The 144179-nt window shown below is 42.3% G+C and overlaps 8 protein-coding genes across 15 annotated transcripts in view; 4 read left to right on the forward strand and 4 right to left on the reverse strand.

Annotated features, from left to right (window-relative positions):
* Positions 1-18829: 18829 nt before the first annotated feature.
* LOC143112901 (prolyl 4-hydroxylase subunit alpha-2-like) lies at positions 18830-40668 on the reverse strand. 3 transcript variants are annotated; one of them, XM_076275316.1, is made up of 16 exons: positions 40300-40668; positions 37978-38087; positions 36241-36335; positions 34047-34143; positions 33016-33167; positions 32128-32265; positions 31434-31673; positions 27470-27669; positions 26757-26933; positions 26527-26597; positions 24870-24969; positions 24594-24647; positions 23594-23659; positions 22686-22754; positions 21223-21319; positions 18830-19665 (listed from the first exon to the last, which is right to left on the reverse strand). In XM_076275316.1, the coding sequence occupies exons 3-16, from the start codon at positions 36320-36322 to the stop codon at positions 19595-19597; spliced, it is 1614 nt and encodes a 537-aa protein (XP_076131431.1). In that variant the 5' UTR covers positions 36323-36335; positions 37978-38087; positions 40300-40668; the 3' UTR covers positions 18830-19594. The 3 variants fall into 3 exon arrangements, with proteins under 3 accessions (XP_076131431.1, XP_076131430.1, XP_076131432.1); XM_076275315.1 differs by lacking the exon at positions 37978-38087; XM_076275317.1 differs by lacking the exons at positions 37978-38087; positions 40300-40668 and adding an exon at positions 36564-36580.
* A 5817-nt stretch (positions 40669-46485) lies between these two features.
* On the forward strand, positions 46486-57379 carry pgk1 (phosphoglycerate kinase 1). The gene is made up of 11 exons (XM_076273619.1): positions 46486-46657; positions 48488-48538; positions 48676-48831; positions 49160-49304; positions 50451-50554; positions 50815-50934; positions 52325-52439; positions 53307-53486; positions 53913-54090; positions 56260-56358; positions 56589-57379. Exons 1-11 carry the CDS (start codon positions 46593-46595, stop codon positions 56627-56629), a joined length of 1254 nt encoding a protein of 417 aa, XP_076129734.1. The 5' UTR covers positions 46486-46592; the 3' UTR covers positions 56630-57379.
* A 444-nt stretch (positions 57380-57823) lies between these two features.
* amot (angiomotin) lies at positions 57824-95518 on the forward strand. Of its 3 annotated transcripts, none has more exons than XM_076274814.1 (17): positions 57824-57899; positions 58345-58469; positions 58726-58776; positions 70866-71105; positions 71807-71868; positions 72044-72176; positions 73240-74455; positions 76712-77264; positions 77737-77881; positions 81369-81461; positions 83000-83145; positions 87690-87839; positions 88997-89187; positions 89323-89451; positions 89749-90011; positions 91061-91294; positions 91766-95518. In XM_076274814.1, the coding sequence occupies exons 2-17, from the start codon at positions 58382-58384 to the stop codon at positions 91876-91878; spliced, it is 3807 nt and encodes a 1268-aa protein (XP_076130929.1). In that variant the 5' UTR covers positions 57824-57899; positions 58345-58381; the 3' UTR covers positions 91879-95518. The 3 variants fall into 3 exon arrangements, with proteins under 3 accessions (XP_076130929.1, XP_076130930.1, XP_076130931.1); XM_076274815.1 differs by having other exon boundaries at positions 72116-72176; XM_076274816.1 differs by lacking the exons at positions 71807-71868; positions 72044-72176.
* Positions 95519-96717: 1199 nt separating this feature from the next.
* Positions 96718-103565, reverse strand: LOC143112545 (mitochondrial fission factor homolog A-like). 3 transcript variants are annotated; one of them, XM_076274818.1, is made up of 9 exons: positions 103460-103565; positions 102600-102683; positions 101860-102016; positions 101196-101314; positions 100789-100883; positions 99938-100144; positions 98757-98825; positions 97841-97916; positions 96718-97404 (listed from the first exon to the last, which is right to left on the reverse strand). In XM_076274818.1, the coding sequence occupies exons 2-9, from the start codon at positions 102657-102659 to the stop codon at positions 97273-97275; spliced, it is 915 nt and encodes a 304-aa protein (XP_076130933.1). In that variant the 5' UTR covers positions 102660-102683; positions 103460-103565; the 3' UTR covers positions 96718-97272. The 3 variants fall into 3 exon arrangements, with proteins under 3 accessions (XP_076130933.1, XP_076130932.1, XP_076130934.1); XM_076274817.1 differs by having other exon boundaries at positions 101196-101317; XM_076274819.1 differs by lacking the exon at positions 99938-100144 and having other exon boundaries at positions 101196-101317.
* Positions 103566-105978: 2413 nt separating this feature from the next.
* Positions 105979-112422, reverse strand: prrg3 (proline rich and Gla domain 3). Its single transcript, XM_076274495.1, has 4 exons — positions 112377-112422; positions 110823-110865; positions 109895-110055; positions 105979-109144 (listed from the first exon to the last, which is right to left on the reverse strand). Exons 2-4 carry the CDS (start codon positions 110830-110832, stop codon positions 108530-108532), a joined length of 786 nt encoding a protein of 261 aa, XP_076130610.1. The 5' UTR covers positions 110833-110865; positions 112377-112422; the 3' UTR covers positions 105979-108529.
* Positions 112423-113912: 1490 nt separating this feature from the next.
* ripply1 (ripply transcriptional repressor 1) lies at positions 113913-115881 on the reverse strand. 2 transcript variants are annotated; one of them, XM_076274170.1, is made up of 4 exons: positions 115686-115881; positions 115413-115491; positions 114642-114715; positions 113913-114258 (listed from the first exon to the last, which is right to left on the reverse strand). In XM_076274170.1, the coding sequence occupies exons 1-4, from the start codon at positions 115772-115774 to the stop codon at positions 114030-114032; spliced, it is 471 nt and encodes a 156-aa protein (XP_076130285.1). In that variant the 5' UTR covers positions 115775-115881; the 3' UTR covers positions 113913-114029. The 2 variants fall into 2 exon arrangements, with proteins under 2 accessions (XP_076130285.1, XP_076130284.1); XM_076274169.1 differs by having other exon boundaries at positions 115413-115494.
* A 14044-nt stretch (positions 115882-129925) lies between these two features.
* On the forward strand, positions 129926-130762 carry cldn2 (claudin 2). The gene has a single exon (XM_076274931.1). It carries the CDS (start codon positions 129926-129928, stop codon positions 130760-130762), a length of 837 nt encoding a protein of 278 aa, XP_076131046.1.
* An 8551-nt stretch (positions 130763-139313) lies between these two features.
* Positions 139314-144179, forward strand: part of klf8 (Kruppel like factor 8) — a 44040-nt gene continuing 39174 nt past the window's right edge. The window contains exon 1 of the mRNA XM_076273506.1: positions 139314-139664. Coding sequence (XP_076129621.1) covers positions 139638-139664 — 27 coding nt within the window. The 5' untranslated portion in view covers positions 139314-139637. The remainder of the gene's footprint in view (positions 139665-144179) is intronic.

Raw genomic sequence — 144179 nt, forward strand, 5'->3', positions numbered from 1 at the left:
ACGGTAGAGGGGTTAGAAACCCATGAATGAAAATAGCCTTTTTATTTCAGGTAGCCTATTTTTGCACCAAAAATATGTGAAAACCATGAAAGTTTAAAATGTAAAAAAAAAAAACCTCTCACCTTCCCAGCGCCCCCCTAGGTAGTACGAACGCCCCCCAGGGAGAAACCCTAATCTATCCAGAGCCTTATCTCTCTGGATATATCAATGAACCCAAATATTCCTTAGAATGTTCAATTTCCAACATTCCTGTCACACCGCTGTGACGGTACTGGCTTACGGGTTAACAACCTACAGTACAATAGGGTCTGTTTTTTGTGTGAGTGTAAATTGGAGATGTTAACAGCGTTTATCAGAGTGATTTTCAATAAGACCAGAATATGTATTCGCAATAAAATAGCATAGAGTGATAATCTTGAGGACAAATTTGTGTCAAAGTAAATCTCTACCTTAAGCCACTGTCGGGTCGGGTATAATTTTGTCCTAATTAATATTCGCGGTCCGAGTTGCGGTCGGGTTGATTAAAATATCGGGCGACCGCGGGCCGCTTGTGACCAAACCCGTGCAACACTGATTCAAACAAAACAGAGAGCTAGCTCGCTAATTCCTCCCCCTCCCTCCCGTGGAATTGAAACTCTCCTAAATGAGCATCTCGTCTGTGATTTGCTGGAACAGTTTGTTATGTTTTTATGGTCTAGGTTTGCCCATGTTGTTTTTGTTGCCGTTTTTGGAGCCTGGGCTGTCAACAGAGATTGCGTTTTTTTACAGTGTATTCAGGACACAGGCAGCTAGCGGATGGTGAGATGATTGCTGTAAGTGACAAAAAATGTTTAGCATAAAACACATATGGCATCGCTTAGAGCACCTTTACATAAATTAACATTTGAGGAATCCTGAATCTGTCATTCATTTGGTTGAGTGGCCTGTTGGGGGTAGGGTTAACACAGTGTTTGGAGGGATTCCCATAGTGGACTGCTTGGATTACTAACTAATTATGTAGATTCTAGGCCAGGCGGTCCCGCCTCACAAGTCAGTATCAGTGTGCTATTAAATTGTCAAAAGGCACAGTGTACAAACATGCCATTGCTTTTGTCTTCTTCCACTCTTCTTCCTTTGGGTTCCTCTTCTTATGCTCTATTTTTGTCCACTTTCATTCTCTTGCCATCTCACTCTTGTTTTTGGCTTGATTTTGTTATGTAATGTTATTCCTTCATATAAGATCAAAAGGTCTTAAGATTACAAGATCATGTTGTCTGTTGAGTATTGAGAATTATGAGTAATATCATAATTCCACTGAGATCAAGATCTTGTCTTTTGTGATATTATGACTAATATTAAAATACCAAAGTCAATTCAACACGCACAATGTCAAATGAAATCTCAGAGAATACGCACATAAATCTTATATGGTTATTGCTAAACAAGATTATTTCCATTTGAAAAAAATTGCACAGCAAGTTTAATGTCCTTGTCTGCATGTGCAGTGTGTAGTTGCAGATGATCCAGAATGTGGCAGTGCATTTGGTCAGCCAATACAAAACACAAAAACACACTGTGACTCCTTTATTGTCTGCCTGTAGTTTCTAAAATTCCATTTCAATCTCTCACTCTTGCTTATAAGACTAGCATTGGATTTTCAGCTCTACTGATAAGTTATGTGGCTCTATTCTCAATCTTTTTTGCTTTGATGAGCATCTGTTGTCTTTGCCTAAATTCTTTGCCTTAAAATCGTCGTCAAGACTCATTAATTTCATTTCACAAAGCTTATTATTCCTTCAAGCTCACTGCATGCTCTCATTGTTGTTTTCTCTGTTTACAATCAAATCTTCTGAAAGTCGCTTTGGTCAAAAATAATTTAACCCTAACCTTAACTTTAACCTTAACCTTAACATTCAATAACATTGACCACCCACTTTAATGTCTTCTCCGTTTACATATAGTTTGGACTCTCTTAAATCTTCCAGTAAGGTGTTTTCTTTTTCCCCTCTTATGTTATGAAGCTATGGGGCACTTCAGGACAGTTGGCAGGGGAACCTGAACGGGAGAACCCTAGCTGCCCAAGAGCATCTCAATGTTCTTCACTGGCTTGGAAGCAGCTCCGGACAGTGTTTCTTGGAACACTTTGGCCTATATGTAAGCTGTGGCACATGTGAGAGAGAGTCCACCGATGTCCCGCTGTGAGGAATGAGATTGGATGTCTTTCCCTTCCTCCTGGTTCCCACAGGGCCCAGTGATTTTTCTACATTAAGAAGCTCTCTTTTTGGGAGAAGTGCTGTGTGTGCCCTGTGTGTGGAAATGTTATTGATGGACCCTCGCCACTATTCCTCTCTGCTTCATCCCAACCTGGGTCATTTTACAAGGTGTATGTGACTTACATACTACTTGGATTTAATCCACATTTTAGCTAATGTGAATTACATACACCAACGTATCTTTAGTTAGTTGCCATGAAATTATGCTCACTCTAAACACTCGATGCAACTTGATACTTGGGGATCAATAAATGAACAGTGTAAAAATAAGGCCCAAGAATTAATCTGGCAGTAACACAGACCAATGTTACATCATCTGTTTTTACTGCATGTGAAGTCACATTTAATTTGGATTTGTTCTTGCGAACAGTACAGTCTTACGTTTTTTGACTAAGTGGTTTCAATATTCTGACAATAATCTGGCAAAGTGCTAAGTTTATAACATCTTGAGCAAGATTCAAACCGCAAATTTCAATAAGTCTGTGCAATGCTCCCACAAACCACTAGACTGCTTTAGTTCATGCACAAGAAACCCGGCTCATAATGCCCCTAGGCTAGAATTCAATAGCTCACAAAGCAGGGGCTGATACAAAGCAAAATGTGGATGTACAATGCACTTAATTTAAACATATATAACTTTTTGAGAGAGAGATCAGGCAAATATCCAGTGGACGTGGATTCCCTGTTGCTTTGTACATACACAGGTCAGCGTAAGTTCACTGCCTATATTGCAACACAGAGGGTGGCTAATTAAAAAAAAATGTCAGTTCAGTCTGTCCACATCACAGTACTTTGCTGTGTGAGTATGTATCTGTGTCAGTGTGTGTGTGTGTGTTAGTGTGTGTGTGTGTGTGTGTGTGTGTGTGTATTGTGTGTGTGTGTATGTGTATGCACTGTGCAGTAGTCTACAATTTCAATCTTCCAGGCATCTCTCATTCTGTGGGTGATAGAGAACATCTTCTCCTGAATTCTTGACCTCTCACCCGAACCCAATTGTTTGCCACTGTCACACAAACAAAATGAACAAACAAAATTCAATCAATTAAAGACCAACATTTCACATTCTCAGCTGATTTTTAGGTAATCAGCTCGATCAGCTAAAAATGTGGATTAAATCCAAGTAGTATTAAGCTGTCAATCAATATTTGCAATGTAATTTAATTGTGAGAAGAACAGACATTTTAAAGGCGCCTCAATGTCTGCCAAGTCTTACTCAAGTGACTAACAACTAACCCTATATGCTCCCTAGGAAAACAGGGCAGGCTGCATGTAGGGTGCGGTTGTCCTCCAGGCCATTTCGTAGAATGTTATACCAAAGCACCGCAGAGCCCTACAGAGGTAGAGGAGTGGAATGGAGAAATATGTAATGGTCTGTAAATCATGTAGTCTAGCCTTGCAAAGTGTGTGTGTGTGTGTGTGTGTGTGTGTGTGTGTGTGTGTGTGTGTGTGTGTGTGTGTGTGTGTGAGTGTGTGTGTGCGTGCGTGCGTGCGTGTGCAGTGTGCGTGTGTGTGTGTGAGTGAGTGTGACCTTTTCACCTTTTGTGGTAATAATTCTGCACCTATGTCAGGAAACACTGTAGAGCCCCCCAGTTTGACATCACTCATCTAAGACAAAGAGACAATGTTTTTCAAAAGGTCGACCCTATAAAATTGAGAATAACTTACCAGTGAGACCAAAAAAATAAACCTTACATATATTAAGATGGTTGCTATTCTTCCACCTTTAAATGCATAGTTAGGGTCATTTGCAAGCTGTGGAGTAAATAACTGGTATTAATATGACATGAATAAAAGCTCTCAGGCACTGTGAGCTTTTCAGTGTCAAGATTTAGATTTTCTCATATACATACCATAGAGTCGAAATGTGGTTCATATTGTCCACCAATTCCATAGTTGACCACCTGAAAAGGTAATATACAATATATTAGTTTTGGGTCTTTGAATGACATCTGTGTTAACTGTTTTGCAAAAGGGTGTGGGAAATGTGTGAACCCAATGAAACATGTGAACACATTTACAGAGATGACTTCTGCTGTGCAAAGAAGGTGTCCATGACGACCAAGAGGAGTTAAGCAGGTCAAAGCAATCGAGAAAAACTGTAATAGGATAGATGGGATAGGGATGTCATTCTCAAACCTTTTTGACACACGGGATTCTGTAGAGTACTTGTTTCCAGTTCTGTGATCCATGACCATAGCCCTTTCGAGCTTTGAAATGAAAATAGACAGCTGAACACATAATACCACCACAGACATGAGACAAATGGTCCAAAATACTTCACTACACAGTAACCAGTTAGACTCTCTTAAATCACCTTGGGGCGGGAAAGTCTCTTAATGATGTCTATTTCCTGGTCTGATATGATTTCAAGGTATCTGACAATAGGTGGACTGTCCCACTCCTCCTGCAGTTTGATGGGAGCGTAGAGCCATGGAACACTACCCCCTCCATGGCTATATCTGCAGAACAGTTTCTTCTGTCTCTCTGGTACCTGTGGGTCACACACAACATGCACTGAGCATCCTCCTGGCTGACGACATTCACTCTTGTGACATAGATAGATAGATAGATAGATAGATAGATAGATAGATAGAAAGCACTTTATTCATCCATGGAGGGAACTTCAAAATGTCCATGTACTGCACATGTGCAGGAAATGTTCCATTCATCTTAAAATGCACCCATGTTATTATCATTTATTGTTTTTATTCATTTGGCAGATGATTCTACCCTAAGCCACCTCCAATGTGTGTGGTGCCAAGGCATCAGACCGATAATGGTGGTGGCGTTTGGACCTTGCTCCACCAGTTGCTCTACTATCTGAGCCACAGGAACAGTCGCTGAAGAGTTTGGTTCCAAAATGCTACTGTATATCCTCCATTTAAATGAATTTTCATAAATCTTTTTTTTTTTTTTTAGATTTTGTTTTCCAGGTAAATTAAAGAACATGTCTTATTAATGTTTTTGAAAATGGAGATATAGCGTTTTGGAATTCAACTCTTCATATGGATGTGTGTTGAGTGTTATGGGGCAGTGATATGGTAACTTGCCATTCTGAGGCCTTTGCCTCGACATAAGGCTTCGTACGTGTTAGTAAATAAGCTTCTGGGTATTAGTGAGTCTATGTTGAAGTCGGGTGTCTGGGTCTCAAGCCCCTGAAGGACGCTTCGCAGACTGCTGTAGTACATCTGTTGAACCCCAGCCTGTATGTCAGTGGGGTCTGAGAAGACAGAAAGTAGTCGGTTACACCAGGGTAGATCTTGTGGGACTACAGGAACAGTAGCAACAGTAAACACTAATGTGGTAGAGTTACACAGTAGTCATTTATCTATTCGTACCCTCCATAGTACCCTATTTATTTGAGCTTACTGATGCCTTAGATTACAGGACAATGGTCTGGTAGAATAGTCAGACATACCTCAGGTTCACACCTTCTAGTTGATAAAACTACAAAGAGTAGCCTATGGGGTGAAGTAGAACTTAAAATGGCCTACCCTGGCTCACAAGCTGCTGGATAAAGCTGAATGGCAGGTTCTCCATCTGTAAGAAGGTTGTGAGAGAGTGAAGGCCGTCCACTCCTCAGAGTTTCAGACAGCCAGCTGAGGTAAAGCGGGTACTTCAGGTTTTTATATGCGACCATGGCTATATGGAAGGTTTCATCTGGGTGCAAGAAAGTTGTGGCAACCAGACCTGTCAGAACTAACAACAAAAAGCAAGAGTTTAACAAAGTAAATGGCATCTATGAAGAGAAAGAGGGATGGTCACTGCTGTGAGAATTATTTAAAAAATACAATATACATGTATTTGGTTTAGGTAAAATACAAACAAAATGTAGTTCTTTTATGGATGTTTGTGTCAGCATTGCTCCTTGCCCAACAATCGTTCTGCTGAGATCAGGTATAATATTATTATGATACAATTTCACTTTAAAATGGGAAATACAGAAAAGCCCTTACCTGACTTGGTGTCTTGTAGCCTGATGAGAGCCAGAGCTATCCCATCCACATCTATGTGTGTTGGCAGAGCCTGAGATTTAAGCTTTACCATTTTGAGGAATTCTGTTCATAAATAAAAAGGGATTAGAAAAACAAATAAGGTGTTTAAGGTCATGAAGGGCTGGTTACACAGGGCTGTTCTTAACGCCCTCAGGTCAGATTGAGGCGAGGACAGATTTATGTCAACAACAGATGTGAAATCACCTTCTCAAAGTAATGGAACCAATTCCCTAAATAAACTAGATGTACCGCAAATCGGTACAAAATATGACTGCCGCTCAGTCATGCACATTCTCTCCACAAAAATAAATTACGCTTGTTAATTTGTCTCCATCTCCTACTCCATCCCTTACTCTTGCAACTTTTGTGTATGTAAATGAGTGTGTGCATAGTGTGTGGTTGTTTTTTTGTTTATTGTGTGTGACCTGAACACAGGTCACAGGTCATGAACACAGGGCTGTTCTTAACTTCCTCCGATCAGATTGGGGTGAGGAAAGCTGTATGTCAACAACAGAGACATCCCTTTCTCAAAGTAATGGAACCATTCCCTAAATTCCCGCTACCTCAAATGAGTGGATATGGGATGGGTTGCCATGGCCCCTTGAGACCAGCATACAAAAACAAGTTGGTTATCCTAGGCCCTATGGTTCTCGAGATATTCACAGAAAACTGTCCTTTCGGGGGCCCGGTGCGGCGGGTGGGCGACGGATCAAACGATTAACAATGGTTCTGTGTAATCCTTGTGTGGCTGGATCATTTATGATCCATCATGGCTACATGCCCACCAAGTTTCGTGCAAGTGTTGGGAGAGCCTGGAATTTAACCTTTACCACTTACCACCACCAGGAGTTCTGCAATAAGCAATAAGCCTAGAAAAACTTCTTAGTGCGCAGTCACACTTAAAGTTAAATTTATCTTGTCTGACAGCAGATGGTGGATAAGCTATCGTGTTGTTCTCAACCTTCTCAGGTCAGACTGGGGTGAGAAAGGATGTTTTTCTCGAGGTGGAAAAGGTCACATTTTTCAAATGGTTGAAAACAACCTGTGACGAGTGTACAGAGGTGGTAAAAATCCACATTGAGGGACCAAAGACAGGTCTTCATTGTTGAGGCTATGAATTCCATCGATAGAACCTTCTTGCCTGGTAAGCTTGTGGCACTTACAGTTGCAGCATTGGGATACTGTTGAGACAAAGGAGAGAACAAGAGAAGGCTAGACCAGTGGTTTTCAAAGTGGGGGCCAAGGCCCCCTGGGGGGCCAGCGAGGGGGTGCCAGGGGGGCCTCAGCAAGTTGGAGGGAAAAATAAAAGCAACAAAAAATAAATACATTTGAAAATTTTTAAATATACCTATTACTACTATGAGGGTTGTTATACAATGCCATTATAATAATCTGACGCATATCTGAACGTTATATTTCCCATGATAATGACTGGGAATAATAGTAGAGTGATAGCTCTCATAGCAGAAAGCCCCAAATAAAATGTTTACACACTACGCTCCATCACAAAGTGCTTGTGGCTAGGGTTGGTAATGAATAATCGATGATCGATTATTTGTTTGTAAGAATTTATTCGACTAAAATTCTAAGCCTAATAAATAATCGTTCTAGTCGCGCGCATTATGAGAACAGCTATAACTTCCGGTATCTTGTGCGAAACAGACGATGAGACGAGCAGAGTTGAAGCGGTCTAGAAGTGGAGTTGCTGCGGAGAAGTGCAGTGTGGGACCATTTCTCTAGAAAAGACGATAAAGTCCAATGTAACTATTTTGACTGCATCTCCTTATTGATATTATAAGATTAACGTACCTGCAGTAAAAACCAAGCATGTCTGATAAACATCCTCAGATTTATTTCGGCTTCAAGAAGAAATGGGAATTACATTTCATGTGAACATCATCCTATCCTTATTAGACGTTCTCTGCGGTAAACTATAGTCCTTGTAGGAAGTGTCCATTGTTATTCCAACCCACGTTTAACTTCCAACAAAATTACATCTCATTGCAACGATTCGCCATCTAGTGGACAAACGACTACTTATCGCCAATACTGGAAATGCAGCCATGATGATGATGATGATGAATATTTATTTTGGCTTTCTTTTAATCCTACTGAATTTGTAATTATGTATCGGCCGTTCTAATACCGATAGTATGTGGGTGCCTGTGTGTGTGTGCATGTGTATATGTGTGCACCGCCATCTACAGGCCAATGAGTGTACAGTCACTAAATGTACACATAATCTAATTTTTTAAAGACCCCCCCCATGAATGAAATTCTACGAAACTTGGCATACCCCCAGAGAATGCCAGGTCAATCATACACATACAATTTGGTGCAGTTCTAAACATCTTAACTGAAGATAGGGGCGATTAAAGCAGAATAATATTGCATTTTCATTTTTTATGGGGGGGGTAAATGAATGAATGAGTGATTATGGGCCAGATTGATGTGGGCCCTTGAGACCAACATACCATAAAAGATTCTTCATCCTCGGTGCCACGGTTCAGGTAGTTATTTAGGAAAAACTGCTTTTTTTGCGGTTCGGGGGGCCCAGCACGGGGGGGGAGTGAAATTTTTCCGGGTTTGGGCAGTTATAAAGAACTTTGTTGGTGTTGCATCGTAAAGACACAGCTGTGCGCAGTTTTCACGCGGGTCATCTTTGCCCTTGGACATTTTCAGCCGGTTGGAAATTGGACTAATTTTATTTTAAATTTTTATTTATTTTATTTATTAATTTGTTTGTTGTATGTGTTGTATGTCTTGGTGTCACGGGTACGCTGGCGACTACGCCGCTCCGTCCGGCATCTTTTTTGTTTGTTATTTCTTAAATGTATGTCTTGGTGTCACGGGTACGCTGGCGACTACGCCGCTCTGTCCGGCATCTATTGTCTTTGTTAGTCTGTGTCAATGACAATGTCTTATATGTGGAGCGCTTTGGGTTGCACTCTGTGCATGTTAAATGCGCTATACAAATAAATCTGACTTGAATTGACTTGACTTGACTTCAAGGCAGTGCTGCGACCGTCGACTTCAAGACACCTAACACTAACCCTTGCTTAAGCCTAGTGCCTTCAAGGCACCTAACCCTAACACTTGCCTGACCCTAGTGCATTCCATACAGCGCTGCCTAGAAGACAGCGTTGGGGGCTTAAAACACCAAACACCTTCACTGAACTCGCCTGTTTAATACAGAGGCAGGGTGTTCCATAGCTTTGGGGCATAATGGATAAAAGCAGCTTCTCCACTTTGCTTGTGGAGCACTTTGGGTACAATTAAAAGATTAGCATTAGAAGATCTAAGTGTCCTTTGTGGTTGACAAGATATTAAAAGCTCAGAGATATGAAGGTGCTAAGCCATTCAGAGCTTTGTAAGTAATGAACATAACCAGGGGCGTCATGCAAGCCAAAATTCTTGGGGGGCACAATCAGGATGGGGGGGGGGGGGGGGGGTGCTGAGTAAGGTTAACACTAAATATTTGAATATTTTACTAGGCCTAATATATTTCTCATTACCATTATGGCAAGCAATAGGTACCTCATTTGTACTGTAAGTTGCTACCTGCAAATCATGAGCAATTTTGACCTGATACATGAGAGACTGCTATTATTTTCTTGCCCTCTACATCACGGTCATAGCGATCCTATTTATATAAAACAACTGTAGGCCTCCTTTTGAATGGGTAGCCTATCCCTTTTCACTACATGGATTAGCTGCCAGATACGTGAAAAGAACAAGTGGAGAAACATCAACGCGATGCCTTGGCCTATACTTGGTTGGATTTTGTAGTTACTGCAAAATAACACCCTCGTTTCTATGAAACTGGAAACAATTGAACCAGGAGACTTTGTCACGTACAAGACAAAACAGAGCAGATGTCTGTTAGCCAAATATTTGTAAAGAGTGGCCTATGTTACACTGACACAACATAGGCTAACGTTAACCTTCTGAATTCGCGGCCAACATCAAATCCATAGTTCTAACTTTTTAGCACCAAGTCAAAATTTCCAGATCAACCACAAATAATTCCACTATTTTTTATTGCTTAGCCTACTTACCACTTCAACACCATTGATTGTAACCAAAAACTGTAACTATAACAGTTTAACTGTTCAAACTGTAGCCTAAAGTTAACTGTAACACATTAGCCTACATTACATTTGGCTGACGCATTTTAAACCAAAGCGACTAACAACATGGTAAACAGTTTAAGTTTTAAAGCAAATTTCAACACTTTTAGGACAATTTAAAAACGGTAGAGTACAGTAAGAGTGCATCAGTGAGTGCTGTTTTTAACAGTTACGTGTCAGTTCAAGACAGCTGGTAAGTGCTAGGATCAGCACTTGTTGTAAGTGGTGCTATGAGAGGAGATGTTCTCTAAAGAGCTGGGTCTTCAGGAGTTTTTTTGAAAATGGAGAGGGATGTCCCTGCCCTTGTAGGAACTGGCAGTGTGTTCCACCAACGAGGAACAACAGATGAGAAAAGTTTGGATTGGCCTGAGCGTACCGGTGATAGAGCTAGACGTCGTTTGTCTGAGGAGCGCAGCGGTCTAGAGGTAACGTATGTCTGTATGAGGGCATTCAAGTAGGTGGGAGCAGAACCAGAGACTACTTTGTAGGCAAGCGTTAGAGCCTTGAATTTGATGCGGGCCGCCATAGGTAGGGTATCGTTTCAATTTGAACGATTCCGATTCCAATTCCGATTTCTTATTTCGATTCCGGTTCCTAACGATTCTCGATTCCGATTTTTTTTAAAGGCAGGGTCAAAAAAAGTTTAGGATATTTTAAATGAGCTAGCTAACCAACGGTCTTTCTCAGGGCACATTTTCCAAGTGCAAATGTAAAGACTTTTAAGACCTTTTCAAGACATCTAAATGAAAATTAAGACTAGGCCTATACCACTGCAAAAATATATATACTATGCAATAGTTTAATAATATACTACGCAATAGTTTTTTTTTCCTACTAATTTTAACCCCCACCCCATTTTGGATGTCTACAGAAGTTACCAAATATATTTTGGCGAAAGAAAAATAATTGTGTGTGAATTTCCTTCACAGCTATAAATGCCCAATTTTAGGGTCTGGGCTGCTTGCTTTTGAAGCTGGCTGTACATACTCGGTTTTGCTTACTGCTGAGGCTGACTGTTCTTCACCTGTGTCTGTAGTAGCCTAGGGCTACTTGCCAAAGACATGTGCACTGGACTGGATTCCCTTCAATATTTTTTTCAAAGTTAGACTAAGCTATTTACATATTTTAATAAGCCTACTTTATATAATTTACTATGTGCATCTATTGTCCAATATGCAGCACAGCAAATTAAAGTTAATCCACTACTTTACATTTTGCATACCAGTTGTATCTAAACCAACCAAGCAAAACTTGTTTTAAATTAATTAAGAGACAGGTCCTCCTCGCATGATCCTGTTGAAAACTGCTGGTTTCATCTCAAGCACACACGTATTATGAACGCACGTATTATTATTTTTTTATGTAGCTGTCGCCGACATTCAAAAAATATGCGGTTATATTTCACAACTTTTGCGAAGTAGGCCTATAGCCTACTAGGAAACGCTGGCAAGCAAGCTGCTGGCAGATATTACAGGTAGGCTAGGCTATAATAACTTAGACAGATATTTTCTTCCCTAGGCTGGGCCAGCAACACACGCTGGAAAGATGCAAACAGATCAACTTAACATACAGTATTTCCTCCTGATTGCGAAGCACTGCACATAATTTGACCAGCAGTCTTCGCGTCCATAGTTTGTGAAACGATGCTGCGTCCGAGCAAAGACTTTAGATGCCAAGCACAACTCCAAAAAGGAGAACAAATGAGCGTCCGGCTTGAGGCTGCGCCGGACAGGGCTTTTAAAATCCATATGTCCGGCCTAAATTCGAACATATGGCCAACCTATCGCTAACTGGCTTACCAACTCTTTCTCCCGCTCATTCTACCGTAGGCTCCCTCATTCCACGTAGGCTACCCGTCTATCTCTCAGGCCTCAGCACACCACGAAAACGTCAGGCATATTATTTTGTACATAGGACTACTGTATTATTACCGTTTTCACACCTTTAACCAAACCCGTGAAAAACATCTTCACTCTGCAACCACTACACTTCCTCCCGTAGCCTAATAGCCTAGTCACTTATACAATTGCGTTTTAAATACACAAAACTGGATGGAGACATCACTGGCTCTCTTGCACTCGCTGGCGGTCCCATACGCACATTTAATACCTCTCTTTCGAAAATTCAGTTGTATTTAAGACTTTTTAAGGATCCGCGGGAACTGTGGTGGATTTCTATGACTTAAAGGATGCATGTATGTTTTTTTAGAAACTTTGATATTACTGCAATTATTATAAGACTTCAAGGCCTGTACACATCTTAAGCAGACCAGGCCAGGTGTCAAGGAGTGGGGTGAATGAGTGCACAGTGACACTGGGCCTAGACGGTCAAGAGCGAGAGGATGAGGTAATGGTAACTTGAAAAAACCAGAATCAGACAGTTTAGCATATAATTTTTATGCATGATATGACAAGGGGTCCCACCAATATCAGTAACCTTGGTGGATGCTGATAGGCCAACAGGTGTCTTTCGAGGGTGGCGAGAAGGCCCAACTTCAAGGTTAAGGAGTATAAAAGATAGGCCGCAGCCATTTTGATTTTAGATCTCATCAGGGGCCGCCATCTGATGACATCTCACCTCACCCTATTGCTTGACACCTGGTCTGAACATTATTTAGACTGGATTATCACTGCAATACGGTGAATAAAGATTCAGCAGTCTTCAGAGATCTCCTGTCTATTCTGTCTCCTTCGGACGCCTTGTCCCAGAGTGCTAATTAGTAATAGCCAAGTGATAAATTGTTAGTGGATTCGAAAGTGGACTAGTTTTTCCACATCAGATCCCTGCTTTCTGAATCAAATAGTCTGACCTTCTCCATGAATTTTAATTCTATGAACTATGCGCTTCTTCGTTGGTGTTCAGCCGTTTATTCTTCCGGTCGGCGGACTGGGAATCGAAACTAGGAATCGAAATTTAAACTTTTGAACGATTCCGGGAAAATCGCAAAGATAGTCCCGGTTCCAACCAATACTCGATATTCGATACCCAAGCCTAGCCATAGGTAGCCAGTGTAGCTGGATGAGCAGCGGGGTAACATGTACCCTTTTAGGTTGGTTGTAGACCAGGCGCGCTGCCGCGTTCTGGATCATCTGAAGGGGTTTCACTGTGCAGGCTGGGAGACCTGTCAGGAGGGCGTCGCAGTAGTCGAGTCGTGAGATGACTATTGCCTGAACCAGAAGTTGGGTAGCATCTTGAGTCAAGTAAGTCCTGATTTTCCGTACGTTGTAGAGTGCGAAACGGCATGACCGGGCGACTGAGGCAACATGATCTGAGAAGGTTAGTTGGTTGTCGAGAACAACTCCTAGATTTCTTGCAGTCCTGGTAGGTGAAACAGACAGGGAGTCAAATTTGATGTTGATGTCGTGGCTTGTTGATACCTAGGCTTGTTACTTTTGGTTTGACCTGGTGTGCCAGGTTCCCAAGATTACTAAGAACAATGTCTCACTTTGATTATGGTCCAACCAAAAGTACCTCTGTTTTGTCATCATTTAGGCAATCAAAAAACAAAGATATCAGTATCGGTATCGGCATCGGTTATCGGACAAATCGTTATTTTATACATCAGGTATCAGCCCAGAATTTCTCAATCGGTGTATCCGTACAATTTATATTCCATAAAAGTGCAACACACTAGCCTAGAATTACCCTAGCGGCGGCAAATTAATTTGCTCAGCCTGTACGTCTAGTAGCAAACCATATGTCTATTGGCTGACGCCGTGGACGTCATCCAATCACAGTGCTCTATTTTGTTAGAGAGTCTTAAGGCGGGCTTAACAGGATGACGACAGTCCTACGACGGTGAACAACAAGGAAGGTGGCTATGGCGAACGAAGAGCGGTTGTTTGAATCGGCGTTGGCGTCAACTTTGGAGGAGTTGGACTTTTGCTTTTCTTTGAAAGTTGAGCAACAGAATGCACTTAAGTCATTCCTTTCGAAGAAGGATGTATTTGCCGTTTTGCCGACCGGATACGGATATGGTCGTAGCGCTGGCCTATTGCATGCCTAGGCAGTTTGAAAGACAATTCTCTGCCCGCCCCTTGGATTAAGCGAGGTGAATGGGTCGATTCCAGAATATACATTTTAATGATATAGGATGGCCCGCCAGACTAGCAACAAACCTCTTTGAGGAGGATATCCTTTACAGAGACTTTTCAGTTGATACACATTATAACCTCACAACTTTTAGCCTCCACATAGAATCCACGATTGAGGTGTGTGTTTTCGATAAGAGTTCTGCCACACCTAGGCTATGTGTTATCCCGACAAACACGGGACGTCCCCCGGACCTTATGCCGACATTCACGACGTCCCCGATTGGTCCCGAACGTTATGTTCTCTAGCGGACATTCCGGTGACCTTATTGACGTCCGGAGCAAGTTATCGTTTGGTTATTGCGTGACGTCCGGTGCAGGACTTTCTGGGGACGTCACCGTCAGGTCCCTTGGATGACATTTGCATTTGGTCATTTCAAATACCTTCTAAGGACCCGACAATAACGTTATACCGGGGACATGAGGGGGACGTTTGTTTATTCACACATGGCAGCGGAGTTGAGAGCGCTCTGGCTACCGCCTGCAGGACGGAGACATCACATCCATGCACGACTTCACGTTACGTCTGGGGATGACTAAAGTATCTATCTATCTAGTATCTCTAGCAGTAGCTGCATTAGCCTACCGTAGTCTAAGGCAACATATCATATACAGTTTATGAAGTTGTGCGTCTATGAGCAAAGTAGGCCTATATGTCTACTTTGCTCATAGACGCACAACTTCATAAACTGGGAAAAGGGTTGTTAATGTTAAACTCAAAATGTATATGCTACATAATTCAGCATACATGCTGAATTATGTAGCACATACATTTTGAGTTTAACGTTAATGTATAATGTTACAAACTAGGGAAGGGATTTTATCAAATTCGCTGATGTGATGCTTGGTGTAACGTTAGCAAAGTCGCTGTTCTTCTAGCTTAGCCTACAATGCGCATTTCTTCAGATAACTGTCATTACGTGATGCATGTAACATGCTCTAAATAGGCAGTGGTTTATTTAACGTAGTCACCTACTTATTATCTGTTTTATTTTCAGAAACACACACACGGCCGAATTGGGTCTGAACCGACTTTTGGAGCTGAATACGATGCAATAAAACTAGAGAAATGTTAAAAACAGACCACGTAGCATTTGTTTAGGGTTGTCTAGCAACAGAAGTGACTAGGCTACTTAATTTGTAAAGCAAAACGATCTAGCTCTACATTGCAGAAGAATTAAGGATAGCCTACTGCTTCTTCATGACTTGTTTAAATGTCATTGTAATTTATTTGACGCATGCTCGCGTTTAAAAGTGTCACGCAGCTGTCCCCGATGTTACAGCAGCTCCTTGTGGAAACAGCAGAGTGCACATAGCCTATCCGATGAGATTTCTGACGAGGAGCAAGCTCTCTGCCTCACCAGAGCCTTACTGTTTATTAATAAAACAATGATATAGAATAGAAACATCTTTCTATTTATTTCATCTTAAAGTTGGCTACAAAGAGCATTCAGGGAAAACGATACATTTTTCTTTATCTGCAATGTTCCAGGAAGATAGGCTTACATTAGGCTGTGCCTGTTTGATCACAGGTCCAAGAAAACGAGTGGATATAACGTCAATGCATTCTAGTTATGTTTCATGTAGCCTACTTTATTTCATGTTGAGTTTTGCTTCCCAGCATGCATTGCGATTCATTTAGTATTTTTGGCTATTATTAGTTTTTAATATTTTGAAACAATATGGTTTGAACTATTTATCTTGGGCTAGCCTAGGCCTACTCTGATGATGTTTTTAACAATATGCTACGGGATATGCCCATTAAAACGTCGTACTAGTTTATGAAGAAAATGACACAGTATACGTGAAAGCAGCACATCCTAGCCCGGTATAAATGTCCATGTCTACTCATCATTAGTGTAATACATTCGGAGGACGTGATTTGTCATACATGCGTGAAAATATGAGGTGAGTGAAGTTGATTGTGTAGTTGTAGAACAAGTCGTTGATGCGTGTTGTCGTTGCTGTTCCGTCCCCCTCTCTCCTAGCAACGCTGATCCTTACAGGATGTAATAGCCTACCATACTAAATCGCGCTTTATGTTTTTTTTTTTTTTAACCATCGCGGAAATATAAACGTCGCGCGCATAACGTCGCGGTGACCATTACAGGACGTCCTCTCAAAGTCTCGTGGACGTCTTTTAGACCTCCCGAACAGAGGTCCGCAGGACGTAAAGGGAACCCTACACAATGTCGAGGAGGTGACGTTCGCCAGGGGACCTTTAGGGGACGTCGCCAGGACTTTATTTTGTTTACTGGGTAGGCTATACCACCACCCTACAATTCCCACAAAAGAATAAGTGACAGGCAGAAAATAAATGTTACCTCTTGAAGGTCTCTAAAATGGCTTCCTCAGCTGCTACGTACTCCGCAAGATTCTTCACCAGGTCCTTACCTACCTCAAGGAGTTTGATCAGGTGATCTATAAATGTAGTTCCAATTCACAAAACAGTAGCACTCACATCAGTTGAAGAAGCTAATCAAAATAACATATTGTCCCACAAGAAAAGAAGCTGTTACGTAAAAACAAGGTTTGAAATAGGCCTTGTTCATGTTTTTTCCCCGAATGCATTTATGCACACTGTGCCTGTGAATAATCTGCCTATTTTCTTTTTTTAATCAAATATAGGTGAATGCTACAGTCTATGAATGAAGTAAAACATACTCCTAAAACACTAAAAACCATTCTACTAATCATACACTGGCATTACTCATTACTCCATTATTGAAGTGACTATGCACTGGAGATGCATAGAAAAAATCTAGTAATGACAACAAAGCTGACTTTAAATGCCACTGTGTGGAATGAAAATACCTGTCGAGGAATAGAACTCTCTCTGTTCAGCACAAACAGTCCAGTGGATCAGAATGGCGAAGATGAAGCTCTTTACTCTCATTTTCTTACAAGGATCTGGTCAAACCCAACACAATATAGACTCATGAAGGTTGTGCATAGAATGGCCTGAAAAAAGGATCAGGCATAAAAGTCTTTCAAAGCTAGAGAGCCCTTCCATTTGGGTAAACAGCTTCAGACATGATGCAAGCCTAATTGCTTCACCATTGTCTTGACCACTAAAACTACCCTGTAATTTTTACTGTTCTATGTAATTTTGCCATGCTTGTTATTCCAATGCAACGTTATTTGTAATGCTTTCATTTCTACCTGTTACTTTTTGACTTAATTGTCTTAATGGTTAAAGTTCTCAGGTGAAAAAAATAACAGCACTGATTAAACTCCCATATTTAATGTACAAAAGCAACATTTCGACCCTGCTGGGTCTTCTGTACATTAAATATGGGAGTTTAAGCAGTGTTGCAGACATTATATATTTTTTTCATTGGAGTAAGTTTTTTTTATTCCTGCACCTGCCAGAAAGTGGGATGTGCACACAATAACTCTTTTTGAAGTTCTCAGGTATATGCATGTTTGCTCCAACTACACTTTCAATACTGGCATGTCTTGACTTGCACAATAATCTTGATAAACATCAGAATGAATGTAATATCAAATCATCAATCTCAAGGGTGTTTCCCTAAATTGTCTCTATAAATTAGACACGGTGACTAAGATAAAACACTTTTAATGACAGTTGTTGCACACTGATTTCAGAAAGCTGGGAATGAATATAAAAAAGAGACCCATGAGGTGAGCTTCAAAACAAGTCAGCACTGTTTATTGTATTCAATGGTACTTTTCAACAAAAGCACAAATGAACAGTAGTTCCCAGATGGCAGTCAATGTTTTTTTTTTTTGGTCAACACCTGGAATGCAGCGGAGCCAAACCCTCACCAGTCTGTTAGTGACTGCGTTTACATGCACTTCATGCACTTTATCCCAGTTATGAGGTTTTGATCCTATTTTGATCATATTCAGGATAATGGTGATGACATCAACACAGAGAAACCTGGTTATTAATATCCCTGTATACATGATGAATAGTATCCCAGTTACCAACAATAAAATTATATTAGCATACCCACGTGTGTTTGCAAGGTGATAAGGTGAATGGAGTACTCCAGCTAGCGTAACCAAATTTCTCAAAACCAGGATACAGGTTTATCTGGGGTTCTGAAATTGGGATATGATGTTTACATGTGCAAACTAAAACCCAGGATACTTCAACATGCTGACCATAACCGGGATACTAAAGTGCATCTAAACACAGTCACTGTCTGGCCTAAAGGCCGGGACACACCAAACCGACAGCTGGCGGCCAGCTAGCTTCCATCTTGCTGTATCTATATGTCTTGTCTCCACCGTGGGATAGTGAGAAACGTAATTTCGATCTCTTTGTATGTCTGGAACATGTGAAGAAATTGACAATAAAGCTGACTTTGACTTTGACTTTGACTTTGATCTAGCTGGCCACCGTCAGCATCTGTGGCCCAAGTCGAACCGTTAGGGCACCACTGGATGTTTGTTGTTTATTTCCGGTGGATTCAACGTGCTGAACCCTGGTAGTCAGCGTTCTTCCTCTGGATGACTAGCTCTGATGATGTGGTTTCACCTTAATCTACCTCACTACTTTCTCCTCTCTGCCTCTTTCTTTCTTCCACAGCCAAACGGCCAAGGGCTGAAAACGCAATGCCATTCGCAGGTTCATTTTAGACATACTCTCAATAACAAGTAGCTATATTACAAAACTGTTTGTGGAGAGCAAGAGTAATGTGAAAAACAAAGGTAAGCAAGCGCCTATGTTTTGGATGTACACACCTTTGCATATGCATGTTATGCAGGTGCAGAATCTATGGCTAGCTGACTGTCAGCAGTAGTCTTTGCTTAGTGAGCTGGCACTGGTGCTAATGTTAGGAGTCGGTTTGGTGTGACCCTAGTTTAAACGGCTGCCAGGGGTCGGTTTGGTGTGACCCTAGTTTAAACGGCTGCCAGGGGTCGGTCTCCATGATGTCTCTGGTCTGGTCTTACAACATCCAGAAGCGCCTGGAGTGGTGCATTTTATAATAGGCATTTTAAGGTGAAAAGTCTGTATATTGTGTGTATTTGTGCTTGTGTGTGTGAGTGTGTGTGTTTATATATACATGTGTGTGTGTGCATGTTTATATATATGTGTGTGTGTATGTGTGTGTGTGTGTGTGTGTATTTGTATGTGTGTGTGTGAACATCTGGGCTCAGTCGCCCTCTGATAAGCCACATGGTCTTCTGAACTCCTGACCCCTCTCATGGATCCACTTGTTTGACACTGTAGACAGAAAATTATGAAAGTTTTTTCTGACACATTCACAGCTTACAAAACAACTCTGGGTTGCACTTAATCTAAAAGTCACCTAGGTTCTATGCAATCTAGATAATTCATACAGTGCATATATTGTGATATACAGTATAAAGTCTGGGCTATGGATAGGTTTACACTATGTAGGTTGTTTGGGTATGTTTGTGTTTATGGTATTTGGCAGATCCGTTTGTCCAAAGACTAACAGTATACCATTATTATTAATATTATTAGTTCAAAATAAAGTTGAACAGCATAATAATATTAATAGCTAATATCAAAAATATCAATAATAATAACAATATCAATTACCAACAATGAAAATAGTGAGTTTTCATATAAACAGAAATGATAAACTCTGTAAGAAAATGAATTAATTAAGTGCAAGGTGAATAGGTGAGTCTTCATTTCTTGATCTCAATCTAAAATCTCTAGAATGCAGAACAAAATCATGGCGAGGTATGTACAAATATGCCGCACTGAGGTAAAAGCGCAGACTGCCTGTCGGGAGCTGAAAATGGCAAATTGGGAGTTTCATGGTTCATTATCTTGGCTGTGACCTCTTCGGGCTAGATGTACTAACGCTTTTGCGTCCACTTTAGGCGTATTTGTTTTGCAACGTGCATGTAAAATCATGGCGAGGTATGTACAAACAGGCCGCACTGAGGTAAAAGCATAGACTGCCTGTCGGGAGCTGAAAATGGCAAATTGGGAGTTTCATGGTTCACGGTGTCAAAGACTGCAGATAAGTCAAGTAAAATTAAAACTGATGACAGACCATCAAAAGCCTTAGCTACTCTCAATGCTTCAGTCACAGACAGCACTTCTCCAGAACTGAGTTATGAATTAATAACATTCACACTACACCATTTGTTCTGGACCCGAGTTCATTTAGACTGATGGTTCATGATGTGAACGCAGTTCAAAATTGTAATGTGGCGGAAACCAGCTGGGTCAGGGCTAGGGGGGAGTAATCACACTCGGGTGCGGTCCAGTTAAACGGACCCAGTGTGAAGGCAACCTTTACCTTGCTCATTAAGAGGTGGCAATGATGTTACCATGTCCACATAAGGCAATGCCCCTTTTAAAAGCACATTAAGCTGGCCCTAATCTTATCAACTTTTTAAGTGAAAAATGTTGCCATATCATCTGCAGGTAGTGGTGTAGTAATGGTGGCGGTTGGTGGAGGATTGACAAAAGACTTGAATGTTAAAAAAAAGTTTTCAAATATTCTCCGACAGAATTAAATTAGATCTGTGTACATGTAGAATAAACCAGAAACCACCATCCAAACCAACATAATGGTTCATTTACAAATCTTTCAATATCACAAATACTAACTCATACAGACTAAACTATTAAAACTCAAACTATTTTTTGACTATTGCCCTTCTATGTTTTTATTAGCTATTACTGTTTGCTTTTGTTTATGTAAAACACATTGAATGACTTCCTTGTATGAAATCCACTATATAAACTTGACTTGACTTCACTTGACAACAGACAGACATAAAGAAAAGCAGTTACCCCATTTGCTTCCCACTAATACAGGGCATGCTGCATGTCTGGTTCGGTAGTCTCCTTCACCACTTCGGAACAGGTTATACCAAAACACTGCCGTTCCCTGCAGATAAACACAGACGGCGATGAAGTATCAATCAGAAAGTAATACAGACATTATGCCAGAACTGCCACCTTTACCATTGATCTCTGATCAAAATATTTTTCAATTAACAGAGCAGTGTTAACATAGCCTAGAAATCTAGACGTGCCCCATAGCGGCAGCAAATTACATTACATTTGCTGCCAGGGCTAGTCTAGCAACTCTCCGTTGGCTTGTGAGCTCCAGAAATCGAAACTGTATCAGGCCAATGAAATCGTGTATAGAGTCGTTAGGTGGGCTTAACATAATGATTGATGGAGAGTTTGGCTTAAATTCCCTGCTACTTAAAAACAAATAAGATGGATGTTGCTGTTGGTGAACAGTGTGACACGAGTTAAGCTTTTATTAAGTTGCCAAACGTTTGAACTAGCCAACTAGCTCCGCTGGTGGGAAACGCATGGGACTCATAGCACTGCCGCTGTCCTATTGCGTGCAGAGGGAATTTGAAAGACAACTGAACTTATATTTCTTCACGTCATCCGCCCGATCCGCGGTTTAACCGCGGAGTCCGCGGCTGTAACCGCGAACCGCGCATCTCTAATGGGAACCCAACCTTAAATTCTTGGGGGACATTCTCCCATCTAGTGGTGAGATGGTATATTTCAACAGACTCCAGCTCCCCCACTGTGTGCTCCCCCACTATGGAAGCCGCACCATAAATGTCTTAGCTGACGTTACAAGATGTCATACATTACTTTATCGAGTAGTCCTTCTCAAAATGAGGTTATTTTAGAAAAAGTATTTGTAAATTGCATTTAGTAATTTAGTCTGTGAAACTAGCTCATATACTTAATGGAAGATGAATAATATTGTTATGGATTTGTTATTTTGGCTTAAATTCAGCGAGCAACTTACCAGTGCAAACTTTATTCAACAATACTGTACAGGATATGTAGTTCAAGCTAACGCTATTATGGTCTTCTATCTCTGTACGAAGAGTCATCAGGTGTTTCAACAATAGGGGTTTCCCGGCAGCCGTGAGCACAACTCTCGTCATAGCTGACTGACAAACGTGAAAGGCAGAGCTAGAATTTAAGATATGTCCATCCTTGGCTAATGTATTCTAAAGATGGAGGCCAAAACATGGCTGCCACTACACAGGCGACTCGCTCGTATGTACTCTGAATGGCAGATTCTACGCTTATGAGAATACTTTGATTTGTTGGTGAAAGTTATTACACATGAATGGGCACAAATTTTTGAGAACCCAAGAACCCAAAAAGTTACACAATGTAGCTTTAAATAGGCATGTTTGCCATTTTTATGCAACAGCAGAGGCAGTGAGCCCCAGAAGCATATCAAGCCCACTCAGAGGAAAAGGCCTCACCTTCCGGGGCCAGATGACGGCACCAAAGTCAGGGAATACGGTAGCTCCTCCTGCCTCCACGTCAGTCATCTGGCACAGGGACAAGCGCCAGTGAACAGACAGCACAAATGCTTACAAACAATTGCTGAGAAGCTCCACCTTTACAGTGTCATCGTCTACCTCTGCCTTAATGGCTTCAAAAAGGACTCAAGTATCTAAGAAAAAGCATGCATCCTTCAAAAACACAAATAGTAACGCACACATGAAGCAAATGGGAAAAGAATGAGACTGAGCGGACAAAAGAAGAGCGATGCCATGTGATGCGCAAAAAGCAGCCAGAGTAAAAGCACTATGTCCTCTCTCATGTAGATTAGAGCAATTGCCCCTGGAATGCAAAAATATGTTTGGCAAAATCTGCAGGGGACAGTTATTTGTTCTTTGTGACAAATGTTAGACACGCAGTCTAGAAAAAAAAATATGGATATTTACACCCAACTGCAATATTCTAGTTCACAATCATTAAGCTGTGTGTAGGTTTAGACTCTGGCTGTCCTGTTGCCCCTGCATATTTCACATTAACCAGTATGTTAGGCGGTACACGACTCTCCACAATATAGCACTGAAATTGACTGACACAGAACAGGACTATGCACTGGGAAATGGTGCAAGTGTTCAAAATGGGTTTCACCACTTTAGCATTACTGCGCTCCAACCTCCACCCCCTCCCAAATACTATCAATCTGCAAATGAATATGAAACTAATGCTGCAATGCTGTTTGTAGAAGAGGTAAGTTGTAGCAGACATGTCAATCAACTGAAGTCCAGTATTGAAAGGGAGTTGGTGCATTAAGTCATATAAACTACAATGCCAAATGGTGGGTTTCGTACTGTCCACCATCAGGGCTGTAATACCACAAACACATACTTACATAATTTAAAAATGTAGCCACACGATTTCCAGTGCCTAATGTTTTGAATGCATCAGGCTCATCTTTCTATGAAGATAAAATTTGAGAGCAAAGACAGATGTTGAAGCCTTATCATTGAGATGCGCGCGTGATGGCACGCGCGTGTACTTACGTAGTTCAGATAGGTGGCAAGTCTATTTCCATCAACCTTGAGGTTGCTGTCAAAAGGACGCTGTCAAAATACAGATGTTGATGAGTGGTGACTTTACAATGGAGAATGCACTGCAGAGCTGCAGGACTCAATCCACAGCAGAGTGTTTTAAATCTAGCAAGCAGTTGACTGTGGGCGTTTTGGGCCCGTAGACAACTACCCTCTGGGGTAGCTGCTCAAAATGCTTGAAATGTCTAAGCAGGTCAAATGAACATTAACAATATACATTAGTAATGGTGGGAAGGGTTCTTATGATTCTCACCAGCAGCTAGACGGTAAGGATGTGACCCCTTACCCCTGTGTGTTGAACACATAAAGTGTTCCATTCAAGCATGAGTGTTCTAAGTGTCTGACACCTGTTTGGACACTCAGTCCCTTAGCAACTGTATAGAAGTAATAACTGAGAGCAGAGTCCATGTCACATGAGATTATATGTTGTGTACATGACAAAAGAGCTCTACAGTTGTTAACTCTGGACACTGCTGTTCCCGTCAACATCCCTCTGGAACATTCAACACTGGTCAAGTCCAATGTACTGGTGTTCTTTGAGAAAGTGAGAAGAAAACACAACAGCCTGTTCTCACATACTACACAGTATAACAAGATATTCTATATACACTACATGTTCTGTGATATGTATTGGCAGCAAATGTATTCACAGCCAGCTAAAATGGTACAGTACATAAATGAAATGGCGGATTACTGTTACACAACAGGGGGGGGGGACAAAACTGTATGTTGCACTACATCTTACAAAATGACAAATACATGGAGTAAGAACTGCCAAGCTGATGAAAGACCACTACTTACCCTTGAGAAGTCAAAGTGAGGCTCGTACTGTCCTCCTACGCCATAGTTAGCCACCTGCCCACAGAACACAGCAATGTAAGTGTCCACTCAAACAAACACAGCCCTCACACACACACAGATGCGCACACACACACACACACACACACAAACACAGGCACACACAAACATGCTCCTACCGTAACATGACATGAGACTCTGAACTCATTCACAAAACAAAAGGTTAGCATCTACCTAGACATGATTTTCTATCTGTGAGACTATGTGGTGGTGTCATACCTGAAGCAACTCTGCAGTCTTCACTGTGAGACCTGTGATGTCCTCTATTCTCTGATTGACACGTTCAATGATCGGGTCCTCTTCTCCCTCCAGCCAAGCACTGTGGACGAGTCATACATCCTGAGTCATAGATCCACTCGCTCTGTGAGCTTTTGTACATCAATGTCTGATATCGCATTCAATTGGGGCCAAAACGCCTAATAAGAAATCACCTACAGGTGTAAACATATTACATGTCTACTAGGGGTGTCACGATTCTCCAAATCCTCGATTCAATGCAATTTTCGATTTTAAAGTCACGATTCGATTTGATTTTCGATCTTTTTTTCAACATTAATATTAATGCATTCCTTATATGTTATTTACTCTTTTTGGCCTTTTCCTTTTCTGTTTCGGGGGGCTTTTATTTTGAAACCGCTTTTTATTTTGAAACCGTTCCAACCACGAGGTTGTAATGTAAACAGAACCAACATTAGGCTAAAACAGAGACGTGAACATAGTGAAATGAAACAACACAGAATTATAATTTGATCGTTTCAGCACACTTCGAAGAGACCCAAGGTTAGTGTTCATGGATACTTATCAATGTGCATTTTAAGCCTTAAAGTAACTTTGGACTGTAACTAGATCATCTTTTCACTTGCTAAGTTGAGTAGGGTAAGTTAGTTTTAATTGACGTGAATGAACGAGTACTTCCACACCGGTGATTTCAAAGTAGCAAGAGGGGCTTTGATTTTGGTAGGTTGATGTGTATATTTTAACTGGCTGCAGCCTAAAATTAGAGTGTTGATGCTGCAGTTCAGCATGTGCGTTTGTGCTTCTTGGCATACATGCTGGATGTGACATTGGGGGTGTGGCTGCATCGTCGATTCTACTTTTAAATTCGAAGTTCGAGATTGAGATGTAATTTCGAACGATTTCGATATAAAATCGAAATCGTGACACCCTTAATGTCCACACAAAGATGGATGCGTACAGGTGGATATATGTCAAGTGTACACATCTACATCTTACATCCAATCAGTTATATTAATTTATTATACGGCTCTTCGGAGTGCTGCAGAAAACTGGCCTTCCTGACGTTCGGAGGTCTGTTAAAAGTATATAATGACCGCTGTCAATGGCAACAGGTTTTGTGATTCTGATTCACGTCTGTCACATCATTCCACTAGTAGTTGGTTCGCTTATCGCAATGGAACTGAAAGTGAAGGTCAGCAAGTAATACCAAATATCCTTGATTACATGTACAAAGATCCTCTTTGGTATATCTTCTGCGCACAGAAATTAAATACAGTCTCAATTTGTCAACACGTCCATTTTCTATGTGGACACTAGATATCTTTTTGCCTGTAAGTGACTTCTTATTAGGCGTTAGGCCCCAATTGTATGTGTCTGGACCTCTAACCCAACTCTCACAGTCGAGTGAAAAAAATGCAGTCTTATGCTCTGGTTTTGTCTTCAACCATTGCAAAATTTAGAAAGATCCTGCAGGTCTTTATGAGTTTGGCGCCACCTTGTGGCAACTGAGGCATACACGTGTTTTCAGCCCTGATGAATGCTTACAATACCTAAGTGTTCATACAATGAAACAAACAAACAAAAATCCAAACAAAATCAACAACACTGTCAACTACACTGTTACTAAGCTTTCACTTACCTTTTTGATACTCTGTAACTGGCCGTGGTCAGAACACCGGTTTTGGGGTCTCTTACGGTGGCCCTTGCCAGCTGTTGAGAACAAGACAAATTAGATACTGAAAACACAAAAAAATGAAAATAGATTTTTCTTTCATTGCAACAAATTCCATTCCATAAACAAATCAAGTTGTTCTAATTCCTCCCTTCCTGATAATCCAGACTAAAATGCAATAGCCATGTAGCTCTCACCCTGGGCTTGGCAAGTTCCTTGATCTTCTCAATCTCCTCATCTGAGAGGGCATTGAGGTAGCGGACGATGTGGGGGCTGTCCCACTCATCCTCCTCCAGCATGGGTTTCAACAGCAGCCTGGGGTTCCTGTTCCTGTCCTGGTAGCGGCAGAACAGACGGCTGCGTTTCCTCTCCGTCTGAAGATAGGGGGAGAAAAGGGTGAGGCTGGACTCTGGCTGTGTGTAGGGCCAGATCTGCTGCAAAGTCCGCAGCTGGTAGCAATGCTGGGAATCGCAGATGGACACTGACTGATGCAGCAGACTTGGGCCTGGAGTGGTGGGACTGTCTGCCAGAACTAGATCAGATTCTTGTCAGAGTCAATAGATTTCTCAGAGAGAGAGTAGCCCCTGATAAGGAAACTAATGCACAGTTTAATCTCACTCAGATTCACATGCATTCCATTTCCTTTGAAAAGCTTCAGCATAGACTGTTCTCTTGCTTTACTGCACAGTGAGAATTTAACAAGAACTACAGTATCATGCTAGACAAGTCCCACTGCTTGATATAAATATTCAACTTGTCAATATTCAAGTGTGTGCAAGCTGCTTTGACATCTTTTCTTTCAATTGAATTTAATATTGGAAAAACTTCATCTCCACAAAAAGGTATGAGTTTAGAAAATAAACAGTATTTTAAAATGCAAATCAACAGAAGGAATATCCTTCCATCTCACCATTTTAACTCCCTCTCCTCTGCACAGGGCCTCATAGATCTCTCTCTCGGGCAGGTAGTCACGTGGACGTTCATACGTGTCCAGCTGGATAGGCTGCTCAGTGGCCGGCGCCGTAGTCATCTCTGCCGTCTCCTTCAGCTCTTTGGCCAGCAGCTTCTCAAAGTAACGCAGATTGCTTCCTGCCCTCTGGTGGCCAGGGTCTGTAAGTGCACAGAGAGGAGAGACACTTTAGCAATTAAAGTTAGTTAGTTTATATCAATTTCTCACTCAGCTGTTTTGCTAATGCTCTCAAAGCATATGCCTCATCAGCAGTATGAGTCATATGAGAGGCTAGACAGCTTTTCTCAATGGTTCACTGAATAGGTAAGGGGAAAATCTGCTAAAGCAATCAAAATGCTGATGGCATTTACAGAGCTCAGACACAAGCTAAAAAAGAATGCACCCCCCTGGTATGTTGAGGCTTAGCATGGTTCCTCCTTCAGTGCTGTGGGGTGAAAACCATTATGCACTAAAACGGAGACATTGACAAAAATGTGTCCTTGGTGTTGTCGTTTGTTATGGTAAACACTGGGCATTGGTCAGTCAGACAGCCTAACCCAGCCAAAAGCTAGACCACAAAATTACAGCTTTTGAACTAGAGGAGCGCTCAGAAAGTGCAGTTCACCACCAAGACCAATATGACCCATCTCGTCATGTGAAAGAAAGTGTGTGTTGAACCGGCTGAACCAAAAACATAAACTGTTTTGCACGGGAAAATACATGAGAAACCACCATGAAATACAGCAGACAGCCAACAAGCTGTTAAAAGCCGACATCCTACCACTGACAGTGAAACTGAGAGGCAGGTTTAAGCATATGGAGTAAGTCACAGGGGTACAACACAGACCAAGAAAGGCCCACTAGGGCAGTGGTTCTCAAAGTGTGGGGTGGGCCCCACTAGTGGGGAATAGAGACATGACAGGTGGGGCGCGATGAACAGAAGGAAATTTTTTTTTTTTGTGCCTATCTTTAATAAAGGCTTTCTTTTTGGACAAGGAAGATCATAGATTCAAAATAAAAAAGCCACACACAAACATTGGAGTCATAGACAGACCTACATATGAATTATAACAACAAATTAGATTCAGCAGATTGAGATGGGAAATGTAACATGGAACCAAAATGCGAAAATAATATTTTAACGTTACCATTTTGCCAGGGTGATGGGATCAGGTGGGGCTTGAAAGTTCCCCACAGTGGGGAATGATTGGGAAAAGTTTGAGAACCACAGCACTAGGGAGAGTCTGACAAGCTAGCTAAAAATCTAAAATCTACCCCCGCAATAGCAACTGATTCCAGGACAGTGACCACACTAGACACACACATCAGCGAGCAGCAGTGGAGGGAGAATGAGGTGCAGGACTGAGGTACGTAGCTCTTCCATATGTCCTCACTAAACCAGAGTTTTTTGTCAACACATTACAAACAAAAAACCTTCCTAGCACAACTACAATTACAACATTTTCAAAGAGCAATAAAAAAAATCCAGTTGAGCAATATACCTACACTTCCAGAGCTTTTATTTGCTTCTTAATATTACTCAGAGGTACACAAACACAATAAAAGACAAATAGACTGCACACTAGAGAATTGTGCAACGCTATCTTTTTTCATAATACATTTAGGATTGCATCATCATCAGTCTAAATCTGTTTTCATTTATTTTCACAACTATGTGCCATCAAAAGAGAAGTACAGAGACTTACTATATCTTGCTCTGAAAGTCATGATGCAACTGACGCTCTCCACCTGCCCAGTTGATCCCATTCCCACTACCTTCTGTAAGACTGTGTTTAGTTGCCTAGACTAGAGGACAAAGTGCTGGTGATTGTGAACCATTCTTTGCTCGCTGGCATCTTCCCTCAAGAGCTGAAAAGAGCGGTCATGAGACCTCTCTTAAAGAAGAGCATTCTGAATCCTCTAATTTCAAACATATTTTTCTCTAACCTTTCCTTTTTCAGTAAAATAATGGAGAAAATAGTTGTTAACAACTATTAAAAAGTGAAATGAAATGAAATGGCATTAGCTGCTCAACTACTTAAATGTCCACAGCATTTACGGTCTGATTTTCACCCCCATAATAGCATAGACAGCGTTGATCAAAGAACAAACTTTCCATTCTACTTTTAGACGAGAGTGCCATGTTTCACACAGATGACCCTCCTTATCAGCAGGCTGAAAAATTGGGTTGGCCTTCCTGGTTCAACACCAATCTGTCTGGCAGAGACGTTCATCTCTCTCTTGGTGAGCACACCCAGGGCCGGAGTGGGGCCACTTTTCAGCCCGGGAGTTTCAGGCCCAAGACCGGCCCACTTTTTTAGTGGTGGTGGAAATTGGATAAATAAGGCAACATTTCAGCTCTTACTATCCTGTAGTTTTTATTATAGGCTAATATTCCACTATTCCACAAGGATAGGGTGATAAGTTAACAAAAACAGGAAGGAAGAAATAAAGCATTTGAAATGTATCCCATAATTCCACTAAGAGGCATATTGAACTACTGTATTGTTTACATGTTTTTTTCTGCATGGGTCAGCTATCATATTGTTGTTTGGTGATTTGCTCCTACTACATCCACTTCTGAGCAAACAAGCCATATAGGTTGATCATGTAGCCTACTGCTCTCATAGCCTACTGTTCTTTCTTCCATAAAATAACTTTAATTCATATGGTTAACTCTATTATCCTTTCTACTTGTCCCTATAGTCATAGTTAATTTCGGGCTCATCATTTTCAGCGGGGGACTGGCTTATCTGCTGCTCAGGCTACTTTTGTTTTTAGGCCAATAGGCTACTGCATACACAGATCAAGCCTGAGTTTTGTTATCAATATTTGCATAATATTTGCAAAGTCTATGAATAGCCATATTGGATGATACCAAAATGCTAATATTTTAATTCATTTACTTGCGAATAGGTTGACAACGCTAAAACGTCCAGTAGGTTATTAGCCCAATTACGCCGTTATAATCATGGCTATCTCTCTTTACCAGTTGCCACTTATGTCTGTCCTCTTCAAAAAAAATTGGAAGCATGGCACATTTGGCAGCATTTCCCTCCAATACTTTTCGTCTTTTTTACCTGGCCTTTTCAGTCCCTCATGGCATCTTTCTACTATCCATCCTCCCTGACGCTTATCACTACGGTAGGGCCGGCCCGGCTGGTATCTGAGAAAACTTTTTAGGAAAGACCCAACCCATTAACTCTTCTTGGGAGGGGAGAACAACCCATGCAGAGGCTGCGGTGTTAGGCATACTGTAGAATGCGAACGTGTGTAGCCAACTTTAAGAGAAGATAGATTAACGTGACAAATGCCAATATTTTTCCCTCGACCGGCCCAAAAGTGAAGCGGCCCACCGGGAATTCTCCCGATTCTCCCGATTACCCACTCCGGGCCTGAGCACACCATATGGAGTCCCTCCGGGATTCATTCTTGGCACAGTACTATCCAGCTTCTACTGTACATGCTGCCATTGGCACACATCATTAGGCAACACACTCTTTAACAATAAACACTTTAAAAAGAGACCTTAAGACAAACCTTTAACGATACCAACAAATCTTCTCTGCATTTATCTAAAATGTTGTTGTGTAAATGTATCCATGTTAAGAGCCTAACTTTTCCCTTACCTTTTATCTTTTAACACATTTGACCGTTTTCATGTCATGTATCCTTTATTTATTTTCTTTCATTCAACTTTCTCCTTTATCTGTTACCATGTTTATCATTTTTTTCCATTTATTTTACCTTTCTATTTTGCTACTCTTTAATTCAAAGGTTTACTGTATTTATGATAATTTTTCTGCTGTGCCCTACTAGTCACTACACATATTTTCCTATGTACTGGAGTTTACTGTTCTGCACATTGCATTGCAAAGTTGCACGAAAGGCAAAAAAAAGATATTTTGATTGATTGATTGATTACCCATGGCTACCAGGCGTCGGGTGAGCTCGATGGCTCGGGGCAGGTCCCCCATCTGGTACACGGAGTAGCTAAGATAGTCCAGGATGTCGCTCTTGGGCACGTCAGCCTCCTCGCCAGCGTCCATCTGCCTGAGGGCCTGCTGCATCCACAGCACGGCGTGGTAGTAGTCTACCTCGTTGTACGCCGTCTTGCCCATGTCGTAGCAGTCGTCCACCGTTAGGTGAGTGTTGTACCGCCCACCTGGGAACACCAGACAGCCCAAAAGTTGTGTTTACATGCAGCACCTGAGCCTCTCAACTGACCTTCTCAAACACAAGAGGGTCTTGTTTCACTACACACTAACAGGTCAGATATAACTATGAGGAACAGAAACAGCATGTACAAGCTAAATACAGAATATTCTATATGTCTTATGAACATGGTCTTGCACCATGCATGACTGCAGTCTGTACAAAAGACTGCTGTTGAGACCGGCCTACATATGGAGAAAACATAACAAGAGAGAAGGTAAGAAGAGAAATATCTCTGAAGTGACACTGAAGAAAACAGAAAGAAAGACAGAGAAAGAGAAAGAGAAAGAAAGAGGAGGCATGTCTTCATCACCACACAGAGTCTTTCCATTACCCCAAAGGGCCTGATAAATTGGCTGTAGAAAGACACTCTGCGTGCCTTCCTCACAGTGACTCATGCTCACCGGGCAGTTTGCCTTTGGAGAAGCTCTCCGAGTCCAGTTTGTACGTGTCCTGCAGGCGCATCAGAGCTTTGGCCGCGCCCTTCTCATCCTCCTCGTCAGGGAAGTACTGTCTGTGCACCGAGATATTGGAGATGAAGCCTGGATTACGTCAGATGGAGAGACAGAGAGAAAAAAAACGAGAGAGAGAGAGAACAAGAGAGAGAGTGAAACAAGTTTACTGTTGTGTACTGTTCTGTTGTGTATTCTTATATTCTTCAAATATTTCTTTTCTACATTAAACATTAACATAAAACATATACAGTAAACATTCTGGCCATAGCAGAGTTTGTTAAAGTATGACAGTTGTGACAAAAACAACAGATGAATGGAAAGACAGAGAATGGACCAGGCATCTGGTTTACATGTAAACATCTGTCTCCTTCCTAAACAACTGAGTTTCTGGCTTTCCTGGCTAATCCAGTTATTCCCTAACATATCAGCATCCATCTTGGGTCATCTTCATTGACCCCGACTAAAACTTTAACTCCTCTATTCCATAGTTATTATTCAGTGGCTTCCTCAACAGCCAGAAATAAATTAAAATCCCTCACCCTGGCCTACAGAGGACACATACTGTATCTGCATCTTGTTATCTTAATTCTATAATCCAGCTCTTGCCCACTGATGTCCTCTGATAAGGGGTATGTAGGCCATCAACCCTAACAGGTCATAGTCAAGACTCTTTTCATCTGTGATTCCATCTGCTGATGATTTACCTAAATGCTCTTTGTTCTAGTGGTAGTTTGGAAATTTTCAAAAAGTGTTTATTTTTTTAAATTGTTACTGTCGCTGTGGACAAAAGCATCATAAACATAACTTAAACCATAAACAGAGAGTGTGTGCATTTACCATCAGAGGGGTCCTCAAGCACTAGGCTCTCCAGCGCAGACCACTCGGTGTTCAGTCTCTTCATTAGCTTGTAGGCATTCACAGGGTGAGCCAGGAAGCCCTCAGGATCGGATGTGGAGGCTCGCGTCAGGGCATCCAGTTTACTCGCCCAACTAAAACCAAGAGCAACCAGTTGATCCATTTATCCGTTTTCATTCAGTAAAATAAATGTGGATTCCACTTAGATCATCATCCTCGACACAATACTCCAACTTAATTATACTACTATACTTAATTACATGGCATTAAAATGAGCCTGCCCATTCTTTTTTTTCTTTTTTATCTGCACTGAACATGAAACAAAATAGTCAATTGAACTAGAGGGTGTCCAAACAATTTGTTTCCTATTTGGTATTTCATGTTTTTTCATTCATATTTTAGACAGGAGATACATTTGTGATCAAGGTTCAAGAACACTGAAAACCATTATCAGGTACCCTGTGAAGTGAGAGGCCGTAACAACAACAACAACAACACAGTTGTGCTCATGCCCTTGTGGGATAATTTTTATATGTCTCTTATTGAATGTTTAGTATACCTTACAGACATGTAGTGAAATCTAATTACCATCCTCTTACTCTGACCCTTGTGTCATCTGAAACCACTATGTTGGAATGTTTTGACTTAAGAAAGCTAAGATAACCCTGTGTTACTAGGGGTGACCCTCAGGATGAGGGGTGGTAAACATTTCTTATCTCTGTTAAAAAAAACAGATGGTTAGGTGATCACTGGTGGGTGACAACTTGTGATTTTCCATGGGTGTGTGTTAAGGCTATAAGAGTTGGCTTCACCCACAGATGGGTGGGCTTGTTACTTTGACATTTCATGTGGGTAACATGCTCCCGGCGTCGTGAATAAAGCTGCAGTCTCACACCAGTTGTCTTGGATTAATTTTGACCACACCCTCTCTACCGTCTTCTTTTTCTATGACCTGACCCCACACCCACAGGTGCGGCTAAATGGGGCCCCAAATGTTCACACTGCTTCCCTACCTTTTGACAGCTGCAAGTTTGGACTCCTCAGCTTTGATGTACTCTTTCAGGGACTGTACCAACTCCCTCTCCGTGAAGATTAGGTCTGTCATTTGCCCTGTGGGAAGGGGTGGGAAACAACCAATGAAAGAATGTAGATAGGGATCTATTCCAACTGTCTGGCCTCCAGCCTAATGGCTGCAGTGCAACCTGCACCTACAGAAAGGCATAGATTACACTGTAGGTTCTCAGAGAACACAGTACAAATATGACAGTAACACGACAGCAAACCTCATGCCCAGCCGATCCAGAGTGGCCTATTGTCCAGGAAAGTCACAAACCACTGTGACTAATATGGGAATCACTTTTGTTCTACATTCTCTCTCTACCCATAACTACGGTGTACTACGGTATTTGTGATTGTATACAATCACATTTTCCATTCAACCAACTGTGAATAACGTGAGCCAAAGAGGTAAAAGTACTGTGGAACAGCGGATATTTGGAGGTTAGCCTCGCTTGGTAAACACTAACATTTGAAAAGCAGTAAATTCAAAAATGTGATTTCTTTTGCCAAACAAGCTATTTATACCATGTGGGTGTGTATGTGTGCGCCTGTTTACGAAAACATAAAAGCTAAGGCCATTTCATGTCAGTGTCAGCTGAAATTTGAACTGCCTATTATTACATTATTACATTTCCTTTCAAATCATGTCATGATAACACATAGCAAAAATTGCATTGTGCTATTTGATACTTGTTCACTGCTGAGTGGATTAAGAACAAGTTGGAGCGCGTAAGAAACTTCTATTCTAAGAAACTGTCATTCCAAGACAAACAACTAGCAGTGAAAAAGTCAAATAAAACAAACACATGGAGGATTAGACTTTTTATAAGTCAGTAAGCGCTTTCAGATATAACCTCCGGAGTACATGCGGAGGTTTGTCAAACGGAGGTCCTACCCTTCGGATGATTCAGATATGATGCTAACCTGCGGACCTAATACTGACCTTATACGGACGTATGTGTGAACGACATACACGCACATTACAGAATCTCCGTGTGGTTGTCGAGTGAGGGCTTGTAGAGTTCACAAGATGCGAGATATGACGCAGAATATATGCGGCCGCTGCCTGTCACAGCTGCTTTTTGTTTACAACCTGTAGCCTATGCATTATGTAGGCTAAAGAAGACAAATCTATTGTGCGTAGGCTAATACTTGAAGTAGGCTAGTCAAGTAAGCAAACAGTATGTGTGCTTCGAATAAACACATTTATCTGTTTTCAACGTTATGTACCAGAATTACTTGGCTATAGAACCCCGCATCTGGTTTGCGTTGGAGAGAGAGCATGCACAAACTTTATGGTAGGCTACCAGCCAATTCAGTAGGCTAACTCAAGACTGCAAGGCCATCATACAACGTTTTTAAGCAATAAACAAAATACTAACATAACAGTGAAGTTGGTTCATGGTTTATTTTTTCCAAAAGCATCCTCTCTCCATGTGTCTATTGCTTTTACGTAAGGAGCTTGTAACAAAGTTGGCTTTTCTTCGTTTTCATTTTCTCTAGGCATATATGCTCAACAAATATCAGCGAGCTCAGCGAGGTATCAATGAACAGCAAACCGTGTTGGCTAACAATTTATTAAATACTCCTGTTATTGTCGTTAACGACGTCGCTGTAGGCTAGCCTACTGCCTTTTCAGCGCCTTCTGCTTGGTGATTCAGTCTTTTGAATTCGTTTGGCCTTGCCATGCAGTTGTAGGCTACAACGTCTCTTGCCGTTCCCTTCATGTGTTCTATCAAAATGTTGTATGCCCTCATGGACAGTAGCTCCTTGATGTCTGCATCTTTCCAGGTCGGAGATTTTCTGGACAGCATTATGCCACTCCATCATAACACTGGCATTTAAGTCAGATCTAACCACATGGACGCACAAAAGAAACGTCACCAACACGCCCTCTCACTAGGTGTGATCTTAACCGCATGTTCTACGCTTCATTCAGACACAGCACATTTACATAATGTCCGGAGGAAATACTAGGGGGGGAGTAGTATAAACACCGGGTGAATTCGGACTTCCACATGACCGGTTATGTCGTTCAGATATACGGCCCCACCGTTTAACATCGGCAGAACCTCCGGTCTTACACGTATATCTGAAAGCGCTTATTAAGGCATGACAAAACACTCAGGGGTGTACATATAACTTTACCGATGGAGGTGAACACCTCAGCATCAGTCGTCCGACAAAGACAACACAGGATGAAAACCAAGATGGCGGGACACATCTGCATTTTTTAGCTGTATCTGCAAAGAGACAAAAAGATAGAGGAGAAGAGTGAGATAATACAGAAATCATTTCAATCAAGTGTGACATCTCCACATCCCAGACATGTGGGACACCAACTGAGTGGATGCTGATCTGTGACATGCTGCAGCTAGCCAGAGGGTTGGGCATGAAAGGGCATCTCACACTGGAATGTGTAAATATTTAAAAATATGAATCTGTTGCTTAGCATATTTACAAACATGTACCCTAGGAATACACATAATGAAGTCGATTCCTCCTCTCTCAAACTAATGTCCTCCTTCAATTCATGACATCATGTGTTAGACCATAATAGTTCCATAACGGAACTAAGTCTGGAGCTGTCTTTACACAGCTGGTCTGCTGTGTGTGTGTGTGTGTGTGTGTGTGTACGTGTGCATGTGTGTTGTGTGTGTGTGTGTGTGTGTGTGTGTGTGTACGTGTGCGTACGTGTGCATGCGTGTGTGCCTGTGTGTGGGTGGGGGCAGTCTGGGGGGGGTGGGGCTCTTGCTCATCGCTCTCGCAGACTGAGAGGGGCTATTAGTTTGTGGTGGAGGGAGGCTCTGTGCTGCCTTCAGTAAACGTGGCTCCCCGGGAAGTGGAGTCTGAACAGTGCATCACTGCCATGAGTTCCCCCTGCCATGACTAAACAACATTCCAACATGTGAAGAAAACCAGGATGTTCTAGCTATACTGAAAAGTACTTCTCAGAGTTGTATCATCTGATAGCATCGTCCATCTGCTGACCAAACCCACTGACACAATGTGGTGTGGAGCTGATTGGCACTGTGTTCTGATGGCCCAGGCAAGCTGTCAGAGAGAGGTCAGGCTGCAGTGCAGCTGCTCCGGCACATTCTAGTGTGATGACTGTTTACTTCAGAGTCTGTGTGCGTGTCTGTGTACTTAACAGCATGCTTCAGCTCACTCCATCAATACACTCCTCACTTTCACCTCCCCGCTAGCCCTAGCTTGTTTTCGCTGCTAATTAAGGATTAACAAACAGCACACTTGTTAAAGTATACATTATAACACAGCTGTTTGTTCACAGACACATGTGTCAGTGATTACACTTGCAGAGGGTAAACATTCCTTTGTTTTACCATTCTCAACCATTATGTCACATACCCCTGTCAGTTTCATCAGCCTCATGTATAGGTAATAAACTGTGAAACATTGAATCTCTTCTGTACAAAGCTCCTAATCTGAAGGTAACGAAGCATTTGAAAAATTCTCAAGACTGAATTATCTACAGTCTACAAATTCTACAAAAGCTCTCTGCAACTTCCAAAAGCCCCATTACATTTTGGAGAGCTCTCAAGTCAAGTCAAGTCAAGTCACTTTATTTGTATAGCACATTTAAAATCAACAGGATTTGACCCAAAGAGCTTCGCAGGTAAGGCAGAGAGGTAGTTATCTGTGCACACATAGGTAAAACAGGAACCCAGAATTATAATAGGATACAAAGAAAAGACTAGAGGGATAAAAATAAAATACAGTGCAACCGGAAAGTTTTCAGACCCTTTCAAGTGTTCCACATTTCACATCAATCTACACACAATACTCCAACACTCCACAAAAAAGCAGGTGTTTAGAGTGTTTTGTAAATTTATAAAAAATAAAAGTCTGAAATATTCCACTTACATAAGTATTCAGACCCTTTGTTATGACGCTTGCAATTGAGCTCTGGTGCATCCTACTTCTATCAATGGTCCTTGAGAAGCTTCTACAACTTGATTGGAGTCCACCTGTGCCTAAATTAATTCACTGGACATGATTATGAGAGGCACAGATCTCTTTATATAAGGTCTCACAGCATTGAAAGTGCCCAAGAGCACGGTAGCCTCTATAATGGCCACTATGAATGAGATCCAGAGTTCCTTTGAGAAGATGAGAGAAGCGTAAAGAAGGACAACCATCAGTGCAGCTCTCCACCAGCCAGGCCTTTATGGTAGAGGCCTTTATAACAGGCAAGATGGAAGCCATTTTTTGCCAGGAGTTTGCCAAAAAGCACCTGAACGACTCTCAGACCATGAGAAGTAAAATCATCTGTTCTGATGAAACGAAGACTGAACTATTTCCCACAATTCCCAACGGCGTGTAGAAACCAGGCACTGAGCTGCCCTGATGGTTGTCCTTCTTTACGCTTCTCTCATCTTCTCAAAGGAACTCTGGATCTCATTCATAACGACCATTGGGTCCTTGGTTACCTGTCTGACCAAGGCCCTTCGTCACAGATTACTGAGCATTTCATAACTTCCATTTGAAAATGGTGGAAGCTACCGTGCTCTTGGGCACTTTCAATGCTGCATAAATGTTCTTGTATCCTTCCCCAGATTTGTGTCTTCACACAACCCTGTCTCGCAGGTCTACGGATAATTTTCTCGACCTCGTGGCTTAGTTTTCACTCTGACATACACCATCAACTGTGAGACCTTATACAAAGAGATCTGTGCCTGTCGTAATAATCAGTGAATTCATTTAGGCACAGGTGGACTCCAATCAAGTTGTAAAACCATCTCAAGGACCACTGATAGAAGTAGGACGCACCAGAGCTCAATTTGCAAGCATCATAAGAAACACCTGTTTTTTGTGGAGTGTTGGAGTTTTGTGTGTAGATTGATAAGGGAAACAGTGAATTGAATCCATTTTAAGATGAGTCTGAAACATAACAAAATGGAGAAAACTTGAAAGGGTCTGAAAACTTTCCAGTTGCACTGTCCGTTCAGGTAGCAAGGCATAAAAGATTAATTCCAAAAATAGAGATGATGTGCAATAAAATAAATAAGCATTTATAATAACAATAGAGCAGAATAAAAACAGTAAAGCAAAGTTAAACCAAGGATGCTAAAAAAAGACTAAAGAAAAGAAAAATACATTTTTTGTTGATGTTGATGTGCCATAATAGCAGAGACTGTAGGAATTACATAGCTGACCTAAATGCTGGACTGGAGTATTATTTGCTTCAGTGAATTTTGGTGCTGGTCTTAGAATAATAGCCAACTCAACCTGTGTGAAATGTCAGCCAAGCAATTCCAACAAAATATATGTGTTAACATTTTTGCATAATTAACAATTAAGTTTACTGCACCCCCGCTCCCCTTCCCCCATAAGGGCACATTTGGTTGGTTTAATTGTCCTTAACATGAATTCACTAGGGCAGCAAATGAGCCTCACTTGCCACCAAGTGTCACCAACTGAACCCACACAAAAACATGTAGGCCGTATTATTTTCACAAAGTAATAAAATGCCTTGAATCAATAGGCAAAGTATGCCACAACCTCCAGTTACTCTAGGGTCTTATAACATATATGAAATAGGCTACTGACAGCTAACGGTGTGAACATAAAGGTAGCCTACACGTAGACGTGTCCGCCACCACGAAAAGATTTAATTTTCAAGTTTCCCCTGCAAATTGTCCAAACAGTTCCCTGCCTAATGAGGATAACAACTGGCCATTCAATTAAAAGGTAATAACGGTATTATAATAAATAATATTTGTTAGAATAGGGCTATATTTCAAGCATTGAGTGAATGTTTTACTGGACTGCTGATTATTCTATTCTATTAATGTGTTAACTAGTCTATACTGACATAGTCTAGCCTACTCTATAAGTAGTCATTTTATCTGATGACGTGATATGTGTCTAAAACCTAGCCTTCAACTTCACATCACGGGCAACAAGGGAAGAGCATGGTTGGTGCCGCCGTCTTCAGTATCGACATCGCCGTTATTTTGTAGCCTATCCGAGCCAGCTATGAACATATAAAACTTTAGGCTACATAAGAGACCTGTAAATTAGAACCTACATACGTAGGCCACCTTGATGGAGACTACTTACAGTTACAGCCTAACCCGTTAAAAAGTTGTTGACTATGTTGAAAGAAACATGTTACAACGTATCATAAAGGGCTCGCCAGAAAGCAACAATGTTGCAACCTTCAGAGCAAGTGTATGTTCTTACCGTACAAAGCCTGGACTCTGCAACAAATAATGCTTGTGAATTCTGTGCGTGCAGTTGAGTACCTAGGATACAAATTCCCGATCTGAAATTTTCGAGAAGCTCGCTGATTTTCCCCCTGCCACGTACTGAACTCTGGCGCTACTCTACTAATAAACGCGCACTGACATTCTCAACATACCCACGTATTGCCATCGACATTACATGTTCGACTTGAATCACGTAGCCTCACGTGAACGTCGGTCAGCAGCCACACTTATTTTCTTCTGAATGGTACAGGAAGGCAATTGAGTCCGTGGTCGCATACGTGTAACACAAATGTAGGATATTTACTGCGATTGTTAAAATTAGTCTTTTTTTCTTTGATCCTTTATGCTATTGCTAGTAGTGATGGGTAAATGAAGCCTCGAGCGCTACTCGACACATTTCCCTAATGTGCCGAGTAATGTGCCGAAGCTTCGAAACATGGAAGACAAGGAAAACACAGCGACATCTGTTGGTTTGCATAAATTATCGCAACCACGAACTATTGAAAAGAATGCCTACAACGTTCAACACAATGCCAAAGCTTCGACATGTTCTTGTTCATTACATTAAAAGTGTTGCAAGAAATTTGCATTTCTGTGTGTCTCAATTCAATACAATAAAATACGATTAGGGAACATAATGCCGTCACTCGTTATCCCGTGAAGATTGGTGTTTCCGTGAGGCGTGAAATCATGTTATCCCAGTCAATGATCCATTCGGTCTACCATCCACTTAACGCCCGCAGTAGACACTACTTAGCTTCTGAACCAGTACGAAGTATTATCAACCTCAACACGCTATGGACGAGAGTGAAAAGGAAACGACCAGGCACCTAATTAAACCAAACCCTATATGGCCCGACATTGACGTTTCATGAATCAAACTTTCAATAAAAGGAAAATATTATGTCAGCCATTATTGTTAAGCCTAGAAATTATTAGCCTGTATTGCTTTTAAATTACATGATTGAAGTTGAGACAAGATTGCAACACAGACACGTTTTATTGTCATTGTTCTAAATGGCAAAGCTTTAGGCTAGGCCTAGGCTATTTCTTCTTTATTTCTATGTGCATGATATTATGGATTATTGACATTTTCCGGAAAGAAAAGAACGTAAATTCCCAAACAGAGAAAGCATCCTATATAAAACAGGGCTACCCACAAATTTCGCCTGACTCTTGCAATACAACACAACTCATTCCGACACTAGAGCGGGTGCCCATGGGGTGCCCTGGTTCGCGCAATTCAAAGCCTTTGAGTCAGATTCCGAAGCAGTCACGTGGGTGTGTGTCCCAAACGAAGCTTCAGACGTCACACTCACAAACCGAGGCCTCGTTTGTCATCAGTCACGTGATTTTTATGGAAACGACACAAGCCTCGAACCGGGGCTTCATCTGGCACGCCCCTTTCTGCTCGACACAAGCTCCGAAGCCTCGCTTCATTGGGCACATCACTAATTGCTAGCCTAGGCCTAGGCCTACTGCAAATGTTCGTCGCTGTTTAGTGGTCCTGACTCCTGTGTAGATTGCCTACAAACGGGTTTATCTGAAGGAACCGAAATGCAGAAAATGTGAATAGGCCTAGTATACAGTTGTCCTACGTTTCAGTCAGTGCAGACATCAACTTAAAATTGCTATCTGACGTCATTTACAATTTTTCACTCATGTTTGCAGACCTATTTGCAGAATTACGGTAATACACGCCATGCTGGTTCGCACGTTTACATTTCCATGAGCTGTGGTCCGCCTTCATCCAAAGAGGCCATCACAGAACACTCACCTCATCGGTAGGCTTAGGCTACTATATCCTTTTTGGTATTTTGAGTGTGAAGTAAAAATGGTAAATGCCTTAAAAGTAAAATATTTGCATTGCCTGCATAGCCTATAACGTTGTTTTTCTATAATTGAAAGCAACAAATGGCCAGATTCTAAACAATGGCCTACTAAAACAAATTGCACTTAGCCAGGCCTATTACAGGAAGCATAATAGACCACACCGTGGTAGAGTTAGTTTAACGTGTAACATTCATTTAGCATTAAAAAAACAACTGTGGAGGAGACAAAAGTCCTTCATGTAGCATACAAGGCTTGTTTTTTAAATACCTTTAGCTATTTTTTGTCATGATTTTTCCGACCAGTTAACCACCGTATTAAATCAAACCATAACCCTCACATGCCACAAGCCTTGTTTTTCAAATGTAGGCTACCTTTTCTTTTTTTTTCTTTTTTAAAAATTTTCCCCCTATGCTCCCTGACCAGCCCTCATGACAAGATGAACTGTGCAACATAAAGTTGATGTTGCACTGTTGGTTTGATGCGCAGTCAACTCTTCAGGGAGCATAATGAATTTGTATTTTGGCAAAATGTTTCGCTAAGGAATCGTATGAATGTCATATTTGAAGAACAAGTTGTGACATGTGAGAGCCATTAATCTCTTTGGTGCACAGTTGGTTTGATGTCATGAGGTCAACTGGTCAGGGAGCATAACATACATACATCAGGGAGCAACATAGTTAAAAAAAACAGTAAAAGGTAGATGTGAAAAACAACCCTTGCAGGGCACCACATCAGGGACATTAGACTCCATGTTGTTTTTATTTGGAACCACTTTACCACATTACAGACCTCATAGGCCATTGAATCTTTCTGAGAAATGAAGGCCATTGCACATGTGAGAAATAGTTAAAAACTGAAGATCACATACAACGCTGGTTTATAATCCCTTCACAGAAGAGCATAAACCAGGTTCAACCAGAATGGAGAGTAGAGTGGGAGGCGCTGCAGTGTACAACTGGCCATGAGGACAAATACAAGACTGTCTAGTTTGGGAAATGTACAGTACGCCTCATTAATTAGTGTCCACAGAACACAGTGTCAACTTCAACAGAAGAGGTAACTTCAGGATGCTGGCCATCTGGCCATATCAGACTGGCCAATAAAAAGAAAAGATTGAGATGGACAAAAGAACAGTGGACAGAGCAGAGGAAGAGTGGGGAAAGGGTTATAGCGAAACATAGGCTTATTTAATACCCTGGGTTTTCCTATGCTGCCTTTTATTCACACTGCTAGGCAGCCTGGATTCCATGGACTTCGTTTTCACCTCAACGAAGGAACCAATCACAGAACGGAGGGGGGGGGGGGGGGGGGGGGCAGCAAGACGATGACTACACACCGAAGCGGTTATGAGCTACGTACAGACGCATTTGATAGACATTCGTAGCTCCCAATAAACGGCTCTGGGCCCGGCTACTTATTTAAGATGTTCAAACCACAAAGAAAAACATCTGTGAGACACATATGAGGAATGCTTGACTTCATTGTAAAGCATGGTGGAGACAACATGGTGGTTCATGGTGCTTTGGTGGTGTATTTGTATATCACAGGTTTTTAACCAGTAGCCTGTGGTCCCTGATATAGTAAACATTCAATAATGTAGTTTTTTTTTTTTATTCAGCAGTAGCCCTCGGGTTACTTTCTTAGTCAGAACCAGTGGAACACCCCTGTTGTAGGAGGAAAGGGATCTTGAAGAAGGATATCACTCCAGTTTGCAAGGCCCAGTGGACAGTGCTTGCATTGAAGCCATTTCCTCACAAAAGGACAATGACCCAAAGCAAAGGTCCAAACTATGCAAGACTTATGTAAAACACTCCAGTTTGCAAGGCCCAGTGGACAGTGCTTGCATTGAAGCCATTTCCTCACAAAAGGACAATGACCCAAAGTAAAGCTCCAAATGCAAGACTTATGTAGAGAAGAAGCTGTTGGTTAGTATTCTGAGTGGAATGTAAATTTCAAAGTAACCCCACACTTTTGAACAGTAGATCATATCTTAGCATCAACTCAGCTTATCATCATCTCGGCTACATTTCCTTTAAGCTTTGCAGTCCTGCAAGAACCTCTCTCTGACTTCCAATGGCCATAGGGCAGCCGTGGCCTACTGGTTAGCGCTTCGGACTTGTAACCGGAGGGTTGCCGGTTCGAACCCCAACCAGTAGGCATGGCTGAAGTGCGGCTTGAGCAAGGCACCTAACCCCTCACTGCTCCCCGAGCGCCGCTGTTGTTGCAGGCAGCTCACTGCGCCGGGATTAGTGTGTGCTTCACCTCACTGTGTGCTGAGTGTGTTTCACTAATTCACAGATTGGGATAAATGCATAAATGCAGAGACCAAATTTTCCTCATGGGATCAAAAGAGTATATATACTTATACTTAGTGCAAAAATATATTGGGAAAAGGGAGCTCTTAGCAGCAGAATGAGGATTGAAATATGAATAATCATCCAGGCACACAGATTTGAATGTAACTAGAGGGATCAGACCTCTCTGACACAAGAAAAGAAGTCTAGAATATGAAGCTGCATGCAAGTCCTGCATACCTTGTGAATTAGAAGTACTGTTAAAATCGTAAATTGCTTGAGTTTGCGAGAGGGTGGAATGGAATGGGGCCTTAATCAAGGACAGAAAGCCCATTGCCATTGGCTAATTAATTATTTTAAGTGCTGTCTAGCTGATATGCTATCTATAGAAGAACTGGCAGAGTGTCATTTTCAAAGAAGAATGAAAACACAAAATTCATTAGCTATTTGGATAAAAAACAATACAATTAATAAATCAAGAACAAAACTTGAAAATAAAGAAAAATATTTAAAATATAGAAGAGAGACATTTGCAAAAACACAGATCAATGCATAATCATTCTATCTGACATTTTTGTCAAAATTAAGTTATTGAAATATTCTGTGACAATTCATAAGGTGAGGTGTTTCTTGAAGTTGTATGCATTTTTGAACATTATATCTAAAGAGACTTGTTCCCCTTATCAATAAAACTATGGAATTCTAAAAAAGTTTAAGCTCAATATCAATATCTCAGAACTACTCAGAATGCAGATAAAACCTTATAATTCCCAAAGGCCTCACCAGGAAGATAAAGAAAACACACTTACTAGCTACCCACTGTACGCCCATTAGACAAGGAGAACACAAGCAGTTTCAGTTTGACACCAGGTGCTCATTCTGTGGGTATCACCTCACCATTCCTCAGACTCATTCAGAGGGTATCACCTCACCATTCCCCAGGACTCCTCGCACACTGGTCCTGGGATCACACCAGCTCCACTGTATTCAAGCTCTGGTGCATTGGGTTCAACCTGATTTGTGGGCGGTAACCAGGGGAAGCACTCTATTATCTGGGATAACATATCCCAGTCTTATAAAGCTATTGTGTTGTTAGTATAAGTATAGTCTACAATGCCTTGAAGGTTCTTGGCATTTGAGCTCAACAGACAATGAAATTACACTCCCCCAAAATGTGTTTTGGACAAGAAATGCAGACCTTTACACATGGTAGATATACTAAGCCTATGAATAAAGGATAGGCTACTAACCGTGGTTCAGCGCCATTGTAAATCTACAAATGTGTAATATTCAGCTACCCTTAAATATAAACATGAACATTGTGATCATGACACTATGTTGGCCTCACAAGATTGGCCAGGTTTCGCCTACACAAATGTTGAGAGAAATGGTCAGCTGAAGATGGAAAAGGTTTTTGGTTTAGAGATATACGGCTCTGCAGAGATCAATGTTATATTGCCATCTAGTGGACGTTTTTTATTTTTTATTTATACCGCTACAATGACAGCCTACTTACTACTGTAGCCTATGCCAGTGCACCAAAGTCGCATGTCTTCATCTCCTAGCTAAATCTTAAAGCCTGCTTCTCTGTTTACATTGCCAAATATTGTGGCCTTCCCTGGATCAGAGATTGTGCAGCAGGTGGTTAAACACTACTGTCACACAACTAACCTAACTCAAACTAGAAAGAAAACATGAGACCTATGACTATGATGTATTGTCACTCTTAATTATAGAGATATAGCATACACGACTTTTTTAGACCTTTTAGACCCTTTCTGACATTCCATGATCGCCCATGGTGAACGTGCGTCTCCGATGGTACAGTAGGAGACGCTCACGCTCACGCTGTCACATCACTCACAACCCACCAGCACAGCCTGAACCCAGGACTGCCTACTTCTCATACATTCTACTGAGGTGAGCGTGACTTCCTCTGTCGTCTTAAACCTCTGTGATTGGCGTTGGACTCATCCAATGGTAATCTGCGCCAGGAGAGCAGTGGGCGTTGTAGACTGACTCCACAAGCACATGAAATCCTCACTGCGTTAAGGTCATTCACAGTTGGGAAGTGCCCATCTGCAACGGAGGCTGAGAATACAAGGGAACACGGCAGCGCAAGAACAAGTTAACATCCAAAATGTCTCTGTCAAATAAACTCACTTTGGATAAGGTGGACGTGAAGGGCAAACGTGTCATCATGAGGTAGGAATATCTAACGGCGTAACGTTAACGTTATAGATGGACGTCGGTTTGCGAATTTGGTGTAGATTTAGAAGTTTACGTCCACTAGTTGCCCCTATTTTATGGAATCCGATGTTAACTTAGTTGCCAGTATCTTAACTGTAAGGCAATTTGATGCATAAGACCACTTTAGCATCCTTTTTGCTTTTAGTACAACACATCTAGTTGTGACGTTAAACTTACCGGAAGTGGATGGTGTGTCGAAAGTCACGTTTTGGCAATGTCTTGAATTTATAGACTTACTGAGAGTTACAAAAGTTACATCGACATAGATCGTCTGCTAAAGCCTAAAGAGCTGACTGTATTTTGCATTCAGAGTCAAGAGCAAAGTGAAAATGGACACCCATGTTTTCTAAATGTCAGACGGCCACTGCGTGTGCCCATGCCATGGTGCAGTAACTTCCTTGATATGACCTGTTTGGTAAAGGGATGCTACCGCGACTATAATTTGCCATTTTTGAATCTACATGGCAAGATGATGTTTTATTTGACTTTTACATTGTATGCATCGGCGAAATGTAGGCCATTTTAGCAGTTTACCAGATAAGATGACATCGCGAATGAATGACGTTTTCCTTGTCGAATGCTTATGAAGCACTGGACATGGTCCTTCCCCAGTTTGGTGCTGAATCTGTGTCGGAAAATACATCTGATACTGTAGTCCACACTCCATCTCGCACCTTCTGCAATCAGATCACGCAGATAATGCAGAGATATAATATGTGTCTGTCTTTGCTCATTAATGGCAATACGTAGTTAATAACCATACCATTGGTGGTTAAAATAGTAAAAAAATGCCGCCACACTAGATTAACGTTACCACTTTAACATCAGATGGAGGCAGTGCGCCCTGCAGGATGGGGGAGTGTTTCTGGTTTACGTAATCGGTGGTTGCCCGGAGTGACTGTGCGAACGTGCCTCGGTGTGTGTCTGACTCAAAACCCATGTAGGTGCTTGGCGTCTCGAGTAGCGGTGTGACACACACATAGTACCGAACCGTTATCTGCACGCTCCATGGGATTAGCACCAAAATCCCTTCGACAAAGACGGTTCTAGTTGTCACGCCTCTTCTCTGTCAATCAATAATGATCAGTAGTCCCCTGGGGCTCGATCATTGGCTGAAAAAAGTAAACAATTCATAGTCAATATTGTTCCAAAGTCCTATGCAATAGAAGTGTAGAGATTCACTCAGGTCAGTGCAAAACGCACTTGCTCACACATCCAATGGCCCTAGTACATATTGAGTGCATTGAGTCCTCTGCATTTCGTCACAGCCATGCATGCCATGCTTATCCCCAGGTGTGAATTTAAACTAGATGTTTAATGTCTTAATGTTTACAATAGTTCTAAATGTTCACAATTGATTGAGGGGAAATGTGCAGCTATTGGCATACTGTGTGTACGCCTAATGAAGGGACATGTTTGATCTCCCTCTTTTATGAGTTTAAGTGAAGTCACTTTAAATAAACAGCCAAACAAAGGCCTCTGTATTTTTTGTTCTGTGTGGGTATATATAATATAATTATGTATTATATACATATATATGTATATGAGTCAAAATGCATAGTAGTTTCCATGTCCTATGTTGTCCCTTGATGTGCTGCATTGGGAAATGCTGAGTCAGAGATGAGAAGTGACACAGCACTCTTAGTCATTAGGCATCCTTATGTCTGCTGTCCCTTTGAATGGAGTGCATTTGCAGCAAGTTATAGTAAAATGAAACTTGTACCAGTTTCTGCTGGTGATGTTCTGATAACAGTGTGATGATGGAATTTCTCACTGTTTATTAAGGGTTGATTTCAACGTGCCCATGAAGGACAAGAACATCACCAACAACCAGAGGTAGGTGTTAACAAAGTCTCATGACCTCAACAGTTTAAAAAAAAATAAAAAAAAATAATAGTTGATATTTCACCTCTTAATGATGTACTCTATATAAAGGGGTGTCTGTAGCTAAAAGATGTTTGTGTTCCCTCCAGGATCAAAGCTGCCGTTCCCTCCATCAAGCACTGCCTGGACCACGGAGCCAAAGCAGTGGTTCTGATGAGCCATCTGGGCAGGCCTGATGGAAACCCCATGCCTGAGAAGTTCTCTCTGGAGCCAGTGGCTGCTGAGCTGAAGACATTGCTGGGCAAGTAAGTGGGGGAACCTGAGGCCGCAAACACAAGCATTTACTCATAATAACACATGTTTTTTTTTGTCCTGGTACATCATGGTTATACATATTTTACTATTAGGCTACTTTACAGTCCAGTTATGTTAACAATGCAGTGTGTGTAGTGTGTGTAGTGTGTGTGTGTGTGTGTGTGTGTGTGTGTGTGTGTGTGTAGTGTGTTGATACTTCCTCATTCTGATAAACCAGTAACCCAGAAGTTTGATGTTCTAGTGCTTGATAAGTTCTAAGCAATCTCATGATGCTTTGTGTGTCATAGCATTTGTTCTGCTCTGTGTATATTCACACAGGGATGTCAAGTTCCTCAAGGACTGCGTTGGCCCTGATGTCGAAGCGGCTTGTGCAAATCCTGCTGATGGTTCCGTTATCCTGCTGGAGAACCTGCGGTTCCACGTAGCAGAGGAGGGCAAGGGCAAGGACGCCTCCGGAAACAAGGTAATTGGCACGACTTCAGCTCAACTTGCACAGAGCCCTGCAGCTAGTTAATGGACAACAGAAGAGAAACCTCCAGACTTTTCTTTGGGTTTCCCCAAGCTGCCAAGGCAATACCACTATTACTTTCTTGGCCCTACTGATTGCACCAACATTTAACTGATGTAGTATCAGGTGCTTATGATCGAACTGACATAGAGAAACACAGACTGTCATTTATGGTCTTCTCGTGTGTTTGAGGGACAGTACCTGATTGGCACATACGCTAAAATGTAGTGACTTTTAAGGGGCATTCACCACACATTTGCTTTCCTTAATACAGCCTATAGGAGAGTGGTTAAGACCAAGTGCCAAATTGCTCTTCGGCAAAGCAGAGTACAGTAAGGCTGCTCCTGATAACGTTGACTTCTTGACATTTGTCTGAAGGTTAGAATAGTAGGCTGGGTCAGAGCGTGTTGCTTTTCCTGTCCACTGAGCCCCAGCTGGTATTCCACTCCCATGCAGTTGACTGGAGGGGGGCGGTTGGAGAGCGGAGAAATGTCTGGTTCTCTGACCTTTTGCTGAGTTCACTCACTGGAAGGCTGCATGCCTGGCCTTGGTGAACCATTGAACTTCTGCACATGAGCATGTCACAGGCCCTTGACCTTTCTGTTACACTGGGTTGAAGGGTCACACCCTTTCCATGCTAAATAACAGAGGTAACTCTGCACTGAATGTTAAAGGGGAAATCATAATGGTCTACAGGGGATCATTTACCAGGAAGATATATCCCAAGTAAAAAGTGTAATGCTTCATCAATACAATTGACATATCAGTAAGAGAGAGACATGGCGAGATGACCTTCACATAATTTAAATGTTATGAGTGTCATGTGACTGTTACGGACTCTTACTGTGATCATAAAATAAGTAGAGATTTGCACATGGGGCCTGCAGTTACGGCCCAGCGGTGTGAAGAAACCTTTCTGTTAACTTCAAGATCTGAAGAAGATTTCCCAGCAAAGCTACTTCTTGTGAAATGTGTTTGGACTTTGTAATCTATCTGTGTATCTGCACCATTGTTTTTCAGTTGTGGTGTGTACTGCATCATGTCAGGGTTGAGACTAAAAGAGTATTTTTTTATCTGTATTTTGCTTCTGTCTGCTGTTAGACCAAAGCATCTCAGGAGCAGATCGATTCCTTCAGAGCCTCCCTGTCCAAGCTGGGGGATGTTTACATCAACGATGCTTTCGGCACAGCACACAGAGCACACAGGTATAAACGTACAGCGCACAACATGGAGTGATCAGGTGTAACCACAGACCCCTCCCCCCCCCCCCCCCCCAAAAGAAAAGCCCATAAACTCCCATTCACATTAATTAGGCTTGTGGCTGGATTTCATCTTTAAAAAAATTGCATTGCACTTGCCTCCCTTTACTCAACAACAAGTCAAGGACACTTGATCTGCCCTTTTGCTGTTGCAGTATAATTTTGCTACTGATAATGATACGCCATTTTCTACTTCTCGCTCATAGCTCAATGGTGGGTGTGAACCTGCCCCAGAAGGCTGCTGGCTTTCTCATGAAGAAGGAGTTGGACTACTTTGCCATGGCACTGGAGAAACCCCAAAGGCCTTTCCTGGCCATCCTTGGAGGGTAGGTAGCAACATAGCCTAGACTGGGAACTACTTTGTCAGCCCCCATCCTGATACAAACCATTGCTTGTGTAGTAGTGACAGAGCTTTCAGCCAAATTGACATTCAGAGCAGTTTGCTGTCACTTGTGTGTTTTTACATATTTCATACAGTCTATGATTTTTATCCTGCAATTGATCCCAACATTTGGCTAATAGATCACACCACTAGACTTCACTAAGTATAAAGTGGAATTCTGGTATTTAACAACGAAACTCAGTAAAAAGCAAATCACTACCATCATTATAATCAAGCACTATAGTTGTTTAAATTAATATGTTGGACTTTATCAACTACTCTGACAGAATTAATCTAGCTTTTACAACTAAGCAAATCTGTATGAAGAGCAAGTAATAGGTGTGATTAGCTGGAGATGTGATAGCCTTCCCTGGAAGCTACAGCACTTAAATGTATGTGTCAGCATTTGGACATGCTTCCTTGGCTCTACCTAAAGAGGACATCAGTGGAGGATAAATCCCCAGTGTGCTCCAATGGCCTTCCAGGAATAGAACTCTTTATCTGGTTATGTAATTCTCCCCTCTCACTGTCTTCCTGATACTGTAGCGGGATGGCGAAGTAATATGGCAGGCTTTAAGTGTCACCTTTATTTAAGGCTTTGGGTTCATGCTGAAGAGTAATCCAACACTAGCACACAATTAAAACAATCTGTTGTGTGATTTGCATTTATTTGATCTGTCTAATAATGAAGAATATAGTTTATGTGCACTTCCATGCCATGTTTAGTTGCAGTAGGTAGGGCTAAATGCATAATGTATGAACCAACAACATACAGGCCTATGCGTTTGAGTTGATTGACTTTGACTCTGTATCAAGGTCCATGTTTGTACCCGGCCTTGTGCAACAAACAGCATCTTTGAGCTTCCCTCCTCCTCATGGTCATTGGACAACAAAGGCGTTGACCCACTGTTTTTTTCTTTTTGTCCTTTTGCTTAAAAGTACAGTGGTCTTCTAGCAAGTGTCTTTGATCACATGCTTCAGAGGTGGCTGCTGTGACCGCTGATAAAACTCTTTGTGCTATGGTGGATGTTCATACTGTCTATCATATCATGTCTAGTTAAGAAAATGTCAAGGCAACTTCACTTTGTCTATGACGGCGCCATAATAAGGCAGAAAGTAAACGCAAAAAGAAAAGCTGAAAGGGGTTTATTGCTGGCTGCCCACGTTTTATTTTTTTGGTGTAAGTTTTGTTAAATTATTGTCTCCTAAAAATCATCTCCGATTTAGAACTCGTTCTCTGACTCATCAGAAGGAGACCTGTACTGGCTGTAATAAAAGTCTTTGTGCGCATACTTAACTTGCCGCCTTTGATCTGTTTTTTTTTTTCTCCTCAGTGCTAAGGTCAAAGATAAGATTCAGCTGATCAACAACATGCTGGACCAAGTCGATGAGATGATCATTGGTGGTGGTATGGCCTTCACCTTCCTGAAGGTCCTCAACAACATGGAGGTGAGAGGGTGAGGAAGAATGGAAACTCCTGGGTTTGTTGTTGTACCCTCACAAGAAACTCAACTGAAGGATTCATGAATGTTTAGGGAATGGTGTTACATGTGAGGCCAAGTAGCGCTACAGTGATCATAGCAGTTTTACATTGTAGGTTGCCCCTTGTGGTTTCAGAATTAAGTTTCCTGTGAAATCATGTCATGTCCCAATCCCACCCCTTCTCTCTCTCTCTCCCTCTCACTTCCTGTCTGTCTTCGCTGTCCTGTCCAAATAAAGGCAAAAAGCCCAAAAAAATATACAAAAAAAAAAAGTTAATTTAGAATTTAATGCCAGCATCACGTCTCTGGGACTGAGGCATTTCTACCACTGCTTCACCTCTTCATTTAACAACATTCTGTAAATGTTTAGGAACTGAGGAGACCAGTTGTTGGAGCTTTGAGAAATGTGGTCCCATTCCTGCCCGATATAAGATTTCAGCTCCTCAACACAGTCTGGGGTCTTCTTAATCATGTTTTTCATTTCATGATGCACCCAATTTGTCAGGTCTGGACTGCAGATAGGCCATTTTAGCACCTGGACTCTTCCTCTATGGAGATAATACTGTTTGAATATGGGCAGTATACAGTTCATATGTTGTCTTTGAACTATTCTTAGGGTTGGCATGATTTGCAAATCATAGCTTTCTTTTTTTATTCACATTTTACAAAACGTCCCAACTTTTTTGGAATTCAGGTTGTACCCAATTAAATCAAGTGCCCAACTTGTCTAGAGTTGCTTCAGTTTTAGCAAGTAGAGAAAGTGATAGATTATAAACAGAATGGTACAGTTCTAACTGTTTTTCATTTTAAGGTATGTTATATATTTATTTGACAGATTGGAACTTCCCTGTATGATGATGAGGGTGCCAAGATTGTCAAGGACCTGATGGCAAAGGCTGAGAAGAACAAAGTGAAGATCAACCTCCCCTCAGACTTTATCACTGCTGATAAATTTGATGAGAAAGCAACCACAGGCACGGCCACAGTGGACAAAGGCATTCCTGCCGGCTGGATGGTGAGAGAATGCAGGCTTTACTCTGCAGATTTCAAAGGATGCCACACATACAATGGGATGCTTGCATAGCTACATAGCTGTTGTGCTAAAAGAGAGAAATGCTAGTTTGGAAAAAATTATGTGAATAGTGGTGGTCAGTCATACTGATGGGTGGTACACAGAGGTGGAAGTTATTTGCACCATAGGTCACTGCCAATTACTGCCAGTAGCAAAATGATACAAAATGTTTTTTGTTTTTAGTTTTTTTTTTTTATGTGTAACTTTCATAATATGTTGACATTTAAATTCAGTATTTCTCAATCACCCTTTGACTATCAACAACTCAACTCTTTTTGACGTAACCCTGTTTGAGAGGAGCTAAATTCCATTCCATTGACTGTAAGCATGTTCATGTGATTACAGTCCTCTTCTTTCCACTCTGCTTAGGGTCTGGACTGTGGACCTGCGAGCTCAAAGGTGTTTGGAGAGGCAGTGGGCAGAGCCAAGCAGATCGTGTGGAATGGCCCTGTGGGTGTGTTTGAGTGGGACACCTTTGCCAATGGAACCAAGAACCTGATGGACAAGGTGGTGGAGGTGACAAAATCCGGCTGTGTCACCATCATCGGTAAGAAGTCACTAAAGTTACAGTGCAGGGGTCACAGATCCAGGTGGTCGGAGTGCTGGTCAGTGAATTACACCTTCTGTGACCAAGTCCTCCCAGCTAATGAGGTCCATTCAGCAAATAAGTGTAGCGTACTCTGTACAAAGAGTACCGAAGTGTGACGTTCTGTTTCCATGACTGCAGTGTCACTGGATCTAAACAAACTTTCGAAGAGGCATCAGCAGCATTGCATTTAGACATGTGGCATCGTTTCTACCTCATAAATTGTTTTTAAATGTAGGCTATATAGTATATAAAAATATACTAACGTCTTGGAAACATTATTTAATAGATTTAATTTAATTATTTAAATAGATTAAGAAAGCCACCACTATGGTCACTACTAGATTGATTTGTTTAGATCCAGTGAAATTGCTGCCTTGACAACGCTACGTCATGGCTTCGGTACTCTATAGTCTACACTTAAATTCGCCATTTTGGTCAAACACCTGTGTATTTTCCTAAGGGGTATCTGTTGCTTTTTCATGTCACTACTAGCCCTACATACCCATAATCTGAGCACAAAATATATGGCTTAGTTCAATGACCAAGACAAACTTGACACTTGTCAGCATTTACATTTCACAACAACTCGAGAGACATTTCAACCAGCTGTTATTCAACAACCCCTTTAAAAATAATTCCAAAGTAGTTTCTGTTGGTGTCAGGCAGATTATTAGTGATCCTGGACCAAACCACACACCCCATTACCCCAGTCCCTGAGTAAAATATGGTACGCATAACACATTTGCATGCTGAAGGGAATACTCAGGAAATATTTTCCCTGGGTGTTGCTCACAGTGTACACAGTGATTTTATTTCCCACCTGTTCGGACAAGCCTGAGGTAAATTTGAGTTAGAGTGAGAGGGCTGTGTCTTGTCTTTTCATGCTGCCAAACAAGAGGTGAAACATGATCTAGCAGAACCCTTAACAATACTACTGGGCACCATGATCACTTGAAGTAGCTCTGTATGTGCCTGTCCTGATTTCCATCAGAAAAAGGTTTAGAAGTTGTTGTGTTTTCTTGTTTTATTTTTACACTTAACATGTTGTCTTTGTTTCATGTTCACTTTAATGACTCATTACTAAAAAAAAGTCCAGCCTGGTAAGGAATGGGCAATGGAAATATGTTACCCTTTGGCAGCCATTTTGAATCAGTTTTGTGTATAGATGCAGTATGCCACTAGATGGACCCCTCCATCTCTGAGTTGGAGAACACTTTCCTTGGGATGTTTTGTTGTGAATAACAGTATATCAGAAATGCCTGTGACTACCCGCATGAGAGACCCATTAGTAGAACTTACACAGTGGTGATATCAACAAGATGTATTATTTGTTATGTATGAAAATGAACTATGGCAAATCTCAACTGTACTAAGTATACATGCAGGTGGCACTTTAATGCTGTCAGTGTGAGCATCAAACATTGAAGGAGTCTATTGCTTTACATGTAGCCTATTTTGTGACCTTTTCCATTATTTTATGTTTTATCTATGCATTAGTTCTGTTGAAGGGCTCACAGCTATACATTCAATATGGGACAGGAATAGTGAAGAGTGGCAGGAAGCAAGTGGGAGAGAAAGATTGGGTGGGATAAGGAAATGACCGCAGGTCAGATTCACACTCGGGTCCCCATGGGCACTTGGAAGAAGACTATTTTCTGTCATGGATATATCATTCATGGTCTTTAACTTTTCTATTGAGACATTTTATGCAATTTGTGCCCTTTTTTGTTTGCAAACAAACTCTTTGTTTGACTCAAACAAACCAAAACTTTGTAGCCACTGTGCATTCGATTTCAGGCAGAACTAGTGCTGCATAATAAAATAACACAAGTCATGTGGAGCCTCTCATGAGTTCAGTGTTCAGTAACTCTACACATAGATACTATGTGCACACTGGCTTGTGGGTGACCAGGCCCTTTTAAAATACAGTCTGGCTCAAAGTGTGGTTGAAAGAAAATAGTAATTATAGTGGCCAAGCCTTGTGCAAAACATTTCAGGAAGAGTCCCTAGCATTCAGACACCAAGGGTGGAGCTGAACGTCCAATGAATCTCTCCTAAAACTATATGCTTAAATTGTGTGTGTCTGTGTCAGTTTATTTAACAACCACTTGTTTGGCTCCTGTGCAGGTGGAGGGGACACGGCTACTTGCTGTGCCAAGTGGGGCACTGAGGACAAGGTCAGCCACGTGAGCACAGGGGGTGGAGCCAGCCTTGAGCTTCTGGAGGGTGAGTGATGTCACTTCCTGTCAGTGAATAATTCTGCCCACTGGATAGACAGAATTAACTATACTTACATTATGAATTAAGGAAGAGACTAGATATAAGAGATATAAGGAAGAGACTAAAAAGGTCTTAGTATTATTTTATTTGTAAAGGTGGGTTAGTTTACTGTCAAGTTTCACTGTAGAGTATTGAGACCATTTGGGCCTAAATGTTTGTTTGTTTGTTATCTACAGGTAAAGTGCTTCCCGGTGTGGATGCCCTGAGCAGTGTGTAAGCACAGCTAGTCATGTCCCTGTTGAGAGTTTGGAAGCACTCTGTCCATCTCTCACCCCAGCCCCCTCCCCCACTTGCATACATACAAACACACACCCTTCTACTCATACCATCACAATCTTTCCAGCGAGAGGACACCGATGACCAACACCTCTCAGTAGCTACTCTACCGCTGTACTAATGGATGAGAAACTGCCGAAGGCGCTGCATTGTGTTTCTGTCTCTCGGTCGATCTCCTTGTCTCTCCGCCTCAAGTGCTCCCTGAGCTTCACTCTCACGGTTCCCCGGCAGATGGCCACCAGCAAGCACTTCATATGGCTGCTGCAGGTTTTCACCCAGAGGAGGAGAAGGAGATGTGCCTCAGAAAACGGTTGTTCATCACTGCTATTTATCTCTTGACTTTCCATGGCACACCAGGAGTTGGTCATCTGTGTTTGGGTGTTGCAAATAAAGTATTAGTTTGTGTGTGTGTGTGTGTGTGTTTTTGCGTCTCCCATGAACAATCAGGCCAGAGGTGTGTGCCACCTTCTGATGACGTAAAAGTTGTTTTGTGTTCTAACTCAATAGAGTTTCTATTTTGTATTTGTTGCCTCCATGCAGATGTTGGATATTGTAACAGTAGGGCTTGTCGTGGTCATCCTAATGTGTACGCTTGGAAGATACTGTAGTTGCATTGGCCCAGTTGAAGATACTGAGAAGATTTGTATTAATCTTCTTGTGAAATAAATGTATTGGTGCAATACCCAAATAACTTGTGTTTTGATCATTGTTCTACTATATCTGTTGTCCTGTGCACTCCAACACATAGAGGTAGAGTGAGATAAATGTGTTCTTAAACAAACTCAGACTTCTACAAGAATCCTTCTGTGTTTGGTGTTGCCAATTAAATGGATCCATATACTATAGTCAGAGACGGTTGATAAAGCTTTTTATATTATGGATCTTTGCTATAGTGATGCAGATTAATTTTCCATGCAGAAATGTATGACTGGTTGTGTGCTCAGCCATGGTGACGTTGAGCGCAGCGTCAGCGCAACTTGCCGCCATGAAATTGCAGAGTGACACGGGTGGAGCGGAGCGCCGGCTGCTCTTGAAGAGCGCACGGATTTTGCCAAGTTATGTTTTGAACTACAGTTCCAACAATGCATCTGCCACTGCCTAACTGTCCGCTCAAGCTCCACCCTTACCTGGAGAGGTGTGCTTTTGATGTGTATTCATCACTCTCGGGAAGCCGAAAATGATACTTTTTTATTTTTAGCGACTGATTGGCGGTAAGTTCTAAACGTGTTGCCATTTTTGTCAAAGTGTAAAGTTATTCAGAAAGAATCAGTAGCCTATAGGCATATATCGTAAGTTTAGCTAAGGCTATTTTTCTTTCCTTGGATGTGTTCACCTGGTGGCGTGGACAATAGTCTATTTTATTTTTTCATTGTGAAAAAGCAAGATAGCCTACTGATGTCAGGTTGTAGACCACGCGAGGTTCGGTGTGATGTCTGAAGGTCTATTGTACATTTTCGAACTATGTCAATGGTAACAAGCAGTCTAAAAACAAAGCTTCTGCCTGTAACACGGTGAGGAACAACCCCTCATTAAAATGGGACTAACATTGCTTACGATCTTTGTCCACACTCTGTTGCTCTTTGGCGTTTTGATTCATTTGATGTGTCAGTAGAACTTATTTCATGTGTTTCCCCCCTTGATCTTACATTCAAAAAGCCCAAACCCTCACGCTTGAGGAGACACGAGGGCAAACATGATTCCTGTGGAACATTGGAAACCAGAAGAGGTTTCGGCTTGGATAAAACACATTGGCTTTACCGAACATGCGCAAAATTTCTTGGGTAAGTCAGTTAGGCTATTAAAACGTATTTAATGCTCGATGAGATCTTCAGAAGGAACGGATAACTTTTGAAGTGGATGGGAACAAGTTTTTTTTCCTCCTCTAGGCTATGTTTATGACAGTTGTAAGGCTACCTCTTACCACAAGAGGGTACCAGTATAACACCAACAGACATGTTAAGTGATGCAAATGTCCTTGAGCATGTCTTGACAGTGCAGGAGTTTACATTAGCTCATGTTTGTTAATTTTGTTTTCAGAAAACTCAGTCTCTGGACTGGATCTTTTGGAGATCAGCGACTCAACACTTGGTGAGAATAAGCTTTAGGCCTATAATCACTGTTTAATGACCCACTGGGTTCCATGTATGTGTCTCAGTTCTTATGACATAAATTAAATGTGCATTTCGTCTGGTCTTGTTGTGAAAGACTGAAATGCATCCTAGACTTACAATGTTGTGCATCTGAAGGATGGTTGCTCCAGTGTTTGAGGGTAAAAAAGATCCAGGTGTTCCATTTGTTAAAATAAAGAGAAAGAGGAAGCATTATTAATCAACCCTAAAGGGTTGAAACCGAATAGAGCACAGTAATGTTTAATATGGCATCATACCTTCAGAATAGAGCACAGTAATGTTTACCATCATTACCAGACTTTTTTTGCCAGCCTTCCTGTTATATGTGTGCCCCCCATTCAAAACCTTTAATGGCAAAGAATAGGCTAAGTGACAAAATGGAGGGAATGCATTATTGGGTACACGTTTCCCGCTGTGTGTAGCTGGTAGGTTTCCCATTGTGTAAAAGTAGGATATACATTGCCACTTTGTCAATAATGCTGAAGGCAGACTGACTGGTAAATTGTCAGAAAGCTGTAAAATCATAGAGGTAGGCCAGAGTGTTGTTTCGAATCATGTTTTTGATAGTTAATTTGTTTAACATAGCCTAACTGTTCTTAGGTTACGTACATCAGAATATTGGTTAAAAAACTATTTTGCTGCTTTCTTCCACCATGGTGTGCTGTAAGTCACAGTGCCATTAAAAATGTCAGAAAGCATGGCAGGTTGAAATAAGAATTGAAGTAAGTAAGTTACATTTGTATAGCACATTCAGATCAAAGTGCTTTGCATAGCAAAAAATAAATACAACAAAAACATACCCAACACACAGACACACATGCAGTATTTACAGACCAAGACGTGGCAATAAGACTGTCCCCAAAGAACCCAAGCAAAATGAGACAGGTAAAAGAAATAGCATGGTTACAGCACTTTAAACCAAGCAAAAAGGTGTATGCATGGTTTGAAATTGTCCTTAAATGTGATCCCTCCAGATAATTGCATCACTGTTTCATTAGGTGCTTGATTGTTAAAAATATAAAAATTTGTATAACAAAAATACAAATGTGTCTTTTTGACCCAGTAAATTCTACCTCCGGAAAGTGGAAGAATGTGAAGTCCGTTCATAGTTCCTCATAATCACATAATCCTAAAATTATCCATTTATAGTAGGCTAAATATGCAAATCTACAGTAACAAAATTTAAATGGAATGCAATTGAATGTTAATTGAAGACTATTGTGATTGAAAAAATGTGTAATCATAATGATACAATGAAAGGAACAGAGGAAGTAGTTTACAATTTACTTGGAGCAGTTGGAGATAAACCCAAATTGCTGTGTTAAGTCAGTGTTGCAGGTTTGTATAATTTTCTTTTTGTCAATGCACATTAATATTTAAAAACAATATCTAGTGTAATCAATAATTGGCCTATTATTTCAAGTCTAACCATTTTATTTATTTTTTGTAATAAATAATAGGCTATACAGCATCATTAAGATGAAAACGCATGTGGATTATCACCTCTGGCACAACATAAAGTATTCGCTGTAGCTTTTTAGCCTTGGCTCCTCATCAAAATGTCAGACATTCAAACTACTGAGTGATTATATTTGTTAATTTTACCGGGACACTCTTACCCTGCTTGCATGTAGACCCTATTCAGTGTTGACTCCATATTCCCTGCTATAATATACCATTATGTTCATCTCTGGCTCAGAAGCTTATTATGTTACAGCATAACGACCGGTGCGGTCAGTTTTCCGAAGGCCTATGGGATAACCAGATAGCCTGTCTGCCTCGACAAGGCATTCTAGCGGGCCCCAGAAGCTGATCTAAACACACAAAGGGCTTTTGTCAATTTTTGTTTAATGCCTGAGCGACGTTTCTAAAAGCCAACGGCATCGCAACCATATCTGACTGACCTCCTATAGCGGAGTCCGAAGGAGGGAAGTCCCCACCTTAAAAAACTTTGGACTCCGTTAAACTTTCTAGCTAGGGGGTTGGGGGTTGCGCTTGTGTCCGGCTTGGGAGCATGAATTTGCTGCTGCTGCTACTTTGCGGTTTGTGAAAGGGGGCAGTCCTTTCATGCATTCTCTTCATAGCGCAATCTAGTGGAAAAGACATTCCTGAACTTTTGAACAACTGAAAATATGAAACGGGATGTCGGAATAATGCTGTATTTGGAGGAAGGTCCATATACAACTCGAGGGGAGCATTCCAAACTACTTGGATTATCTTTGTAAACAATACCAAGTGCTTCATTTTGGAATGTGCGCGCATTTGTGATAAAATCAGAATCGATGGAAGAAAGTAACCGGGTCTTACAGCGGTTCACCAAGACGGGGGATACAGACATCAGATTTCATTGAAAGGTAGGCCTATGTATACTACTTAGTTTCGTGTCTTAGGTCAACCATATAATCTAGTAGTGTAACTAATTATATTGACTATTTTATAGCCAGCAATGTTTAGGTTACGCCATGCCTTTCATTATTTGGGCTATCCAGTTGATGTGTACACGTACGACGGGACGGGATACACTTTTTTTTATGTCATACCAGTGATGATGCTCCATTGTGAACTATGGTAATGATGAACTATGGTAGTTTTTGTTTTGTTATAGCTTAAGTTTTTATTATGCTACAGCAGCTGGACTCCTGGCTAACATGGCATTTGCATGGTCATGCTGATGTTTACGATTTCTAGCCCACTGCCATAGTTGCGGCAACATGCCTCTCTCTCATCCCAGCTGCTTCCAGGAATGATTTTGCACTGATAAAGTAGGTCAGCTGTTAATACGAATATTGCAAATATCTCTACATTTTATTGCATTACATGACTGTTGGTGAGTGATAGACCCTTGCCAAAAGATCAAGCTTATGATTATTAGGCTAGCCCATCAATTTGTTGCTCTTCTCAGTGAGCAAGTCAGTTTATCTTCTGTATTTAAATGACTGACCTCACTCTTTATCTTTGCAAGTTTGATCTCCTGACATTCAGACAGGGCCCACCGATAAGTATTGGCTGGGCCTTTGAAGCAGTCTGCTCTGGCATGCAGTGACTCACTCCAAATCAATCGATAGGTTAAGTTGGAGCGCATGGATGTTGCCATGCAGCGTGTCTCCTGGGCACACCGATAGCCACTCAAGACCAGCTCTCCTGAATTTCACGAATAAGAAAAAGGAGCTCAGAAGATAATGGCTGTCTGTAGCAGACCAATGGCGAATATGTGCTGTTGGTCTGACCTATGCAGTTCTTTCAGGTTTTAGTCACAATTCATGTAGGCTCATGTACTGCATGCTACATGAGGTTCTGGGGTTATAGTGATGGTTGTGAATACTCCTGTGATGTGTTGAGTTTTGGTGAAATTGCAAGTTAACCTTGTTCTTTGTTTTACCTCACACATTATGCTTAAATACATAATTTGGTTTGAGACAATTAGGCCTGTCTTATTTCTCATTTCATTTGTTTCATTTTTCAACCAAGTAGTTGGTCCCTGTAAGGATTTACTAACTAAGAAATGTCTTCAAAGAAGTGCCTATAGGAACTACTAGCTCAGCCATTTATCGTCAATGCCTAATTGTCTTTCTTTTCCTGCGTTCCCTATTTCTTTCTTCAGAACATTGTGTGAAAGAGACCTGTGGCTTTGGGCTTTGTTTGGGCCGCTTGTAGAGGTAGTGAATGCCCACTGGAGAAGTGCTCTGCCTTGACTCAGAGTGAAAGAATGTCTCTGACTCTCTCGCGTCTTTCCATCCCTTTTCCTCCACCTCCCCTCTCTCGAGTGTGGAGCCAAAGTCTTCTCTGCTGACTCAGGCTGGAGAGCCTTCTTTCCGAAAAGCATTTTCGTTTCTCTCACCCTTTCGTTTCCCTCGCCCAGCTAAAAGATCAAGGGTTTATCATTCATTACATCTTAAAAATGCTATTTTCATTGATAAGATTGTAACAGTTACAGTATACAACATAAGTAAATATGTAAGAGTGTATTGTTATTAATCTTAGGTCATATTCACACACAACATTTCCAGTTTGAAGGAATTGTTTCATTTTCTTTTCCTTGCAGACATATAGAGTCCCACTTAAAGGAACCGTATGTAGGATTTTGGCCAAAACTGGTACTACAATCACTACACCGCAGATGTGGTAACTAGAGCAGAGCTGGCAACCCAGATGCCGAAACACTACTGACTTTGTGATTACTAGATAGGTGGAGGGTGGCGGATCAGGCTAAAACACAAATATGTAAACATCAACATCAGTTGAGGGCTGCAACTTCACTTTTTTAAATGACTATATCCTGGCCGGACTACTGTTGTGAGTGATATAAGTATTGGAAATTAGCATGATTTCCTAATGTCTAGTGACAAATCAGGGCCATTTTATGATTAATTGAATTACATTTCTTACATACGGTTCCTTTAAACTTAACTTCAACCAGCTCCTTTATTATTTCTCTGTGTGTATGTCACATTCTGTTTCATAGTTTCTGGTTTTGCCAGCAGTCTTTTGTCATAGGTCAGTGATGTCATGAGAGACCACCATGTGCTGGGTTTTGGACATTCTGCAGAATAAAGGTCAAACCTCTAATACAGCATTGTCTATCAGAACCACTGTATTGTGAAGCACACAATTGCATATTTTAGACACACACCACACACGCACAACCAGCAGCAGCAGCAACAGCAGTTTCAGGACTGAATGTTCTGTGGACGCCATTGGGGGTGGAATGTGTCACTGTGTTGCAGTCAGGGTGGGGTCTGGTGTCTCACCACACGTTCATCACACCATTCATCAGCTCTCAAGGAGGACGTGTCACTCTGTACACGTCTGTAGCCATGCCAATATGTGTAGCCAATTACAGATGTGCCGCAGGGCTCACAGCTGAGGTGTCTTGCTGAAATTCTGTCTCAGTTTTCTGACAAACAGTTCCTTATGTTTATGCAAGCTCTACAGGTCATGATCTGTTGGAGCAGTGGTGACCTTTAATGATCAACAGATGCATAGATCACATGACAAACAAACAAGCACATGTAGTAGACTTGCAGCCTGGAGAGAAGTTAATGTTAGAGAGCTAATCACTACTCCAACCAGCCTATTTGCACTACTAAAAACAGTAGCACCAGGCAGATGTGAGACTGTGCAACTCATATCCTGTTAAAACCCAACTTATTATGTATTGTGGTGATGGTATTGTAGGTGCTTGAATCAGATTATTTAGGAAGAAGTCCATGGAAGTTGGTTTTGATGTTTTGTGCTGGTTGAGTTTGCCCTCAAGACAAAGCAATCAAAATATATGGGTGTGAGTGAGGGCTCTTTTGTGTTCACATGAAATTCACAGAATGGCTTCAGTGACCGAGATGGAGAGCGATCTCATCTTCAACTGGGGCACATGCTTCCCATTAAAGTATGGGGATGAGGGGGGGGGGGGGGGGGTGGAGCGGGAGGTGGCGTTGTGATGGAGCTTTTGGACTGGGGCGAGAAAGCCCTGAAAGCCCTGTGTTTCCGTCTTCTTGGGTTAAAGTCAGGGAGTGCTGCCATTTGTTTGAAGTGGTGGTTATTTGGTAGGGGCTTACCACAATACAGAAATTTGGCAGGAGTCTGGTGGGGGGGGGGGGGTGTTAAACTTAGAACTGGTTAGACTTTGGCATGGGAAAGATGAAGGCTATATCAAAAAGCATGGTTGGCACATAAATAAATCAAAACTAAGTAGAGCAGTAGATATTATAGTATATAATTTTACATCAATGGCAACATTGTAAATGTGACCAGAATGAATGCCGAGATCGTTCATGAGTAATTTTGTATCATTCTTGAGTTCATCTCAGTGAACAAATCTGTATGAATCCACTGTAAACACTATGTAATCATCCTCATTCAGTTTAGTTAACATTCTCCCTGAGACTGGTCTCTCTGAAAGGTTTCTCATGGTCTTAGAAGGATAGTCAAAGATCAGGTTTAGACAACATCTTTAGATGCCTTGTCTCCTCAGACCAGATGTTTTTAAATTATTTATTTATTTATTTATTCCCAGAATTTGATAGTGTAAAATGATTGTTATGCCTTTGGAAGTTGTTTGCTTCTCATACAAATTGATGCACCATGTCTTCAAATCAATCTCCATGCAAGTCCTGTAGAAACTAAGAAGCTGGGGAGTGGGGGTTTGAGAATAATGTGGAACATGTAGAAGTGGAAGAAAGAGAAATGGAGAGTGAGGGAGAAAGAGGGGGAGAGAGCATTGATGTGTCAGAGTTTCTTGGCCTAGTTCTCCTTCAGTTGCACACTGTTAGCATGTTCCAGACTGTAATGGACACTGAGAGAGAAACGGCTCAGTTCTGACACACACACACACACACACACACATACATACATACACACACACACACACACACACACACACACAAAGAGAGAGAGACTTCTCAGCATCCCTCAAACTCTCTTACCTCCTCTCTGCCTCTGTCTTCTCCCTCTATCTCCCTCTCCCTCTCCCAGTAGTCTTCTCTCTCCCTCTCCCAGTAGTCTTCTCCCTCCCTCTCCCTCTCCCTCTCCCAGTAGTCTTCTCCCTCCATCTCCCTCTCCCTCTCCCAGTAGTCTTCTCACAGTGCCTGGCCCTCCCAGATTGGAATGTTGCATTTCCTGCTTGGTTCCTGCCATGTGTTTCTCACTCCTCCCTCCCCTTCTTTTTCCCAAAAGCCCCTGCTCCCCCTTCCTCTTGCTCTCACCCACCCACTCACTCACATAATCTCTTTCTCTCTCTCTCTCTCTCTCTCTCTCTCGCTCGCTCTGTTCCTTTTTCACTCGATCAAACGGAGCAAAATCATCTCAAACAGACCTCCCCGACTTTCAATTACTGTGTTTCCTTAATTCATTCATATGAAGTAGTAATACACCCCCGTCAGGGCCAGTTCATGAAGTGATTTAGTTGGCATAAAAATGGCTTCCCCTTCCGGCTCCTTCCTGTGTTGTAATGGTGCCATTCTGGCTGCTGCCTGTGATCTCTGCATGACTGCTCCGAATGTCACCTCCACCTCCATGTAACCCTTCCCCCAACATCATCTCATGTCTTTGCCTCTGCATGGGACCCTTTTTGCCGTTGGGACTTAAAATAACTTTTTTTCCCAGGAACTCAGGAACTGTACGTGCCTTTCCATCAAAGTAACGTGGGCCGTAAAGATTAAAGAGTTTGACAAGCCAGTAGGTCAAGTGCATGTTCCACAGAATGATGAGAACTAGCATTTTGTCTTTATGTAGCTTTATGTCTTTATGAGCTGGCTGAGAGCTTTTGGAAAATTTTGCTTTGAAGAGGTGCAAAACGTAACCTCCAACAGGGAAAGTCAGACAAAAGAAAAAAAAAGACAAAAGAAACATGACAGAAAACTGTAACTAGATTGACTTAAGCAAAGACTGAATGATATGTATGACTAGTTTCTCCTAGTTTTATAACTTTCACATTTCCTTTAGTGCTGGCAAAGAAAAATGCAAATATGTTTTAAGATTTCACTCTCCTTTAGTTCTCCTTCTGGATAGTTCAACAACTCTAGTTCCTGAAACAAGGCAAAGAACCTGAAAGCCCAACACACACACACACACACACACACACACACACACACACAAAGACTCATTCCTAAGCGACCACAACAATCAGGTCCAGTGTAGTCATATCAGACGGCATTCATATTCCAACCTCAGATGACCCTCTGCTGTTGATTAAACCACTGGAAGGCGTCCATGGGGAGTAAATCTCAGATGAACTGTAGCTGAGGGCTGCTTGAAGTGGGGTCTGTGGAGGTCAAATGCCATCTTGGACATTACCAAAGCCCCCTGCCAACCCTCCCTGCCCCTCTGTACCCATGTGATTGAGTGTCAGAAGGCTGTCGCAGCACCATCGGGGGTCAACAGGGTCACGGCACCCCTGCTATTACTGGAATGCCAAAATACTTTTCTGTAGTTCTTGCCAGTGGCTAAGGAGGATAGTGTTCAGTTATTGGCAGAACAGCAGGAGGATCCTTGAGGAGTGGAGGAGGAAGAGAGTGTCTGTGTGTGTCTATAGTGGTGGGGGTTGGGAGACTGAAGAAGGGGACGAAAAGTGCCGTAGACTGCTTGTCGCTCTCGTAAGTGAAACGTGAGCAAGATGGCCTCTACGATGCAGGAAAAAAAAAAAGGGGGAATGAAGTCAATAGCTGGGGGTTCTCCTGTTGCATGTACATCCGAGCAGTGTGGGAGAGTGTCAAACGGAGAAATGTATGGAAGCTGTTTTTGTGCTGGGCCTTTGTCTTCGGTTTGGGTAGGCTGGAGGATTCTCTTGCCACTGTAATCCTAGCTCTCCTTCTCGGAGTGTGTCCGTTTGTGTCACCTTAAACTGAACAGTAACACTGTAAGCCCAATTTGAGACCTGCATTGCTTACATGCTTAATCCTACTTAGAATGGTTGGTACTCCTCCCTTTTTGAGCTAATTTTTGCGTGAAAGTGAAACTGTAAGTCCAGTTTGAAGCCCACGCGGCATACCAGCATGGTCAGGGCTACCTCTAAAGGGCTTTTTGGCTCAGTCTTTGAAAGAAAAGGTCTTTCGTGCAGTTTTGGAAAAAAAAACATCCCTCAATTCTAGAACTTTCACTGGAAGGCACTGAAAGGGTTTGTGTCACTGAAAAAGACCTCACAGTCACTGAAACCCAACGAGCGTCTCACACTGATGAGGTCAGCAGGAGGGGGCTAGCTGTGTGTGTGTGTGTGTGTGTGTGTGTGTGTGTGTGTTTGCATGCGTGCTGGGCCTCTATTGTGCAGCATTCCAACTGCATTACCAGAATAAGCAACCTATCACATGGGGGATGGGGTGGGGGTGGGAGGAGGGTTCCAGGATACTCTCACATGGAGGGCAAATATTTAGATTAGAGCGCAGAACCTTAGCCTGTGTTCAGAATGTAGCACGCCATCTCAAACTGGGATCAGGATGTAATCCCATGAGAGGGAGTGAGGGATGGAGAGACTTTGACTGGCGATGGTGGGGGAAATAAACTAGCCCCTCATCAAGCTCCATGGTCCGGTTCACTGCCTGCTATGATAGCCTCGTTGACACCAGACACTTCTCAATTGAGATTAAGCTGCAGAGCAAATCCCAAATTTGCCAAAGGTTTGTATGGGTATTCCCAGGCTATGACATTAAGATTCTGTGGGCAATTTCCAGGTGAACCGGTTGGTGTGGTCAGGTTAACCGTTTGGCATTGCCTGGGTAACTTGTTATTGAAATCCTATGACTATTTCTCCGGGGTATCTATGTCCATGGACTAAATTTCCAGGTGAACTGGTTGGCAGTGTCCGGTTAAGTAGCTGGCATGTGAAGGGGCAGATGAAGAGAGTAACTGATGGCGGCCGGGTGATTTATGAAGCCAAGACTGTAACTGGAGGATTTAATTTCCAGAGGAAGCGGTCCTGACTGTTCTTTGGCTTCCGAGCTCCTTGCTAAGAGATGCTAGGGTTTTTTTTCTTTTCATTATTTTTTCTCCTTTTGGGTTTTCTGGCTTGGCTCTTTTTCTACAGACAATTCCCTCTTGCTCATTCTGTGTGGCCCTTTCTCTCTCTCTTTCTCTCTCTCTCTTTCTCTCTCTCTCTCTCTCTCATTTTCTCTCCATCTCTCATTCTCTCTCATTTACTCTCTCTCTCATTCTCTCTCTCTTTCTCTCTTTCTTCTCCTTTCTTAACTCTGCATTCTTCATGTCTGCCTCTCTTTCCTCCCACTCTCCAATGGTGTTCTCTCCCTTTTTCTTCTCCTTCCCTGCCTTATGTGAGCCTGGGTCTTGGCCAGCACTGGTTTGCACCTGTGCCCACTACATCCTCCATCAAAGCCCCTTATTTCTTTTGGCACCACTGGCAAAGTCTCTGATAAACGTGTGCCATTGCCTTTCCTGGCAATTATCTAGATTTAAAACCATCCTACATCTTGCAGGCTGAGGCTTCGCATACTTTCCCATGCCACAATGAAGGCATGTGCTATTATATTATTTAGTGTGTTATGCCTTCAATTATATCAATCTCACACTAATGGTTTGACAGAGGTGATTATGATAAGGAAGTGCCTGTTTAATTCCCCTCCACCTGGATTGGTCTGGCTTGGTAGGTGGTGACGGCACTCCACAGGTATGAGGGTGTGTGTGTGTGTGTGTGTGTGTGCATATGAGTGTGTGTATGTGAACCTGGCCTGTGTCCAGACCCACCTGTCCCCAGGGCCACACCTGGAGGGGGAGTGCTGCTCATCCTGCCTTGAGTAGACGTGCTGTGCCGTGCCACTCCGTACAGAGCGCTACCAACCAAAGTTTAGGACTTTCTCAGAGCTTTTAGTGGATTTCTCACACCTCTCAGGAGCACATCCATCATTTATGATCTGCACACCGGCGTCACAGCAGCTTTGCTCGACTACAGTATTCTCCCACGGGCTGGTCCATGGCTATTTGTTGTGAGTGATTCCCTTGCTTTGAGTGCATTTCTTTTTAAAGTTCTATTAATTTAGTCATCACTTGCACTATATAGATAAAGACTTATTTACTTACTTACTTACTTACTTGGACTAAATTGTGGAGTATGTTCAACAGTTAGTTAGAATTGTACTGCATCAGAAAAACTTTCGTTAGCTGTCACCAGTGTTATTAAGATATACTTTACTATAACCAAGCATGTACTTGAGTTTGGTGTTTTCTTCTCTGCCCTTGTCACATTGTGTCTTTTGGCTGATATTGTCCATGCTCAATAGGCATTACCTATGTACTTAAGATGTCAGCTGAGATGTAGTAGTTCTCTTGAGTGCTCAGGGGTAGGTGCAGGTCACCCGCTCTGCTAACTGTTCACTTTTGGGAAGCGCAGACCAGTGTGTCCGAGAGGAATGTTGGGTTTTGCAGATTGGCTCGAGGACCACGGGGGCCGTGGAATAAACAGTTTATCTGAGGCAGTCCGGGAACGTACAGTCTGCATCAGAGAGAGAGAGGGGGATGGGCTAAAGGTGAAAAGGGGAATGGTCTGAGTGAGGAGAATTTGTTTAAAAAAAGGGAAAAAGGGAAAAGAAAGAGGGACAATGAAGCTACATCTGGAAGTTATTTCAGGGTGGTTGGAGGTGATTACTCGATGCGATAGTGCTTGAGTTACTTATTTTGTGTGTGTGTGTGTGTCCGTGTGTGTGCTTTGGATCATCTTGAAGATCACTATCAGGCTTTGGTGGTAAAACTTTGGGGAAGTTCAGGTTTGCATGTGTTTTCCTTTGTGTTTGACTGGGCTGTGCGGATCTGCATGGTCATGGGCAACCCAGCCGGCCCTTCCCCCAATCCTCTGCAGACAGTAAGGGTGAGCAACATAAACACGAGAAATGGCTGTAACCCTGAGGAGAAATGCAGCTTTTAAAGACCTACCATTACTTGTTTATGAGTTGATAGAGCTCAACCAGAAGAGAACACCACCGAGATTATGGGTTTGCTTCCCAGGAGCACACATACTGATACAATGTGGACTTAAATTGTATGCTCAATATGCTGCTAAATCATTAATGTACATCACATATGTTTTATAAACGTATAATTACAGTATTACAAAGTGCATGCCATATATTTGTAACTTGTAAAGTTTTATGAACCAGGTATCTATCTATAACCAGGATGGTCTGACCCCGAGGATTTTGTGCTGTTGAAGTCCTGTGTGTTTTTGTCCAGAGGGGCTCTTGTTCTCTGCTGTCCGAGAGGAACATCCTCCACATCCTGTGTTTAAGCTACACCATACACACACACACACACACAAACACACACTATCTCCCCCAACAGTGCCATTCTCTCTCACAGCTGGGTGACAAAACGCAGTGATACTTTTTAAAGTTCAATACCTAGGAAATAAAAACAAAGCAAAGCTATGCCCCACACCCCTTTCATCTTTCATATTTACCCCTGTGTGTGTGTGTGTGTGTGTGTGTGTGTGTGTGTGTGTGTTGACCCCCGCCCACATACACCTCCTTTATCCTATCTCCTGTGTGTGTGTGTGTGTGGGGAACATCCCGCCCCCATTGTTCTGGATGGCTGGTGACCTTTGCTTTCCTGTCTCAGAGTGGCTGGGTGTGCGGGACGTGGCACAACGACTGGGCGTCCTACAACGGCTAGAGGAGCTTCTGGAGTTGCAGGCCGGAGAGCCTGATCCCGACCCCACCTCCAGCGCCAACCCCAGCGCCAACCCCAGTGCCAGCGTCAGCGTGGTCGAGCAGTGGAGCGAGGAACGAGCGTCGCACCATGAGCACACCACAGCCGTGACCCTCCCAGCCAGCAGCAACAGCCACAACAGCCACACAGGTAACCTAGCAACCATGGGGAGGGGGTGGGTGGTATGCAGAGGGGGTTAGGCCCAGGCCTCAGGATGTACCGTAGTGGAGTGAACACAGGTGTGTGTGTGTGTGTGTGTGTGTGTGTGTGTGTGTGAGAGAGTGTATTTGGCAATGGGATGAGGAGAATATCTGATCAAACTCAGTCCAGCTCAAAACTGATTGGGGCAGGGTTTGTGTTTTGCAAATGTGTCTGTCAATATGAGCATGTTGCAGTTCTACAAAACACAGTCTGATGTATTCAATTCAGAGGGTGTGCTATGTGTGCAAAAGCACACACACACACATATATATATTATATATTATATATATATATATATATATAAAGAGAGCGAGAGAGAGAGATGAAGCTCATCTTGTCACATGTATTGTCCAGAAAAGTCCATGGAAAAAGATGCATCTCAGTACAGATTGTTATTCAATCCCATATGTGTTAAATCTGTAGATACGAAGTGGCTAGCTGCTATCTAAAACTAAATTGGGTTACAGGTGTATTTGAGTTCATTCCTGTGCTCAGAGCACCACCACCAAACAAGCCTATCTGTCTTGTCACTATAGCCATTCCTCTCTGTCCCCCATTTTCCTTTTTCCCCTCACCCTGCGTTTTTTTGCTCATGTGTGTTTGTTTTTCCACCCTCCATTTGTCTGTTGTCATCCTCATCGGTTCTGAAGAGGGGGAGGCAGTGGGAGAAAGAGAAGATATTGGGGAAGAGCAACAGGAAATAGAGGTTGAAGTATGTATGTATGAGTGTGTTTGGGTATTTGGGTGTGTGTCCCTGTGTGTCCCTGTGTGTGTGTGTGTGTGTGTGTGTGTGTGTGTGTGTGTGTGTGCGTGTGTGTGTGTGTGGACTTTGCCATTTTGCCATTCCGTTCATATGTCTCATCTCTCCCATCTCTCATCTTTTAAAGGAAAAACAAAAGCACTGCAGCGTTGACCCGACACCCCTCTTCTCTTTCTTTGTCACTATTCGTTTGCCACAGATGTTTCGGAAAAAAGCCTCCTCCTCCTTGAGAATGGGACGAATATCAGAAAGCTCTAGATGTAATAATCTCCCTATTACTTACTCTCCTAGATGTTGACCGTACCTATTAGGCTTCTAGTAGGCATTCAAAGCTGTTGCTTGAAACCACTCCAACTTTAAATCTCATAGGAAGACTACAGTTTATAGTTTATGAATCCACTTTAACTTTTAACCTCTTTGGATCATCATTTACATAAGTCTATGACAAGAGATTATCTTTGTGCCCGCTCTTGTGCAGTCGCTTTAATGTCTGACCTGGACATGGTTTAACTCAAAGCTAGTGTTTACATTGGCACTTGATTCGATTACTGGAGTGGTTTCTCTACCTAACGGCTTTGTTTGTTTTTAACATGTCACTTCCTCATTTGTAATTGTTTCCATTGCTCAGAGGCAATTAGGATGCCTAGTTCATAACTTGATAGATGCGGCTGGTAACTACTGTGGTTTGTCAACACTTCGTTTGCCCATTAAATGTCGGGGGATTTGTGTAAAAAGTGATTGGACTGCATTCACTGCATGTTGGCAAATCATTGCTGTTGTCATCTTCATTGGAGATTTTGGAACTTGCTTTAATGAATACTGGGGAGTTCTTCCATGCTTTGACAGTGGGCATCTCATATGTCACTTACATATTAATGATCTAAAGATTTCCTAACACAAGTGCTTTACTTGGAGCATTTCACTTCCCTCAAATCTAGTTTTAAACCAATTCAGATCCAATTCAGATCCAGATTTAAATCATTTCCAGAAAAGGATCCGACTGTCAAAGTGTTAGTCAATGTATTGGTTTTCCAAAGGTTTTTAAAAATGTGTTGCTTTTGGGGAAGCGGGTGGGGATGCAGCTTAGTCTTTGGCTTACATTTTCCAGGTTCCTTCAGGAGTAGCTTTGGGAGTTTCCCTGATTTGCCCCCCTTCTCCATGACTCATCTTGCTTCCATTTCTCTTTTCTGCATCTGGAGTGCACTACGAGAGGTTCTTGTAGCGCTGTGCACCCCTTAACCCTTAGGTCTTTGTGCTCCCCTCCCCCCAACCTTCTCTCTCTCTCTCCCTCCCTCTTTCTCTCTCCTCATGTTTGTCCTTCAGGGAGCGCTGACCGAGGCCGCAGTTCCTCCTTCCATGAGGTGAGGGGTCTGCGCGACTACGACATGAGGCCGACGGCGGACGAGGCGTCTGGCGGAGGAAGCGGCGGCGGAGGCAGTGGCGGCGGCAGCAACACCGTCCTCCAGCGCCTCCTACAGGAGCAGATGCGCTACGGCGACAGCCGCAACTACCTGGCTCTGCAACAACAGCAGCAGCAGCAGCAGCAGCAGCAACAACAACAACAACAACACCAACAACACCAACAACATCAGCAGCAACAGCAGCAGATGCAGCAACATCACCAACAGCAACAGAGCCAGCAGGGGTCCATGGGCGGGTACCCACAGGGTCCTGGAGGCCCAGTGGATGACCACTCCATGATGCCCCACATTGCCCGGCAGGAGCCTCAGGGACAGGAGCTGCAGGCGGACAGCGGCCTGGAGAAGCAGCTGGGGACGCGGGGAGGCGCAGGGGGAGGCAGCGGAGGAGCTGGAGGAGGAGGAGGCGGCATGGGAGGAGGCCAGGGGCCCAACCCGGAGGACCTGCCCACTTACGAGGAGGCCAAGGTGCAGTCGCAGTACTTCCGGGGTCACCAGCAGCCACCTCCATCGCAGCAGCAGCAGCAGCAGCAGGGACAACAGCAATGTGGGCAGCAGCAGCCCCAGCCTCAGTCCCAGCTAGGGGCGGCCTTCTACGTGACGGGGGTCACCGGATTTGGCGGTGGCGGCGGCGGTAGTGCAAAGGTGCGCACGGAGGGCCGTCCGACGGTGCAGCGGGTGAGCGGCGCTGGCAAGGTGCACCAGGACGACGGGCTGAAGGACCTGAAGCAGGGCCACGTGCGCTCCCTCAGCGAGCGGCTCATGCAGCTGTCGCTGGCCACCAGCGGGGTGAAGGCCCACGCGCCCGTCACCAGCGCACCGCTCTCCCCACAGCTGCCCCCTCCCGGCCCCCCCGGGGACTACTACAAGCCCACCTCGCTGGGCCAGCCACACCGCGGTCCCCCGCCCGACTACCCCTTCAAGGGCATGGGGTCTCCGCCCAAGCACCAGCCCCACCAGGGCCAGCAGGGTGGACAGCAGGGACACCAGCAGCAGCTGCAGGGGCAGGAGCCAGGAGGGGGGCACTACTACACCGAGCCCCACCGGCAACCACCACAGCAGGGACGCTCCGACATGCCCCACGTCCGGTACCAGCCCCCGCCCGAGTACGGATCCTTCCGGTGAGTGTAAAAGCAACTCTGTTTGGCTGCACTAACTCTTCAGTGTCAAGGCCTGTTATGCAGTGTAAACATGTTCATAGGAGTGTGTTCTCCTCCAAAAAATGACCAATATTGACTTGTATTGGATTCTCCCTCATGCTTGAAAGGGGGATTTATGTTCCTGCAGCTTTTCTGGTAGAGTAACGTCCTAGCCACTACAACACCACATACTGGTGGAGGCAGCACATACTGATTAAACATATACATCGCCCTACTGGTGGAGCACATATTGATTAAACATATACATTGTCCTACTTGGTTGTTCAACAGATGATGGTTAAATTAATTTATGTAAATGTTCTACAGAAGAATTGCCATCTGTCCGCATGCAAAGAACAGTTGATATGACTGCATTCAGTGCCAAAAAACTCACAAAGGTAGTGGCTGTTAGTGATAACTACATTCTAGACACAACATGTTTTGACAAAACCGGTCTTTCGAAAAAAAGGAAATTTCATTTTTGGCTGCAGTTTCTCTGACTAGTCGTTTTTCACTGAGGTGTTTTGTTTCCTTGCCTTGTGTAGAATAATAGGATGTAGCCACTGTCCGCCTCTACCTTTTCAGCTGAAAACAACTGAAAAGTTGAAAACCTTGTAAGCTGTAAAGGTGGAGGTTATCTGGTTGGTTGGTTTGTTGGTTGTGGAGGTTATCTGGTTGGTTTGTTGCTGGATGTAAGACTGGCTAAGAATTTGTCTTTGGAAACACCTGAATAAGGTAATGCTAACCATAAGTACTGAAAGAGAAACTCTGGGCCCTTTTTTCAAACTTTCACTTAAAGTATAGTTGTCCAGTATGTAGGTAGAATGCCGTTTTGAGAAGACCAGTGGCATTGAGTTAGATTGACAGTATTGAGCAACAGTGAATGGAGTAATGTCAGTCACTGACTAGGCTCAGCATGTTATTAGAAGTGTCTGCCAACATGTAGAAGATCCCTACAGAGATGCATGTGTGTCTGTTTACCTCTACAAGTGTAAAAACTGTAGAAAACAGTTAGTGCCTTACCTGCCTCTTCATCCACATTCCCCTTTCAATCCCTCCAAATCAATTCAGTTCCTGTTGTTGCTAAATTTGAACGCAGCCTCTATGTGATCATTGATTAGTAGCCTTTCAGGCAAAATGCATTTGGCGTTGTTGTGCAGTGCTGGCAGTAGTTTTTTTGGATGACGGATTATCCAGTAAAGAGTTAGATTCTTGGTTAGGTGCTTTAAACACTGGGGCCACTTCATATGTCTTGCTGTCCTATCAACCCAAGCTCCACTATATCCTACATCTTGAAATGTCTCTCTGCCCCATCAACAGGCATAAATACAAAGGCCTTTGGTCGCCCTGGCCATACTAATGATTAGAGAAATCACTAATCATCATTCATGACCTGTTTTGAACAAGTTAAAATTCCATTTAAATTCCATTTAACACCTCCGGCTGTAAACTTGGTGACCTGATGTTTGTTGATGCGGATGTGTAGGGACTTGCCGTTTTGATGTTCCCCAATGGAAATATGTAGGGCCCTTCCCGATGGGGACTCGCTGACACAAAGGCGTCTAGGAAGAACCCTGTTTTTCCTGTTCTCTCTGCATTTGTTAATCCTGCGCTATTTTGCGTAGAATGACAAGAGGAATGCATCTAGAATTTTAATAATCAACTGACAAGTCCTGACATGTCCGTTTTTTTTTTTTTTGATGATCGACCATTAGTTAGGCTGTTTACCTCTTTCAAAATCATTTAAGCTGCAGGGAAGTTGGAGAATGTAAGTCACAAGTCATGAGATTTCTCAAACACCAACTGTAGATGTGACTCCCTTTGTGGTTATTTTCCATATCATCCAGAATCACCAAAAATAGTCCCTCTTCTTCCCCTTTTGTATGTCACTTGCTCCTGCGGTGAAGTCTCAAACCCTCAAACCTCCTCCTGAAAGAAAGGATGTCTCCCAATTTTAAATTTTGTAGGCCATTGGGAAGATAATGTTTTGTCTGTTTTAATGTCCGGAATGATCAATGACCTTGTGTTTCATAAATACCTTAGTATTTGTTTACAGTGGGGTCAGATGAATGATATAGCTACATGTAAACAAAGTTGCTAGTCTGTTCACATTCATTTCTATGTTGAAACTAAGGAGCTCTGGTTGGTCTTAAAACCCAGTAAATGGTCGCCATTGCCTGGCATTTCCGATCCCTCCGTTAAGTAGCTGTGTTGTTTGCTGTGTCTGTTTCCCCACAGGTCGAGCAAAGAGAGTTCTCATCACTCTCAGAGGAACCTCCACCACCACAGCCCCACCTCGTCCGTTACATCCGTGGGCTCGTTGTCCCGTGCCCAGTCCGCCACCCTCAGCAGCCTGATGGCTGCAGCGGCCGCCTCCAGCCACGCTTCCCAACAGCACATGGCCCACCAGGGCGACCCCTACTCCCTGGGCCCCCGGAGCCCGGGCTCCCATCAGGGAGACCCGTACGGGCCTGGAGGCCCGGTGCACGCACCTCAGCAGCGGGCACATGGATTCCCCCAGGACCCCTACGGCTCGGCGCCCAGGAGCCAGCACCAACACCAGCACCAGTACCAGCACCAGCAGGGACCAGGGTCTGGGCAGGGTCATGGACCCGGACCAGGGTCCGGCTCGGGACAGGGTGGGCATTACGGGCATCCGTACTCTATGCAGAATGACCCATACGCCATGATGGCGCGGGCACAGCAGATGGTGGACATGCTGACAGAGGAGAACCGCATGCTGAAACAGGAGATGGAGCTGTGCGCCGAGAAGGTGTCCAAGCTGCAGAAGGTCAGACTTTCACATGACCATTTCAGTTGTTCTTTCTTGGCTTATGTTATCAATGCAATTTTTTTAACAGTAGTCTATCTGCTGGTAGGGGCAACCATCACTTTCTTTTGACCTCTACAGTAAGAGAGGGATATGGTCAGGCTGCTGTGTTGTTATTTGTGGTATGTGAGGTTTACTGGACTAATATTGTAGTTTACACCATCTCTTTTGAGTGTCTGCTGGAACATCTCTGTCTTCAGTGAAAACAAAAGCCTCCTCTTGAAACATAACATATACAGTAAGGGAGTGGTCAGACAAAAGCTTGTTGGATAGTGTGTGGTTTGCTGTTGGACCAGTATAGTGGTTTGAGCTTATTTCTCTGTTATCTCTTTTAATTATCTGTTGATGCGCAATTGAACTCACCTTGCTGGAACATGTCTTCAGTGAAAAAAAAAGCCGGTACTGAGCCAGTTGAGTGTCTGTGTCACCTCAGCTGGAAACGGAGATTCAGCTGGTGTCAGAGGCGTACGAGAACCTGGCCAAGTCGTCGACGAAGCGTGAGGCCCTGGAGAAGACCATGAGGAACAAGCTGGAGCTGGAGGTGCGGAGGCTGCACGACTTCAACCGGGACCTCAGAGGTGAGCCTGAGGGCAGGACTCGACCAGTTCTCGTCATTTAGCCAATCGCAGCGCTGCATTCTTGGTACCTGAAGAGCTATTGGTGGTTTAGAAGAGATTCCACACACTGTCCATTCCGCATGCAAATATTTATTAGAATATAACACAACGTTTTGGTTTCAGACCTTCATCAGGTAAATTTGACCTGAGAGCTATTGTAAAGGGTACCTTGAGTTCATGTCATGTGGCCTTGCACCATCATGCTTTTAAGAATTGGTCATGCTGGAAAATGACGTGGGGAAACGGAGTTGTTTAAATTCATTTTCTGTTCAACTTGAGTTTCCAGCGAATGTTTGCAAACACTCGCAAAGAGTTTGAGGAGGTAGTTCTCCGCGAACAAGCTGGGAGATGGACGGATGGTTACCGTTGAGATGGAATGGTTACATAAAATTGTTCAAATTGCATGTTTAGAGAAGACATGTTCACCGCGAATGTTTGCTTGTGTAAGGAATTTGAACGCGCCTCTGGCTAAGTGCATTTTTTTTTGCGTGTGTGCAGTCATTTAGTAATTTGGTTAGTCAATCATCAGAGCAAATAGTACACATAATATAACTTTGCTACCACACAGATGGTATTTGTATGTATTACACATTACTTTTTATTTTGTTTATTTTGTGTAAAGCTCCGAGGGTAGAGAGGTACAGTAGGCCTCCTGAGCCCATCACCCACTGGTGCTCATGCAGAGAGCTCAGCAAAGAGCACAGAGCACAGGGCAGAGCATCAGCAGCAAACCAAACTGAGCTGCGCTCCGGGGTGTGGACAGGATCTCTTCTGTTGCAAGACCCTTGTTTCCTTCTGTTATTTCCTGTTTTCCTTGTGTGTGTGTGAGAGAGTGATAGAGATTGAGACTAATAGATGGAGAGAGCAAGCATCAGTGTGTATGACTGACAGAGAGGTAAGAAAAGATAGATAGATAGATAGATAGATAGATACTTTATTGATCCCCAGGGGAAATTCAAGGGCTCAGTAGCATACAGACATCACACACACATTCACTAACAGCAGAAAAAAGTAATTATATAATATAAAAAACACAACTAAGCAATAAGGACAGTAGAAGATAAAGAATATACTAAAATACAAGTTATACTAAATAACACTTAATCTAAATCAATTCTAAAAACAGTATCCACATAGTGGGTGATTAATCAATCAAGAGGCGCTTGCAATGACTGAGGCAGGGACTGAGCCTGTGATTCTCTGTGCATAGTAAGGTAAGGTAAGGTGCTCTGTGTGAGTGAATGTCATGGTGATGGTGTAAATGAGTAGGTCCAACAGTGCAACAGTGCAAGAATAAAGTCTATATATATCTATATATATAACTATATTAAGAAAAAGTGTGGCCACAGTTTGGCTGTGGCATGGAGGGAGGGGTTATGCATATGTGCTAATATAGCACAAACAGTGAGGCAGAAAGACAGTGGTAAAAAGTGGCTAGTGGACAGACAGTATCCAAACATGGAGGGGGTGAAGAGGCAGACAGACTATGCGGAGAAGTCTATCTTTCCTCTTCCCTTAAGTGAAGCATTGCTTCGCCCAAAAGTTGGCGAGATGGTCAGTAAAGAAAGAAAAGGCTCAGGCTAACCGCCATAAAATCCTGACCCCCGTCCAGAGTCCCTTCTGCCAATCAGATGGGAAGGAGCTTTCAGCCTGAACTGGGTTCTGGGTCCGGTTTAAGTTCTGCTCCCAACAAGGGATTTCCTTCTAGAATGTTCCCAAAACTTTCCCCCACCCCCTCTTGTTGAGTATCCAGGCCAAAACAGTCCCTGCCTTCCTTTCGCACACGGCCACATCAAATCGAAAATCAAGAACTTTTCCTGCAGGCAAAGTATGAATATATCTCCGCACAAGGGAAAGCAAAGCCTCCTTTGTTCAAGCAAACTCCTGCTTCTTTATTCAGTCTTTGGTGCTGACGTCGGCCGAGCACAGTCATACCGGCCGTGCGTTTTCGTTAGGGGGGTGGGGGGGACTCAACACATGGCGGAGTGCCCAGACGTATGTCCACTGGGAGAGCCCTCACTTTTACAACACATAACACACATTACTCCCCCTCCCCCCTCCAGGCTGCTCAGCTCCGTTCCAACACCACCTCCCCATCCACCCCACCCCCCTATTTTTCACTTTCTTTCTCTTTTCCATGTTTTTCATTCTTCTGGCCGTGCAGTGTGGCCTGGGGTCTTGCTCACACCGCAAGGGCTCCCTGAGCTTTCCAGAACTGGGTGGTGTGATGTGAGGGCTATGCATGCAAACCCGACCTGCGACCCACCCAGAGACAACGCTCACCACCTCGGGCTGTTTGCTGGGCTTTTTAGCGGCCCAAGGCTCGCGTCTCAAGAGGCTTTGTCAAAGCCGAGCCGTTAGGAATGCCTTGGATGTTTTCACTGCACACGTATTCCTGACGGGATTTGTGGGAACATATTTGGCATGTCATGCAGTCCGCATTATAGGAGTGATTGTTTGTTAGGGTGAGTTTAATAGTGTTCATTGTACGTGAGAAGAGAATTGATTTGAAAGGGTTATGCTCCGTGCTCAGAGCACAAGCTGTTTTGATTATTGCGTTGCGATGAGTTAGGGAAATAATGGGGCTGGCAGTCAATGCCAGAATGTCCCTCACTGAGCAGCGTTGTCCTACCATCATGGAAATATTATTGTAACCTTTGGCCCAGTTCCTTGATGAAAGTTTTACTTTTGCTCTCCCCCCATTCCCATCCCCTCAGCTAAAAAAGAAGGAAGAAAAGAGCGCTCTTCTTTAGCCCTGTAGTACAATACATCTTTTAATGAATCCAATATTGCTCTCCCTCCATTGCTAAATTATGACTGGGCTGGATAGGGAGGGAGATTTCCTCATGCAAGGTTACTGTTAGAATTTTTTGTTTTGGTATTTGCTGAGCAACAGGCCCCAGCGGTGCAGTATCTGAGTGTAATTTGCCCAAGCCGAGAGGCGCTTTGGGTGCTGCACTCCACAGACAGCGCTTCATCCATTTTTTTACCGACCCCCACCCAATCATCTCTGTATCCATCTCTTGTCTTAGCTCCACTCTTGTCCAGAAGGTCTGGATTTACACAACTGCCATATTATTTTTTTCCCCAGCAGGGTTGCAGAATATCCTGTATCTCTGACTAATAATTCCCCCTTCGCCACAGATTTTCAAGAAACCACAGTGTAGTCAAACTAACATACGTGGGGCTGGGCTTGCAATTGTGTGGTTGAAAGTGTGTTGAAGAAAAAGGCATTTGTTTGAGCCATTTGCATGCTCGGAAATAGTGTGCTTAGAAAAGCATCTGATTCCGCTGAAAAACAAGCTTCTCCTGCTAATCAAGTCCACAAGATGAGTGATCATAGACAGAGATAAACAGATCAAACTGCAGGCTTTCGTCACTTCAAGGAGACTTTTATAGATGGTGTGTGGAGGGAAATCTTATGGTTGTTATTGTTGTCTACTTTCAGAGCGCATGGAAACAGCCAACAAGCAGCTGGCAGCAAAAGAGTGTGAAGGTTCCGAAGAGAACCGCAAGACCATCTCTCAGCTTCTCGCTCAGAGTGAGTATACCCTCCCATCTAGAGAATCTTCTGGAAAACACAAACTGATTCCCAAACAGATACTGGAAGACTGGCCAACAGGATTGAGTTTGGCTCATTAAACAACTTCTGATTAAAGCTGCAGTTGGCAAGATTTTTTTGATCATATTCACTGAAACCGACACTATGCTCCGACAGAACAACATAAATCAGCCGGTTTTAGAAAAAAACCCGCACTTCTACCTCCACCTAGAGTCTGTTATTTGTTTTGCAAAAATCCACAGCTCCCGGTTCTTCTGGTCCAATCAGAGCAGGGCTGTGTGAGATCTGACTGCCAATCACAGTCTGGTGCGCACTGACTAGCACAAACTCGATGAGAGGGTGCTCGGTGGTAGTGGGGGAGGGGCATGAGAGTTGTAAACATTCAAAATTTTGGCTAAGTCCCCTCAATTTGTCAGACTTGCCAACTGCAGCTTATATAATATAATATAATATAATAATAATATTCTGAATAATTCAATAAATTCAGTACAGTGCTCCCAATTCACCCTGGACTCAGTTTAGTGAATATAGTTCACTAATAGTGCCACCATTTTGGATGCGGTTGATGACGAATAGCTGTATCATTACTTCTGGTATTAGTTGGTAGGCTACTACTGGCATAATCTGAATTAAAACAGTATGTGTGTTTTGAGGTTATGATTAAGAGAGATTAAGAGAAAGACATGGCTGTGTTTAAGATTCACTGAGTCATCAGTTCACCCAACAGGGTTCCCACAGGTCATGGAATTTTAGAAAGACTATTACAGACATTGAAAGTCAGGGAATTGTATCATTATGGGGGCAAAGTCATGGAATATCAGGGAATTTTGCTGTAGCAGTTTAAAATGTACTTGCCAAAATACATTAATACAAATATATTTCCACACAGAATTGGTGTATATCTGGTTGTTAGCTTTACGGCTTGCTTGAGTAGCCCAACTGTTTATTCAATGCCTATTTATTCATATCCCACTCTAAAAAAGTAAAAGACTCTTGACTGCTATGCGGGTGCTCTGAAATCATTGGTCGGTATCTTGTACTATTCATTGTATAGTAAGTCATGGAAATTCAGGGTTTTTTTTTGTGAGGGAAAGTCAGGGAAAAGTAATGGAATTTTACATTTGACTGAGAGTGGGAACCCTGTATTAAATACTGGCTGCTGTGTGCCTTCAGAATGTCTATGGCAAAGGATGCAGTGCATGCATATTCATGTTATTTCATTTATGTCGTTCATTTCCACCCCCAAAGCTCATCCTAAATCAACAAAATAGAAAGTTTGTGTGTTCCAATGATGAAGTAAATTGTCACCACTAAACTTGTAAGGACATTTTAGTGTTTCTCCCTCATGGGATCACAATATGAGAGTGTCCAACATGATGAAAAAGGACTCGTGTCCTTTTATTGTGTTTCATAGACAAGGAGACCCTACCACCTCAAAATGTCTCTGTATGCCAGCCAGGCAACTAGCATAATCCTGAAACTGTAATGCCTTGTCGTCTTTCCTGCTGCATTGACAGACAAGGAGACTCAGCGTGAGAAGGAGAAGCTGGAGATGGAGCTGAGTGCCCTGCGCTCCAACAATGAGGACCAGCGGCGTCACATCGAGATCCGCGACCAGGCCCTCAACAATGCCCAGGCCAAAGTAGTCAAACTGGAGGAAGAGGTGAGTTCTTCACACATGGCCGTCCCATAGATCATGACTCTCCTGGTCTGGCCTGAATTTGGGCCAGGTCTGGGCCACATTCAACCTAGCAGAAGCAGCAGCAGAACAACACAACACAACATTTATATAGCGCTTTTCTCGACTCTCAAAGCGCTTCACATGGAAGGGGGGACCTCACTTACCACCACCAATGTGTAGCGATTATGCGCCAGAACGCTCACCACACACCAGCGTCAAAGCAGCAGCACACTGGGCCTGTACAGTACAGATATGCAAAGTCAGGAGGAATTTGTTTGTTGAATTGACATTTAGACAAACACAGATGGGACCAGTGGAGGACATAAGCATGGTGAACCATATTTACAAAATAGTGTTTTTTCAGTCCAGTGTCTCGGCACTTGCGGTGCCTACACAGTTTTGTGCAGTGAAGTGCAGGAGACGCATCTCCTTCACTTTACATGGGCTTACGTCATCCGTTGCCAAACTGAATTGTGGGTCCGTTGCGTCCCGTCGCTCCTGTCGCCCCTGTCAAAAAGTTAAACCGCACCGACGGAGAGCAACGGAAGGCACCAGCCAATCAAATTACAGTTATAGGCCTACTTCAAGGCATTTGCATAGTAGGCTACACACCCCCGGCAGTCGGGAACACCCACTGGCATGCGGTGACGGAACGCAACTGTCTCTAGACACCGTTAGACACAGCAAACAGCGATGACGAGAGCAAATACGATGAGCATACCTTGCTTAACTGTCAACGGCTAATTCCTTGAAGGTCTTTGTTCAAAATGAATCATCTGCTGTGTGGGCCCTCATTCTTTTGGGCGAGTCAGACCTGTGTCAACAACGCACCGCGTCGTCTGAGTAAAATGGCCCAAAAGAAATGGTCTTCATATTATGTTTTAAATATATATTATACAAAGAAACGGTTCATATTATGTTATGATTTATACATTTATTAAGATTCAGAAGCCAATAAAATGGTTCTTTCAGCGCTGTATTGCAAAGGAGATTACTTAAATATTCACAGTTCCTATCAGTGGTGATAATGTTCTATTATCTCCTGTTAAAAAATTAATAATCTCTATTACTGTCATTTAATCACAGGTGACTTAACATTTCAAAGCTTCTTGGTTAATCAGTCTTTGAGGAGCAACTGATCACTGTGCGTCTAGCCAAGTTACTGTAGATACGTGAGCGAGAAAAACACCCTTCATTAAATTTGGCCCCATGTATCTGGGAGGACTTGTTTCACCTTCTTATGAACTCACTATAGGAATATGCGCCACCCTGTGGTCAAGATGGCTTAATGTATGCTGAGGCATCAAAGCTCTCAAAACAGAGGTCTATATTGTCTCACATGTCTTCAGAAAGGAAACTACCATCTAACCAAATCCTGTGTTGTATAAACACACTATGAAATCCAATATCACTATCACAGAACACATACCCGGGCTGGACATATTCCTGTTTTCAGGGAAGTATTATACGTGTACCCTACAAGCACTCCAGGCATTTCGGGCTTCCTCAGCTCGGAGCTGTGTTATCTGGTGAATGGCGCGGCACTGCGACGCCAGGAACACGTCTTTGACAGGGCTCTGTTTTCTAGCGACTCTGACTCTCCCCAGACCTGCAGGCAGGGAGCCAAAGCCTGGCCTCCGTCTGAGGAGCCAAGGAGCCCATCACACCATACCTTTAGAGCCAGACACACACCTGGTCAGTGTTGAAATGGCAGGGTGGAGGATGAAATGTTTGAAATTTAGAAAACGTTGACTCGGATGTGTTTAGTATTTGTTCCGGACTTGTCTTTTGTGAACTGTGTTGGTTTGTATGTTTTTGTGATGGTCTATTTCTGAATCATCAAATTTAATGATTCCATAAAGAGAGAGGTGAAGTAAACATTTTTTTTTTGTATAATTCGCTGACACAAATTTTCCAAGAAGAGAGAAGTTTCCCAGTGTTCATTTTGGATTCATAAGACTTGAAATGGAAACAAAATTCATTAAACCGTTACTGAAATTGACATTTGGAAAGGTTAGCTATATTTAACACTATTAAGCCCAAGCCAAAATCAATACACAGACAATGGTAGCTACTGGAGTCAGTCCCGTTTTGAATTGCTGCTCAGTACCGCTTTACAGAGAGAGCGAGAGAGAGGAGAGTGAGAGAGAGGAGAGTGAGAGAGAGAGAGGGAGAGAGAGAGAGAGAGAGAGAGAAAGATGCCCTATTCACAAATACAGGAATTCTAAGTTCTATTTTTCTCCACTGTTCCTAAATTAGCTGGGTTACTCGGACCCCCCTTGAGGACAGAAGAATGCGTAGAGCATAATGGATGGCACAATACACCAGCACATTTACAACAGAGCAGCCATTTTGTCTCTGGAAAAAGCCAGTCAGCACATTTTAAATTGTAATGACAAAGTTAATAGCAAGTCAAAAAAAGTTAATAGCATACTCCATTTTCATAATGTGCCAGAGAGTCATGTGGTGAAGCAGAATCCTGTGTATGTCTGATCCAGGACCTGTTCCCTTACCTGGAAATCAACAGTTGTGTACACTGAGAGAACCTCTCCACTCTTAACTATTCAGAAGAGCTCAGTAGAAACTGTGGCTTATAGCCAGGCTATAGGTCTGAGCACAATAGTGACTGCAGCTGACTGGCTGAACACAGTGGCTACCGTGGCTCCAAGCTCAACCCCATAGTTAGTCTAATTCCATTGCTGATTTGATAGGAGATTAATTAAAGGGTAAACAGGAGAGAATAGCCCATAGAGAGTCACCTTAGAGCTGAACCCCTTGAAGATGATTACTCAGGAGACCACTATAGGACTTCATCTTAGACGAAACTCACAGCAGACTGCCTATAGACTGAACTCACAGGAGATTGTGGCTCTATCTGTTTGGCCCCTAGATCGACTCTTTCTCTGTGCTAGGGATTCCCCCTGACCCCTATTTAAATCTTGGCACACATTCCAACACCTAGACAAATCTTGACAAATCTCTACTGCAAAGCTAACACACAAAGAAGTATAAAGGAGGGAAAAAAGAAAGAAAGGGTGAACCCCACAAGATCGAGGGAGTAGGAGAGAGAGAGAGCGAGCGAGAGAGAGAGAGAGAAAGAGAGAGCACCCACCCGCTGTATGGTTGGAGGAGATCTGGGCTTTTTCAGCGTGAATTATGCTCTTCGTCTTCAGCCTTTTGATGCCCTCTCCTCCACTCTTCCCGTCTCCCTCTCCATCCATTGGATGTGTGTGTCTGAAATAGCCTGGCCGTGGCCCAGCTGCCCTGGTAACTGGGCCCTGAAGAATGGCCGGGCTCAGTATGAGTGCCCTCTGAAGCCCAGGACTGCTCCACTTTCTGGGCAGGCCCCGCCACAAACGCCTGCTTGTTCTCCCAACAAAAGCCCTTGAGTTTAAGCCCTGCCATGAAAGAGCCTGGAGATGGCTGGATTCTTGGCTGTCTTTCTCTCTCTCTCCCACTCTCTTCCTCCCTCTCTCTTTCTCTTCTTTACTCTTTTTCTCTCTCCTATTGTTGCTTGGTCTATCCTGTCTTCTGTTTTCTAAATTGGTGTATTCAGCACAGCTGTAAAGAGCCACTGCAAGGAGTTTCTAGTATGGACACATAGAGGCTGTATGGAGTGGAACAGAGGTGTCATGACTACTAGCTCATGGTGGAGGTGTCTATGAACATCTGATGTAAGTTTGGTTGAGCTCATTTGAAGTCTGTCTGAATAAAGATCTGCTCAACGACATTTTGAAGTCCTTGGTGGAGTGCAGTAGAGGCAGGGGTATTAAAGGCACAGAGTTTGTCAGTGTGAGAGTCTGAAGTCCTATTTATACTTTCCTGGAGTGTACAACTTTGGACTTTAAAGCTTTACTGGCTCTTTGTTTGGGCCTTACATGTCATGCCTATTAGATGCTTATGATTCTTATTTTGATTTATGATTTGTGTGTAAATATGCGCTTTTTAACTTTTGGCTTTGAAGGAGTGCTCCTAAGTAGCCTGACGAGCCAGACCCACATCAAAATGTTGTGTCTGGGAACTCACCATTGGCAGGGTTCAATCCGAGGGGCGGGATAAATGGTTGTCTTTCAAATTCCTGCTGCACGCAATAGGTTAGCGCTATAGCTATGACTTCGTGCCGTTCTTTGTTCTTTTCTCAAATAATAGCTTAACTCCAGTTTAAGAGTCGCGGCCAAAGCCGATTTGAAAGACTGCTGTTTGCCAGCAGCGGCAGCCATCTCCTTTGTTTTCAAGTAGCAGGGAATACACACGGAACTGTCGTAACTCTATAATAATTTATGTTAAGCCAGCCCACCGACTCTATACACGATGTGATTGGCCTGACTAGAGTTTAGTTTTTCCAGTTTGCAAGCCATCGGAGAGTTGCTAGACGACCCTGGCTGCAAATTACATTTGTTGCCGCTAGGGTGCGTCTACATTGCTAGGCTAGCTCCTAAGGTCCTCATGGTCTAACCTGCCTGTGTGTGTGTGTGTGTGTGTGTGTGTGTGTGTGTGTGTGTCTGTCTGTCTGTCTGTCTGTCTAGCTGAAGAAGAAGCAGGTGTATGTGGAGAAGGTGGAGAGGATGCAGCAAGCTCTGGCTCAGCTGCAGTCCGCTTGCGAGAAGAGAGAGCAGCTGGAGCACCGTCTGCGCACACGCCTGGAGAGAGAGCTGGAGTCGCTGCGTATGCAACAGGTAACACACACACACACACACGGAGAGAGAGAGCTAGCGCTACCAGACATGAAGTGGGTAACATCCAGAGATGCATACACTTCTGAGTCTTCTCAAACAGTCACTAACGCCCACAGCAGTGTCCAGTCTGGCCCACAGTATGTGGTCATATCCAAAGCCTTACCCAGCACCATATACACTAGGACACATGCGCATGTACACCACTGTGCTCCGAGTAGTGGAGCAATGATTGTAGTCAAGTTGGTTGGGGGTAGGTTTGAGTCTTTGAGGAGGACTCCAGCTTGCATTATTGCTCTACTCTTCCTCTGTCTCCAGACTGGGGATCAGTATCTGGGGTAAAGGTTACAGCAGCATGGGTGTATGTGTGTATGTGTTTGGGAAGGGGGGGGGGGGGTTGTTAATGTGTGTGGTCAGCATATGTACTGTTTGTGTGTGTGTGTCTGGCGGTGGTGTGACTGTGTGTGTGTGTGTGTGGTCAGCATTTCTGCGTCCTATTACTGTCTGAGTGAAGGCCTATTTCTCTCTCTCTCTCTCTCTCTCTCTCTCTGTCTCTGTGTGCACCTGTGTCTGTGTGTGTCTGAGGCCTGGCTTATCTGTCTACACATGTAAACTTACAGACAGACAGACAGAGGAAGACTTCACAGCTGGATTGTGCATTAAGGGGCCCAGTCTCCACATGCCTCCTATAGCCTGCAGAGTGCAGACTGATTAAGCAGACACCCAACAGCACACTCCTGTATAGCAGGCCTCTGTTCACCAACACGACTGGGAATAGTGATTACAATAGCAGCTGGGCCATTTTAGTAACCTGGAAAGATATGCATTGTATTAATATGCTGTGAGTTATCTTGGTACACTAAACATTCACATGTATGTGGAGTTGATTACTACATGCTTTAATGGTAAACCTGAAGTGCATATTACATCCAGAGGTATTGTGGTGTTAGTTTACTGAACCCACTAACCTAAGCTGAAGTCCTCCATAATTATTATTACCCGTATCATTATACTGTAATAAGAGTTTGTGTGGGTTTGCACTTTGCTCCTTTTCATTTTCGCACATGATGGTTGCATTTTTATGTTATCTCTCTTTTCTGAATATCTCTCTCTCTGTGCGTGTGGTGTGTGTGTGTGTGTGTGTGTGTGTGTGTGTGCAGAGGCAGGGTAGTTCCCAGAGCACGGCTGCCCCCGAGTACAACGCCACGGCTCTGATGGAGCACCTGCGGGAGAAGGAGGAGCGCATCCTCGCCCTGGAGGCTGACATGACCAAGTGGGAGCAAAAGTACCTGGAGGAGAGCGTCATGAGGCAGTTCGCCCTGGATGCAGCTGCCTCTGTGGCTACGCAGAGGTAAGACATGTATAACAAGTTTGACACACACACACACACGCACATACGCTCACTCATATGTTCAAAATGTAGATGCATCTCTACTGTATATCAAAGGCTTGTGTGTGTGTGTGTGTGTGTGTGTGTGTTCCACAGGGATACGTCCTCCACAGGCATCAGTCACTCCCCCAGCAGCAGCTATGACACATCAGTGGAAGCCCGCATCCAGAAAGAGGAAGAGGAGATCCTCATGGCCAACCGCCGCTGCCTGGACATGGAGAGCAGGTCTCAATACAGTACACACACACACACACACACACACACACACACACACACACACACACACACACACACACACACACACAATACAGACACAGACACACACCACACAGACAGACAGACAGACAGAGACACACACACACACAAACAAACAAACAAGCCTCTTAAGTTGAAGTGAAGTGGCTAATAGGATGTGGATGTCAGATCTCCCCAGTTGCACAGCTGATTAGTGAGTACTCAATGACTCAGTCATTTTATTAGGACCATTTTGTAGTAAAGGCCCTTTTTCTCCTCTTTGACCAGGATAAAGAACCTGCACGCCCAGATCATTGAGAAGGACGCTATGATCAAGGTGCTGCACCAGCGCTCACGGAAGGATCCTGGCGGGAAGGGCGATTCCCCGTCCTCAGCCATGCGGCCGTCCAAGTCGCTCATGTCCATTGCCAACGCCAGCAGCGGGGGAGGGGCCAGCAGCTCGGGCCTCCTGTCCCACAGTTTGGGCCTCAGCGGCAGCCCCATCACCGAGGAGCAGCGCAAGGACGACCGCAGCTGGAAAGGCAGCCTGGGTGAGCCAATGGGAGTGTGTGCTGTCTTGTGTGTTTGTTCACTCACTTCTCTGTGTGTGTGTGTGTGTTTGTGTTTGTGTGTGTGTGTGTGTGTGTGTGTGTGTGTGTGGAAATTAACTGCCATATCAGTAAATCCTCATAAGCCGTTAGGCAATTCTGCCTAAGGGGTGAAAGTCAGCTCCAAAGTTGAAGTGTACAATGCAGTGTGTGTCTCCACTCCGGCTCTATGGGCCAGAAAAATGGACCCCATACAGGCATCACATCACAAGCTTGGAGATCTTCCACATTTGGTGCCTGCACAAATCTTCAGTTTGTCAGCTTTGGAAGCAGCTTTGGCGAAAAGGCACCTTTGCTGGGTTGGCCACACCGTCCGCACCCCTGACCTCTGCCTCCCCTACCAAACCTTCTATGGTCCAGTTAGTCATTCAAAACAGGCTACCAGAGGACAGGAAAGGCGCTACAAGGACCATACCAAAGACCCCCAAAAGCACTGCCACAGGTTCAAAATGGTTTGGGTTGATGTTACACTTAGCAGAACAACTTGGCAAGCCATCAGCGTCACGGCGACTGAACAAATAAACATCTTTTTTTTCACTGGAGGACCGAAAGATGTGTCAGCTGATACCACCCTAACATCAGGACACCCTAGCCCCACCTTTGGGCGAGTGTGGGGCTCATGCATCGGCCTCCCCAACCAAATAAACTGGCACCAACGCTAACAGCATTGAACTCCCCACCCAACCCTTTCCCTGGAGCAAGTGTCATCATTGGATACAAAAGAGATTGTGTGTGTGTGTGTGTGTGTGTGTGTCAGTGTTTGGATATTCATCTACTTGTATTGTTTTTGTTTTTTTTGTTGTTAGTTTGTAACACTTAAATGTCTCTATTCCAGATAGGAATTTTATGTTGCTCAAGGCAGTTTTTTTTTCCGGAAATTTTTGGAAACTTGTTACTTTCCATTCATCAAATGTGTTATATTACTTTTCCTTGACCAGCAAATCACCTGAACCTCGGTTAGTGTGCTAACCGCGAGAATCCTCTGCTTGCAGGAGTGCTCTTGGGACCTGAGTTCCGCATGGACTCCCTAAGGACAGAGTCCATCTCCTCGTCCCCGTCCCCTGTGCTCTACTCCAGCCACTCCAAGACAGGCAGCAGGGACAGCTGCACACAGACGGACAAGAGCCAGGAGGCCAGCAAGCCCAGCACCCCGGCCCTGCCCTCCCTGCCCCAGCAGTCCCGCATCACCAGCCCCAGCCCAGTCTACATCCCAGACCGCATCGCAGGTAGGAGCCATACACACACACACACACACACACACACACACACACACACACACACACACACACACACACACACACACGCATACATACTTATGGATGTGTGTACCAAACCCTCACACACACAGACTCGCCTAAGCATATTCATAAAATATTTATGCAAATTGGACAACGTTCCTCAGACAGCAGTGTTACATTGGAGCCGTCTGTATCTTGGATTCAAACATAAGGATCTACTGTGACATATATAGGAACACACAGGTTTGGGCACATGATATTGCATAATCATGTTTGTGCACATATATTCAACCGCACGGGTAATCCAAGTCTGGTCTGACCATAAACACTGCTGGTCCATTTATAGATCAGGTTGTATGTAACAAACAAATTGAGTCAATTGTATTTGTGTGTCTGCAGTCTTGCTTTACAGAAAAATGGCAATCCAATAGATCATGCCTGTGTGTGTGTGTGTTTCAGATGTCCCTGCGTATCACTGCAGCACGCTAGAGAGGAGAGCCCCAATGCAGTCACTTCCTCAACCTCTCAGCCAATCCGATGTGGACAATGACATGGTGGAGATTCTCATCTAAACCACAGTGCTTTCACACACACACACACACACACACACACACACACACACACATCTACACATTTTTCTATGCCATGCTTGATACATACTTTCAATGTATGTGAAGGATTCCTCTTTTCCCCCTCTTTTCCTCAGACTGCGTTGATTCTATGTGAGGGTGTGTGTAAATGCACTATTTGTCATGTGCTTTTAAAAAGGTGTTTTTCAGTGAAAAATACCTCATGGAGTTAGGAAGGAACTTGCCGCGCTTGGTGTTAAAAGAACAATCAGTCCTCTTTTATTGGAAGAATTTTGTCTTCCTTCAATCCCAAACCCTTGGACCAAATGTCTTTAGGTATCATTCATTTCATTTTTTTTCTCCAATTTGCTCCTCTACCATTTGCATGTATTGCACTATCTACTCTGTACACATTCTGTTTTTTTCTTTACTCAGTATATTTATGTTTAGAATGATATTTAGTGATGTTACATATGGCACTTGGGGTAGCAGACCCAAATATTGTAGGTAGTAGAACATTTGCTTTTTTATTTCTTTGTGTCTGTTAATGAGCTGCCCATAACAATGAAATATGCACAACTGAAACAAACGGATCCCTAAAGGTAAATGGGTTTTCACAAAACACAGCTGTGTTCTGACTGCAAGTCCCTTTTCTAGTTAAGCCTTTGGAACTCTTTACAATCAAGGTCACATGTTCAGTTTGAACAGAACTATAATCCAACCGTTTTATTTGGACACCTTCCTTCAGAAATGACGTGTAACTATGTACATAGTTGTCCATAGATGTGGTGTTAGTGCGATGGTTGAACTGAATGTTTCTTGTAGCAGGTAGATAAAAAACCCAGTGCCCCATAAGGCAGTCAGTAAAGGACCACAGTATACTGGGAGGGAGTTTCTGTGAGGAAGGTTATTGGCAGAATGTGAGTGGTGTGATAGTGCCTTGTAAAAAAGCCCACTGGTTTGGGGTTCCTGAATCCTGATGTTTGCCCTGTGTGTGTGTGTGTGTTTGTGGGCTGTGGTAAAATATTGGGGAGGTAAGACGCACTGCATTTTACTCATTCAGAATTATCAAAGGATTTCATTTCAGAGTGGTGTGTGAGTGTGAGAGAGAGAGAGAGAGTTTATGTACATATGTGTATATTGTTTGGGTCGTTTGGGTGTGTGTGTGCCAGTGTGCGCTGTGCATTTTCATTGAATGGACCTAGTCTCAGAATGCTTTCAGTGTACAACCAGACGCAGCTAAATTGCAAGGGATTAATCATAATTATTATAATGTCCGAACAGTCGTTAGACATCAAGCTGATTGCCCAGGAAAATTGAGAGGCAGTGAATCAGATTATTTCCCAATAGGACAAAAAGGAGATCTTAAGGAGATTGTGAAATGCCACTCAGACCATTGTCACATCTTTATCAGCTCATTTAGTGAAATGTATTTCAAGAGTGTCATGTATCAAAAACACAATGATGAGTATTAAATCATTAAAGAACAATAGTAGATGGCTGAGATGAATGCTGTAGGTTTTTGTCTTCTTACAAACAAAAAGAAATGAATGACCAAAGAGGTATCCAGCGAGTGTAGAGTTGTAGGAATCAACATAGAACAGTGGGAGTATAAGGACCACAGAGGTCCATGACAGTATTCATGTAGTTTCTGTGACTACAATCGTTACAAATGTTACGTTAATGTTGCGTTACAAACATTTGGAGAAACCAGGGTTACACTTTTGTCCTGAATGACTTATCTGGAAGTCTGGAATTGTTTTCTGACCAGTGGTTAAAAGATCAAATCATTAGCAGAAACACTGTGGGATATGTCGTGTCTGTGGCATATGCCATATTCTCAGTGCCTGAAAGAAGACTGCTTCTGTGCCTTTCTATTGTGCTACTTGAATGTTTGTTATTTTCATCACAGCCTACTTTGCTCACTCTAGACAATAGACCAGACAAGAGGGCTCTAAATTCACATGCTGAATAGACAGACTGCAATCATATATTTATCAGTTACCTGAAGATGACTGCAGTTAAGGGTAGTTTATCATTGTCTATGTACTGGGGAAACATTTCAAGAAAGAAATCAAGCAATACAGACATTTAAATTATCCACAATAATCACAGATGCTGGTGTTTTTCCTTTGGATCCAACATCACATATCTGATGGTGAGCTGCATTTCTAGACCAGTGAAGCTGTGGTTCAAATATTTATCCAATTCTTTCATTCAATGCCAGAAAGTGTTTTTGCCCATCTTGATGGTCTGGCTTGCCTTTCTTGGTGGTTTTGCTTTACTTTATGTAAAAAAAAAGAAACTGCTATTTTTGTCTTCATTTGTCCCCCATAAACAGTTTCAGAGAAGACTTTGTTCCATCTTGTCTATCTGTGAGGTGAAATGTCTTTTGGCTGGCAGCAATAGGCACTAAATGAGCTATCGGTTTCATATTTTCATCTATAGCAGTCCCCAGTCAGCACACAAACGTATTGTACTAGGTGCCTTTCAATAGTTTAATTTCAAACATTGTTGTGTCATTAAAAAAAATGTGTTTAACATTTTAAATTTGGTCTAGTTTGCTGGTCTCTAGCTGTCTTGTTGAAATCAAACAATTGGCTACAATGTGGAACATAGAAAATGGAGGCAGTCACAGTCCACCCAGGTTGGACACATTCACTAGATATGCCTGTGTGGACAGTAGATAGAGGACATTTTCTAGAGGTTTGTGTTTCTGGCATCTGATTGATTAATTAATTAATTGATTAGGCAGCTGACTCATGTTTACTACGATACCTAACAAATGGACATATGATTAGGTGAAGTTGGAACCTAGTTATCACTCCCTTGTTCTCTTCCATTGTTACTATCCTTGTTGCTCCCTCTTCTGGCTAATGGGAGCCCAACAAGTTGTCCGACTACATACTTGGTAACAGCTAGAAAACTGACCTTAAAGTGTCATAGCAGACAAACCATAATATGTTATCATTGTTTCCAATGACATGCCATTGTCATGTACTATTATTGGTCACGTGTCATGTTTGCATATCTCCTGTGATGTATTTACATAGCTGCCATTGCAATCTCTGACCATTGTAGATGATCCTTTTGCATCACTGGCACTAATCATTGTCATTCTTTGACAGAATATCACATCTACAATGACATTTTTGTCTGTCTCATGACAGATGGTTTTAGGAAATTGTCACCAGATTAATCTGGGCCTAAATGGACGGTGTCTACTGTATGTGGTTAACAAAGCTGCGTGTCTCTTTAAATTTCAAGTTCATTCTGTGCCAACATCCCCAACCATAGTGTTTCTGGTTTGTTTTGTCTCAAAAGGTATGTTTTAGAGAAGCTGCTTGAGAATGTTTTTACCATACAATCATTCTTTAAAAAAAATAAAAAAAATAACTTGTATTCTCCTTTAATCAGAATTCAATTGACACAAATCATCTCATGCTGGTTTCATTTTGTGGTTTTGACTTTTACTGTTATTTTGTTATTACTTCTGCAATGTTCCAAAAAATAATGAGTTAACTCTTAATTTAAATTTGTATGGAGTAAAATCTACAAGAATTCCTTTTTGTTATAATTTCTATTGTTATTCACATATTTTTGTTAAAACCACTTGATATTAAAAAGAAAATGCCTTTCCTAACCTTTTGTTTTGTTTGTGTTGAATGACTGGGGTTTAAAATAAACAGAGCCTTTAAGGGGACATGGGCAAGATACGTTTTTGGTGCGCATCAGAGAGTTTCGTGTGCACATGACATAAGAAAGTATCTGGTGTGCACTATGAGTTCTTGAAAAAAGCTTAGTGACTTAAACATATGTTTTTTCTTTTGACCATGTTCCTTAGAGGCTCTGTAATATACTGACAGACTTGTTGTTTCTCTTGGTTACTTGTAGTATTAATAGTCCAGTTCATTTAAATGTATTGTATACTACAGTACAGTAGCTGAATTGTCAGGACTGAAAAATGTTGGCATTTAGCAAAAATCCAACACACGGGTAACTGCATCTGCTGTAAAACTGATTTAATGGAATCCACATTTCACATTGAGAGAAAACCAAAGTATTATCTCTGTGGTCTAAATATCATTTTAGACAAGAAACACTCTGTAGGCCAGAGTTAAGGCTTCTGTCATGGTCTATAATTATTCCATGGAATAATCATTATTTGCATCCTTGATGATAAGTGCACAGCATCAACAGCTTAATATAGAAGTGAAATTTCACATTTCCCCATAGCTGACCTGATATATAAATTAAATTACTTACAACATATTAGGCCTTGTGTGGTGTAAGTTAATTGTTTTTGCTGCATCCACAGACTACTGTTTGACCTCTGCTCTGAACTGATAAGAGCAGGAAAGAATATTGCATGTGACTTCAGTAGGGCTTAAGGAGCACAAACTTTCCTTTCATCACACATACATACACAGGTTTGGCTGACTGTCAGGGATGTAGTGGTAAAATAAGAGGTGGGTAAACTATGAATTCTGTGATCTCGGTGAGGTGGACTGCGCAATGCAGTATCGGATTTTTAAAAAAGGTATTCAGAACATGTTTGATGATGGTGGAGGTTATTGTCCAATGTTTATAACAATACCAGCAGTATTACAGTAAATGGTTCCTAGCAGGGTTGTGCAAAAATTGAATTGCAATTCTGTTTCCTGTTTGCTACCTCAATTGAATTGCAAGTTAAATTCAAGAATTGAGTTGCGTTTAGTCTCCACTACATCCCTACTGACCGCTGAATAGCTCTTTAACAGAAACACTTTGTAAAACTCAAACAATTCAAAAACACTGTATGGTCACATCTTCCTTGACAAATGAACAGAACTCCAGGAAGTGTAGTGTGTACAGAAATATTTATATTGCATATTCTGGTCTCTGTCCTTGACCAGTCCTGGAGGGATAATTGAGATGCAGCAAAAACAGATTATGTCTACCTGTAAAATGCTGTGCTTAATAGTATACAACTCTAGATACATCTGTCAAGTGAGTAAATACAAATACAATATTTTCTATAATCTTCCATCATAAACAATAAACTTTTCTAAGCCCGTAACACCTCAAGTTTTCAAGCCTAATTTTTCCTGACTTTATAAATACATGACATCGCAAATCAACACACTCAAAATGACACCCCAAACCTTCACCACGGCCTTCACAACACTTACCATGCTTACAAACAACTCACACCGGTGCTTGTGGGAAATTGGTGTTTTCTAGCTAGCCGTTGCTACTTTGAGTCCTCAGTGGTGTTAGCATAGCTAGCCCTAGTGTGGCGGGGATTGGTGTTTGAAGGGCTACCCGCACAGGGTTGCGACCGAGAGTGGTAATCGATGGAGGCCCAAGGGCGGGCAATGGAATCCAAGCACAGGTGGGAAGACTGTGACCGAGAAGCTATCTGCGCATCCACAGCCAGCCGTTGAGCAGGACGGCCGACACCATGAGAGAGAAGAGCAGCATCTCAGCCTGCTTGTGCTCCACGTTCTGACGCTCGAGTGCAGCAAGGCGACGACTCATCTTCAGGAGCTGCAAATGGTTGAAATAACAAGGATGAGTTTGACAAGTGGATCTCAGTCCTATACCCGACTTGACTAATATTATTCAACAGCCTGGTCAAACTATTTATTTATGTGTGATTGGACGAGGGGCATAATTATGATAATACCACTGACTTAAAGCACGTGTACTTGGAGCAGGGGTGGCTATGAGATATACTGCATATACTGTATGCAAGAGGCTCCGGTGGTAAGACTTGAGGCATATTGGGCTCAACTAGCTCATGTAATACTGTGCAACATCAGCATACTAAACTTTGACACTTTGTTGAGTGCCTATGTATACTGTCAACCAGGGATGACAAATGGCAAATTCAGGCCATGACAAAGGCCACAAATGTGTCCCTAAGAACAGAAATGCTTGGGTCTCATCTGGTCAGCAGGACAGTCTAGAATGTTGTTCTCACCTGTCGCCGAAGCACAATGAACTCCACTGCTGCTCCAGACTCCTCTTCTGGGCTCAACCAAGGCTCCTGAAGGGCACTTCAGAGCGCACACACACACACACACACACACACACACACACACACACACACACACACACACACACACACACACACACACACACACACACACACACACACACACACACACACACACACACACACACACACACACACACACACACACACGTCAAGAGAAATTAAGTAGGTTTACCTTCCAGGTAATGATTCTGTCCATTAGCTTTAATTTGTTTAACATACTTAATTTGTTAAACGTAGCTTTCATTCGAAAACATAGGTTGATGTATGTGCTCCTATTACTAATACATATTTAAAATACATACAGATGGGAAAAAGTAGATGACTGTTGAATCCATTCTGATGAGGGCTCCCATAGTGATATACATAACCCAAACAAACCCATTATAAATGATGTATTATACAGCTCTTCAGAATACTGCGAAAAGTTCCAGTCACATAAACGGACATTCCCAACATTTGGAAGGCCGATAATTATGTATAATAACTGCGGCAAAAAAATTATATCTGCTGCCAATTGCAACAAGTATTGTGCTTCTGATTCAAGTCATTCATATCATTCCATGAGTAATCCATTTACTTCATTGAAAAAGAAAGTCAGCAAGTAATACGTTGTATTGTATATATATATACAGTAAACACACACATATAGGCGAACAAAATTGTTCATACCCCTGGCAAATATTAATGTAATGTTGATTTTCTCTTGACCAATATGTTTGTTCTGACTGAAAATTACACTGCCACATGCCAAAAGGTTGTAAGACAATGTGGTAGAAACATGGAATCAAAAAATAATCGTTTTTATCTTTTTTAACATATATACAAGAGAGAGATCCACCTTTTCCTGGTTTCTGTGTATGGCTGCACCTCAGCTGAGCTGCGTGAGTGGTTCTCTGGGATGCCAAACCTTCAGAAGCAGAAAGGAAAATAAAGCTGAAGTTAGACTCTAATTAGGTTTAAACCATCAAGACACTGCAGAACTTTCAAAACATAAACAAGTTTTTCACTGTAAGCAGCTTTCCAGAGGTTTTGGAAACCAGAACGCACACAACACTAACTACATCCATCCGCACATGTACAGACACCCTGTGCATATTCAGTGTCACATCAAGGATAGCAAAGATGTTGGGGCTATTTGTGTTACCAGTCCACTTTTGCTTAAACCATACTGCCTGGTGGTTTGAGTCAATAGCATAAGACTACTGATAAAAGTACAAGGAAACCTGGTAAAGTAAGCAGAAAAGTAAGAGTACAACACCCTCTGCTGGCCAGCAAAGGCAGTGAGGTAATTCAGTAATACCAAATCACAAAATTCGTGAGTGGGTTTTTATGAATTATTCCTATTTTATTGCACCAATGGTAATGTAGCAAGAGTGATCAGTAGAGAGCCAGGCAAAGACAATAAGGCATAGCTTGCACAAGGCAAGACAACCTTTCACATATCTTATGTAAAGGCCACAGATTGGTAAACAAATGAGTGATTTGACATGGAGCTCTGCCTCTGAATCCAACAAGAGGACGGCCAACATTCAGAAATACTAAAGCATGCCGGGACAACCCTTCACCTGCATTATGGTGAAAGTACATGCACTGGTCACAAACACAGAGTTGCCTGCTAATACTATTGTTTTTAAAGCCCAAATGAATGGATGCTTTTGGGGGAGAGGGGTTGGAAAATAAATGACAGCAATACTGAAGTGAGCCTGTCTGAATGTTATTATAAATAGTTTACCAGACTGAACTGTCAGGGAAAACTTAAGGGTTAGTAAAGCCACTCCTGGTATAGCACGACCACAGCAATACAAGCCTACATAGAAGACAGGGTTGGAAGCTGCCCTTCACTAGGATTGTAGCCAATAACAGGGATGTGATGGGATGAGAAGGCAGGCGATTGTGATCTGATGGGGATGCGTGTGTCGTGGTGAGCATTTATGGGAGGGCTAGTAAGCTGGTGGACTGGTGCAGGTGGAGGTGGGGGGGGGGGGGGGTGGCAAGCAAGCCAGGGGTTAGTTGCATCACCTGGAGGAGTATTTTTGGGCGACAGTCTGCAGGAGACGCTGGGAGGCCTGCTGTCCCAGTTCCTTGGCCGCCTGGAGCACGCCCTGGGGAGACAGCAGGTTGGGCGGGAGAGAGCCCAGCGCCAGGGCCTGGGGGGTGGCTGCGGGGGGGTCGACAGTGGCACTGCCGCGCTGGCTAGGAGCCAAGGCTCTTCCGGAACAGCGGCTACTACAGCAACACGGTGGTGGTGGTGGTGGGTGTGGTGGTGTCAGGAGTCGGGTTTGGTGGAAAGAGGGAGGGAGGGAGGGAGGGAGGGAGGGATAGAGGTCGGAGTGGTGGTGAGTTGAGAGAATAAGACAGCAGAGTAGCTATGTTATCTCACAGCACTACGGCTACTGTGAGTTCAGACTGACAGCTACTCGATCTTCCTCACCAACAATGACAGTAAATTCATGTGTATGTGGGCTTCACCAAGTGCTGTGTGCTGCATACACACACACAGCTTCTGATAGTATCACACAAAGGTGCAACAAGCCCTCTATCATGTCTGCCTTAACTCAAAAAAAGAGTTTGTGGTGCCTTGAAGTTATCAGGAAAATGTTTTAGAAGAATAAACACCATCAACAGCAGTGTCACATCAAGGTTGCACATGTATTATTTGCTAGTGATAATGATACAAAAGTAGCACTACAACACATAGCCAACCAACTAACCCATCACAGAGCGGCTTAATGCCACTCTGAAAAGTATTGGTCAAATTGTTAAAATATTTTCCTGCCAATGCAATCTTGTAACAAAGCACCTAACAGTGTCATTCAGAAAACACTATGTATTTATTAAGAGCAATCATGGTACAATGAGAGCATACTCACGAGGGTGGAGATTGTAGGGCCTCTTTAGTGCGCGTGGGGGTGACTGGGGGGCTGCGGCCAAAGGCTTGATCGCTGTAAGACCTCCGAATGGGGCTCTGTTCAAAGGCCAGACACTAAGTCACTTGCCGAAACTGTGTGTGACCACAGTAAATACAAGTGCCAGTCTGCCCATGTCTAATGCATGTAATTTATTATCAATATGTAAATGATTACATTATAATAATCTGTACAATGGTTTGATTTTTCCAATCCATCAGTGCAATTTTAAGAGTAAAACTGCCAAGGGGGTGGATAAAGGAGAGAGGCATGTTTTACAGGTGAATACAACAAAAAGAGAGAATGAAGAAACATACACTGGCACTGGCAAAAATATCATGGAAATGTCGGTACTATATAACGCCACACACCTGTGCAGAATGTTGTAGGTGGGCCGCATCCACGCTGAAGGCTCCCAGGTCCCACACGGAGCTGGAGTGGCCTGAACTGTGCTTGGAGAACATCGGCCGAGCACTAAGGTCTGGGACATCTGCTAGACCCAGGACAAACAGCTGTGAGCTTATAGTCACACACTAGCCACTGCATGACCATCACGTAGTTTAGTGCTTTGCAAATGGACTAAATATAGACTGACAAAATGAGTGTTCTTCATTACAGTTTGTGTTATTACTGACAGGCCACAGATCCAATTTAGGTATGATAATTAATGATTTTTGACATAAACCAAATGATTAATTCAGAATAACATTCAAAATTCATTGGAAAAAAAAGATTAAAAAGAAAGAAGGATTTTTTAAAAATAAAACTCTGATATTTGATAGATGTGGTGCATCGATTTACCAAACAGACCAGTCCAAGGTGTTCTATTGAACATCCCAATACATAATCTCTACCGTTTTTAAATTGTCCTAAAATTGTTGAGAGAATTGCTCTAAAACTTAAACTGTTTACCAGGTTGTCAGTCACTTTGGTTAAAAATGCGTCAGCCAAATGTAATGTAATGTAATAATCCACTGAAGTGCTTGTGGAACCTTCATGGACCACTAAACCACCGTGTGAAGCCCACACCCTTACCTGTTAATGCAAGCTTGTCCGGTATGTGCATGGTGTAGGCAGGATGAACATCCTCAGGTTTCTGCTCTTCCTCTGCCAATGTGCCAGGAGCCACTCTGATTCGCTCAGGTACCCGCATCCGTTGATTGATGCCCTCAGAGTAAGTGGACCAATTAGCCTGTGGTGAAATACAGGATGATATGAGAGTGGGATGCTTAAAGATGAAGAGTCAAATCTAGCCTATATACAAAGACACTAGCCTAGAAATCTAGACGCACCCTAGCGGCGGCATATTAATTTGCTCAGCCTGTACATTTCAATGATAAAGGATGGCCCGCCAGGCTACAAAGACACCGCTTTACACCAAACAATCAATCTTCATTGAAGATCTTCAGTTCTTCTCAATATTCGGTGAGTCTCAAGCACTTTCAGATCAGTTATGCACTGGTTAGTCACTATATGCACAGTTAAAAATAGTCCAGAAAGAATTACAGCAGTTTCACAGAAAAAATGAGTTCAAATTTAGGTTCACCACAAAAAGTCTAATGGAGTAATAACTTTTTCCACTAACTAACAGTATCCCCCGGGAACTCTGTTTAAATTTCTTCTCAAGTATTTTTTGAGGACAAGCAAAGGTTATGTAACAGATAATTTGAAGAGGGAACGTCGCGTCACCGGTCACAACCTAAGGACGTCGTTCTCGTGTTGTTGGGAGGCTTACATCTCAAACGTCTCATAAAACTGTAGACATTCTCACTCACCTCGGATGGATGTTGGCTGGAGGTCCGCCCTGGTGCGTAGTCAAACATCTGCGCGGCCATTATAAAGGCAAACTTAGGCAACAACTGCAACAATTTGCAACCCGTGACAAATAAATTAGTGTTTTCTTTCTTTTTTTTTTGCTTTCTTTTTCAAAACATCCACAACATAGTATGCCCCCAAATCTGACAACAGATTCCGTTGATAAATGTGTCGAAGAGAGGCTTAACTGAAAACCGGACTGCCCAAGTGGGGCTACTTTGTCAGTTCGGATCATAGATTAGCTGAACACGCACGCACACAGCACAACATAGGTGTAGGCTGGCTGGCTACCTGGGAACAAGATTAAGGATGAATCCGGTTGACAGGGTGAACGTGCCAGGCCACCAATAAACCAGCTACATCTAGGCTATATGTTAGCAAAGGCAAAACGGTCTTAACTCAAAGACACTGCTGACAACCATATCTATGCTGACAACAAGGTTTACATGTGCATGTTTGGAAAGTTGACGTTGGCATTCTGAACTATGACTAACGTTAGCTGCTATCTGTTAGTTAACAAGGGTTGTATTCTAAGCCACGAGTATACGTTGTACAAAACAGCAATTTAACTTTACAAAGTGCATACAGTAAAATATGTGTTTTAGCCTAAATTAAGCGTAATGTCACTGACAGCCCTGTAAATGTTTGCTTGCTGGCTAATCTACTAGCTGCTTCTCTGGCTAGTTAGCTAACGTAACAAACTTCCGAAGAAGAGGACGACGCTGACCGGTCAAGTGCATTCGACTTCTGTAAATGCAAATAAGCACGCGACCGCAAATAACCCAGGCTTTTTCACATGAACTATGATAGAATCACACACCTTTACTTCTAGGAAGGTATCAACATTCAAGACGCCCCCGAAACTTTTTCATACAAGTCCGACTCCTATTTCGGAAACTTAACGTCGTTAACGTAGGCTGCGTGACATAATACGCCCTTTGCGTGCTATGGCCAGTGACATTGTAGCATTGTGTTTACCCTTCGATGTGATGTAGGCCTAGTAGCCAAAGCAAGCATACAAAGTAGCACAACTGAATGATAGGGCCTACATAGACTAGCCTACTCATGGTTTAATATCTACAATAATAACAAACAAACTAAATAAGTAAGCGAGCAAAACGTGTAGCAAATAAATAAATACATAATGAATAACAGCAATATACATCAATCATAATAATAGACCACAATTAAAAAGCTTTTCGAAGAAGCAGTTTTTAAATTGTCCACCAGATCAGCTAATGTATGTTTATAGTTTATAGTTTTCCTCATTGGCTTTCTTCCTCAGCAAGTTGCCAATTTCATATTTCACTAGGCCTAGGCTACCAAAGATTTCTTGACAATTATCACTTTCATTAGGCTACACCCAGGGTTAGATGTAGGCAACATATTCCAAAATGTAGCCTAAATGTTTCATGTCGATATGTTTCAAGAGGCTGTTTATGTCATTAATGCAAAATCACACAAAGCTAGAGCAGATAAAATCCTTCATTTAACATATTCACAAAAGGAATCAGTGCTTTCAAAGACAAGATTTGGCACTTAGATAGACAAAATGGTGACAAACAGGTGGCAGGATGGGATGGAGACAAAAAATGACACTGTGACCAACCATAACCACTGATCTATAAAGAACACACCAGTGTTCTTTATAGTGTGTTCTTTATAGATCAGAGACCATAACCAACAGCACTTCAAAGTTGGTCACCATGGTTACAACATATTACAGTAATTATAATAACTAAAAGCTGAAGAGCACTATTCTGACAGGAATGAAACTGAGCTTGAGAGGAACATCAGGTTCCTGGTAAGCCAGTAAATTTCACCATATTTGATATGCAGTCAGAAAGTCATATCAGTGATAGTCAAATATTATTTTACACCTTTTCATCCCATTTAGACTTTATAGGCCTCCATCTATAGGCTGCTACTAATGACTGCCAATTGTGAAATGTATTTCATTAGGCTAGGCTCCCCTAAAATAGGAGATTGTGAAAACACACTCAACGGAGTGAAACTACATTAGAATTCTGATGGCCTATGGACAAGTGTGGTAGCCTGGGTGAACCCAGACAAACCTTTTAACAGATCTGCACTGATGACTAGCTAGCCAGGCTAACTGATGACAACAGATATTGATGCGTATTTTCTTTGGAATTGAGTAAACAACTGCATTTAAAACCTTTGTTTACCAGAAAGATGTGTTTGCTGCACATCTGAAATGATTTGGTAAGAGTATAATGCACCAATTAAAGTTTAATTTCACTGCTCATTAGGCCCTGGATGTTGTAAAATGGGAAATTCAGAAACAGGCATCAATGGGATCCTAACAGGCTAACAGGTATGTCTGGGTTCACCCAGGCTACAAGTGTGGTGTAAGTGAAGGCAATGTATATTTTATCATTTCTCTTTATATTTCAAACAAGGGAAACCCACAGTGGAGGGCAAGAGAACATGTCACTATGTGAATGCTGTCAGCCGTACCTAGGATGCCTTGGTTAATGTCTAAGATCGGTCAAGTTATAACTCATAAGCTATACTTTTTAGCATTCTGAATTTCTGAGAAACAGAAAAAGAAAGAGATGATGGAAGACATCAACCTCTAAGGCAGCTACAGAACAGAAGTGTTTGTCTTTTTGTTTTGTTTTTTTGTTTTTAAAGAAAGAAACAAACAAAGAAAGAAAGCTCTTCCATGGCACTAGGTTGTAACTAGCTTAAGAGTTCTCTTCTTTGGGAAAAGCTACCTCCAGCTCCAGCAGTAGCTGATTGTTGCACAGATAGCCCGATATTTGAATTATTCTATGATTCTTCTCATCAAATTCACAAAACTCAGGTACCACTAACCAAAACAAATAGAAATTGCATAAGAACAATTAGTTGTCAATTTGTTCAGATGCACACTTTAAAGGTGGCATGTGTAAGAATTAAGGTAAAAATATCCAAAAAATAAGCTATACGCATCAAAAGAATGAGAAGAAATAATGGCAATGATGTCATTAAAAAGATGACAAGGTAGTGCTGCAGAGATATCAACCTGAATTAGCATGCTAAATTACTAACCACAGCCCGACAGGTGTCATAATACCAGTTTCGGCCATGGGAGGCGGTATGCGGGCAACATAACCGTCAGCCAAACTGTAATACACGAATAACTCACACGGTTTGTGGACGTACTTGAACCAAAGAGTATACACCTGTCGGGCTGTGGCTAGTAATTTAGCATGCTAATTCAGGTTGATGTCTTTGCAGCACTATACCTTTTTTTTAATGACATCATCACTCTTATTTCTTCTCATTCTTTTGATGCGTGTAGCTAATTTTTTTGGATATTTTTACCTCAATTCTTACACATGGCACCTTTAACTGACTTAAACTCAAAAGTCCAAAACAAAAATACATTCATGCATTAATCAACTCTGAATGAAAACCATAACTGGATTTGCCAAAAATATTAAATAGACAATATATGTGTACATATGGTAAATACACAAGTATATAATAGTTTAACTCCAATTTGTTAACTCACCCACTGACACATTATGATTTAAATCATTGTGGTGAATTCAAAAACATGGTACAGATTCAAACTGACCCTATATTGCAGATGCACCAATTACAATAGCAATATATATATATGTATCTATTTTTTATATATACAAAACATCCATTATTCAACAATTAATCAAAAATTTAAACAGATCAATATTGATAGCCAACTCATTTAAGTCATTTACGACTCAGAAAACATAGAAAGTCCATAAAAGCAAAAATACAGCAGAGATGTTCATTACTAAATAAATAAATACATAAATAGATAAATATAAAAAATGACATGCAATTTGGCATAGAGGTGTAAGATGGTTTTGGCAGCTTGTATACATGAAATGAATGATGTTCATATGAGGATGACAGTGATTTCCTTCCTATCATTAATGTTTAGATTTTTTCCTACAGAAAACGTACATTGTAACACACGGACACACCTCCAGGTAAAAACTCACTGAACACACACCCACAAGAGCATGTGCACGGACGCCGACACGCCACACACACACAGACACACACATACAGACACACACACACACACGCAACCACATTTCTCTGACTCTTCAACACAGTATATAATAGTGCTTTGACTGCATTTAGTATATAATCATCCTACTAGCACTCATGTTGGTTAAGACAAGAAACACTTTTCCAGTGCTTGCGGCACAATGAATACTTAAGTCAGTCAAGTCAATTCACAACTAAAACTATTTGCACGGTAGCCCTATCACCAGGCCCACCAGAAATTGAAAGTAAGCGCATGGTCACTTAAAAGACCATGTGTCCAGTCTTCCTTGACTTGTCAATGGCGTTTCTCAATCACTCATGTTCTGTCCTGCTGTAAAGCTCTGAGGTCTTCTCAGTTCTGGCAGTGTGTTAAACTCACTAGGTTTGTGCTGTTTAACATTGGATAAAACCTGAGCATAGGGAATCTGTTCTTGTATGCTGGGCTGCTTGGCTGATGAATCACAGTCCTAGCATTATCGACAGTCACTAAGTCAAGATAAAACAGACCACAATTATGTAAGCAGCACAGAAAATAAATGAAACAGTACATGGTTAAATAAGCTAGTGCTGAATGCTCTGTACAATCTTACTTAGTTGTCTTTTGTCATACAAAGAGTAAACAGTCAAAGGTTGTGTTGGGGGATTTAAACCGGAATGTAGACTCATTCTTTGAATGTGTGTGTGTGTGTGTGTGTGTGTGCCCGCACATGCATGTGTGTATGTGGATGTTTTGGTCTCAGTAGGATTCCTGGCTGATACACTGATCATGCACTTTATAAGATACACAAGTGTTTACAAGTGTGTGTCTCTGTACATGTGTACACTGTGTGTGTATGTGTGTGTGTGTTGGCAGTGAATACAGGGCAGTTTTAATTCTCAGGATACAGATAAATATATAAAGTCATATGCTATAGTGTTTTTTGGCACTCCAATAAGTAAATATTAAACACATGACATTTTTTTAGAATGCTTCTCTGTGACGTAAACTTTACCGTAAATTTATCTTACAGGGAATTATATAAATCCCGCTTCTGGCACATGAAATGTGGATCATAAGCAACTTATTCATAATTAACTTTGTTTTCCCTCTTTAGACTCTGTGGAACTTATGGTTCCATAAGTAGCTCTGAAGTACATTTCACCACATGACCTCAGGAACCTTCAGATTAATCTCACCCTACTTGATTGCCTTTGTGTTAAATGTCAGGAATGTTATAAACTATAGATGTAGAGGAAGTGTTTTCCATCCCCTTCCCCCCTCCATTATGATATTTGTCCCTTCTTCAAATGTTAAGGCCAAAGTTGAGGCGTTACAAGGTAAGAGAGAGAGAGAGAGAGAGAGAGAGAGAGAGAGAGAGAGAGAGAGAGAGAGAGAGAGAGAGAGAGAGAGAGAGAGAGAGAGAGAGAGAGAGAGAGAGAGAGAGAGAGAGAGAGAGAGAGAGAGAGAGAGAGAGAAAAAGAGAGAGAGAGTGCTCTTTGTGAGTGGTGGGACAGAGGACATGGCACAACAGGAAGAGGGGCAAAGACCTGAGCCTGCGCTTCTGTTGTCATAGAGAGGTTGCGTTTTCTTTCTCTAAATCTTCATAGAATTGCCATATGAAACACAGCCAAACACTTAGGCAGCTACACGCAAAACACACTCCCCCAGGGCAATCAATGACAAGAGGAAAGGAAAGTCAGATGCAAAGCCAAACACTCACACAAATGGCATGCTCTGGCAGCAACAGGCATTACAAAAACACCCCTTGGAGTTGGAAAGAGAAAGGGTGCATTTTGACAAAATTGAAAAAGGTCTCTTCCCCCTCTCCCTGCCACTGTCTACTGTCCTGGCATCACAAGTTCACTTGTCCTTGATGATCTCGTCATACTTGGGCGGCGGGTCACTGTAAGGAGCGGTGGTCTCGTCACTGCTGGTCTCGGCGTGGCCCGTCACCTCCTCGTAAGATGGCGGTGGCGTGGCCCCGGATAGTCGCGACGCCACCGATGTGGAGGAATCCTGCACGTAGAGGGCGCGGCCGTTTGGCGGGTGCGGGACCTCGGACACGCTGCCCCTCCCTCCACCAGCGCCTCTCTCCACCCCGCTGATGATCACCGTGGGTCGGCAGGGAGGGGGCTCGGGGAGGACGGGGGCAGACGCGGCCGCGGGGTGGTGGTGGTGGTGGTGATGGTGGTGGGACTGGTCAGCATGGGAGGAGGACGTCGGCGGCGGCGTGTCCCGGTGCACAAGGATGCGAGGCAGGCTGCGTGAGTTGCGGCTGGCCAGGTAGCGGTTCTGCGGGTAGGCCGGCCACCGGCGGCGCATGGTCTTCTGCAGCTGGCAGCGCCACAGGAGGAAGAGCCCGATGAGTGCCAGCAACGTCATGACCAGGAGGGGCACCACCATAAACACCACATCCTTACTGTCGGAGCGGGACTCGGCATTACTGCCGGCACTGCGCATCTTCCAGAACTCCATCTAGACCAGCCAGAGAGAGAGAGAGAGAGAGAGAGAGAGATAAAGGCAAAAGGTCAGCTCTTGGTGTAATACAGCTTCATCCTAAACTTCATCCAAAACAATTGAATGACACTTAGACATTTTCTCATTCCTTTCTCAATTGATTTTTTAAAAGAAATTCATAATTCCATCGGGACCAATTAGTATTCAAATTGACTCAGAGTGAGAGAAGCGTGTGAACAAGAAGGAGTCCAGTGCACACAGGCTTATAACATGCTGAGATATAATGAAAGTTTCCTCAATGATTCTCTCATTATTTTCTATTAGTGTTTTCTCAGCAATTATCAGAATTCCATTTTTAAGTTCCTTGTTATATCGGTCACTTCACACATCACTTTTCACAATTCACACATATCTGCAAAGATACTCTTCAGAACTGTACTGTAGCCTAGTCTAAGTGGTGTAGGGCAGGTGTGTTCATTTATTTAAATTAAATCAATTAGATTGGGGAAAAAAATGTTTTATTTAATATTTCACAATGCAGACTAATTTGATTTAATATTATTTAATTACAGAATAATGCAGTCTGATATTTAAAATGATCTGTCTTTACAATTATAGATAGACAGATGAATAGATACAGAGAGCGCAAAAGAGTGAGAGGGTATTTAAACATGTAATGACCATAGCTGGAAGACATGCAGGACACATCTGTAGGAAAAGGTAAAATGGAGATGGAAATTGCTGGGGATTAAAAAGATTTTGGATTACCGTGCGTTCCTTGTTCTCGAACACCTCATTGGCCTCCTCAAAGCTGCAGCTCTCTTCCACACACTCTCGCTCAATATTGCCCTGGCGGAATTCCTCCAGGAAGCCATTGGCCCGCGGGAAGCGCTTAAGGAGTGAGTGTGCATCTTTCCCGTCCAAGAATGCTACACCAGAAAAGTGGCAAAATTACACATCTGTTTCTGGATGCATAGAAACTTCTGAAATATTGCTTAATGACTCAAAGGCTGCATGTATGATTTTATGTGTGTGATTGTATGCATTTTTCTTGCCTCAACTCAGGAATGCAACTAAGACTAATGATACAGTATATCTTTACACAGTATATGTATCATATCCCCTGAATTTAGGCATTGCTGTAAGTCTTTTTGCTACCAAAATGTGTACAATGTACTTGTGTCTACGTGTCTATCCTCAAGAAGCCTTTAGGTGACTCCTATGTAAAAAGTAACACTAATCATATACCATTTATCCCCAGTATTCAAGCAATCTCCCTCTCATGAATAATGACCCTGCACTGACCACATAAATGCTCAGGCTATTTACAGAAACACCTCACTAAATCATCAGCTGAGACCACATGACATGACCCTGAATGCATTGACACACATTACCAGTCACAACCACCCATATTAATGAAGTCAGATATTGTCAGGGAGACAATGCGTTTGACCTTGTATTGTTGCTACATGAGCCTGCACCAAGCTTTTATCTTTCAAAATAGAAAAAGCAAATGATATGTTTGCTTACATTACAATCTAATTGCTGACCCTTTTTTAAAACTTAAAATTTAAATCTACAGTCCATTTAGTCCAATTCACTTTTTATCAAAGCAGTGAATTTCTCCTCATGCTATTCTAACCTTTTACCAGAATCACAGAGTGTAGGCTACCTTTAACTGCAGATCACTTACCAGCTGCCATGCTGCTCAGCTCCTCTGACTGGCATATGCTGACCTGAAAACCAACACATATGATTATTAACACATTATCTGTCAAACAGTTTTGTGCAATATTTGACAAAGGAATAAAATAACAACCAACAAAATGTCTATAACAATACTGAATATGGAGTCCTAGCCTACTACACTACAGGCTACTCAGTTTAATCCAATTTGTATCCCAACAAATTAGGAACCAATATAGCCTACCCTATTCATATAAATCCTATTTTAAGAGATGGGAGGTGTTCCCATGGAAACTGATATATTAGCCCAGAGAGACGCGCGTTTATTCAATATCATAGGCCTGGGCTATGTTGCCCCCGTTAAATATTGGAGTAATAGACATTAGCTACATTATCTATACCAGTTTAGCAGTTGCACCGTGACATTCAGCCATTCGGTTGTATCCGAGACTGGACTCCTTAATAGAGGTAGCTTACACAGTTGCCTTGGCTACTATCTTGCTTGACTAAATCTACATAAATGATAGGATTGGCTAGTACTTATCTCGGTGGACAGTAGCCTAATACTAAAAATTCTCCGAAACCATCCAATTCTCCAAGCTCTCACTTAAACGCTCTAATGACATGACCTGGAAGTTAAAGCAGACCTGCTGGCAAATATCATATTGAAATAGTCAAATTATCTCAGTGTTTTGAATAAACTAGTGTGTAACAATTTATGAATCAATATCCAACTTCAAAAAATATCTCTACACACGCGTTACAGACCACATAGAATACATAGCCTTCTTAGAAATAGCGGAAAAAAACTAGTTATGCTTTGATCAGGAAAGCGCTCGAGAGATGAGGCGGCGGTGAGAGTCGGAGAGCATGTCATCATAAAATAACCACTGAAGTGGATGCAAGAGGAATAGCCTACCATATTATAACAAAACAATCACAGTGAAACTACGGGCTGGCTGGCAAACAGGCTGTAGCCTAATTTGTTTATTTCTTTCAGCCTATTTTCTCAATTCAGTTTCGGAGCGCTACGTTCTATTCAATGCTCCTGTAACCTACTAGCCTAATAAAACACAGACAGACAGGCGCATCCTATCGAAGAAAACAGACCACGAACAAATGTCCAACTAAAAGACTAGGCTAGGACTGGGCCTAAGTTGTAAAAATGATCTCAAATTTGTTTCCTACAGGTTAGTAGGCTATGCCAGCATGGCAAGGCACGCACGCTACCCTAATTAATTGGAAGGTTTAATTGAGAAAAAGGCTTTTGTTTAAAACATACAGTAGGTAACCATCATAACCCATGTTCACTTTCCCCTGAACTGTTGTTAAAATATTATCATCTTTTTTGCTTTTCTTGCAGCCAGATTTCTAACATACAAGCAAATAAAATATTAATCAGCTCGAAAGCCTAGCCATTTCTGATTGCTGTAAAAGCGGGCACTTATCTCTAGCCTTTGAGCTCAGAATCATTCAGTTCTCGCCACTTATCACTGTATTGGACTTAAAGGCTTCCAAATGAACACCAAGTTCAACTGTATTTATCAAAAACATACACTACCTCTCAGGCTATCGCAGATGCCTTCGCATTCCGTCCCTATTTCCAGTACCAGAAGAGCCACATGAGTCACACAAATTGAGACAGAGGTATAGACTAGCCAATAAGGGTAGTGAAATATCTATCATTGTCCAATGAAAGGACTCTTATTGCTTTGTTGAGTCTGTAACACAGCCCCCTGATGGCGAAGTGCACTGTGGGTATTGGAGTCTGGATTACACCATGCCACTGGTCTTTTTTTTTTTTTTTTAATTGGGGCAACTAATCTCTTAATGTTGTTCAAATATAACTGCGTGAATACGAGTGTCCGTATACTAAACCACGTACAGTCATTTCGCTCAAGATGTTGCAAAAGTCAAAAATAAAACCAGCCAAATTTCTGCTCATGCCACACCTTACTCATATAAACTACAATTCCCTGGATCACCCTTTGCCTGGTGTCACTGGCGTTTTTTATATTAGGTCAGTATAATGTAGATTGGATAGTGTCTTGAAGTGGGCTTTTTTCAGACAAGTGGGGTGGAGTAGGGTAGGAAGAATGATCCACAATTAAATAGCACACACAGTCAAAATTATCAATTAGCCTAGACTATTACTATTTAATCTTACCAGACTCCTCCAGATATGAATAGCAAACAACAAACAACAAATACTGTATACCTTACACAAATTAGGCCTGGTGTAAGGCTACGTTGGCATGTGTGCATTTATATTAAGGGCAATCTACTATTGTAGCCTACAGTTGGAAAAAGATTTTTCAGTGAAAACTATGCTCCATGCATTTGCTCACAATCTTTAAGCCTATCATCTACAAAGTGTGAGAAAAGGTGTGAAAGATAACTTAATTTATTTCTATAGCTTCATTTATTTTGAAAATGTGGGAAAGTACCTAATTCCCTATTTGGTAAAGCTAACCCCAAAAGAGGTTGAGTGCTGACCTCTCACTGAAGGGGATTTACCCTCCCTGACATTCCTCCCCTGGCGTTTCCTCTAAATGCTTCTATCAGACCATCTTTGCGCGAAGCGTGAAGACACAGCACAGGCCCCACTTCTCTGCCAGTCCCATTGGTCCCCTCACATCAAAGGATTAAAGGAATGAGTTTTTTAAAAGGAGGTGTTTTTATGCTACTGCCACCCCCCCCTCCCTTTTTAAAACTACTGCACCCCACCCCCATTAGACTGCAAACAAAGCAAAGAGGCTAAAAAACAAACAAAACTGTCAATTTTTCAATTTTATTTGTGTTTGGCATAACATGGGAAGAGTAGAAAAATAGTCAATATAAAGATAAATATATTTATATGGATATGTACACTATAATTTAAAAATAGTAACAAGAGTTAGGTCCTGAGATGGATGGCAAACAGCCTCGTCCCAATGTGAGATCCATTTGTTCACCAATTATTCTGTCCCCAAAAGGAACTTCTAAGAACACGCACACATCAAAAGAGTGAGAGCATTTTAGTTTCTCAGCCCAAGCTGAAAGCAGCGAGAGCACTGATGCTGGCTGGAGTGAGCTCCGCCGTCAGCTCCTGAAGCCCTGCTTCTGATTGCCAACTAGATGCTGTCCACATCTGACTGGTGGTCAGTCCTGTTCACTTACAGCAGAGAAACCAGAGTTCTCCCCCGTCTGGGGCATCTTCAGTGTGTCCATGGATTTAATTTAAGCCACTAAAGCAAGGGTGAGGCTGGACATATTCCTGAGACTGGCCTTTCTGCTCTGCCTCTATCAGCTGTTCTTCTTCCTCATTGTCCTCATCTTCCTCATCAGTATCACTGTCCGATTCCTCATAGAAACTGATCGTCGCTTGGACAGGGAAGTTTCTGAGCAAGGCGTCTCCATCGCTGTACAGGTAGTCATATGACTTAGATTTGGGCCAGAAAAGCCTGTGAGGGTAAAGAGAGGCAAAAAAGTTAAAAACACGGTCTCCGACATCCCACAACACACTAACATCACTGATTAAAAAAAATAAAAAAAAATGTGTCTGCACTTTCTTCACCCACACGTACATAAAATTAGGGCGGGCGGAAATTAAAACTCTTAGGTGCAGTTACTACATATGTGTGGCATTTTACACACACACACACAAGCGCCTTGGGTGTTTTATCGAATTACCACGACCCAAGGTGTGATTGTGGGTTTTAGAACGACTAACACATTGCCTGGTCTGATTAAAGTAAGTTCACGTGGCATTTACACTATGAAGCCACAAACACACAGTACACCATCGTAGAAGTGGAATGAGAATGTCCTCCCAGACACTACTAACCTGACAGGGTGTTGAAAGGGCTGTAGTTTGCTGGAGGTTGTGGTGGCGCCTGGCACAGGAGGTCTGGAGTAAGGCTGCAAGGGGATAGAGAGAAAGAGAGAGGGAAAAACATTAGTCCTCTGCAATTAAATAAAACAAGATTCACTCTGACACTCTCGGTGTCTACCCAAAGGCAGTTATGACAACTTCCTGCCAAGTGGTGGATGATAGCCGGATGGTGCCCCTGGATGTGGTGGCACCTACTACAGGATGCCAGCCAGAGCACTGGCTCCAGTGTGGCAGCTTAGGAGGTGTTAGGGTGGCGCTATCCTGTGGGAAACTAGCTGGGCTGGAGGAGGCGAAAGAGGCAGAGGTGTCTGTTTTGGCTGGTAGCATGGGCAGTTTGCATTATGGAGAGGCACACCTCCCTCCCTCTCACCTCCATTTTTGTCGACCCCCCTCTCTTCTTGCACCACCTAACTGGCTCCTCAGTAGAGAGACAAGACAAGTAGTGCCATATGGCTGTGTGTCACGGCTGTTGCTTGCCCCACTCTCACTCTCTCTCTCTCCAGTACGTGGCTCAGTGTCAAGAAAACAGCTTAACCGTCACACCTTCTGAGCCAACACAGAGGCTAATGCTCACAGCATGCTCGTCTGTCTCCTCTACTGCAGCCCTGCTGCTAGTCCTGTTCATTTTATTTGTTCTGGTGGAGTGAGACTGGATATCTAATATGTCTATCTGACCATGACAGCAACATGTATTTGCTATATCTCAGAGAAATAGATACTTACACAAGCAGGCTGGCTTCTCTGGTATCTAGTTTGCGCATTGTCGCGAGTCACGAGCCATGGTCTCCACAGGGCAGATTTACTGCTGAAAAAGAAAATGGTTTGTGTCAGAAGGCTGTAAATGAAAGTTATATGAGGCTTACACGGTCTATTATTTTCAGCGGCATTTCAAAATCCGACTGAAGATTATGAATGTTGCAGAAATATTAACAAGACAGTAGAAGCAGGACAATGCATTTAAATGTATCGTAGCTAACTCAGGAAGACGTGTCTTACCTGGCGTGTACTGAACAGTTCCCGTTTGAGACCAGTCGAGGTGAGGCGGGGAAGGGCGTCTGCTGAGCTACGAGACAAGCGGATTGCATGTTTGATGATGCTTGTGCTAATCTTCAACTGTATTCGCAATTAAGTCGATCAGTTTCCCCGCAGGATGTTGTCTTTGGTCCGGTTGGCCTGCAGAGTGCTCGCTATCCTTTGCTTTCGATCGAGTGACTAGCCGAGCAAACAGCCCGAGGTTTATAAAGGCACCTAGCCGCAGGAGGGGGTGGGGAGGGGGCACTGCCAAATGATAGAACGAGGGGGTTGCTGTGACTGCGTGACCCACTCGGGTGACCATAAGCAATTTGGTGTGAGGACTTACCCAGTTGTATAAACACAGAAGCGCTGCGTGACGGTGAGAAATCTGGTACCGTGAGGTTTTTGTAAAAACACGGAGGGGAAAAGTTACGCACCATCTGCGCGAAAGACAACAGGGGGCAAATAAAGAGAGGGCCATATAAACCTATAATTGGGTAAGTTAGTAGGCTGTTTTACAATACTGAAATGAAATAGATAAGAAGCATAGCATTCTAGTCACATGTATTATTTTGTGGAAATTGGGGAGGTTAAAGCAACATAGTCTATTTACATTTATTTGGGCAACATGTCCATGGTTGGTGATTTGGAACCGTTTATTCCAATGTGCCTCATTAGGCTATCACTAAGTAGGACTAAATGTTAAAACACGCAACTCTCATCTGACATTTTAACTCCGGCATAGATAGCATTGTGACTGTTGCCACTCATGTCAACTATATTGTACAAAAATACTTTGCATATGATTGGCAACCCTATGAAAAGCTTTTGACCCGAAGCATGGTTCGAGGCTCAGCACGCGACCCCAACTTGTCAGTCAGACCAGGTGCGAGAAATAGCACAAGGCTATGTTAATGATCCTCTAATGGACTCACAACAGTCCCCAATGGCCCATTTGGAAAAGTAAGCAGAACCTCGTTATATTTACCCCCTGTTTGGACAGCAAATTGACAAACGGGACAAAGTAGACTTGATTAATTTAATAATGGATCGTTTAAAGACCAAATGAGCGTTATATAATTTAATTCGATCATAGGCTGCCTTCCTCAATTGAACAAAGTGCGTTTATTATTTTATTTTTCTTATTTTAAAGACTAAAATTATTTTACTTGTAGTCTTATTTCCATCATTTGGAACAATAGGGCCTTGTCAGAGTCGACTGACCCTAACGAACTTATTTTAGACTTTGTTGTTTTTGTTTTTAGGGTTCTTCTGCTTCTTTTAAATGTTAATACTCACCACCTGGATGAAATAGATTAGGCTATAGGCTAACCGACGTTGTGGTTATTTACGAATGTCTAATCTTTCAAATGATCTCTCAAGAAAATAACCCGTGTTGGAGTTGTTTACTTGGTTCATTTGCGAGTCTGCGGGCATGAGCCTTGCCTTCTGTTTTCACATTTGCTGATCACAGAGACAGATTGGGCTTGGATACCCCCACTCCCGTCCTCCCTAAAATCGCTACCCCCCGTTGAGAGGAATGTCTGCAATGGCGAATCACAACAGAATGACTGCCCTCTGTGCTTTGCCATCAATAAAATAGCCTGGGCCTATAGTGGATGACGTACCTTATGCTTTTTAACAGTCAACAATTGTGTTAATCAGTATTACATGGAGGAACGTCCAAAGGTTATCACGTGGATGTGCTGGATTTTAGCTTCTTTCTTTTCTCATTTCTGTTTCTCTAAATTCGGACTGTAACACACTGCAATGGAACTTCTGAATCAACAGAGCTCTAAATGGCCAGATTCTCGATCCATCCATCAAGCTTCACTATCTGCACTTTTATCTGCCCCTCCTGCTAGATAACTTTCATTTCTTACCATTGGCCTTTCACTCCATTTGATTTGATGCCCCTTCCTCTACTTCAAAATCCAAATAGGTGACAGATCAATGCTTGTCTGTGTATTGCTAATTGTATCATCATAATGCATCCTAATGTTATTTGTGGAGTCGATATCCTTATCCATTTGCCTTAGGTGTTAGACTGGCAGACACCCCTGAAATACATTTGACAGGAACCCCTATTCTGCTCTCTATCACCTGAATGAGCAAGTTAATCAAATTACACTAATTGAATATATCCAGATGGCTATGATGTAAAATAAGTGACAGCCTATTCTAATCCTGACTGAACACAGATTATTGATAATTATTTCACTTCTGCCTGGGTCAGATTGAGGAGGTCAGTGCCCTGACCTGAGCTCTCCACACCTCCCCTCACACCTCCGGTCTGATGTGACGAGGTGAGGGATTTCACTCGTTAATCTCATACAAGCATATGACAACAACATTCACATGCCGACTCCCTTTTCATTTAGACCCTTTTACTTAAAAGTGTAGACACTACAAAAAACATGTTATCACAAACATGGGCGGATTATGAACTTTCAGGCCCCTGGGCCCAGATGTATTAAGGGCCCCCCACCCATTTTCGTATATTTGGGAGGGGGGGGTTTGGGGGTCCTCCCCCAGAAATTTTGTAATTTGTTTGATGTGATTTACTGTATTCTGGTGCATTTTGGGGATGGCCAATACTAAATTCAATCAGATTCATAGCCTACATCCTGATTTGTTGATATTGAGGCAATGATTCCATGCAAAGGCTTGGGCTTCAGGGCCCCCTGACCCCTTGGGCCCCTGGGCCTGGGCCCGGTAGGCCCGTGCAGTAATCCATCCCTGATCACAAAGGCGTATGTAGCTCTCAGCAGCTGTGTTCCTCCAGGCATTCTGGCACTGCCATTCCTACACACAATACAATAAAGGCTATCTGCTTTGTATGATGATGACTTGATGATTGAACGAGCTACTTACAAAAGCTGGGGTGTCCCTCTCTATCTCCAGAATCTCTTTTAAAGACCCACATCTTTTGTGAGTCTCTCTTTTCCTAACACCTCTAACAACCTTAACATGCCTATCACACACTTGCCATACATTTCTTCTGTCTAGTATCTCTCATACTGTAAATCATAATTTTCTTCTCAAGTTTTTAGCACAATTGCCTTAGTTATCTTTTATTTTTTATAAAATGCATTACCGGTACTTATTATTTAGTTTGATATATCCTATTTCACTGTAGCTTGAATGTTCCTCACTAGTAAGTCCCTTTAGATGAAGGCGTCAGCTTATGAGTAAATGTAAATACATGTAACTTTGTGACCGACCTGTAAGCACACTCCCCTCTTAAAAGCATTATTATTATTTTAGATGACCCTGATGAAAACCCCCTCACAAACACACTGACCTCATTTGGGAAGGTGTAGGGGGTGGCACCCTCCCCTCACACATCCACAGACACCCTTCAGTCACTCATCCCTCTCCCTGGAGAGGTGCCAACAAAGGCTTGCCCTGACATTCCAGCACGCAAAATAGTGTTTTGACAAATTTATGCCAAACAAATTGATGATGGGTACAAACTCTAAGCACATTATGTATTTACTTATATAGTTTCATAGTAATTTAAAATATGCTGCCTTAGAGGTCAAAAGGTGTTCCTCCCTCTGTCTGGGTACACACACACACACACACACACACACGCACACACTTTCTCTCTAAAACCATTTTTAGAGTTTGTTTGGAGGAGCATGAAATGTAATTAGGAAATGTCTAATTAATACATACAAATTTGTTTGTTGGTTGGTTTTGTGTGTAGAAAAAAAAAACATACTAGTGTTTTGACAGAATGACTTTTGACATAGCCAAGTTTGCTATGTTTTGGTAGAGTTAGTATATCTAGATTTTATTTTTTTAGCATTTTGAAATGTGTGTGTTTGCATACTCATGCATGTGTGTGTGTGTGTGTGTGTGTGTGTGTGTGTTCGCCTGTGCTTTGCTTTAATGTGTGCGTTTGAATGAATGTGTGTATACCTGAGTGTGTGCACATCTGTGTGTGTGTGTGTGTGTGTGTGTATATGTGTGTGTGAATCCTCTGCTCTCTGGTGTGGTCTCCAACATCATCCCTCACAATTTCATCAACATCTTCACCTTTACCCAAAGACACAGGCTCAACCATCTTCTTTAAAACAACAGTTGAATAGAATGTGTGATATAAGCCCCTTTTACACTGCAGGATTTCTCGCAAATGTATGCACCTTTATCGCGGAACGCCTGTCCTTTTTACACACACCGAGGCGGAACGGCGGGTCGACCTGGCCCGCCAATTCTGCTATCCTTGAGGGTAGACATAAAGGCGAAACATTTTGTTCCTTCATCAGTGTAAATGCGTTAATCAAAAGCAGCAATAGCAGAGCCAGCACATTACGACAATCTATAAATCCACAAAGCTTCCAGTCATTTAACGCCTGCTAGAGTTGGCTGTAGGTTGGAATGCAATCGGCTGCCATATAGGCTATCCTAAAATCCAGCGATGAACTCCTTGAGCGTCTGTCCTAGCAAGCTTTTACATGATCACATTATAACTGTTTGCCACATAACATCTAGAAGCTGGACATTAGCAAACATAGCTTAATGTCACTGTTTAACAAACAAATTAGCATGCTACGCAGCCAAACAAGCAAACACAACTAAATGTAATGACAATGAGCTCACTGGCCACTTTATTAGTACACCTTGATAGTGCCAGGTTGGACCCCCTTTTGCCTTCAGAAGTGCCTTAATTGCTAATATGGATTTTATTCCATATTGACATGATAGCATCACACAGGAGCATACCTATGTTCCCTAGGCCCTATGTTCCCCGGGTCCTACGTTCCCCGCTTTGTATGGGACCGGGAAACATAGGACCCTATAACCCTAACCCTAACTGGAACATAGGACCCGGGGAACATAGGGATGACCCCCATCACACAGTTGCTGCAGATTTGTCTGCTGCACATCCACGATGTGAATATCCCTTTCCACCACACACCCAAAAGCCAAAGGTGCTCTATTGGATTGAGATCTTGTGACTATGGAGGTCATTTGAATAGAGTGAACTCATTGTTATATTCAACAAACCAGTTTGAGATTATTTTTGTGCATATCCCTTCATTTGTGTCCACTCACTGGATATTTTCTCTTTTTCAGACCATTTCTCTGTAAACCCTTGAAATTATTCTGCATTGACTGATTTGGAATGGGTGTCAAAAAGCTGCCTCAGGAGAGGGGAGGGGTAAAGACAGTGAGGGTCCTGGAGTGTGTTTGCTGGGGTGTGAGGGGGCGGGTGAATTAGCATAGAGGTGTGAGGTGGATTGAGGTGTGCTTGATTGGATGCCTGAGTGCTGCTCAGCAGTCATTTTAACCAGTGTTAATGTAGCGGAGAACATGCCGATCCATAAGCCTATAGTAATTTTTAACTGACACACTTGTTGATTTCTTGACAAATGGAATATCAACAAAGAACAACAGGAAATGGATTGTGACATAACTTGTCTTTCCACAACCACCATTGCATAGGATTAATGCAAAGACAGGCCCTTTGCCAGTGTGTGTGTGTGTGTGTGTGTGTGTGAGAGAGAGAGAGAAGGCGAGAGAGAGAGAGAACACCAGAAACCAACAAGAAACCAACAAGAAACAAGAAACCAACCAAGACATACAAGTTCTGTATAAGAGCAAAGAAAAATAAATATATACAAAGCCAACTGAATGATGAAGAATCACTTGACAAACTAATTCTGGGAAAACTGGAAACATTTAAACAAAAGGTCTCACGATGATTTATCTATTCAGAATGGTACTATATGGAAAGAGCATTTCACAAATCTCTTTAATCATCCCACACTAAATTCTGATCAGCAACAAATATGTGACAGATTGAAAGATGGCATCCTGAACGAGATGCTAGTGCATACAGACTCAAGCTCTTCAATCTCATATATAGGATACTTCCCTGACTCCTGGAATGAAGGACTTTTCACCCCCATATAGGAATGGTGATAAACTAGACCCAAACAATTGCAGGGGTATTTGTGTTAACAGCAACCTTAGAAAAGTGCTCTGTAGCATAATTAACACAAGAATAATTGAGTACCTCACCGAACACAACGTATTAAGCAAAAGCCAAATTGGACTCCTCCCAAATCATCAGACATCAGACCACATCTTCACCCTGAACACCCTCATTGATAAATATGTAAATCAAAATAAAGGAAAAATATTTGCTTTCTTCGTGGACTTCTAAAAGGCATTTGACTCGAATAGTCTAATATGCCTAATATGGCATTAAGGCCTATTATATAGACTGATCCAGAGTGGCGTGGGAGGCAAACTATCTGACATAATTAAAACTATGTATTCGAGCAGAAAGTGTGCTGTTAAAATAGGATGTAGCAGGACCGATTTCTTAGGGGAGTTCGACAGGGCTGCACTTTAAGCCCTACACTATTTAACATCTGATGGTAATTTTGATACCACAGATGAATAGAGACCCAGTCAGACCAATAGTATGATAAATCAGGAACAGAGTTTTATTTACAATGATGCGCATCAAGGGAGAGACAGCATGACTTCACCTAAAGATCCATCAGCTGCTCTAACTAGACAAGGAAATAGTTAGGGTTTAAGTATCCTTCCAAGCTGACGGGAGATGGCGTTGGTCATCCCATCTCACGTGGACTACACTGAATCAGACTCTGATTAGTGGCAACCTGGCAATCCGGAGCAGATAGCTACTGACGCAGCCATGCAGAACAGTGAAACACTGCAAAGTCATAATATTCCCACTTATCTCTAAATACATAGTCACACACAGATATACACAGGGACAGTACAGATATCATACAGAGTCATTACATATAATATTTTAGTGTCAAAGTTAACCACTAGTGAGAAATGCAGAACAGTAAACCATATTGGAATATTGGGCCTAATGCAGAATATTAAATTACATATTGGAATATTGGACATAATGCTCTATTCCACTTTCTCTCACATCTATACAACTTGGTTTTGCTGTCACCGATGAAAGGCCTGCAGCATCATGTGGATGTACTGGCAAAACTCTGTCAGACAAGAGCCCTGAAAATAAACCCTAAACAAACTAAGGTCAAATCTTTCAAAAATGTTCCAGGCAGGCCCTGGCTGGGGCACCTGCACTGTATGCTGGCGACCCGGGTTCGATTCCCGCCCCGTGGTCCTTTCCGGATCCCACCATCCCACCATCCCCCACCATCCCCCACTCTCTCTCCCACTCACTTCCTGTCATTCTCCACTATCCTGTCGCATTAAATGCATAAAAGCCTAAAATAATATACTTTAACAAAAAAATTTCCAGGCTACAGGGAAACACCAACAACTTTAAAATAGGCAACAGCAAAATTGATCATACAAATAACTATACCTATAGGTATAACCCTAACTTCAACAGGGCACTTTGGCTTGGCTGTGAAGGAACTTAAAGAAAAGGCTAAAAGAGCATCAAAAGATACATTTTAGAATCTGGATTAAAATATTTAAAACCATAATTGAGCCAATAGCACTATATGGCTGTGAGGTATGGAGTTTGGGGTATGAGTTCTCAACCTGGGATAAACAACCAACTGAAGCCCTGCATGCAGAGTTCTGCAAAAGTATCCTCCGGGTATACAGAGAAAGACACCGAACAATGCATGCAGGACAGAGCTAGCACTCACCCCATTATATACCCCCTTATTATCAACCACTGTTTTCCATACATTGACTTATTTGTGGTGGCCCACCACAATATCAACATTGACCACCACATAATGATTTTTCAGGTTGTACTAAATTGTGATTAAAGCTGGTTAGCATCATAACCCCGCTAGCTAATTTGTTGAAAAATGTTGCATTCAAGTTAATTCTGCAAACCAACCACCACAAATAGAATTAAATTATGTGGGAAACACTGTCAACACTCAAAAAGATCCCTTAACTTCTCTTAAAAACACATTAAAACGAGCAACCCCAACTCACTCCACCATCTAGCTCTGAAAAGCCATGAACAAAACATGGGAACGAGCCCACTTAGCCAACTTGTCCTGAGACTCAGTGACCTAACACCATCCTACATCACTGAGGCCCAGGACAATGTTACAGTAGCTAGAAAAATGAGACCCAACCAAATTACAAACACTGAAAAGGAAAATAGATAGATAGATAGATAGATAGATAGATAGATAGATAGATAGATAATTTATTGATCCCCAAGGGGAAATTCAAGACTCAAATTACATTCATGAAACCACAATCTAAACTAGATGTATCGTATCATAGCTGTACAAAATAGTCAGTCCTGTACATCTTCTCCGCGAAAATGAATCACTCTTGTCAATTTGTTTCCATCTCCTATAGAGCCTGCCAGTATGGGATTCGATATGGGAGGTTATGCCTGCCATAACCTGAGGGACAGCCATGTGAGGCCACAACCACCAACAATGTTGTGTGTGTGTATGTTTGTCTTTATGATTAAAATCATCATTTTATTTATGTCTTACTTAATTTATCTTAATGTATTTACTTTATCCTTCTATATGTACATAATGTAACTGAGCTTTTGCAATAATGTTGCTGAAACGTTCATGCCAATAAAGCTTTCTTGAATTGAATTCAATTGAGAGTGAATGAGTGAGTGTGTGTGTGTGTGTGTGTGTGTGTGTGGGGGGGGGGTAATGAGAAGAGGTGTTGGAGTGTGCCTGTTGGAGTGTAAGGAGATGGTGACACCCCACTCCTCCCCACTTCTGACTGGTGGTGTGAGTAGAGTTGAAAAGGTAAAGACTGCTCAGTTGGGGCCCTGTGGCCTATGAACCCACAGAAAAGAAAAATAATTCTCATAATAAACTGTACACACTGTATATCATAAGTGTAAATCTTTAATTTATAAACATTCACATGTATGAGTCAACAGCATAATTGCAACACTAGTGAACCCTGTAATGAGTGCGGTTAGGTTCACTTCGAGACTGTGGAACCATTGGCATTTTAGTTTTTATGCTAATAACTCTTTTTGTGTATTGTGGAACTTTGGCTGTATTTTTTTATTGTATGTGTTTTTTCTTGTATTTGTCTGTCTTTTGCTATGTTTTGTATTGTGCTATGAACTGTTTTTTTGTGTCCTGAATAAAGAATAAAGCAAAGTAAAGTCACCTGTTGTTTTTCTTCATGATATTATACTTTTATGGTCTTGTTACTCATCTTTAAAGTTACTGTGGCCTGTCTTGCCTTTCTTCCATGTGAAAATATCATTAGTAACCAAATTTCATCTCCGATCAATCTTACTTTCAACTGCATTCACATAATTGTCCAGATGATGGCACTGTTTGAGCATACTGTTATTCATTAGTCATTTACGACACTAGATGTCTGCAATATATTGTGAGCCTCTGATGAAATCAGGAGAGAAATATTGATCAAATGGATCAAAATGATAGGGCCATTCATGAAAGTGAAACACTGCCTGGAGAGCTGTTGGACAGAGGCTTCTTACAGGTGTCTCAATTGATATGGGTAATAATTAATAGCTTATCTCTAATTTGGTCGTTTATGATTAAAACAGATAAATAGCAGGAGTGACAGCTAACATCACTGCAACATAAATGTAGTTCTCAATAGCCTTAGGACATTGGTCAGCTAGAGAAAGATAGCAACATAAGCATGGTTTTCTCAAAGAAGGTTTTCTCATATGTGATTCCTCTCTTTGGACACAGGCGGTGAATGTCCAGACAAGTCAGGCCTATCAGCTCAATGTGAGTGCCAGTAGAGGTGTGAGGATGGGTGGCTGCCCCACACCTCCCCGAAATGAGCCCAGAGGTGTAGCAACACACACGTAAGCTGATTCTGCACTACCTCTGTTCACTCCCACCAAACACCCTTGGCACAAGTTCCACTTTTGACCTTAGTGTACAGCGCACACACACACACACATTAGTGACAGAGTAGCCTACACACTACACGTGGTTTGTCCTGGTGATTTTCCGTTTTTCGTTAGTGGCGTGTGCGCTATCAAAAAAAGCTTCCATTTACTGCACCCTACTGCAGTGAGGTAGGGCTGTCAACAATATCGCAAAAGCTACCGGTACAATTTCCACAAAACTTCTTGGAAAGGTGTAGCACAGGCTGAGGAAATCCCATACATGTCTGGAGCCGATCAGACTGAAAGGGAACATTTTCCATATTGTAGTCTATTCTCGCAATGATAGAGAAAGTGAAACGTTTTATTTTAAATTATGAATTTGTGCAAGCCTGTGTCATTTCTTTCACGTCTTTCAACATAAATAATGCATTCATATGCTAGTAGTAATGCCAGAAATTACCGTTTATAGGCCTCTTAGAAATTATTGTTGCATCTTGCATATTATTTAGATGCGCACTCAATCGCGCATCCATGCAGGCAAAACGTGATCAAATGTGGCGACGTTTACAATACGTGATAGCCTACAGTTAATGTGAATCGCGAACAATAACCAAAGAAAGGAATTTGCACCTCCATTCACCAATTAAAGGCTGTAGTAGGCCTAGTGTTTCTACATGTTGGCACAAAACGTAATTTCTGTCAGAAGCCAGTCTATAATGCATACAGGGGTAACATGAGGTGAGTCAGACAGAAGAGGGGCCTGTCTTAGTAGCCTATTCCTGAATCCTGTCCCTTTCAAACTCCGTTAAAATTGTGTGATTAGCCGCCAGCATAATAAAATCTAAATTAAAAGACACAATCTTATTAGGCTCCAAACCTATGAGTCTAAGCCTTAGTTTAAAAAAATCTTCAGGTGTAAGTAATAAGTCAAAGAACCACTTGGAGTCACAGGTCCAGGGATGGACCAGTGAAGTTGCTTCTTCTCCACCCTTCTCTTTTCACAAAACTCACCAGAGGGGGGGGGGTGCATCTGTGTCCAGGGGTTTATAATCCATCCATGCAATGCCTATGTCCGTCAAAAGTTTGGAATAACCTAATTGACTGACCTAACTAACGACTTGTTTGTGATTTTTAATAATATTTTTTCATGTTAGGAAATGTATTGAGATTCTGTTTGGGGGTCCCTCAGACCCCACCACAGATTTGGTCCCCCCCAATGTTGACATCATGACTACGGCCTTGGTCTGAACTCCTAACATGTAGCTGTCCTACTACATGCCCACTAGACCCTATTCCTACCAACCTCCTCCAAGACATATCTCCCACTATCACACTGTTAACCAGGCTTTTGTGAATTTTAGGCAACATTAAAAAATAGGAATCACAGGATGTTTACAATTCAGAAAAACATGTTCGTTCTTAGAAATGTTGTTCAGTTGCAAATCCATTTCAGTAACCTTTAAAATTCTCTTCTGAAAGTCTGGAGTAGGATTAGCCTTTAGTTTTCTGTAAAAGTCTATATCATTGAGCTGGCGATAGGCTTCTTTTCTTTAGTCATCCATATTCTGCAAGACGATGGCAACCCCCTTGTTGGCCGGCTTAATGATGATTTCAGGATCCCTAGAGTTCCTGTGTTTCTAACTTCTCATTTGGAGGGTATTTATATATTTCTCCAAGATTTTTGTCTCAACAATTCTACAAAAAGATTAAATTGAAGGGTTTGCATATAGCCTGATGTTTTATATTGCATCAATTTATTCGTTTTGTTTCATGGCTGTCTCTGTAGACAATGTTTAATATGTAGACCTATCAATCTGGGACTCTACTTTGATGCTTGGCTACACTAATTGCCATACACAGGTGTTCTGTGTTAAGTGCTGTGACTTTAATCCTGCGTTCCATTTGTACATGCTGATGGCTTGTGAGAACCCTACAAACTTGTGAAATGACGTAATTTCCTTGTCGTAAGAACTCGCTGTGAACTGGGGGTCCTTTGATTTGTATGAGATCGCTTCTCATCTGATGAGTTTAGGGGGGCATTCGGTCACGTAATTTAGCATAACTTTCGTTTTTTCGGTCAATTTACTACTCGTAAGACGAGCACGATGGACAATGGATCACACGATAACTAAGCACACTCTCACTTTGTGAACTATTCCTGAAGAATGTCTTAGACCGAAAGCTTGATTGAAAATGTTGAAAAACAAATTCTAAAAAATCATGGAAAAATTATTTTGGAAAAGCAAGCCTTGTGGCATGTGATAGACATTGGTCTCTGTGTTGGTGCCATTAGGTCAGTTGTCAGGAAGCATAAAGGATTCATAGATTCATAGCTAGAAGTGCTAAAAAGTCATAAAAAAGGAAAGGTATGATGTAAGAATCAAGCTATAATAGCTACCATATGAGGGAAGGTAATCTCCATTCTCTACAGTTGTTTTAATTTTGAATGTTAAATAAACGTTAAACGTTAAACTAACTTTACCGCAATTATACCAAACTGGCTTAGTCCTCAAGTTTCTCAGAAATTGTTAGTGATTCATTGAGCTCAATCGCTTCACTGTTCAAAGTTGCTATGTTCCTTTCATATCAAGGGGTCAGATCGCTTGGTTGTGTTACCTCCACAAACTTTCTCTTCAAAGTTCAATAAGTACTTTTGTCAATTCATATTTCACAAAATATAGTGCACTTCGTCACATACATTCAAAAATTGAGCTTGACCTATAATTTTTGACTACCAGCGTTTCCAGGAGAGGGCACTCTACACAACAGGTTCAACAAACCTGTTTGACCTCATTTGTAAAGTCTAATGTCCACTTCAGCACCCAAAAATATAACACATGTGTTCATGAACACATTGATGTGAAAGTCTTTTTTAAGTGATTTTCTTCATTTACTTTTCTGTCTAGGCATGTCGTAGTGGCAGCATAGTGAGAGGGATTTAGATCCAGTTTAGGGGGCAGGACAGCAAATAGGCCTACAGGTTTGACACCAGAGTGCCAGGCTTTGTCCATTTGTGGTAAATCATAGCCTGAATGATGCCAGCCTGTGAAAAAAATGAGGCCTGGATTATGCCATAATCTCATTACATTGTTGGTGGCATGTGAGTGGAGATTAGCTGCATTTACTGGCAAGTGGATCAGGACCACTGCACCTCTAGTTGCTAATTAGTGCACACCCCCTTAGGAACGTAACACACACACACACACACACACACACACACAACAGAGAGAGAGAATGAGAGAGAGAGAGAGAGCACAGGGAAACAGGCACACAAACAAGCACATTCACATAATCTAACACTTGTACTTTCGCAAATTGTTCTTTGCTATAGGTTAGGGTATTTCTCTTTCAAATATTCAACATAACCACTTTGGATTGGAGACAACTACAGTAAGTGTGTGTATGTGTGTGTGTGTGTGTGTGTGTGTGTGTGGGGGGGGGGGGTGTATGAATGTGTGCATAGAGTATGAGTGTATGTGTGGTTCATGCTTTCATGGAGTAGGCAGTTATATTATATTTGTTTCCTTTAAATATTTTTTTGTAGTATAAGGTAAATAAGCAAAGACTAACCCGCCTCAATTCATCTCCAGAAAACTAACATAATCTTAATCAAGGAATTTCAAATCTGTACAATTTGGAAGGGATTTTCCCCAACTAAGCCACTTGTAGAAGCACAAACTCACACAGAAATATAGTTCAGTCATTATGAAGCTTTCTGTGCTTTTAACAATTTAATGTGTTTTGTGTTGACTGAGGAAGACTGTTAAATACACTTTTAAATATATAATTAAGCTGTTTTTATAAAGACACAATGTATTTTTATTTCCTCAGGAGGAAAGCTGAGAGAAGATTTTGGGGGGAAACTGTTTATTTTGGCAAAATTGGCTCCATGATCTGCTGGCCTTGTTTTGAGGCACACATATCAAAGGTCTGTTTCTTTTGGGAAATTGATGTGTGAATGTTTAACTTGCTGGCCGTGGCCTCTCTGTGTCACCATTGAGGATAGGGAAAAAGGCTCTCGATCTAGAGTGACTCTAAGTACACAGGCAGACGGAGAGAAATAAACAGAGAGAGAGAGAAAGAGGGAGAAAGACTGCAAATGGGAGATGATGAACACACAAGAGTGAGACAATGATTAAGAAGCAGCACATCTTGGAAAACTACAAGTCAATTGCCAAGTAAACTCACTGGAAATTATGTTGCTGTACTGAATGCCATTCAGACAAAAATCTTGGAAGTGCAACATTTTTGGGAGGTAGCTCATAAACATTGGGGTAAGTTTCAAAAGATCTCCCCCACTTTTTCTTTGATGTTTACAGTGACTCAAAGAGGATACAAAGTGATCCAACAAAGAATTTCCCAAAAGAGTAAGGACAAAAAAAAAACAGAGCAAAAAACAGCTCAGAAAATATTGAAGATGGCTGTCGCTGCCATAGAACTGCTGGGATTTTTCCTGGGGCTTGTGGGTATGATTGGCACTCTGACGGCCACAGTGCTGCCCTACTGGGAGATCTCTTCGCACATTGGTGCCAACATTGTCACGGCCGTGTACAACATGAAGGGGCTGTGGATGGAATGTGTGTACCAGAGCACTGGTGCCTTCCAGTGCGAGACCTACAACACCATCCTGGGACTGAGCACCAACCTGCAGGCAGCACGGGCCATGATGGTCATCTCCGTGCTCTTCTCCGTGCTAGCCTGTGCCGTGTCCACCCTGGGCATGCAGTGCACCGTCTGCATGGACGGCTCCGCAGCCAAGGTGCGGGTGGCCGGGGCGGGCGGGTGCCTGTTCCTGACGGCGGGACTCCTGGCGCTGATCCCAGTGGCGTGGAAGACCCATGAAGTGGTGCAGACGTTCTACGCGCTGCACCTGCCAGACAGCCTCAAGTACGAGCTGGGGGACTGCCTGTACGTGGGCATCGCATCCTCCTTGCTGTCCATGGTGGGCGGCGGGCTGCTCAGCGTCTCCTGCTGTGACGAGATGGACGGGCCCGGGGGCATGAGGGGCGTGCGGAGGCCCGGGGGTGGGTATCCGTACCCGCATGGCGGCGGGATGGGCACAGGTGGCGGGGGCGCCCGTGGGGGCGGCTCCATGCCATTGCGGAGTCCGATTGCCCCTGCCGCTGCCACCAAGGGCAACACGCTCAGCCACAACAGCACTAGTAGCCATTCCACCCATGTCGCCATGCAAGGATCCCGGAAGTCACCGCGGCAACAGGCAGCCCCTGGCTATGATGTTACTGGGTATGTGTGAAACGGAGGATCTCAGCTACCATTCAAAAAAGAAAAATGATAAAAGTTGTGTCAATGGACTGGATTTTGTGTTTGGACTGGCGCCATTGTTGGTAAAAAAAAGACTTGCTGTACTGGAGGGAATGTGACTGTAATGCCTTTACCGATGGCTGCTTTGAACCAAAGCACAGAGGAAAGAACTCTGTGCGCTCAGACAGTCCTGTGGCTAATACACTGCACATGAACTGCAGAGAGAGACTGACAAAACATTCAGCTCATATAACTACTCTGGGCAGCAATGCAAAACATGGCCAAAATTCTTGTAAAAGAGGTACAGATAAACTTTTGGTTACAATTGAACTCAGCTTATCCATATGCCTTTCCAAATTGGGACAGCCTAACCACTGGCAGAGAAGTATTGTTGTGCTCAGATGACAGTTTTTAAGTCCAGGTGCGTTGGAACCAATAATGTGAAGTGGAGGCTGTAAGTGGTTTGCACTCTGAAAAAAGTGACTAGACAAAGTCTGGCAGAAAGGAGCAACTAGTTTTAATAGAGAGCAAGACCAGATGTTTCAGCCATCTTGCTATTCTGAGAATAGTTGCTAGTTGCTCCTTTTTGCAAGACTTTAGTCACTTTTTTCAGAGTGCTAACCACTTACAGCCTCCACAGCCTAACCACTACAAGATTGTCCAGAGCTGCTCAACCGGGGACAGCCATGTAGACAGGGCGAGTCATGAGCATACATTTTTCATACATTTGTTATCATTTACTTTTCATACATTTGTAATCATTTACAATGTTGAGTATGTGGTGATAAATAATCATATGTGTAGTCAGTCGTCATGATCTTGAATATTTCATGCACCTCAAACACAGTAGTTAAGAATAAAGAGATTGTGAGATAATCAGCATTTATTTTCCACTGCCAGCTACAACGTCTATGTCCACATGTGCACTTTTCACAAGCTAGTCCTGTCACTGGAAGTCAGATGTTTTATCATGTATACAGGCTCTCAGGTTTGGAATTAGGTCACCTGGCAGTCCAACAAAAAAGGACTCTATCCCTGAGTAGTGTTTGTGTACTTAAGATGCGCCTTCAGATTACTTTTTTGATAAGTAAATTAATGTTTTAATTAATTTGTGAGTTGTGGCTGCATTCATTTTGTTGTACCACCAGTTCCAAAACTGTCAGATCACATCCAGGTGTTTGTAAATATAAAACCATGTCATATTAAACAACAAACAGGATTATGATCACAGATGCTTGATCCAACTCAAAGCAGTTTCTGCTTCAACCAGTAACAGATGTTAAATTGTGAATAAATGAAACAAATGTAAAAAATAATGCATACCTATACATGCCAAAGAGAATAATTATCCAGGATTTGGAGAAGGATGGTCTCTCTTCATATCACTAATGTAACTGCTTTGCAATGTTTATAGTATTTGTATTATTAGGAAATTAATTATTGAAAGTACTGCATGTCAGATAAAATTGTCACGTGCACACAGATCAGAACACTGGAGAGCAGAGAAACAAATGAGAACTACAAGCTCTTGTTTGGTCATAGACCATTTCATAGTAAACAGCAAACAGGATTATGATCACAACTACTGAATACTACAAGCACTTGTTTGGTCATAGACCATATCATATTAAACAGCAAACAGGATTATGATCACTGCAAGCACTTGTTTGGTCATAGACCATGTCATATTAAACAGCAAACAGGATTATGATCACAACTACTGAATACTGCAAGCACTTGTTTGGTCATAGACCATGTCATATTAAACAGCAAGCAGGATTATGATCACAACTACTGAATACTGCAAGCACTTGTTTGGTCATAGACCATGTCATATTAAACAGCAAACAGGATTATGATCACAACTACTGAATACTGCAAGCACTTGTTTGGTCATAGACCATGTCATATTAAACAGCAAACAGGATTATGATCACAACTACTGAATACTGCAAGCACTTGTTTGGCCATAGATCGATAGTTTCACTCCATGCTGAGTTGATACTGTATACTGGCTTGTTGACCAGGGTAAGAGCAGGGGACATGTGAACCTGTGCGTTAGGGGTTGTGTTTGTTTCACAGCCATGCCAAATATTAGCTGAAGTGGAGTTCTCCCATTGAGGTCATTGCTGCACAAGGTCTGGCTGAGAAACCGAGAGGGAGAGAGAGAAGAGACGAAGAGGGAATCATGTTTATTGCCCACTTATCCAAATACTGTCCACATAGCTTTACTTTTACACATTAACCAAATGCTTGAGTTGAATGATTCAACCTTTTGCTTGTGGTAACAATACAACTGTATGGTTAGAGTTCTTTCTGAACCATGGGAACTAGGCATCTGGACAGGACAGTTGGGTACTAGTGTGTATAGCTTTCTACACATACACGTGCACACACTTGCACTTATTATTGATCATTTTGAAGAGTTCCCTTCAACTGACATTTAGGTAAAACAGTCAGCGGTTTCCCATGATCTTTAAATGAAATTAACTTCCTTTTTAATAAATTAAATAAATTCAAATTTGAAGTGCATAAAATATTGTATTATTCATAAAAATAGAATAGAATAGAATATAATAATATAATAATATAATAATTCTCAGTTGAGGTATTGTAGCATCATAGCATGCAGAGGCATCTCACTACTATAACCTTAAGTCATACAGTTTGAGTTAAAGCCATGAGAATCTTCTAAAAGAACAAAGAGCACACAGTATCATATATGAAATATATACTAAAGGCTCACAGTGTAAAGGCTAAACGATTTCAATACTCTCTGATATGCCATCTTCAGAAGATCACTCCTGCAGTGCAGAGGAAAAGTCATAGGCTAACAGTAGGCCTGACACAATGGACCACAGGCTTTATCTTCAACTTTCAAGATCATGACTTAGGCTACCTCAGTGAGGTCCAGCCTCTCTTTTTGTTGTTAGCACCCTTTTAAAAATGTTTCAGTAACAAAGCAAACTATCAGCTGACACAACCAACAACACAAGGGTAGAGAATCCACATATTTTAGATATACACGGGAAAGATGTAAGTCCTTGTGCTACAGGTAGGGGATTTATCACGATGGCCAATCAACAACCAAGCCTTTTACCATCAAAACAAAATCACCAACCAAGCAACCTTTGTGGACAAAAACCATCATCAACAGAGCAGCTTTCTAGAACATTTCACTGGGGTTATCAAGCAGTCACATTCCCTGTTTCATCCCCACGACACGTCCAGAAGGCTAAACAGTGTCCCAGACCCAGCCCCCGCCACACCAATGATGGGTTCTCTACCAATAAATAGCAACACATTTTGTGGTCATTCCTCTTCATTGCTGTAGCTGTTTACGATCCAATCAGCAACATACACAGCCTACACGGAAGCCCTTGATGCAGGCACCAACAACAGGCTACCACTCCAGAAAATCAGTGGCATGATTTTAATACTTCTCAAAGTCGATCCAAGTTACAACATAATCCCAAGTGGTATGAGTGCCACAGTCATAGCCTTTGGCTTGCCTTTTCAGCAGTTAACAGCAGATAACTGTTAACCAAAATAATAAAAATGTGGGCTTGTGAGGTAATACACATTTTTTGACATTCCAAAGTTAACATCAGAAAACAAGATAAAACACTTCGCTCATTCATTCTATGGCACCTTTAAAAAGAGCCATGACCCATTAATAGCTTACAGCTTTCGTCTTCACCCACCCCATTGACTGAAGTTCTGTGGAGCTGGAAAAACATCATAATGTCTACTACAATTAATTTAATGTGGTTGGCATCCATGAACCATATAGCTCTCTCCAGCTGATCTTCATCTTCAGCTCATCCACTGTCCTTGTTTCGCTTGAGAAACTGCTGTTGAACATCTAGCTTTCTCTTCATGTTTAGGTGCCTCACTTACCCCATGCTTTTCAACTGGTACCACAGCCTGTGTTAATGGTGGTAATAAAGTAATAATGCGCACTCAAGTGGTTTAAGTGTGTACATTAAAAGTTTAGTCTAATCAAAGATTACCAACATGCTTTACATGTAAATAGATCAAGGTAGATAATATATGTACTGTAGATTATCATTACAGGAAATAAAAACTAAACAAAAAAAGTAAAAAGTAGATTAAAATGAATGTATATAAAAAAGAAAATAGTCTGCTAGAACAAAACTAAAGGAAAAGGTGTAATAAACAATGAAACACAATACATTTCATAAGATGCGAAATAAATGAATACACAAAACCATACAATAGATCACCGAATCCTAAATACTTTTGCAATTCAGGGTCACATACATAACTACACTAAGCCCAGAATTTTAACCCATGGTGCAGGATATGTTAATGAGTAGCCTAACAAACACTTATTTATGAAGCAAGGTCTATATAGTCTTGATATGGTGTTGTTACTGCTTATTATCCTGTAACAATCACTATCTAGCTATACCAACTCAAACCATGAAAGATACCACATCTCTATTCCTTGACTGCTCGATCATCTATTGAATTTGGTCCATTTTGTATGGTCCCTGAAAACAAAAATGAAATCATTGTTACATTGTACTAACAGGATCAAAACCATGCGTTTGACACCCAAGTAGTACATATTGATAAATGTCATACATATATGGCATATCACAAATATCTATATATTATTTGGGCAAAAATAAGATTGTGAATATACCACATAAACTTTTCACAAGTTGGGAAGGAATGTTGGATACTCCCATACCAAACAGGAAACAGGAAATTTATACAAAATAATATTGCATAGTAAAACAAGATATTTCCAATACAGATTGATATATAAATATTTGGAAACAAAAAATGGTCTCCAAACTGTCGTTTCTGTCAAGAAGAGGAAGAAACAGTGGACCATTTACTTTGGTATTGTTCAACAACTGTGTTATTTTGGTTAGAAGTCCAGAAGTGGCTAACTCAAAATAACATTAAATTATATATAAATATGTTTACAGTGTTACTTGGTAACCTGTCAGAGACAGAAGATATACAAAATATTATTATTCTACTTGGAAAATATATATTTTTAGATCAACATAAAAATATGATTAATATTAATACATTTAAAAATTATATTAAACTGTATTGTAAAACTGAATGTCAAATGGCATATGAATCAAAAAAGGTTATGTATGCTGAAAGATGGGCTAAACGTAAAGAAGCAGAAAGATGGATAGATTGAAAAATGAAATGGGTAGATGAACATAAATATGCAAAATAATTGAATGCTTTATAAAATAAGCACACTTCCTAAAAGCAGAGGGAGGAGGTTATTACTGTTTTTGTTTATTATTATTTGTTGATTATTTTCTTATTTCTCATGAGTGATTTTGTATTGTCTCCTTATGATCATTATTATAATGAAAAATAAAAACAAAAAATAAAAATGTCTATATATATTTTCTGTAAACTGCTTTGTAGAAAACAGCTGTTAAATTATTATAAAATGTAACTGTAGCAAAGAATATCTGCATAGACTGACTGCATAGCCTATGCAGCCATCTAGTGGTTTTAATGTGAAACTTTTCTGAAACTTTGATGTCACCTGGTGTCACCTCCCTTGGTGTCCAGCTGGTGGCACACTGAGCTCTGAGGGCTTCACATCGTATTGATCATGAGGGCCACAGACACGTCTTGCACATCTTCTTTTCACAATTCACATTAGTAGAACATCAGACCATGAGCAGACAGTGAACAGAAGTGTTACAAAGTGAAACTCACTGTGATATTTAAAATATTTTGTCTATTACTCGATATTACTAGATATTCTCAATAACACTTTCCAAACATAATGGACATTGGCAATGTGTGAAAAAGCTGTAATTGCTAAATATCTCTTGTTATATTGCCCTGGCCATATACAGTATGTGCTCCTTGCTCAACACGCCAGACAGGGAACAAGTCCAGTGGGCCTACTCATGTGACATCCATCTGTTCATCCTCCTAATATTTATTTTGACAGGTTCCTGATTTTAACTCTCAACTCTTCGGCCAATTCAATTATCTCTCAATTCACTCAATTCTGTGCCACAGCTTGTACTTTGTCCTAACCTGGTCAATAACTATACATACACTAAGTACTTACTTTCCTATGAAAGCTGACCATGGGCTTCACCATAACATTATTACAAAAATAAATTGACCGCTTAATAGAAATGACATATTTCTGGAGCAGAGAGGATGCTTGTAGGAATGGAAAGCATTTTCTCATTCTCAGTGACCAGAGGCATGGCCTTGTTTGCTGGTCTGTGAGAACAGGCTCTTGCTCTTGTCATCGATGATGGAGAAGACCTCCATGCCCTCTTAACACTGGAACATAAATAGGAAGGAGCGTCTTTAGTCTGCAGTCTGGAGAGGAAGATGTTATGCCTTCCTCAGACTCAGTATAAAGGTCTGACACATTGCACATTTACACAACATACACAAACTTATAGATGGGAAATGTGCAGCCAAAAGTTGAGATGGTATTGTGTGTAATATAGGTGTGCTGACACTCATATTAACTATTATTTGTATTAACTATTAACTATTATTATAGTTAATATTATTTTTATTTACTATTAACTATTATAATGAGAAAGGAGGAATGACAGTGCAGTTGTAAATTCAGCAGCTGACTATAACTGACTGCTAAATGACATGTAAATTGGGAAGATCTATTGTACATGTTATCATTTAGCAGACACCTTCATCCAAAGTGAGATATACTGTAGTGTTGTATAGCTACATAAAGCCTCCTGCATGTGAGCTTCCTGGGCATCAAACAAATGCCCTTGGTGTGGTTAGCACCTACCTGTGCTGCTGCTGAGCTATAGGATGTTGCAGCGGATGTCCTCCAGGGTCAGCTGCCCTTCTGGAGGGGTGCCTAAATAGATTGCCGTGCTGAAATCGCTCCAACGGATGTCAGTACACGACACACCCACTAGGTGGAAACATTAGAGTACACACCCTCCCTTGAACACACACACACACACACACACACACACACACACACACATTCACCCTCCCACCCAAGAGTATAATTTCCATCGCTAGTCAAAGTAAAAGTCTCTAACCATAAAAGTTCTATATCTGTGTGTGGTCAAGAGCATTGGGTTCTTCAAAACGACTAGGCTACATTCTGTGAACATGCACATTAAAATGGTTAATTTCAGTGCAAGTGGTGTAGACTGATGTAAAGATATGTGTGAAATTTTACATAAAAAGGGAAGTGAATTTTCTGTTTTGTTTAAGTAATCGATTTGTATGTTTTTTTTGTTCACTATTGACCTCTGGGTGGGGTTTAATGACTCTCTCTTATTCAAGTTAGTTGCCCCATCACCATGACCGTAGGCCTACCCTAACCATGGTGTCAACAAATGTAATTGCACCCAACTTCTGGTTCCATTTCTGAAGAGGTAGGCTGTTTGGCTTTGAGAAGTGTACTTTTCTGCAGAAATTCAGGTGAGGTGCAAAAAGCAACAGTGAAATATAAAATCAAAAACAGAGTATTGTTTGTTATGGAGACTGTTGGATCACTCTCTTCTGCTCTCTAAACTCTTTTGCTGAAATTCAAATCTGTAAAATAACATATGTTAATAATTGCAATCATAATCACACTAATTAATCGCTATGATTACTTCGTTGATTAAAAATGTACTTGAATAGCTTGAACTTGAATCTTCGTCTTTATTTAGCAGCGTTGTATTAATTTTGTATTACATAGTGTTTATAGCGACAGGTATGCATCTGTCTGAGCAGTAGAATTCAAGTTGTAAAATGTAAATATGTTTGCAAAATGTCCGTTTAGTTTGACCATGCTTCCCTCTCTGTACAGCGCACAGAAATCGGATAGATAAGGACCGAGCCACACCCTCTCTCATATGCTCACAGAGGGTGTGGCTGTGAAAGCTTGGCCCTCCTCCTCTGCCACATTCAGAGAGCGTGATGAACAAGAGCAAATTGTAGGCTACTGATGAAGTTGTAGGCCTACGCTTCTCAGTGAATTAAAACTTTTAAATAGGTGTTTATCCTAGCCTACCACTTAAATATTTACCATAAGCCAACCAAAGATAATATATTGTGTTCAATATATTGTGCCAAACTAAATGCTGCCTGCTCAACAATGATAGGATTTGTGAAACAGCGGTGGTCCTTTGAAATAATACTTTTTGGTATGTTTTTAGGGAGAGGGTATTTTCTGTCATATGTGAGTTTATAATGTGTGTGTGTTTAATGTGTGTGTGTGTTTGAGAGAGAGAGAGAGAGAGAGAGATACAGAAAGAGAGTTAGTGAGAGAGTGCGCGCACTCGCGCTCGTGATGGAAACAGTGCAGAATTCAGGTGCTCAACACAGCGCCAAGTAAAAGTATCACTGGAGAAGCCTAGAACATCCGGTACAATTGACGTCATTAGGTGAGGTGACAGGGTGTGTTCTGCTGGCCAGCAAACTGAACCAGCGACCATGGCGATGAAATCAAAAATCGGAGCAAGCGGTGTGGAGGCGATTTGGAGAGGACTGGACGCTGCTGCTGGTGCGAGCTGCTCTGCGGCTGGCTACATAGCCTCTGATTGACACAGTTGAGGGGTGGGGACGCAGGGTGGGGTCAGAACCAGGGAGAGGCGGAGGAGAGACGGAGAGATCGAGCCCAACCCTGAACACGGCTACAACACACCGAGAGAGGCTGGGGGAGCGAAAGAGAATTTTCGACGCTGGAGATATGCGTTAAATGACTAGTCGAGGGAACAGTTAACGTTTCATGTTTAAAAATAATCCTAAAGGTAGAAAACTGCAAGCAGGAATACTATTATTCAAATACACCCCGCCCGACCGATCCCCCTACTCCACCCCTTCAGCCCTTCGCCCGCTTAGCTACCGAGATGCACACGGAGACTCGTAACACGAAAGTAAGTCCGTTTTGCCCGTTATTGACTCTCCAGTCCAACTGTCAGTGACAGCAGTCAGTTCATATTTACAGTTAAACATATTTTTGTCTGCTTGAATAAATAGTCCTTTTGGGTAGGTTGTATTGACAGTAGTATTGACAGTAGACGTACAGCAGTGAATTTACCCTGCGTATACCAGCATCTATAAGCCCTTAATACGAATCAATAGTGGAGTAACTAGGTAGCCTAGATGACTATAACCGACTGGCGCAGAATCCCATGGCAACTTGAATTGCTGCCACCAATATCACAAATATTGTGAAATTCTCTGCACGAATGTTTCTGTCGACCTGCTTCCCGGTATAGTGATTCCTCGCATTGAGAGTCTCAAATGCGGCGAAAATGAACGCGACCGGGATGGAACCAACATTTCTCGACATCTGCGCGGTTGAGTCCTCTGTGCAGGGTTCAACTGAGCAATGCGTGCGGCAGGAAGGAAACACGGCAACTGTTTGATAACGAGACTCCATCTTAGTTTCTTAAAGCGACAGTGCCTTTACCGTTGCAGAGAACGGTGGCAGGCTTGAAGCCAGGTGCACAGTCTCCTGGGAATCGGAACAATGCATCCTCAGGCACCATTATCAACAAAGCTATACCATTTGAGCGCTTACCCATAACGCACAGATCATGAGACCTGTACTTTGTGTCTGTGACATGAAAAAGATCATGCGTTTTATCAGGCAGTGGCCACATATTTGACTGATCTTAGTGCCTTAACTCTGCTTGTCAGATGACCCTTGTAGATATTGATATAGGCTGTAACAGCATAGAAATTGTCAAGGAAATAATTTCACTTAATATTCTGTTTTCATTTAAACTTCTATTCAGCAATCACTCTACCATTGGTGCCATGTGCTAAACAGTTGGGTGAAGTCTATTAAGAAATAGCTCTCTTGAGCAAAACACATTTTAGCTTGTGTTATTCACTGTTATTCATCTAATCCATTCAGCTTGCATCTCACCTGGTCCCACAGTAAAATAGACCTCCACAGACACTAGGTTACCTATAGTTAGACCCTGGAACAAATCCAGCTGGTCATTGTTCAACATTGCTCAAAAGTCCAAGAGGCCAAGGGGAAAGAAAGAGAAAGGGAAAGAAAGAGAAAGGGTGAGAGTGTGTGAGAAAGAGGGGGGAAGCCTCTGGCCGGATGGCAAGGTTGCCATGATGTTAGGGGTGTGCCTCATAGCTAGCAATCATTAACAGATGTGCACAAACTTTTGCCCAACAGGTTAGATACAACAGACCCCAGCTAGTGCATGCACATGGGTCCAGTCCTTCTGGCGTTGTCACAGTGACGTTGCACTTGGTGTGGTGTCGGTGTTGGTGTGCTTATGTGTGTTTGAGATGTTTATGAGGAAAGGCCTAGCAACTAAATGGGGGCGGTGATGGCATTGGCATAGTGGCAGTGATGTTAGCATTCCTTTGGGTTAGTGTCAGGGGATGTTGAAGCTTGTTTCTGAAGACTTCACATTTCCAGGCTTTGTGGTCATGCCCACTGGACGGCCATATCAGCTGGAGTTTTTTGGGTGAAGAGCGAAGACAACAGCAAGCAGCTAGAGAGCGGCTGGCGGCTAGCTGGCAGGGCGCACTGTTTTTAGGTTTGGAGGCAGGGAGGTCTGGCCTCGTCCTGGAGTGGCTATTTATTTTTAGTGTCCGCTCTCCATGTGTAATGGGGAGGCAGGCAGCCGTCCGGGGTGTGACTGAGGTTCTGCTGCACGTACACGTTGAGAGGGAGAGGCGGGCACGCCTTAGCAGCTTCTCTCTCTCTCTCTCTCTCTCTCTCTCTCTCTCTCTCTCTCTCTCTCTCTTTCTCTATTTTCGCTGTCTCTAACTGTGCACCTCTTTCTCTCGCTTCTTCTCACTTTCTGACTCCCACCCTGTATCTTCTCTTTGTCATCATAACCTAGATTGCTGTCCATTGCTCATCTCTTCCTCTCTATTTGACTGGTCCTCTCTCTCTCTCTCTCTATCTCACTCACACACACACACACACACACACACACACACACACACACAAACTGGGGGGGGGGGGGGGGCTGGTTGGATGATGCACACAAACACCATCACATAGTCTACCCTTGGCCATGTCCCCTGTCTTTTGCTGTCAGTCTCCTTCCTTATGTCTTTGTCTTCCAGATCAGTCCTTTCTGCCTTTCTCAGTATTTCTCCTTACTTCACCTCCAGATCTCCCTCTGTCTCCCTCTCTCTCTTTCCCTCCCTCTCTGTGTTTACATCAGGCAGAAGCACTGCCGTGTTGCAGTGTTCCTGATTAGAGTGATGAGGAACTGGGCGTTGGTGCTTGGCGGGGCTGATCTCAGATCAGTTGTCGAGGAGACGAGGCAGGAAGTGACTGGTGGCTGTTTCTCGGGGGCCACACCCCAGACGTTCTCAACACCTCCTCACCTCAGCAATTCTCTCTCTCTCGCTCTCTCTCTCTCTCTCTCTCTAAACAAGTGGCTGGGATCACACCCACTCAGTACAACTGCTCTGCTTCACTGAATCTTATAAGCAGCCTATGTCATAAATGCCTCAGGAAGCTAGGCGTATCAGCGCATAGGGTGTCCTAACTGACGCTGCATTGTATACAGTGGCTGGGTGTTTTAGTGTGTGCCTGTTTGCCTGTATGTGGTGTGATGGGCAAGAATTTCAGTTAAAAGTTAGGATGAGACAGAAGCCTGTTGCCATGGTAACCCACGCCAGAAAAAAGGGAGAAGGCTGTCTTTAAAGTTTGAGGAGGAGTGCATCTGGGACTGTTATGCTACTGTGTGTGTGTGTGTGTGTGTGTGTGTGTTGTGTGTGTGTTTTGGTGAGTGAAGAGGACAAGAGAAGGTGTTGTGACTTGAGGTTTCAGTGTCATTAAGGTGCTCACACCTCCAACTGAAGGGAGACAAACTTGTGTATTAAAACTGGCCCTCCACAACTACACACATTTACACCTGGACTGCCATTTAGCCTTCTATGTCAGTTCTTCCTGGAAACTTACTTTCTTGCTTGATTATGTACACACTGTCAGTCATTCTTGTTCTTTCTCTTTCTGTCACAAACACACACACACACACACACACACACACACACACACACACACACACACACGCACGCACACACACACACACACACATTTACACCAGCATTTACAGTACACACAGACACACACTCTCCATCTGGGCTACATACAAAGTACACACACCCTCATACTATATCTCAATTTGTGTTTGTTGTACATAAACACACAAATGCACACACAGATACACACACACACGCACGCACACACACACACACACATTTACACCAGCATTTACAGTACACACAGACACACACTCTCCATTTGGGCTACATACAAAGTACACACACCCTCATACTATATCTCAATTTGTGTGTGTTGTACATAAACACACAAATGCACACACAGATACACACACACACGCACGCACGCACACACACACATTTACACCAGCATTTACAGTACACACAGACACACACTCTCCATCTGGGCTACATACAAAGTACACACACCCTCATACTATATCTCAATTTGTGTGTGTTGTACATAAACACACAAATGCACACACAGATACACACACACACACACACACACACATTTCATTCCTCCAGTCTTCTGCCAAGGCCCAAACCAAACCCAAAAGCTCTGAGCTCTTCACACTGAAGGCCCCTCTTCTTTGTAAAGCACAAAAACAGAGCACTTCCTGCTTCACTCTGACAGCTAGCCCAAACCATGCAATACGCACACACACACACACACACACACACACACACACACACACACACACACACACACACACACACAGTTTTCACCTTAGCGACAGCAAGCTCCATGCGCTGGCTCAATGGCCAGTCATAAAAGATGAAAGAGTGGAGAGGCTGGTCTGCTCTCAGACCTCCTTATTGTCTCCCTGGACCCCGGATCACTTTATTTCAGCCGCCAGGGTCATTTGTGTTGAACTCTGCCATTAACTGTTACCAGGCACGTGCATCAGACACTGTTAGCGGCCATGTATATCACTTACGCTCTGCTAGTGGTGTGCGTTATCAGTCATAATAAACTGGCAGTGTTATAAGAGGACAACTGTGAGCTATCTGATGGACTTCACTTGGACCATAGAAATTAGTCAATTTCTAAAGATGTCCAGTTGAAAGAATGCAGGCTTTCACTTCTTAAACAAAAACAACCTTTTTTTTCCTTGAGTTAGAGATTTGACCCAGATGTGATTCAGTTGGTGTGTGCAAAATGACCCACTGTTAAGTCTAGATGGTTTGCAATTACCTTTATCACATGAAAAAAACAATGCTTATGGTGTTTTGTATAGGAGTAGGCTGGAGTTTTGTATAAGAGTAGGTTGGAGGTATAGTATAGTATTAGTATTAATACTCTTTTGATCCCGTGAGGGAAATTTGGTCTCTGCATTTATCCCAATCCGTGAATTAGTGAAACACACTCAGCACACAGTGAACACACA

This window comes from Alosa pseudoharengus, unplaced genomic scaffold (assembly GCF_046254945.1).
Source record: "Alosa pseudoharengus isolate Yale_2024_CS ecotype anadromous, Long Island Sound unplaced genomic scaffold, YU_APseudo_1.1 YU_APseudo_1.1_scf_8, whole genome shotgun sequence".
Taxonomy (NCBI): Eukaryota; Metazoa; Chordata; class Actinopteri; order Clupeiformes; family Clupeidae; genus Alosa; species Alosa pseudoharengus.

What these genes read in the sequence shown, in the direction of transcription:
- LOC143112901 (XM_076275315.1), bottom strand. Translation starts at nt 36,322, where the DNA reads ATGCAGATGTGTCCCGCCATCTTGGTTTTCATCCTGTGTTGTCTTTGT. An exon ending in CCGTCATCTGGCCCCGGAAG is followed by an intron (nt 21,320 to 22,685) that starts GTGAGGCCTTTT and finishes GTTTATCTGCAG; the next exon opens with GGAACGGCAGTGTTTTGGTA. An exon ending in ATTAGTGGGAAGCAAATGGG is followed by an intron (nt 19,666 to 21,222) that starts GTAACTGCTTTT and finishes TTCTGTCTACAG; the next exon opens with TGTCAAACAAGTGGATCCAT.
- pgk1 (XM_076273619.1), top strand. Translation starts at nt 46,593, where the DNA reads ATGTCTCTGTCAAATAAACTCACTTTGGATAAGGTGGACGTGAAGGGC. An exon ending in AGGACGCCTCCGGAAACAAG is followed by an intron (nt 49,305 to 50,450) that starts GTAATTGGCACG and finishes GTCTGCTGTTAG; the next exon opens with ACCAAAGCATCTCAGGAGCA. An exon ending in GCATTCCTGCCGGCTGGATG is followed by an intron (nt 53,487 to 53,912) that starts GTGAGAGAATGC and finishes CACTCTGCTTAG; the next exon opens with GGTCTGGACTGTGGACCTGC.
- amot (XM_076274814.1), top strand. Translation starts at nt 58,382, where the DNA reads ATGATTCCTGTGGAACATTGGAAACCAGAAGAGGTTTCGGCTTGGATA. An exon ending in ACATGCGCAAAATTTCTTGG is followed by an intron (nt 58,470 to 58,725) that starts GTAAGTCAGTTA and finishes TTTTGTTTTCAG; the next exon opens with AAAACTCAGTCTCTGGACTG. An exon ending in CTTCAACCGGGACCTCAGAG is followed by an intron (nt 77,882 to 81,368) that starts GTGAGCCTGAGG and finishes GTCTACTTTCAG; the next exon opens with AGCGCATGGAAACAGCCAAC.
- LOC143112545 (XM_076274817.1), bottom strand. Translation starts at nt 102,659, where the DNA reads ATGGCCGCGCAGATGTTTGACTACGCACCAGGGCGGACCTCCAGCCAA. An exon ending in ACCTACAACATTCTGCACAG is followed by an intron (nt 100,884 to 101,195) that starts GTGTGTGGCGTT and finishes GCCTTTGAACAG; the next exon opens with AGCCCCATTCGGAGGTCTTA. An exon ending in GCCCTACAATCTCCACCCTC is followed by an intron (nt 100,145 to 100,788) that starts GTGAGTATGCTC and finishes GTGTTGCTGTAG; the next exon opens with TAGCCGCTGTTCCGGAAGAG.
- prrg3 (XM_076274495.1), bottom strand. An exon ending in TCGAGAACAAGGAACGCACG is followed by an intron (nt 109,145 to 109,894) that starts GTAATCCAAAAT and finishes TGGCTGGTCTAG; the next exon opens with ATGGAGTTCTGGAAGATGCG.
- ripply1 (XM_076274169.1), bottom strand. Translation starts at nt 115,774, where the DNA reads ATGCAATCCGCTTGTCTCGTAGCTCAGCAGACGCCCTTCCCCGCCTCA. An exon ending in AACTGTTCAGTACACGCCAG is followed by an intron (nt 115,495 to 115,685) that starts GTAAGACACGTC and finishes TTTCTTTTTCAG; the next exon opens with CAGTAAATCTGCCCTGTGGA. An exon ending in CCCTTTCAACACCCTGTCAG is followed by an intron (nt 114,259 to 114,641) that starts GTTAGTAGTGTC and finishes TTACCCTCACAG; the next exon opens with GCTTTTCTGGCCCAAATCTA.
- cldn2 (XM_076274931.1), top strand. Translation starts at nt 129,926, where the DNA reads ATGGCTGTCGCTGCCATAGAACTGCTGGGATTTTTCCTGGGGCTTGTG.